The following is a 120002-nucleotide window of genomic DNA, read 5'->3' on the forward strand; positions in this document are numbered from 1 at the left end:
GTGACTCATTTTAGTTGCAGGCAAGAGAGAACGATTTGTTTGAATGATTGCTTTTTGTTTCTTTGTTTTAGTTTTTTTGTTTAAATGTTTCATTCCGATAACTGAATATTAAATCATGACAATGATAGATATCATTCACACAACCTGCATGATAAATTCCATTACCATGTAAACTCTTGAATGTTACATTATTACGGAGCAAACCTCAGTAAATCAAATTATTCTCATTACTGTCCATCGTGCGAGGGGAGACTACTTCACACGTATGGTACGGTTTCGAGTACGAATATATACTATGCATTATGTCCTCCAGTTTATAGAAATGTATAAACGTAGATTTATTACTGCGCCACTAGTATGAAAAGATTTACAAGCAATACTACTGGATACTAAAATATTACCAAAGGCTACCGGGTTTAATAAAAGTTCTGTTTTCCCAATTTGTTTTTGATCTTGGTCAAAAAATGTTTGAAACCAAACCACTGTGAAATTAAGCGCATAACTCACGTTGATCAAAATAAGGACGAGCGTGGTGATCTTCGTTCCTGTAGGTGACAAACTACCGGTTTCAGTGAATTTCTGGGACAGATTTGTTCATTCACGTAAAAAGGTAACCAAGAACCTTATTATAAAAGATGATTTAGTGTACTGGACTCTCACAAATATAAGAAGCCACAAAATTACGCACAAACCGTTGGTTTCGAATGTACGTTTTCATCCCAAAGGGCAGGTCGGACGTTTTATATTATGTAGTTTACAAGATAATCCTACCCAACTTGTCACAAGGACACTTGTACTCTATGAAATGATAAGACTATATCTGTATCCTTATGTTTGTATTTCTTCACAGGCAGACAAGTGTTTGTCTTAGCTCACCTACATTTGGTAATTGAAGTTAAAAACCGTGCAACAAGACGTATTTTATATAACCGTCTCACATTTTAGAAACATATTAGTAAATAAATCAGAGACATGTAATCATAATATATATAGTAATTATTGTGAATTGTCCGGTCAAGTCAGACTTGTGATTTACTAAAATAATGTCTTCCTAGAGATTTATGTTTTTCTAGTCAATATGCACATGTATTCGTAGTCAGTTGGTAATTAACTAATCAGTGGCTAATGTAGAATTCTTTGCAGGCAAGGATAGTTATGGTGACCTTCCATCCTTAATCTGGTGTATGCTGACTATCTATTTGTGATTTTATTTTTGTATTTGTTGTGGTCGATAGTCAGAATTCCTCCCTGTGTAAAAAGAGGAAATTTTAGTATTCAGTCAATGTGTTATATAGTTTACAACACAGTTATTTGTATGCAGCGTACATCGATGAAAAGATGAAACATTTCTCTACTAACTTGCATATGTTTCATAGATTTTAAAGGTTTTATGCTGAGTACCCATGCTTTTTATAAGGAAGAATTCTGCAATGAATGGTGATGAAGACAAAAATGAATTCCTGGAAATATTGTTTGAATCCTTCAGACCATTCTATCTTATGCTACTCCCTCCTTTACAATTAAGTATAGAACTTTCCCCCAAAGACAAAGACAGCTAGGGTTCTTGAACTTCTTTATTAAAGTTGAAGTATCTTCTTAATCTCCTATACTATGAAGTGACTAACAGCACCAAAGAGATGGAGAAAAATGAAGTTCACAGGCCTGGTTATTTAATTGACAAGTTGATTTGCAACTTTTGAATCATATTAGTTTTATACTTCTTACACTTTGATGAAACCCATTAGATACAATTTACATGTCATTGTCAGTTTACCTCTATTAGTACTTATTTTTTAGAAGTAAAAGATGTGTATTTCTGAATTTCTTATTGTACTCTATAAACTACTGAAAATTGAAGTAAGACAAAAACCTATCATTGTGTGAAATTCAAGACTGATTCCATCACCAGAGTGTAATGCTTATATTCCCGATTCTGTTATTGAAATTCCTAATGTGTGAAATTGTTGAAGTGACATTAAAACAAAGAATTTATCTCACAAATTCAATATCCATTTGGCTTTATTTAGCCAGACCAGTGTAGACAGAATATTTGATTTTAGGCAGTTTCTCTGCTTCATTCTATAAAACATACCCCATTGTTGATCCAGCAACACTGACAAATAATGTAGCAATTTGGAATCAAGGAAGACAATCCATGCTCTGCAGAATTTGTTTTAAAAAAATAAAATTTGCAACTTACAATGAATTATTTTATTACATGTAATGTTACAGAGTATGTTTACCAGATCTAACACTTCCATGGAATAAGTCACTTTTCCTGAGTAATAAAGTACCATCATTATTTCAGATATATGGAGTGAAGAGAACAGCAACATGAATGTATTTGGAAAGATTACCAGGGCGCTAGGAAGCCGTCTTCTCACAGCAACTCCCAGACCTGTTAGAATACAACAGGCAATACCACAACCACCTGTGTCTAGTAGACATCAAGTTGGAGTACATTGTAAGGGATTATTTACTTGTCAGCAAGGCAGTCTGAGTCATCGTATCAGTTCCCTTAACCTGAACAGTAGTAACGTTCATCATACATCCAGAGTGACAACACTGCTGACCACAAGCAACACCAACTTACAATTCACAAGATCATACAAAGTGAAAAATGTGTTGACACTTCGTTGTTCAGGATGTTATTTTATTCGCAGACATGGACGGTTATTTGTTGAGTGTAAAGTAAAACCTAGACATAAGCAAATGGCCAAAATTAGTAAGAACAAATTGATGGTAGATGACACTTCAAAAGGAAATGTGAAGAGAGCATGCTGGTGGAAGTTCCAAAAAGAAAGATGGTACAAAAAGGGTCAGACTTCTTACGTCAAGTCGGGCTATTTCAATCAAGGCTTGGGTACAGATTTTTAGAGAGAAAAAATTGTCGAATATGTATTGACACAGTATTGTTATACTGTAAAGGATGTTTAATTTCCATGATTGATTAAGACAAATACTTGTATAAGTGTGAGTGAATAAAAGTTTAAGATAATTAACACTAGTGTTGCCACTTTATACAACTTGTGATTTGATCCAAATTACACTTGCCTCACTTGTAAAGAAGAAACAGTGCATTTTTGAACATTGTTTGCTTGCTCTATTTAGATAAACACGATTCAAAAGGTGGAGATTGTCAAGCGTAGGTTGTATTTATGCAGAAAAGTGTTGAATTAAACACCAACATCATTTCTAAAGACCATACAACTTACGTCCTGGTGCTGTATTGTGTGCTGCAGGTTGTTTAACATTTCCTCGTTTATGTTGTATGTATATTGGCTTCAGCATTAGTGATACATACATTGGCTGAAGTGAGCTTATACATTTACCCTGGCAATGTGTACATTGTCAATCCAGACCCTTTCAATTTTCTCTTTGCGATTACAAAGCAGTATGTATTCATGATATTTGGTCAGTAATGTGTTGAAGTAAAGGGCTCTCAGATGTGCAAATGAATTACCTTGACCCATATTCAAGGTCAGAGGGGCCATATAAGCTACAACTCTACAACTCTCAACTTCTGATTAAACGAAAAAGGGATACATACAGTTCTGATATTTGACTGGTAGGTAGAATCTTGGAATGAAGCCAAAGTTTGCAGGAAAAAAAATGATTGAGCCATATTTAAGATAATGAAACACAACTTCCTATTTTTTAATTGGTTAGAAAACCAATATCTGATACCCTGCCAGAATTCATTTAGTACTGTGAATTGACTTGTTTTAATCCAATCTTATTAATTGCTATCACTGTCTGCCTCTCTTTCACTTTCTCTCTCTCCCTATCTCACATAAACTGTTTCCAAGGTGATTTAAAGTTGTCACTGTTGGTCTCCCTTGACTTTCTTTGGTGGCACTAGTGGAAAAAATTACCAGAAGGACTTAGGAGAAAGGGAGTAATCAAGATAAAGGAAGCGAATCCTGATGGAGCTTTCAAATGGATCAGAAGAATTGAAAAGTACCTGGTAGCCATTATACTGGTGTTGTTTATTAGGAGATAATGATAGTATGGTAATGAAATCACATATTATGTATCTGTTTGATATGAATAATATTCTTAAGTGTATATCTGTATCTCTCCTTCCTCCTCTCTCAGATATCAACATATTCTGTATCTAAACATGTCATCTTGTATTAAAATCTCCCTCCTCTCTCAGATATCAACATACTCTGTATCTAAACATGTCATCTTGTATTAAAACCTCCCTCCTTTCTCCGATTTCATCATACTCTGTATTAATGCATCAATGTCCATGGTAAAACAATAATATCTGAATTGCATCATATGTTTTGTTGATACAAACCACTATAAAGGTTACACAACGCAGTTTTGTTAAACACTGGAAAAATGTCTTCTGAAAGGCTTAAAGTCATATTTTGCTGTCAGGTTCCTATATCAGACAAAGTTTAGGGGAAAAAAATCAGTCCAGGAAGAAAAATACAGCCCATTTGGACCACTTGTTATAAATTGTTTTGGTCAGAAGGAGCAGACAAGAAAAAACAACTGTGGTATTTTCATTATCGTAACATCCACTTGATTCAAAGTATTATATTCCCAATGCTTTTCATATCCCCCAATAATTGAGCATTCTGTTTTTAGGGCCAGAAAACAAAGCTATTCAAACTTTTTTTTGTGTTCTGATGTTTGTTAGTTTCAAATTGTCCATTTTATTTACATGTTGGAATATTTATGAGTGACACACTTGGGCTTACTGTGAGAAAATCACTTGTCAAAGTGCTATTATCAATGGCTGTAGAGAGTGTCTTGATAACCATCAACTGCTATCACGTATATATTGAAACGTTCTGATACACTGCTCTCCACCCACCCTATCCTTATACTCTGGTGTTATCTTCTCTTTTCTATCTTGTCTTCACTTCCGAGCCTAAGTGTGTATCCCATCTGTTGGTGTACATAATATACGCATAAAACATGTGATGTCATATTACAACATTATTTCATGTAAGATCACATGTGATAATGTATGACAACATATAATGCCATGTTAGATGTTTGATACCATGTGGCAACATACAATATATTCAATGTCATGTTACAACATCAGTGATATGTTACAATCTATGATGCCATGTAGCAAATACCATGTATATGATGTCATGTTACGTTTTATGCCATGTGACAACCTGTGATGCCATGTGGCAGAATATATGATGTCATGTTACGTTTGATGCCATGTGGCAGCATATATGATGTAACAACATGTGTACTGCCATGTCAAGGTATATATGATGTAGTGATTTAAACTTGGGGGCATGTTTATGTTTCTCGGGAAACTGGTGTCACGGATCGTCCTGTACTCCTGTGGTTATGGGCTAGATACTTAACCCCAATTTCTGAGTGTTTATCGAGGTAGTTACTCGTTGCTATGAGGTAACACAATGCCACCTGACAACATACAACGTCATATGAAAATCATTTTCTGCCCGACACTGACAGAGTGAAACAAAGGGCAGTAACTCTGGGATATCAGAGTGATGAACATATGCGTACTGAGTTGAAAATTTAGAACAACAGATAAAATAACTACTCGTTGTCAGCATCTAACATAGCACTCAATTTCGATGAAATAAAACGTGAGCCAAATATACACAATAACAAGAAGCCCATGGGACTTAAATGTCGTCTGACTATAAAGACCTATATATAGGCCTAAACATAATTGCTCAGCTTACATAGAAGACATTGCTGTTTCATTAAGACATTTTTTGCAAACTTGAAATAATTTTCTTTATACATGCAATACACAATTTCTATTACTCCTGAGTATTGCTTGTTGAAATGCTAGCTACAGGCCAAGTATCAAGAACCTTGCATTTCGGTTATTGAAAAGAAGTTCCTTAAGCATTTCAACACATCTGACCCCTGTGACCTTGAAAGATGTCCAATATCAGTACCCTGGTCCTTTTAGTTATTGAAAAGAAGTTATTTAAACAGTTTAACACATTTGATGTCTATGACTTGAAAGTGGGTCAATGTCATTCATATTTACAAAGAAGGTAGCCCTTCATCCTAGCATGCTACAGGCCTAACATCATCATCCTTGGCCTTTTGGTTATTGGGAAGAAGTCATTTAAAGATTTTAACATATTTGATCTCTGTGACTTTTCAAGCGGATCAATGTCATTCCACTTAACTAGGGGTAGAATTGACTTTCTGGGTTTTTTCAGAAATGATTCCCCACTCTTAATGATGTTTCAAACAAAATTTGGTTGAAATCCATTTAAGCATTAAGAAAGTGTAGCATTATGAAGAAATATATTGTCATATTTCCCGTTTTAAGGACTTGACCCCAAATTTCTAGGGGTCAAATCAAGTTTCTGATTTTAAGAAATGATTCTCCACTCTAAATGATGGTATTTACACCAAATTTGGTTGAGATCAATTCCAGCATTTAGAAAGAGTAGCATTTTTAAGCAAAACATTGACTAACTTTCCCATTTGGGGCCAGTCCCCACTCTCACTCTCCACTCTCGATGATGTTTCAGATCAAATTTGGTTGAAATCTATTCAAGCATTAAAAAGGAGTCGTGTTTTGAATAAAATGTCTGACTTTAAGAAATAATTGCCAACCCCAACTGATGAATCAGGCCAGACTTGTTGACCCTTTTGGGGCTCAGTCCCTCGCCTCCTAAGGGTCGAATAGAAATTCTGAATTTTAGAAATGATAACCCTCGCCCAATGATACATCGGACCAAATTTGATTTAAATCCATCCAGGTATGAAAGAGGAGTAGGGTTTTAAAGAAAAAGTTTACACACAACGCACGACGACGGACGAAACACGATGACAATGTGTAATCTTGACCCTTTGGGTAAGATTACCTGAATAAACAGGGAAAAAAACCTGTAAAAGAATGAGAACTTGACCAAGTGCTCTGAAAAGGTGCCTTCTGTTTCATCGACGACACCCGCCATGCAAATCTGAGTCAAACCAAATCAATGTCCCAAATAAGATCTAGGTTAACCGCAAAGGAGCAACGTTTTTACATTTTACAATTTCGAGTGAGATCGTCTTCCTCGTGATCTACATCAGCCTAGCTGCGTCTCCCGAAATCCTATGTTGTTAGTCTATTTGTTATCTGTCGACATCTCAGGTACATTTTCCTGTCTGTTCCGGGAATCATGAGTCACGAACGTCTAGGTGAAAGACTGGTGCGTTGACCACTGCGCCACCCAATCGTCCTGAAAATCATGATGTTGGGAGGCAAGTCCTTAGACAATCAACAGCAAATTATAAATATTATATGTAGAGAAAGGGAGTGTTGATATCTAAATTGAAAGTTTCACGATATGGGGATTGAAGTGTCCAGGTTTGTCATACATCTTGATAAAAAGCTATCATTGAGGTAAGCGGCTCAAGAGTCTGTCGTGCTGTTGATTTCCGGTTATAGTCAATATTCTGTTTAATATCATCATATCTACAGGTGAAACTGAAGGGATTTGTGTCCTGTTTTATAGCCCTTGATAGGTATGCCAATAGTCCGTTATCGACATAGCTTGCAATCAAACCCGACGAAGATATTGTTAACCAGATATTAGATCGTGTTGGCGATTTCGTCCTTTGTGTATTTCTTCTTTGCTCTGGACGGTTTTTTTTCACGAAATACGCACTAGGTTATTCAGTCAGAACAGAGGAAAAACAGTGAAAAGAAGCGAAAATCCAACCAATTTTTTTTAAAGAATTAATAAAGGTCAAACAATGAAGATCTCTGTGGGATCCCTTGTAGGACAGCTTTCACTTTACATAATTGTTTGCGCTTTCTGAACAATTTAACTTTATTTTTATTAGATTAAGTACTACTAATGCTAAACCCAATTCAGTAGGAACCATGGTACTTTGTTCCCAGTTGTGTTAAGTACAGTGTACATGTAAATCTGTTATAATGAAGTTTTTTTATTCAAATTTCAAAAAATCTGTGGAAGATGTAACCACATCAGGTTTAGATGTAGCATCCTTCTCCTACATGTTATTCGGGGAATTTAAGCCAAGGTCAGAGGTCACAGGTTAGATCCTCTTCTAGGCTCCGTTCTCTACGGGGTATCGATTTGTGCCTAAATACAATCCATGCAGCTAGTACTTTTGAAGAATTAAATAATGTCAATTTTTACAATCCAAAATGGTCGCCTGTCAGACATTTTATTATCTAGATCAGATCCAGAATTTGATATGTATATCAAGAGACCAGAGGAACAGATGATTTGAGAAAAATACATCCTGTATTTCTTAGGAACGGCGATAACTACTTTCTGAGCTGCTGTCTCTTTGTATGACAAGAAAATTATCGGGGTTATTTGTTGTTTTATATTATGCTATATTCGCATGTCTTCGTTCAAATTTACACTTCGCTGTATTGGCATATATGCATATTGGACCTTCCGGTTCCTTAATTATCATTTTCATATGCTGCATGAGCTTTTTTGTCGCATGAGTTTTATTTAGCTAGCAGTGTTTGTAAAGTTATCTGTGATGTATGTTTTAATTTCTTACTGTGACAAGTTGGTTTGTGTAAATATAATTGTTTTGTTATTTATAGTCGTAATAATAGTTCTACAGAGCTGATGTTTTATTATTCAAAAACACGACTCAGGATACTTTTTTGTATCTTTTAGGCATCTGCATCTAAAATGCAATTCGGTCGGGTAGGTAGCGCAGTGGTAACGCACTCGCCTATTATCAAGTCGTCCGGGGTTCGATTCCCGAACAGACGTAAATAGGTAGGAGGTAATCTGTCCGTCCATGTGTTTCGATGTCATCCAGAACAAGAGTAAATAAATTAGGAGGTAATCTGTCCGTCCATGTGTTTCGATGTATTCCAGAACAAGAGTCAATAAATGGATCAATAATATCACAATAAACACAATAAAGACACGTGTATATGTCTCTGATAATATCACAATAAAACGCCCTCCTCGAAAAACCTACCTCTTCGCCAGATCAGTTTGATATAATTAGCAGTAGACAATACACGTATCCGCCTCCAAATATTCCTCTTATAGGTTACGCGGTTGAAAAAATGGCGTGAATTATATTGCAAGTTGGGACGCTATAATGGAAAAACCTGGGACGTACCCTGGAAAACTAACGAAAGTGTCGGGAGATTACTTGCTAAGTTTATTGATATGAGGGGGCAACATAGGAATTGATCAGTTTCAGATTCTAGATCAGTTGGATTTCAGGTTTTACTTAATTGAATCTAAATGATTCAGTAAACCTTCCGGGAAAATGCTACTAAATTACACTGTAAGGTAGCCCGCTTTTCTCTTTGTGCAACTGAAGTCGCTGATAACAGATAGCATGCGCATTAGAGCGTGGAATTCCAATGTTGTTCCATTCACTCCAAAATATCTCCACTAGATGTCGCTCCAATAATTATCCAATCAGAAAGCAGCCTGTTCAGAAGTGCGAATTTGCGCACTTGGTAGTCGACAGAGAAGCAGCCATTGTACCGACGGTGGCAACCTCGATTTTCTTCTTTTAATCGGTAAGTACCGTTTAGTGAACATATATGGTGGATCAGAGTATTCTTCATTGTACCGGACGCCTAAATGAAGTGTGCGATCGGTCCTATTGATGCCGCGTGGGTATGACTGCTTTGTGTGCTGCTGAATCTGTAGACTTGGTCCTAATGATTTATGAGGGAACGCAAAGCTCGCGAGAACGGGCAAGTCTCATTTCCAGACTCCGGTGCAGGGAAGATCACGAGGCAGAAAAAAATAAAAACCTTAAATAAGGACGGAAAACGATGTTTTAATCTTTGGGAATGATAAATCATATGTTATAGCTTACTTTAATCTTTCGTTCATGCCGGTCAGGGTTGAAAATATGAGACTCTAAAAATCGCCACTTTTTTTTCTTAACATTGTCTTCAGCGCCCGACACAGAGTGTCGCTAAGCTTTTTTAATGAACGATAAGTGTCAGCCAATTTAATGTCAAAGGAAATAGTTGAGAATGTTTGTATCGATAAACAACGACCGTCTGATGCATGGATTCAGTAATGGAAGCAGATCGACCAATAATCCGGTGATCGGGTGGATCGGTGAATTCGCCGCTCAGCCGGGACAGAAATCCCTTTATTTTTTTTTATCCACTTTTATTTCATTAGCGTTCAGATGTAGAATATTTTTCTTTGAAATGCAGATTTTAGCCTTTAAAAAAGTTGGGTTTTTTAATTTCAAATTTGAATAACTAAATAGGATACTCTTGGATTGAAATTTTCTGCCTCTAAGATTATAATTTAATGTCAGTATTTACATTTATTAAGTTGCTATTGATATTTACATATTTATGGACTGCGCTTATTTTAGTGAAAGAACGCTTGTGTCAATGGATGTGGTAAATTTATTCCCGCAATGTTTCCAGAAATTGTTGATTCATTTTAGAATGACAGAAGTTTATTTGCCTTACTAAACTTGTCAAACCTTGCAGGATGCTATTTTTAAACCATTCTAGTGATTTTTTTTCTCTCCATTTTGACTTATATTCGGCCGCATTCCCAATGCAAAATAGTATCTTTTTTTCCCAATTTAGACCCCAAGTTTTCCCAATTCAAAGGAAAATGTCGCTATTTTTCCCAATTCTAAGGGCCCCGGGCCCCAGCCCCAAAATGTGGGATATTCAGTGTACCAAATTCAGGGCCAACAACCCCTTGATTAAAGAGTTATTTCCCTTTGTTAAAATTTTGTGTCTAATTAAGTTGCTTCTAGGAATCTTCCATCGGTTTCTTTGTTTATATAAGTTTTTTTTTTGTTTTTTTAGGGGGGAGGGGTTGTTGGCCATCAAAGGAAAACTGGCACTGGTGTGTGTCTATGGAATTGAATTTCAGAATATAGTTGAATAATAATATAAAAAATTTGATATAAAGATTGATCATTGATCTTAACCACTTCAGCACTTTTTCCCCCACAGTTTGTACATATAGCTGGTTTCTGCTGTTCCTTTACATATTTTTGTGAGATTGAAATGAATATGCCAGTATAACAAACAGATTTTCATTTTGGTATATTTAGTTCTCACAATATGATATTGTAGAACTAACTATACCAAAATGGCTAATTTCATGTTGATATCCATAAAATCTTCATAATGAACAGTTACACATTTATGTTGCTTTGGAAATAAAAATTGTTACAATAGTAAATACATACAGCACATGTTATGTTTTTAATTCAATGTTTAATTGAAAATTGCATAATGGTTTTATGTTATTATTTTGTAGGTGAAGCAACAAGAACTGACTGATGTGATTGACAAGAGGTATGACATTCGTAAAGTTCGCGGCCTAAAGAACTTTCATACCAAGTCTTAAATAAGGAAATATATTGATTAATAATACATAGTAAAATTATGAAACACTTTGAAATTAAGTCGCATCCAGCATATGTTTCTTTCACATCTTCAAAACTTAGTCTTTTATTGCAGGTTATGATTTGGATTTGGTTAATGATATTACCTACTTAAGCTGTTTTGTAGTTAAATTTCTTTATACATATAAGAATAATCATGAAGGCTTTTGCAATATTTTGATTTTCTGTATATAATGACAGACTTAATTGATTTATTTATTAAACTTGAAGATTTGAACGTAAATTGATGTTAAAATCCATTGTAAATGTTCTCAAGATAAAGATTGGGTTATGTAAAAACATTTAATATATGTCTTATGATGATTAGTTATAACAAATACAATGATAGATATTGCAATAGTCTGGTATGTTGCACAAACATTGCATGTTATCGTTTAATATATATTTGTGTACATATATATTTGATATGTAGTCAGTTTTTATTAAGTATGGAATGTATAAGACATTTTACCTGGTATCATATCAAATCAATCTCTTATGTTTTTGAAATTTAATCGCCTTCTTTGTTTTTCCTTTAAATAGAAATTCAGAATATAAGACACAAAATTTTCATTTGTTGAAATAAGTATGATACAATAGTTGTGTCAATGATTAGTTGTTTCTTTTAACTAAAATCAGTCCTCATTTGATATGGTACACGGTATGTATTTTGAATGTTTATTAAGGATTAAAAAATCATTGAGCTTTGTAATTTTTTATCAGCATTTCAATTTATCTTTTCACATAAAATTACATAAAACCTTTGAATTTGTTGCAATCGTCAAACATGCATCACTTGATGGTATATTTTATTGATTAAAATCAACAGGAAAGATGTAAAGTTCATATACAAATTGATAAGAATTGATCTTGAGTGGTCAAATGTTTCATGTAATTTAGTGTTTTTTAAGCATATTTTGCAGTTAGTGTTACATGTACATATGAAATGGAGGTGTCTGTGCAAACATTTCCAATTCAAATGTATCTTATTCTTTGCTTATGGATACTACAGTTAACTATAGCAAACAGCTCTTAAATATAAAGAATGTTAACTGCAATGATAAATCAATGTGCACTACTTTTTTACCTTCTAGTACTTACATTTAAAAGAACATTTCAATTTCAATTGACATTTTTAAGACTGTTTCATTTTCTATCAGTCTTCCGCAAAACGAAATATATTTACTTCTGATTCTGGCTGTTTAAGTTTGTTTCATTTCATAAATTTTTGCACAAGGTTAAAAAAGATAATTTTTTTAAATTGCAAATTTGTTGAAAATGTCTGGACTTCTGCTTGCCATAACTTGTACATTCTTTATATTTAATGTGGTGTAAATCTAATGTGACATCCAATACATGAAAATGATCTTTATACCAATATATAACTTAGTTTTATTTTTGTTATGATTCAGCTTGATGTCCATGGCCTCCAGTAATAACTCTAATAGATCTATAGCTGTACCACAGCTGTACCTATAGTGAACCAAGGCTGTTAGGGAAGCCACAGCTAGCTGTGTCCATCTGTGACACCTAGACAGTCAATAGTCTATATACTGTGGTTGGATGTCATATTTCTGGGTATGTTAGTTGTAATGGTTTACTATAGATGTAGTGGTGTTAGTAGTAATGGTACTTGGTTCAAATATATGCTTGTTCTTTATAAATTTGTAGTACATTTAATTAAGAAACATTAACTTTTGCAAAATCACGTAAGTGTTTCCTATCTGCATTTGTGGACACCATTATCTCAAGTAAATGCCTATCCTTCAAAAATAATTCTTATCTATTATTTTAATGGAAATAGCTTGAGAATTTACAAAAGAAAAAAAACATATATATATAGTCTCATATTTCTGTATTGCTTGATATTTGTAGAAGTATTTGGGAGACATTTAATAATCCATATTCAACTGTTCATTATTTTCCAAACTTGATATCCTGCCATTAAGCATATCAAATCAGACATTTTTATGCCCATTGATTTGTCTGGCCGGAATCCATTTAAAGCAGTCCTGCAAGAAGAAAAGATTAAATGGTGTTCACTATTATATTGCAGTTTTAGTTTTCCATATAACTGTAAGCTTTAATGTTTGGTTTTATAGTATATGCAGTAACTATACAATTTTGGCCAAATCTTGTCCTGTGTATAGATATTTATAAGATTGGTCATAGATTTTCAAATATAAATTGATATACTTTGCATGATGTAAGCACAAGAATCAAATCTATATGTAGTTAGCAAATTACTTACTCTTTGATACATAATGGCTTGACATGTATTTCATTTCAGGTCATCATGTTAACATGTGTAGGACAAGATCATGTATGAAAATTGACACTGGATTTAAGGTTTTGAGTTCTGAAATAAACAAGTCCCTGTAATTACCAGGCCAATGAAAATGAATACAGTAATCATTAAAAGTAAAAATTTGTAGAAATCAGTGGTAACATTTCATACATAGATTTTCTTGTAATTTGAGCATTTTAGAGGAATTATCTACATTAAATACAGTTACTTATGTAGTTAATTATCAGAATAAAGTAAGATTTAAGATAGTAAGTTTGTGCAACAATCCATTTGCTGAATACCGGTAATTGTCAATTGTTCACCAAAAAATTTGAAAAGAAATGCAAAAAGTTGAAGTCATATTTGTATATATCTGTATGCATCTCTTAAACTTGTGATGCTATGCAATTTTCATTTCTGTATTCATAACGATCATGAAGACCGGCTTATTCAGTACAATGGTAAAATTATATCATAATGTTAAGTATTCTACAAAGGAGTGATTTTTGGGATGCAAATATCAGGTCTTATTTCTTTTTAAAGAGGCGCATCAGTATTTTGAAAAAAAAGTTGCTCTGGACTTACCTGAAAAAATCCACAAAAAACACTTGTTTGTGTCATTTCACGTTAAAATAATGTACTGGTATATGAGAGGGTTTCAGATTTGTTACTGACTAGGACAATAAGTTACTGCCTAGTACACTAACATATACCTAGTACTAGAATTGTTTCAGAATATTTTTATTATTGTTAAGTATAACATTTTCAAAATTCCTGATACATCTTTTATAATTTGATGGCAGATTTGACATCTACAATAATATGCAAAATAAAAAATTTGAATGACAAAATCATCAACTTTTATCCAAATAAAAATGTCTTATTTTAATAGTATTGGAAAATAAAATAAAAAGTTGATTATTTTATCAATATGAATTACAACAATAAGTTAATAACTAGTGGTTGTTGTGTATTGGTTTGATGTTTAGATTTGAGTGTGGTGATTTAAGTAACAAATCTTTAAGGGTATTACATAAGATTGAACAACAAAAGGAATAAGATAATACAGCTTTGATAATATAGTCAAAATATCAGATCTTTTTCTACTATTCAGTCTGCCTGATAAAATGTATTTAAAAAACTTCCAAGTTATGTTGTTCAACCTTATCAAAATTAAGTACGATTAAGTGTAATTAGATTTTGTCATAATTAGAATATTATTTAGATAAATGATATTTGATTTAGTACCCAAGCAGAATTCATCATATCTCTACTACTATTGTAGAGAATTCATTGTGATGCATGATTGTCTCAATATCTAAAATATCCTTATTAAAATGTGATGATCTGCTCGGATAACTTAATGTAAATATAAGGAAAGTAGTTTACTCATGAAAATTTGTCTTACTTCAATCCATATGGACAAAATTATAAAAACCTGAAATATAATGTAAAACTTCATGTAACAAAACATTAACAAATAATTACATGAGTAAACTATTTGAAATGTGTTTTGGGTGTTTGTTTGGACAGCTTACAACATACGCTACAATGATCATTTTCTATTTAATTGACATATCACCGTTGTTTATATTACCATGATCTGTTTTGTTTTGTAGTAGTTGAACATCAAATACAATACAAAGATACAAAATCATTCGGTAGGTATCTGTCTCTGTAGATGTAATCTATAGTATGCAAGTGACCTTGTTAACTGACCAGTTCTTCTGTAGGCAGGTAACCTACTGGTTCTTCAGTAGGCAGGCAACAGGTAACAAGATTGAAATTTCTAGAATTCACTAAAGATCAAATGTTTCTGAAATAAGGCACCATACAGTGATAAAATGTGTACTTTGTGTCCAATCTCCAGACACTAATAATGCAGATACATATACCGATCGTTCCAGAACATAAACCATGGCAACTGTATTATATTATGATGTATCCATGGCTTACTCACTTTTGCCATTTTCTTTGGCTTTGGATGTACATTGAAGATAGTTTTCTGTATGGTTTCAAATCAGTCAAACAAAAAGTCACTATTGGGGTAGATTTATTTTAAAGTAGATTTTTCTTTTGTTTTTTCCTTTTTCGGAGTTAGTTTGATGGGTTGGAGTAGGGATTTAGGGAAGCCAGGAACATTTCTCTGGTTGGAATTGGGAGAGCTAGCTAGTAATCTTTTGTCTTGTTGGTATTGGGAGGTAAGGAACCTAGGAAGCTTTTTTTTTTGGAGTGGAATGGTAGGGGGTTAAACAACCTTTGTTAGAATGGAGTTAAGTAGGGGGTGGTAAGGACCTTTTTGAGGTTGAAGAAGTCAGGTGGGAAAGCTGTAGGTTAGGAGTAGAAGAGGTAGGAACCTCTGTAGGTTTGGAGTAGGAAGGTAGGAAAGCTAGGAATCTTTGTCATGATGGAGTTGGGGAGGAAGTTGAGCTAGGAACAATTGTTGTGTTGGAGTTGGAAAGTAATGCATAGCTTGGAACTTTTGTCTTACTACTGCCTCTGAATGCATCAAGTCAGTTCAAGGTCACTTGTCCATCATCCTTCATTGCATCATATAACAACCCATCATCTGCTTAACATTATTGCATGAAGCTTCAAAGGACAAAACGTCGAAAGTTTCAATTACTGTTGGCTTAGAAGTTATAACATGTCTATTAGGTGTATGTAATACTTTTTGGTTTTTTTGACAAATGAAACCTGACCAAAATCCAGTCTAGTTATACTGCCTACATGTATTTCATTGAAGTTTGAATTTGAAGCTTCACCTAGTGTGTACATTTTCGACTTTTATTACACCTAGTTCCTGAGGGTTATTATGTAGCTAACCACCTCTGATGCAGTACCAGTGTCAGGTTAACATTGGAAGACCACAGCCAACTTGACTGTTATTGAAAACCAGTTCTTTAAATGGACACAGATCTTATGTTGCAAAAACTCCAGCAACTGTAGAACACGATGTAAGCTAGGATCAATTATACTTGCTGTAAATGAAAAATAATTTATTTGAAGAAGTTGTTATAATTAAGATGGAGGTGGTCAAATGCATCATGCTTGCATGCTTAAGTCTAACTTGTGTACATTACAATTTTGTTGCAACCTATATGTGCATGTTAAAATGTTACTGCTGTATTAAATTTTGTATTTGTTAAAATTTGCTTTTTAGCTATATAGGTTGCCTGTCTGACCACAGTAAATTCTTGGGTTTATTTTGGTCAGACAGTGCTTGTAGTGGCTTCTTGTTTAGTTTACTTTAAACTGCACTACTGTCTATGATAATAATGATAAAATGATTCCGGGAGGATGTACAGAAAATTTGGTACTTTTTGCTTTTGTATTTGATCTAGAATATAGACTTCCTTCAGAGCTCTTTTGCAGATCTTTCCTTCTCTAGCTAAGTGGTTGGGATCTGGTATTTTCTATATTGATGACTGCTTTTTAAAGAAATTTGTGGAACATTCATGTTTTTAATAATATCTCTGCGACACTTATTCACATTTGATTTTACATTCTCCCTATTTCATTGGGTTATTACATAATTACATGTTTATTTTGTATGCTGCATGTGTTTGATTATTTAGTTATGGCTGAATTGTCCATTATTATTTTGTCTTTCAGGCATGCTAAAGGGAAACTTGTCTTTCATTTTAATTTGCGAGGTTTCTAGGAGACAAACCACTGATGAAAGACTTTTTTTTTGCATGACTCTTCGGTCTTTAATGAGTGCCTTCTATTTAATTAAGCATCTTCAGTGTGACAGTCTTTGTGTGTGTAAGTCACCGTTACCCTCAACGGAATGCAGACAGATTTCCCTGCACACGAGTGTGACTGATCTAGGATGGTCTCCCTTGAGTTGTACACCAATTACTTTTGTTTAGAGATATGAATGGAAGACTCTTTCAGTCTGAAGCATGATTGATAACATCAGGATAGACTAAAGTTGATGGACAAATGAACACTGATACAAATTATCAATTAATTCATCATCATTGTTATTGTTTCCCTCTGTGTATTGTCTGTCAGCTTGGAACTAACAAACAAATTTTTATTTGCAGCCAATATGAGAACCTGCAATTTTGTATGCTTTTCGTGTAGGTAGACATTTGTGAGACTCTCCAGTCTGCTTTTTAACACAAATTACTGCTTTTATAATAGTTCATATTTTTAGTGCATAACTTAAACATTCAATACAATCTGTTCAATGTTAATATACAAATTCAATAAGCGTGTATTATTGTTCTTTCAACAGGTGGAAGCTGTTGTACGTGCAATATCAAGTTTTCACACACATAATAGAATTAATCACATTAGTATCACTTTCAAAATATAAATTATGCATGCAGTTTATATATGACCTTGTCATGGCAGAGATCATGAAAAACTGTTATAAGTGATTTAAACTTAGAAGAAACATTTATACAATGTATAAATACCAGGTACCTGTAGTACATGTTTTGATATGAAAATCAGTCGAGGACATCTGCCAAGACAAGAATCACTATTAAGTTTAATTAGATTGATTTATATTTCAGGAACACTCATTTTGATTTTAATGAAGAAAAAAAAAATTGATAACATATTGAGCACTTTCTTACATTAAGGTTAAGCTTTCTCTGCTTGCAATGTTTTTAAGTTGATTGCTAAACCATATTGTACATTACTGCTCTTATATGCTTAGCATTGATCTATGTGCCAAACTGTGAAATCTTGTCACGAAACTTATTTTCAGACTGAAATCAAGAGAGGTAATGGTTGACCCATCACATTAGATCACATCAGATTATATAGATATATTTGACATATTGCCATACTAGGATGACAGAACTGTTAACATTTGATCAAGTTTCAATGATTAAAAAAAATGCACTCCCTATTCAATAGGAATAATTTGAATTCAAGTATACATACATAATTTTCTAATGTTATAAACATATTGATATTTATATGTTTGTAGTTGACATTCTCTTCTTGCCCAATGATAAACTACATTTTCAATGTTAAGGTTGTGATGATGGCCACAGGTTTGTATGTACCTATAGAATAGCTGCTGTTTGTAGAATATATTATGATGATGTACTTCATGATCACCACTGATTGTTTGCTATACATGTATCTACACCATGCTGATTCCACTCCAGATCAGGACCTTGTATTTGTGGCTGGGCGTGAGATTGCGGAGCTAACAAATATGGACAAGGTATATTTCCACCAAAGCCAGCTTCCGAACCAGGTCAGACATCACCTGAGTCCAGAAAGCTTCGTCAGCCTCTGTTTGGGAACACATAACGTGTATTTGTATTTACTGCCATGCTCCATTAGCAATATTTACCTCTTTTGTAAAGGCTTCATATTTCTAACAAAATGAATAGTCTTCTAAATTGTTTCTACCTTCAGTTCGAAATAGGAGGTAGCAAAGCAGTTACCATAATGAGTTATTTCAGACCTGTCCTGACAATGAATCATGAAGATAGGTTATTGGTTGTGTGTTGCTTCCCAAACAGACGCTATGCATGTTGTCACCTCTTTGTTGTGGGTAAAGAAACAAATAAGATGCAGTCAATTTTGATTGGTTTTCCAAATTTGAAATACAACTTGTTTCTCATATTTCTGTTCCTGTAATTTGCACAAACAAAATTGGCTGCATAACAAATTTGTTGTTGTTGTTGTTGTTTTTATTTGTCATAACAAAATTATTGTATTGTGTCACTCTAGTCTTAGCTCATGGCTAGATTCCAATTTGTTGTACTTTGAATCATGAAAGGATTAGGTTGACATCAAAAGTTACTGGACAGGATCCTGTTTAAATGCAGGAGCAGATCTTCTCATTACAATTATAAATTGAGCAGTGACCATATACTCTTGACCTATGTACTGTATGTGACCTTTTTAGGGTGCATGCCTCAATAAGGGTGCCCATGCTTTTTTTTTCAGGAATATTTCTTGGCTGAGTGTCCAGTTGCATTCAGAAACAATTAAAAAAATTACTTAGCCTACATTTTTATTCAGAATATATAAATGGGCTTATCCTAAGGATTACTATGACTGTACTGTGGACATTGAAAGCAGCCCTGATTTTAATGTCCAGCGCTAGTGCAGTTGTAGTAATCATCAGCATTGTCCATATCACTGTCGGAGCTGCTAGCACTACTCTTGGAAAGTTAAATGTTCGCATTGTGCACAACTGCACATGTATTATCAAGAACAGTCTGGACTACGTCAACGGAGCTTTTCATCGGTTTTCAGTTGAATGGCTTTCAAAAAAATTTTCACATGCCAATATTCTGTCTAGACTTGGTCTATAAATAACATAAAACAGTTCCGTGGGAGTTCTGCTATAGTCCGTTTCAAATTTCTATTTACTCTCAGTTGAACTGGAAGCTGTCTGCAACATATATATCACCTATAGTATGTTTCATAAAACTTTCAAGTCATATTAAGGGTGCCCTCGCTTGCAGTTACCTACACCCTGCGCCCTTAATGGGTCATGTACTGTAAATATACAGAATGACACACTACAGTTTGTTACTAACTCCAGTCAAATGCCAAGTTATTTGGTAGCATTGAAAGTTTCCAGAGATCTCCAATTTTCATCGTAGACCTAACTTGCTTAATAGAATAATCGACTAACGGTGAACTTTACCTAGTTGTGGTTAATGTGAAATGCTACCTGAAATTTTGCAGTTGACTGTCTTTAGAATTTAGTCAAAATCTGTTCCAAAAAAAAGAGCAAGGATGATGTCTGCTGTTTACTGAGTATAGATCTTATAAATAGATAAATTGAGACTAACTGTTGCTTCATAAACATCATCTTAAAATACATACTGAATAAAATTGAAGTCAAGATTATATAGTTACTGACAAATATTACTGTAGATGGGGAATGGCCCTTAGTTCAACATTGATGGTGACAGTTATATTGAAATGGTTCCATCATATTTATCTGGATGTTCTTTGTTGGCTGTATAAGTTCCCAATAACTATTACAGAAAAAAAAATGTTCTATTGATCTTTTCACACTTCTACATCTAGAGGGAATTGTATCACAAAGCCTGTTGTCTTATCTAAGAGTGATCTATGTTAATAGGTAACTTTACATGTACATGTTTCTTCTAGATATAGGAAATATCATGTTATTTGGTCCCACACACCACTTTATACAATATAATATAATACTGTCATTTGTTACATACTTAGTTATGTCATTTTGTTTCTGTGCTGTGTTACAGCTGTCAAATTTCATGTATGTTTTGTAACAAGGTGTAAAAGATAACTTGCTGTAGATAAGTTGCACTCTTGGTTGTAACACATTTACTGTAAGATAAATGATGTCTTATTGATGTTTTTATTATAGGTATTTCAAAAGTAAAACACTATCATGCAATGTCTTTGCTAGTGGTTAAAAGATAAGTTTTATTTCAGACAATTAATAAGAAAACACACCTACTTTAAGAAATGTTGATATTTGTGTCTGTCATGTTCTTATCATTAATTGATCCATTCGTTTGCATTCAATGTAGATTTTTTAATTAATAATTTTTTTTTTTCATGATCTTGATCAGACTTTACTGGATGCATTATCAAATTTTGTTCTGTTGCATTTCAGAAAACAATGAATTTTGCTGGAGCACCAGCTGTTGACAAGAGTGGAACTGGCCTGTATCCTGCTGGGTACCCCAATTATGCCCCAACACAACCCGGCATGGCCCATACCTTGGCCCCTGGAGCAGCTCCAGCAACTCACAGGCAATTGGCAGCTGCTGCCAACCAGCAATATCCACAGCCTGCAATGCCACAAAATGTGAACCCATCAGTTTACACACCAACTACTGGGGTGTACTCCACATTGTCACCAGGGTATCCAACGCCCTCCACTGGGGCCTTTCATCCACCAACTCATCCTCACCCAATGCAATATACAACGTTCCAGACACCCTCGGCCTACCAAGCCAGCCAGTATGCAACCCCCACATACATTGGGGCTCCTCAGCTGAGTGCCGGAGCAGCCTATCCTATGGGTATTGCCGTGACAAATCCTCATGCTCCCAGTGCTTACAACCCTCCAGTGGCAAGTGTCCCACGTGCCTACACAACACAGGCTGCCATGTCCCAGGCAGCGATGTCCCAGGCTGCCATGTCCCAGATGGGTTATAACCCCCTTGGTTCGAACCCTCTCGCTTCCAACCCACTTGGTTCGAACCCACTAGGATCCAATCCACTTGGTTCTAACCCACTCGGATCCAATCCACTTGGTTCTAATGTACCAGCTTATCCAAATACATACGGCTTTAATCAAGGTTACCCATAAAGGGACATGGACACAAGACATTTAGCCTTGTCTTTGTCACATGATTGTCATGTGATGAAGGTCATGTGATCTGGTTTTGTTGGCCTAGATTTTAAAGGCTGGAGCCTGTCAGCATATCTGGCGTCATATAGATCTGCAGAACTCTTCCCCTCCATGATTGTGAACAAATGTATTTTGTTATGACCGCGTTTTGGTCTCGAATCAAGACACTATTATACAGTTTTAGGACATTTTATTATTATTATTATTGATTAATAGGCTTTACAGTGATTTTACGCAGATTATATACACTTATCAGTTAATAAGCAACCTCCATATGCCATATTTACAATGCCAGTCTAGGTAATCTCAAATTAACATGAAACAATCATCGATAATTGCTTTATATGTTCTTTTTGTAATAGGGGACATTCTGGATAAGCCTGACTCTAGATTGGGCAATGTAGATGTTGTACATATATTTTTCTACCATGTTTTGTTTACATCATGGACAAAACATTAAACTTTTTAGAGCATTTAGTTTTACCACCTTGTTTTTATTTTATTTTAGAAAAATGTTATTTTTTCTCTTGCTTTTTTGTGACATTACCTTTAAAATTTTCAAGAGTTGATTTATAATTATCATCATGTTGTACCATTGAAGGTGACATTTAATAAAAACATGTTGCAGAATGCTAGTTTTGTTGGCTCCTCTGCACAGACTGTTTGAACAGGGATTCTCTAGGTATATATGTACTGTAAATGTAATTGATATGGCACAATCACAGTTCAGCCTATCACTTTTTAAGAGAGGAGTGCATCCACAATAATTATTATATCCGGTTTTAAAAAAAAAAAAAGGGTTATCACATTCATGCTTACGAGCAGTTCTTTCCATGCAAAAATAAAAGCACAGCTGAAATATGCACATTTACAGTAATAATTGTATATCACTGGAATAACAATTTTTCATGCTCCTCAAAAATCTTCGAGGGAGTTCATAGTTGTCACTTTCTGTCCATCCATTCATCTTTCCGTCTGCCTTTTCAGGTCTGAAGCACTAAATTAGGATAATGAAGCTGTTTTCATTTGTCACACTAAGGCAGTGTGCAGTGTACCCAAGTTAGGGCCTGCATGTATTTTCAGGGAGCATTCATTAGTTTCACTGATACCACTGCTAAAAATCTCCGACACAATTAGAATTATAAATGGTGAACTTCTCTTCCGCAACCAGAATTATAGGAGAACTTCTCTCGCAAATCTAGAATTATGGAAGGAGAACTTCTCTCTCAACTAGAATTATAGAATGAGAAATCTTTTCTGCCACAATCAGAATTATAGGAACAGACCATCTATCATACAACTAGAATGATAAAATGAGAACTTCTCTTCCACAACCTGAATTATAAGAGAACTTCTCTCACAAATCTAGAATTATGGAAGGTGAGATTATCTCTTGACTATACTTCTAGAATGAGAACATATCGGTCACAACTAGAATTATAGAATGAGAACTTTCTTAACCTGAATTTAAACTTCTCTCTAAACCAGGACATCTCTCTCACAACAGGAATTATAGAAAAAGAACATTTCTCATACAACTAGAATGATAAAATGAGAACTCTTCTCTCACAACTAGTTATAGTACAATTTTTTTCTCACACAAGTAGAATTAAAGAAAGATAATTTCTCAATCTTTATCTCTAGTTCTCAATTTAGAAAGGGGAGTATAAATGGAAAAACATCTTTGGGACTTTTGTTACGGAAATTGAACTATAAAGCCGCAAAATGTTATTCACCAGAGTGTATTACAAGGCAAGTATCACAAACACAGCTCTGTGTGTTACTTATGATATACAGGATTGCCTGTTGGGTTTGTCTTATGGAAGAAATGGTCATTTTGTGGAAGGATCACTAGCTGGTGGCAACTAAATGAGAACCATATGGGAGGCCACCACATGCTAATCAGAGCAATTATGGTAAATTTTCTCACCAAAGGACATGATAGCACAGAACGGTCCATGATCTTGCTTCCATTGAAACCAACAACTCCAACAGAGATATGCATTAGTCTGAGGCTCTACCAACTAAGCTTATGCAACCGAGCCAAGTAATCTGTCAAATACAACAAAAAATATAAAGTGTAAATAATGAATTTATTTGATATGGCAATAAATAATGTTTGAATTAACAGTAGTGAATATTGTAACAAACTCCCCCAACGATACATATTTGACATAACTTACATGTGCTAGTTCATGAAACAATAAATCAATTGGTTAAGATAAAAAACAAAGGAGTTAAATGGGAAAGTGCATAAACTAGATAACTTTTCAGTTGCAGATAAATTCATGCAATTGTAAAAATATATTGACTTCACAAGAGAAAATGGTATGTGAAGAAAATCATTTCCAACAATGTGAGGTAAAAAATGCAGAAAAGTGTTAACAAATATACATACAGGAGAGAAGACTGCAAAGTACACTGTAACAGGAACCCTATAAGACCTACTATACTTTTGAACTGGAAAACATCACAAATTTTGGCTTACAATGGAAACCCAGATATAACCACCTAAATTGGAATACATACATATACTAATAAATTAGATTTAGTCACAACCTTATTTATCATATAAAATAAGAGGCTGCTGGTTGGTCAATTTATTATCTAACATTATGCCGACTGCAATGCCTGTCCCAAGCTTAATCTTGCCATGTTAACATCTAACCTAGTTGAAGTAAACCTATTTTTCTTTACAAATACAACAAACAAAAATAGTGTGTTTTTAAACATAAAGAAATTGGTGTTTTTAGTACTCGCTTGTAAATGAAAAAGTGTATATTGGTATAACTGTTTATAATTGTTTCAACTGAATTTTCCTTGTTGATCAAACAGTAATACTTGTCAAATTTCAAGGAAACTCCATGCAGACTAATAGTTCACAACAAAGTTTAAAGACAATTTCATTGTACACAGAAAATAGATGGATGTAGTCAAACACTGATCGTGAAACAAAACTGGGAAAGACATGCCAGGATATTGTTGATCATCATATACTCCAGGTGTATCATCAATTTGTCGATAACAAATGTTGACATATTATTTTTGATGCAATGACTCTACAACGATACATGTATATCCAACAGATCTAGTTATATAAAGGACCTGTGTGATTAGTACTCGCTTTATAAAGTCTGCAGCAGATTAAATGAGATCAAAATTTCTCTTGTAATTAAAAGTATTTGTTTTTCTTAGGCACACTGATAAAGCGGAAGGCAAACATATATCTATAAATAATGATATACTTCATACAAGTATATACATAAACTGACACAAATTTTGATGATTTAATCAAAATACTCTCATTGGGTGAATCTGCACCTGATCATGAACTGGTAAACTTTGTATGGACACAAATACACTTATCTAATCACACTTAATGTCTAATCTACTAGGTATTTCGTGTTATTACTGATCCTATCAGAGATGAGCATTATATGAACAATGAATATAAGTACCTGGTATTTATACAATGAAGTTGTGATATTAATTGGATTATTGGATTTCATGTATTGTTCATAACCTTCATATTTTCATATCTCTTTCAAAGGGAACAAAAAATAATGATTCACCATATTATTCACTAAATTTCAATTGTACAATGATGTATTTGATGAAATATGTGTGGATTTAAATTCAAATTTTGGAAATACCAAATGATGTATGACATAAGGATCAGAACCAAAATACTTTGAGGCTATAATAAAAGAATAAGTGGTGCAGAAGTAATGTAACACTCGCATGATACCTGGATAGGTAAAAACAGCAAAGTTGGCTAGAAAGCAAATAAAAATTCCTGTACCTGTAGGACTTTGTAGCCAATGGGTGGGATTAGAACTAGGAATGCAAGTGTAATAGGAAGAAGTAATGAAAAACATCCAGCTCCAAGCAGGGTTTGAACTAGCGACCCTTCAGTCTCTAGCTGGACACTCTATCACTAAACTGCAGGGAAACTCCACTAGCCACGGCTAGTAAGGCGACCTGTACTTTCACAAAGTCTTCAACCCAGAAGACAACCAAGATTCTAGACACCTTAGCAAAACAGGACCAACAGGTCTGTATTGATTTCATAAACAAATAATTTGTCAAAGTGAATAATAACATAAATGGTCCAAAACACTTCTGTGGTCACCATTAATGTACCGATGAAGGCTGCTTCAACAGAACTAGAGGGACCCTCGAGTTATGCTGTGCAACAGTCTGTTCAAGAAAGCTGGCAACATGAATGGACAAGGCAATGTCAGAGATAACATGGGACATCCCCCTTGTGTCCGCTGAACACCGATTACTTCTGAGGAAAACATATCAAGCAATTAATCTGAGGTCACTATCTCTGGTAAAACCAATCTCATTGACCATAATGAATACTGTTTAAATATCTTTGTTGATTAATAAAAACTTAACATCAAATAATAGTAATTAATCAAAAGTCAACATAAGACAGATTTTCATTTTAATACGTAAATGTTCCATAAGCAAGTGAGTGCACAAAAGTACTACTTACATTTGCTAGATTATAGAAATGCAGAGGTAAAATAGCAGAAAACTAAGGAAAATAAAAACATAGAAGATCACTGATGTGGAATGTTGATTTACAGTGAGATTATGAAAAGTATAATGCACTTGCACTATGTTTATATATGCACTGACGATAAACTTTTCTTCAATATTAACTTACAAAAATAACAGAGCATAGTTACAGAAATCACCTCGCCCTCAAAGTTTTATCCTTGTTTCAATATACTTAATCTGTGAGACTACAACAAGAAATAGGACGAAAGAAAACGGATATATTCAAAGTAAAGCTTTAAGGCAATCTTGGAAATAACGATCAGAAAAAATTCAGCACTTTCATCCTTAACTGAATAGACATATATATAATATTTTCAATTACACACAGTAAGATTTCAACATGCATTCTCAAAATTTAAACAATAAATAAATAAAAACTTGAGCTTTTTGTACATCAGTGCTCAAAATAAATACATTTACAAAATGTTCTTGTACTACAATGTTACATATATAATTCAAGTACCAGGTATATACGTCATCTTGTCAGACTGAAGACGTGTATATCAGATTCACAGTATTGAATTGTTTTAAATACAAGAGGCCCAATGGGCCTGCATCACTTGCTTGGTATTAAAACCTTTTCATATAACATGTCATATCATTGGCATTCAAAGTCTAGGTTACTGAGAAGTTGAGGGTTTCAGTGAGAAAAAAAATGACCAAGGTGGCCTTTAATATTGTTTGAGGTCATTTCTTTTTATAAACTTTGGCAATATTTCTGGAACCTATCCATCAAATAACAGTATGGCTATGGGCATTCTTAAGTTGTTTAAAGTTTTCAATAACTTTTACTGTGACCTTTGTGGAGCTTCTTCTCAACAATCAACCAACTGAATATCATAGTTCTGAATATTTTACTTGATCATAACAAAGTTCTATGAAATTTTTTTTTCCCCTCACTTTGCTTGGCTTCATACTGGAACCTTTCATTAAATATCATGATTCTTGGCTTTTTGGTTATTAAGAAAAATTTGTTTAAAGGAAAGTTGAGGCTGGGCACCAAGGCATAAGCTTACTTTGCCAAGTGTGCTAGAAATGTACTTGAATATCATTAATTCCTAGTTAATGGAAAGGCCAGTTTCTGTTCTGATACTCCAAAACAAAGTGATAAGAATATTCAATAAACATTAGTACATTACTGAAACACATTTCCAGAGAGAACAACGAAAGAATACCAATGTCTGAACCTTTAAACTTAAAATGTTTTGAATCAATTTCCAATACAGCAACTGGCAATATGATGTAATATGGACATGATTAATTTTGTAAGTTTGGCCTACAGGGAATTGGTATTATAAAAAAAGAAGAGGGAAGGGAATTAAAAAGACAGAGGATCTGAGGGAAAGACAACTCTAAATGACACAAGAGGCATTGATAATTAAGTACAGGTATAAGTGAAACATAAAATCATATTATGTAGAGTATTAGGTATCGGCAGGAATGTGTGATTAGACAATGGAAAGTAATATTTACTTAAGCAACAATGCAGAAACATTATTCAACGAGGGAGAAGGAACAATGAGTATACAGAAAACTAAGCTGCAGAAAAAGATTGATTGCAAGGCTTCCCTCTTCCATTTACATCTTCATTTTTGAAAATGTGAAGAAATGAAAATTAGAAAAAGAAAAAAATGACGTCATACTCCTTTCACAGATTCTCTCCAAGACTTCAGATTCAAACATCAAACATACACATTTTACTCCTCGCATGATAAAATCATCTTGAATGACTAATGGATTTAATACAGGTAATCAACCATCGGCTTATTGCAATCTAATTCTTGTGATGTCATCAGACATTCCCAAAACAATAAATAGATATTGAAATTTTTCCATATTTTGTAGAAAAATATATGGTCAGCCTGTTTATTTTAAATCTAAAGATACCTACATCTGACTAACAAAACCATTTCTGAGAAACTTACATTTTTTCAAATAAAACTGTCTTTGTGTTCTTAAATCAGCACAGGGTATTTGCTATTAAAAGATTTCAACAGATACTTTGTATATTTTGTTTACATTTCTGTTCCCATATAGAACAAACTTTTAATAACAAAGTTGACTGCAGCTGATCACAGACTCAGATGACCTGAGGACTATGAGTTGTACCTTATACACCAGTTTAACGATGAACAGGATCCAGTCTGGAGTCAGTCTTTAACAATCTTTATCTTTTACAGCATGATTAGTCACATTATAAATGCCCTCAAAATCAATCTTGTTAACATCAACAAATTCATCAGAAGGACCTGAAATATACACTATCAGAGATTCCAAAGATACAGTTTTATCTGAAAACCTGGTGACAAAACATAACTTCCTGTTTCTATTCAGAGTAACCAGCATGAAAATAGTGTTTTGTCAAACTGGAATTATTTCCAAAAGAACAAGTTGTAGTGATCCATGCTCACATCCTCAGGTAAGTTTAGAGTAGACAGGAGGTGAGAACTTTTTACGAAGGTATTTCAGGATGTATAGTGGTATACAGCTGACTGATGTTATCACCAAAACCTTCCATACAAAGTTCCATGTGGTCAGGAAATTGGCATCTGAAAAAATAAACATAAATTTATTTACATTCTGGCTCAAAAAGACTAGTTAGGGTTAACCAGCAGTTAGTGAAAAATTCAAATCGCTGCCACTGAACAAACAAAAGCAGTAAAGGCAAAATTAATACTAACAAGAGGCCTAATGGGCTTGTATTGCTTACCTGGTATCCAATGGTCATCAAAAATAGAATCAGTGTTGATATCACAAATATATTGACAAATACACCATTCGCATTCAAAATTGGCACATCCAACCGACCATTAGGACATGGATTTTAACTACAAGTCAGTTCTCTTTTCCTTGCAATTTATTGGGCTTTGACTTAGAAATAACTTTCCACTAAATATAATTTGGTTTACCAAAAGAAATCTTTTATAGTTTTCAAAACATATGATCTCTGTGGCCTTTAATATTGGTGGAGATCATTTCTTTTTGCAAACCTTGTCAATCATCATCCTAGAAACCTATCTGCCAAATACCATGCTTCTTTGTCTTTCGGTGAGACAGAATCTTGCGAAAGTTATTAGCTTGTCTCAATGTGACATTAAATAGAGTAACCACTTTAAAAATCAGGATGTGGAAAAAACAAGTGAAGCAATATCTTGAATAAATCAAATGTAGGATTTATCTTCTTTTATTACTGTGACAGACATCACTTATCTAAACATTATCTCAACATCTAGTACTTAGATATCATAGAATTAATTTCTGGTTTTAATTTTCAGTTCAAACATTGTTAGTTTTATTTTTCAAAATTCTTACCAAAATAGTTTCTGAGAACAGCCAGGGATAAGAGATATATGGCAAGGCTAAATGCCTCAGCAATCACCATCAAGTAGTGCCAGGTACGTACAGCTAGCGCCACCATCAGCAGCTCCGTAAGGATAAGGGAAGTAAATGTGATTGAAACTACATGAACAAAGTCCTCATCAAACAGCCACAGTGCACCATATATAATTATACCACCTGTAAGAAAAAATACAAGCAAATAGTAAGTGATGTATGCAACATTTGTCCCCTGCTGTTAATTAAATTCTAAGCAACATAGATCTTGATATCAGATGTCTCATTTTAACATTTGAAAGTCTTCCCTCCAAAAATCAGTGCCTTTACAGGAAGGACACAAAAACCAGAAACTAATGCAGAAAACTTTTATGAGCTTGATACTGTATGAAGTTTTAATCAAGTTTGTCATCCATAAATCAATTAAGTGATTATCTGGAAAACAAACTAAAACAATAACATGTCAGAAAGTACCCAGCTTTGTGTCTGACCTCTAAGTGTTAATATAACCATTCTAGTTACATTGTCATTATACACATGAAAAGATGAAAAAAAAATGACCTTGACCTTTTGACACAGTGATCTTAAACATTGGTCAGTTGACTTCTAGTGTAATGCTTATAAACACTGCTTAATAGGATTAAATGTCTATTGTTGTAAGTGACCTTCACAGCCTTCACAGCTGACATTTTGACCCCTAACTTAATCTCATCCTTATATTCTCTTATAGTATTAGATTGCATCAAATTTCAATACGATTAGTCAACCCTATCACAAGTTATCATCTGGAAGCTAAAATATGATGACTATTTTTAGTATTAGTGACCTTTGTAGTGGACCTTTTGACCCCAAACTCACTTCTATTCCCCCATACTTCATAAGCTAACATTTTGTGAAGTTTGAACAAGATCAATCAATTTCTTCTGAAGTTATCATCTGGAAACCAAAATTAGACGATAAAAGTCTAGTTTTAATAACAGTGACCTTTGAGGTTAACCTTTTGACCCCAAACCTAATTCCACTCTGTATCACCTCATAAGCTGACAGATGCATCCCGGAGATAAAACAAAAGTAAACAAATCCACTAGTTCTGAGAAGTACATTCCTATATTTTGACTTCAATGCAATATGATCTTGCATTTAATATTTTCTAAAACACCTTGGTGAAATGACAAAGTGGATGTAGATGACAATCTGAGAGAATCAACATAATCTCCCCTACCTTTCTTTGTCACAGTGATTCAATATTAGACCAAAACATTACAAGACTTACCTTGATAGACACTAATCAATACCCACAAGAAGAAGGTTTTAAATGAAAGTGATCTCCCCTGAAAAAATAAAAACGAATGAACTTAAATGAGAGTCAAGGCAGCACGGAAAAAATCATGTTAAAGACACAGTTTCCTGTGGGATACAAATAAACAATGATTTTTCAATGACCTTTATAAGTAACTAGGATAGATATTTCTTTTTCTTTTAAAGTGAAGTTACATTTGATTACAGTAAAAATTGTCTTAAAAGATTTCTCAACCTTTGTTTAACAAGTGATATGTTTGGGATTCAAACAAACTCATGAAATCATTGTGATGACTATACACTGAGTTGTGTAAAACTGAGTCCCATCACATCAGTATAGTAGTAGCCAATGTACCTGTGTATAAGATCCAACTACATACTCAACAAGAATATCAGTGAAACTGATGAAAGCTCCCCGACAACGACCTTATTAGACACAAACTGATGAAAGCTTCCCGAAAACGACCTTATTAGACACAAACTGATGAAAGCTCCCCGACAACGACCTTATTGGACACAAACTGATGAAAGCTCCCCGACAACGACCTTATTAGACACAAACTGATGAAAGCTCCCCGACAACGACCTTATTGGACACAAACTGATGAAAGCTCCCCGACAACGACCTTATTGGACACAAACTGATGAAAGCTCCCCGACAACGACCTTATTGGACACAAACTGATGAAAGCTCCCCGACAACGACCTTATTAGACACAAACTGATGAAAGCTCCCCGACAACGACCTTATTAGACACAAACTGATGAAAGCTCCCCGACAACGACCTTATTAGACACAAACTGATGAAAGCTTATTCCCGACAACGACCTTATTGGACACAAACTGATGAAAGCTCCCCGAAACGACCTTATTGGACACAAACTGATGAAAGCTCCCCGACAACGACCTTATTGGACACAAACTGATGAAAGCTCCCCGACAACGACCTTATTGGACACAAACTGATGAAAGCTCCCCGACAACGACCTTATTGGACACAAACTGATGAAAGCTCCCCGACAACGACCTTATTGAACACAAACTGATGAAAGCTCCCCGACAACGACCTTATTGGACACAAACTGATGAAAGCTCCCCGACAACGACCTTATTGAACACAAACTGATGAAAGCTCCCCAACAACGACCTTATCGGACACAAACTGATGAAAGCTCCCCGACAACGACCTTATTGAACACAAACTGATGAAAGCTCCGAGACAACGACCTTAATGGACACAAAATTTAAACAAAGGACATTAATTCTAATGTATACACCAAATTTCATGATCCTAGTTTTAATTCAAGCAATGCTTTGCTCATGACACAAAAGATTTACAAAGGGCAATTACTCTGTAACTTGGGTATAATGCACATTCTCTTAGTACAATCAATGCTACACATGTATACAGGTGGCAACAATGTGTCATGGTCAACAGCGTTATTTTGAGTTTGGTTTCCTCGTAGTAGTCTATGGCTACCTCGCTGAACAACGTATGGGAGGCTTGTCGTGAGGATATAACTTTGACATTGCAGACTGGAGCGAACAGATCCTAATCAATGTAATACAAGTAAAGTCATGTCACTCAGGAACAATGGTTTATACAGAGTAAAGACCTCTTTGTTCAAACACTTGCCTTTGTTAATTCTTTATAAAGCTCTGGATAGGTTATGGCAATATCTGCAGACACATCTTTATCAAGCACCAATGAAAACACAGGATACATGGTGTAAATGGTGGAGTACCTGAAGATAAAGTTTCATAAGACTAAAAAATAAACTCTCAATTTTGTAAAAAGTACAAGTTCAAATCTAAAATACACATAATGATATTGCCTGTCAAGGGAATTGTGTTGTCTAATATAGATAGATGAAATATAACGAGTGGTTAAAGGTTTTTCAGGAAACAAAACCTTACTGTATATTTTCCAAGAACTGTAAAATACTATTCAAAATTGTAAAAACACCATTTCCTACCACTGGTGTGATACTGAAGATTGTATAGGTACTGTAAACCAGTTTTCTAGCAATAAACACTAATTAAGTGATTGTTACATCATTTTTTATTACTGGTGTGATGTCATTTCCTGTGTTGTAAGAGATTGACTTACCCAACCATGAGAAAGCCAGGAAATAAGGCTATGGAGGCAAAATAGAAGACTGAGGAAAAGACAGCCTGCATGGTGCTAATGATGAGGCCTCGATGAATGACAAACTGGCTAAGTGATGCTGAACGCTTGTAACTGTAACAGAAAGCAGATCATTTACTTATAATCTGTATACTTCTTACTTCATGGATGATAATACTTGATGAAACGACAGATGATATCAGCTTAAATGTTTAAGGTGTTTCTGAAACTCACAGTAGTACCATCAAACAAAAAATGTCTATGAAATAAATGCTTTTCAAAGTGAAATAGGTTTGGGAGGGAGGGGGGTGGGGGCAATTACATGAAAGTATGAAGTTGTTCTATATATATAATCTGGAGGTACATGAAATTTAATTAATATTCTGACATCCTAAGATATCACAATATACTCTAGAGACATCAGTTACTGGTATCACTTTGACATTCTTAGATGTCACATTATACTGATGACAACTGTTACTAATATCACTCTGACATCTTAAGGTGTCACAATATACTGACGACATCAGATACTACTGACATTCTAAGGTGTCACAATATACTGGTGACAATTGTTACTAATATCACTCTGACATCTTAAGGTGTCACAATATACTGACGACATCAGATACTACTGACATTCTAAGGTGTCACAATATACTGGTGACAACTGTTTCTAATATCAATCTAACATCCTAAGGTGTCACAATATACTGACGACATCAGATACTACTGACATCCTAAGGTGTCACAATATACTGATGACATCAGCTACTATATTTCTCTTACAACCTAAGGTACTAGTATCACTCTGACATCTTAAGGTGTCACAAAATACTGGTGATATCAGCTACTGACATCACTCTGACATCCTAAGGTGTCACAAAATACTGGTGATATCAGCTACTGACATCACTCTGACATCCTAAGGTGTCACAAAATACTGGTGATATCAGCTACTGACATCACTCTGACATCCTAAGGTGTCACAAAATACTGGTGATATCAACTACTATATTACTCTTACAACCTAAGGTACTAGTATCACTCTGACATCTTAAGGTGTCACAATATACTAACGACATCAGATACTACTGACATTCTAAGGTGTCACAAAATACTGGTGACAACTGTTACTAATATCACTCTGACATCTTAAGGTGTCACAAAATACTGGTGATATCAGCTACTGACATTCTAAGATGTCACAAAATACTGGTGATATTAGCTACTGACATCACTCTGACATCCTAAGGTGTCACAAAATACTGGTGATATCCATTACGAGATAACTCAGTAATCATGTAATTATGTACAATAACACTCACCTATTTCTACCATGGACCATTAATAGCCTACCAATGTGAGAAAATTGTGTAACAGAAAAATCGGCTGCCAAGGATGCTTGTTTACCCTCCTACAATACAAAGGTGACATTTTAAAACAGAAATCAACATTCATATAAACTTAGCATTAAATTGGTTCTATACCACAAATCTTGTTTACATACATTACACCACAACCTACCAAATCTTTTTTCTTTCAAGTCAAATATTTTATTTTAGATTTTATAAAAGTTGTGTGGTGTAAACAAGGAAAAATGTTTATAATTTTCTATTGATATTACAAAGTCAAATAGCTGAAAACATAATATCCTTGCCTGGTAAACATGAAATCAAGAGTTTGTATTAGTTTTTGATTTAAAAATTTGTCTATTTTTTGTTTAATCTCATCAACAAATTTTATACCAGCACTAACCTTTCCTGTAATACTCTTACCAGCACTAACCTTTCCCTTGATTCCTATACCAGCACTCACCTTTCTAATAATTCCTTTACCAGCACAAACCTTTCCAATAATACTTATACCTGCACTAACCTTTCCCATAATTTCGATACCAGCACTCACCTTGCCTACAATTCCAATACCAGCATTAGCTGCCTGGATCATGCTAACATCATTGCCACCGTCCCCTACAAACACATAATTAGACCATCACACCTGAGTAAATCAAAACTGGTTCGAGTGAAATCATCCCTAAAGATCATGTTTGTATCACAAAGATATTTAATCAATTTAATTAGGAAAAGGTAGAACAACAAAAGAATTTAAGAGATAATGCTTATTAACAATAAGTTTTGTTCAGTATAGATATTATATTGTTCTTCCTATCATATTCATCGATTTGATCGTACAATATGCATGCATAACCCTAACTTTGACATATTCCACTTACCTATTGCACATGTACGTTTGCCAGTGTGTACCTGTAGAAGTTTGACTATGTCTGCCTTCTGTGTCGGAGAACAGCGACACACAACCACACAGGGGCACTGACAAGCCAGCTCCACAAACTCATGCTCATAGTATTTCAGGCACACCTGCATAAATAAACCATGTTATTATGAAGATCAATAAACAGAGAATTGCTAATACACAAGTTTCCATTCATTTAAGATTTATAAAACAATGTTTTAGAATTTTTCACTTCACAGAGCTTCTGTCAATAAGTAAAATGAAAAGTCTGTGACAAGTTTCATAAATCCTTACAAAATGGAAAAAATGTCAGATTTTGTGTATTACACAATTTACACACTGAAGTAAACATTCAAGTAAACAGTATATTATTACACCCGCAGAAAATCTAATTAAAGCTATAATGTGACAAAGGAAACAATGGGAATTTTCAGCCAATCACCTCTCCAATAAGTCATATTACACATGTTATGGCCAAAAAATTATATAATGGATTTTACTACACTGGTAACAGTGTAGGTATGTGATCAAAGCAGTTCCCTCACTCACAAATACTTTGACCTTACCCTCTTTTGCATAACAAATGGACAAATGTTGTTATACAGATGTTATTTTGCTATTTGATGAGCCTTGATAAAGTATTTCCAGGTCTGAATTAATATGTCCAGGTGTGGTAGGATTTATGCTTCATATATTCAACTCTGAATGCCAATGCATTGGTATCACGACATAAATGAAACAGGTCCCAGTGACCCTTGAATCTCACTTCATTTCTACTGAGAGCAAGTTACTCACCTGAAGGGAATTCCCAGTTATAACTAGAACGGCATCTTGTTTTCTCCGCAGAGCGTTGAGTTCAAGATGTGCCTCTGTACGTCCAGTAACCACACCAAACGTATGGATATCCTGTATCCGTGACACCAGTTTGGAACTCTTTGATATACATATGGCAGTCTCAAGTTTGTCCCCTGTCAACATCCACACCTAGTATAGACAGGGAAAAAAAATCAACACCTAGTACAGAGAAAAAACATCCACATGTAGTACAGACAGAGAAAAAACATCCACATGTAGTACAGACAGAGAAAAAACATCCACATGTAGTACAGACAGAGAAAAAACATCCACACATAGTACAGACAGAGATTAAACAATTAATAAAATCCTGTACACAAACATACATTACAATACTATTAGTCTCTTTCATATGTCAGTGTAGGATTGGGATATTCCATCTGAGGGGTCACAAAATATTGTAAAACCTGAGGCTTTATAATCTATACAAAAAAGTACACACACATCAATTACAACAAAATAATCTATTAAACATGCAATTTGTTTTGACACCATCATTGTCTGTTTAGCTTACTTTAATTCCAGCATTTTTCAGCAGCTCTAGGGTAGGTCGAACCCCCTCCTGTAGTTTATCCTCTACTCCAGTAAGACTGAGTAGATCCATGTCTCGTTCCAGACTCTCAATCACGGCCTGAACCTTCACATTCCTGTCTTGGATACTCATTTTTGCCTGGTGATACCGTGTCTGTTTACAGCAAAATATGGTACATGGTAACATTAATTTTCTTTATTAATATGAAATTCCTTCACATGATCAAATGATTTCAAATAAGATTTTGAAATGTTTTAGATTTAAAACACCAATAAAGATTTTATCAAATGTAAATAGATGCGTTGTGTGATACAACGCCATCACATTAAGTACAACTATCAAAGCATAAAGATCTTTCTCTTTTACAGATTTCATCTTACAACAAAAACCTGATACTTTACCTCAAACTCTTGATACTGTTCTTCTGTGAGAACTTTCTTGGCTACCACCAATGTCCTTAACCCCTCACGTGCCATGTTACCACACTGTAATATTAAATGTATCAACCAAGTTAATTTGTAAGGCTACCTTCACGTTCAGAGTCAAATTTTCTCACATTTTAATACCTAACTTGCTGGATTATTGGTAGTTTATACCAAATTACACAAGTATTTAAAACACTTTCCTTCATGTTACACTTCTAGATTTCTATAAATATCAAACTTGTTATCAGTGATGATAATCAACTCTGAGTGATTCTCAACAATAACAAAATTACTATCAACAATCCTAAATCCTAACAAGAGGTCCATGGGCCTTAACAGTCATCTGACATAAAATACAAGATTTCAAATTTTGAACTTGAGAAGAAGTTGAAAATGTGTTTTCAAGCTACCAACCCGAAATTAACAAACTTTGGTCAGGATCATGTCACGATCATTTCTGGTAAGTTTCAGCTCAATGAAACATGTAGAACTTGAGAAGAAGTTCAAAATGCTTACGACGGATGACGCTGGAAAAAAGGCAATCGCAATAGGTCATCAGAACCTTCGGTCAGATTACTTAAAAATCTCTTCGAACAATCCTTATCAATTAGCACCAAGTCTAAACAATCCTCAGGCTTAGGATATCTTAAAATTGTCTAATATTGAATGATAAATTTGAAATTCTTAAAACCATGAACAACTCAGACATTACATCCAGTTTAATACTTCATTAACTTAAACCATTTTGTTCTAAACGTCTAAAAAATGATAACCGTCATTGCAGATTTAAACTCATTTCATGGTACAATAACTTTGCCTTTTCAAAGCCATGGCTGTTTATACTGACCTCCTCATCTAGCCAGTCATTATACTGTACTATAGTCTGCATCACCACGTCGGCCCCTTTCATGTAGAAAGTTATCTCCCCTGTAGCCTCTTCCTGTCATATACAAATTATTTGAAAATATTTTAAACAGAACTAGAGGAGTTCCAATTTTTTTTGAACATTTTATTCTTAAAGGTATTAAGTTGTCGTAACAAAAAGACAAATGCATCTTCTGGTATCAAACTTATGGGAATTTAAATGATTAGCTTTATCAAAAGTCATTAGAAACTCGATCTTTATCTTCTAGGGAGCTTGTTATTCATTACCCATTAATGATAAGATCCAATTGTCCGCTGAAAGACCGAAAGGTCGTAATAGTGGATGTAAAACCCGTTAAAATAAATAAAATAAATAGATAAGATTCAACATGATATGCTACATTTACATTCACTTCAATAAAACTCAATAAATAAAACATCAGATTCTTGTAGTTGAATATTCCAAACCTTGACAATAATTCCCATGCGTTTGGTTTCTGAAGTAAAGGGAAATATCTGTAGTATCTGGTAACCGATGATAGAACCGTTAGGCGCACGGAGCTGCATACTGTTCAAGTCCCGCTTTAGGAGAGCAAGACCTACACTCTCAGTCCAGGCTACCAAGGCAACCTGGGAGACAAACAAGGTTAGAAAACATAAGCAAATTACAGCTAAATACTTCCACAAGTTAATTAAACAATGCTTACTTTTCAAACTCAATTCTAAATCAAATTTTCACTTCTACCATCATTCATGGTTTAGATGTATGAGTCACGCAATGCCCTGTTGCTTGTCAATCTGAAGTTTTTTTACTGTCACAGACTTTTTCAGATTATGTCAGGGATTGGTTGATCAAGAATGATGACCAAAGTTGATTAATGATTGACGTAGTGCATAATATCAAATCTCAGTTCAATCTTCCCATCTATGTAAAAAAAATAGTTTCTTTAAGTTTTCTCAGTTCAAAGGCCATAATTCTGGAAAAAAATAAGCTGACCAATATCAAAGATGAAGTTGAGCTGCATCCTCTTATAATACAACACAATGAACAGTCATCAATTCAATAACAACATCTAGCTCTGGGGAAAAGAGCAGCAACTGAAGATTTCTACTCCGCAAAAAATAACTAAATAACAGATCAGGATGTCCATTACTACCTCATCAGGACTAGAGGCCTGGTACTCAAGTTTCTGTGACAAGTACACAACTACCTATTACCTCATCAGGACTAGAAGCCTGGTACTCAAGTTTTGTGACAAGTACACAACTACCTATTACCTCATCAGGACTAGAGGCCTGGTACTCAAGTTTCTTTGACAATTACACAATAAGCTATTACCTCATCAGGACTTGAGGCCTGGTACACAACTTTCTGCTGACTCTGCTGATCTGCCTCAGTATCTGAACTAGTATCCACACTCTCTTCATTCTCAAACACTGGTGTGACATTGTGGCACAATGCAATGGCCTTCACTGCTTCAAAGGTTCTGGTGACCACTGTCCTTCTCACAGGACCAGACCTGGTAGGTGTAGTCATGGGACCCAGAAAAGGTTGCTGTGATGATTGTTGCTGCTGTTGCTGGTTAAATGTAGTGTGCAGGTGTGCCATAACCTGTTACCATGACAACAAGTATCGTGTTAGCTTCCTACACCTGTCACTTTCTATTTCAAGTGTTAAATGTTTCATTCAAAATACAAAGAATTATAACAAATTTTTCAAAGTCCTTGAGGACTCATAAACTGGTAGTCACAAGAATGACATGAAAAATAACTTGGTTTAAAGAAAGTCCTGCAAGAAAAGTGTCTTCTGAAAGTTTTTTTACAGGTCTTGAAATTATATGATACACATTGAACATTAAAGAAGAAATACCTCATCCATGGTATCTGGGGTGTATGCCACTGTTCCAAGATGGAGCTTCTTAAAAATCTGGAAATGACAGAACAGATAAACTTCATTAGCATATATCATCACACCTAAACTCATCCAACTGGTTTTTACCACAATATTGGATGTTATTCAACTCCAACTGTATCAATTTATCTATACACTCACTGTTTAACGTAACAGTTTAAACTCAGAAGTGTTTTAATTGGCTGACAGGGTAAACTTTGACCACTTCATGCTTATCACCATGCCACAGACTCAGCCAGTGAGGAGTGCCACATGTTTACATTCATTTCTGTTTGGAGGACTTATTTATTTCGCCATATTAACATAAACAACAACACTAACAATATTGCCTCATCCATATCCTGAAAACATGTCCGCGATTCATTTACTCCAGTGGCCATGACAATGAATGACTGATTCGAGAACTGTGAATGAATGGACAATAGGACAAGATGGGTGCTTCACTGCACTAGGGGAAATTACAGTGTCCACAGTGTAGTTTGGCATTGGTTTTATGTTACATTTATTTTCATTAACTTATTACTTTAAAAATAATAAACCTGTTCATTACTTTTTATAATTTGCTTTGAATCATAATATTTCCACCTATTTCTGATATTATCATTTTTGCATCGTTAGTTACTTTTGCTCAAAGACAGAAGAATGAAAAGGTTAAGGACCAACAAATTCTCACCATTTCATTCTGTGTAAGTGTTCCTGTTTTATCTGATAATAGGTAACTAATCCTCCCAAGTTCCTCCGGTATAGTTGTCGTGCGGACAATAGTCTCTGGTATTGATTTGTCTCGCTGAATAAACCATGAATAAGCTGCTTTACCCATGTCCAAATTTACACGTAAACTGCAATTTGAATTTTACATTTTTAACTGACAAAGAATATCAATGAGGTGAAAATGCAAGGCCGGTCAATGGAAGAAACGGTCAAAATGGAGACAAAATATTAGTTCTATAATGTCCTCAATGACATCATCATATAGGAACACATACAAAAAAAGTCAATAGTTTTTATGAAAGTATTGAACATTTTGAAAAGTTTGGGTTTTTTTCCACAGCAAAAAACTGCTTTTGGTATAGCATATGGACACTTTACAAAGGAATCAATATAATACTGGTTAATCACCTGATAGGAATGATGTAAGAAAAGAGGAGAATAAATCTAAATAGATATCTGTACCACGGTCCAACAAATCCCTGAAAATATAAAATAGTACATCTTTAATCTTTGATACAATATGTTTCCATAGCTGATAGATTCAATAATCCTTTTCAAATATTTCACTTCATATCACGATTGGTTTAGAAAGGGACACAAACTGTATTAAAGTATATATCCAAAACATATCAGAAATATTTGTATATTGGATTCTAATGACAGTGAAAATATATCATTATTATAATACTGACCTTGAGGCAAATCATCACTATAGACAAAGCTACTACAGCAAAGAAGAGGACTTTGGTTAGAGTGTTGATTTCCAGATCCAGCAGCCCAACCTGTGACGTCAAATCAAGACTATTTTAAGTATCACTATTAAATTCACCACATTGTTTTATTCAGGACAGGTGTATCATTTAGAATTCAATCTTCTTGTTGTTATTAATAATATCTACTAATATTTCTACTAAAACATGTATCGACATGCGTTTCCTTATCTATATACTATCAAGAACAGAACTAGTTGTATCTAACAGTGAATACTAATGATACATATTAACAATAACCTTTGAAACCTTAAGTGTCTGAACTTGTTCTATGATTTTCAAGTATTAATTGACACAGTGAGTCTCACTGCCAGTTTACATGACAACTGAACTTGTTCTGAAGTTTTCAATGTTTATGACAAAGTGAGGCTCAGTACAGGTGAACATGACAACTGAACTTGTTCTGAAGTTTTCAATGTTTATGACAAAGTGAGGCTCAGTACAGGTGAACATGACAACTGACCTTGTTCTGAGGTTTTCAATGTTTATGACATAGTGAGGCTCAGTACAGGTGAACATGACAACTGACCTTGTTCTGAGGTTTTCAATGTTTATGACATAGTGAGGCTCAGTACAGGTGAACATGACAACTGAACTTGTTCTGAAGTTTTCAATGTTTATGACACAGTGAGGCTCAGTACAGGTGAATATGAGAACTGACCTTGTTCTGAAGTTTTCAATGTTTATGACAAAGTGAGGCTCAGTACAGGTGAATATGACAACTGACCTTGTTCTGACGTTTTCAATGTTTATGACACAGTGAGGCTCAGTACAGGTGAATATGAGAACTGAACTTGTTCTGAAGTTTTCAATGTTTATGACAAAGTGAGGCTCAGTACAGGTGAACATGACAACTGACCTTGTTCTGAGGTTTTCAATGTTTATGACACAGTGAGGCTCAGTACAGGTGAATATGAGAACTGAACTTGCTCTGAAGTTTTCAATGTTTATGACAAAGTGAGGCTCAGTACAGGTGAACATGACAACTGACCTTGTTCTGAGGTTTTCAATGTTTATGACACAGTGAGGCTCAGTACAGGTGAATATGAGAACTGACCTTGTTCTGAGGTTTTCAATGTTTATGACACAGTGAGGCTCAGTACAGGTGAATATGAGAACTGAACTTGCTCTGAAGTTTTCAATGTTTATGACAAAGTGAGGCTCAGTACAGGTGAACATGACAACTGACCTTGTTCTGAGGTTTTCAATGTTTATGACACAGTGAGGCTCAGTACAGGTGAATATGAGAACTGACCTTGTTCTGAGGTTTTCAATGTTTATGACATAGTGAGGCTCAGTACAGGTGAACATGACAACTGACCTTGTTCCGAGGTTTTCAATGTTTATGACATAGTGAGGCTCAGTACAGGTGAATATGAGAACTGACCTTGTTCTGAGGTTTTCAATGTTTATGACATAGTGAGGCTCAGTACAGGTGAATATGAGAACTGACCTTGTTCTGAGGATTCAATGTTTATGACATAGTGAGGCTCAGTACAGGTGAATATGAGAACTGACCTTGTTCTGAGGTTTTCAATGTTTATGACAAAGTGAGGCTCAGTACAGGTGAACATGACAACTGACCTTGTTCTGAGGTTTTCAATGTTTATGACACAGTGAGGCTCAGTACAGGTGAATATGAGAACTGACCTTGTTCTGAGGTTTTCAATGTTTATGACATAGTGAGGCTCAGTACAGGTGAACATGACAACTGACCTTGTTCCGAGGTTTTCAATGTTTATGACATAGTGAGGCTCAGTACAGGTGAATATGAGAACTGACCTTGTTCTGAGGTTTTCAATGTTTATGACATAGTGAGGCTCAGTACAGGTGAATATGAGAACTGACCTTGTTCTGAGGTTTTCAATGTTTATGACATAGTGAGGCTCAGTACAGGTGAATATGAGAACTGACCTTGTTCTGAGGTTTTCAATGTTTATGACATAGTGAGGCTCAGTACAGGTGAATATGAGAACTGACCTTGTTCTGAGGTTTTCAATGTTTATGACATAGTGAGGCTCAGTACAGGTGAACATGACAACTGACCTTGTTCTGAGGTTTTGAAGTATTCATGACACTGCGGGTCTCACTGCCAGTGTACATGACAACACCTAGTGCTGTTCCTGATGCTACCACAGTGTTGGACCACAAGACATTCTCCACACTCAGCGAATCTTCCTCTCCTGTGGTATCTGTCTGTAAGTCAAAGGATGAAATAGGTCAAGGTTATGCCCACAGGGATTGTAAATGTTAAACAAAAGACTGACATTCAACATGATATTGTGACATTGCTTCTGATTGGCTAGTACATGTATCTGCTTGTTATTATCTTCAGGGATAAGTTCTGTTAAAGAAAACAAAAAGGCTATGTTGTGTATTACTGTAGAGTTGTTAATATTTGTGGGTATTTGATTGTGCTATATCCTAGGTTATTCATGACAACATGAAATCAAACATCTCGTAAATATTAAAACACTAAATCAAATTTTCAGAAAATTGATATTATATATTTTAATACATGGATACCAATTTATCAACATGCTCTCCTGTATGTAGCTTTGGTTAAGGCAGCATGGCACTTAATCTATTCACCCTGAACTAGTTCTGACCAGGAAAATGCAAATATCTACCCACTATACTGTAATTTCATACTTAATTACATGAACTTTTGATATCTGACCACCTGACACTGTGATATGTATCTGACCATCTGACACCATATTTATCTGACCACCTTACATTGTGATATTTATCTGACCACCTTACATTGTGATATTTATCTGACCACCTTACATTGTGATATTTATCTGACCACCTGATACTGTGATATTTATCTGACCACCAAATACTGTGATATTTATCTGACCACTTGACACTGCGATATTTATCTGACCATCTGACACTGTGATATTTATCCGACCACCTGACACTGCGATATTTATCTCACCATCTAACACCGTGATATTTATCTCACCATCTAACACCGTGATATTTATCTCACCATCTGACACTGTGATATTTATCTGACCATCTGACACTGTGATATTTATCTGACTACCTGACACTGTGATACATATTTGACCATCTAACACCGTGATATTTATCTCACCATCTAACACCGTGATATTTATCTCACCATCTGATATTGTGATATTTATCTGACCACTTGACACTGCGATATTTATCTGACCACTTGACACTGCGATATTTATCTGACCATCTGACACTGTGATATTTATCTGACCATCTGAAACTGTGATATTTATCTGACCACCTGATATTGTGATATTTATCTGACCACCTGATACTGTGATATTTATCTGACCACTTGACACTGCGATATTTATCTGACCATCTGACACTGTGATATTTATCCGACCACCTGACACTGCGATATTTATCTCACCATCTAACACCGTGATATTTATCTCACCATCTAACACCGTGATATTTATCTCACCATCTGACACTGTGATATTTATCTGACCATCTGACACTGTGATATTTATCTGACCACCTGATATTGTGATATTTATCTGACCACCTGATACTGTGATATTTATCTGACCACTTGACACTGCGATATTTATCTGACCATCTGACACTGTGATATTTATCCGACCACCTGACACTGCGATATTTATCTCACCATCTAACACCGTGATATTTATCTCACCATCTAACACCGTGATATTTATCTCACCATCTGACACTGTGATATTTATCTGACCATCTGACACTGTGATATTTATCTGACTACCTGACACTGTGATACATATTTGACCATCTAACACCGTGATATTTATCTCACCATCTAACACCGTGATATTTATCTCACCATCTGATATTGTGATATTTATCTGACCACCTGATACTGTGATATTTATCTGACCACTTGACACTGCGATATTTATCTGACCACTTGACACTGCGATATTTATCTCACCATCTGACACTGTGATATTTATCCGACCACCTGACACTGCGATATTTATCTCACCATCTAACACCGTGATATTTATCTCACCATCTGACACTGTGGTATTTATCTGACCATCTGACACTGTGATATTTATCTGACCACCTGACACTGCGATATTTATCTGACTACCTGACACTGTGATATTTATCCGACCACCTGACACTGCGATATTTATCTCACCATCTAACACCGTGATATTTATCTCACCATCTGACACTGTGACATTTATCTGACCACCTGACACTGTGATATTTATCCGACCATCTGACATTGTGATATTTATCTGACCATCTGACACTGTGATATTTATCTAGCTACTTGACACTGTGATATTTATTTGACCACTAGACACTGTGATATTTATCTGACCACCTGACATTGAGATATTTATCTGACTACCTGACAATGTGATATTTATCTGACCATCTGACACTGTGATATTTATCTGACCACCTGATACTGTGATATTTATCTGACCATCTGACACTGTGATATTTATCTGACCATCTGACACTGTGATATTTATCTGACCACTAGACACTGTGATATTTATCTGACCACCTGACACTGTGATATTTATCTGACCATCTGACACTGTGATATTTATCTGACCACTAGACACTGTGATATTTATCTAGCTACTTGACACTGTGATATTTATCTGACCACCTGACACTGCGATATTTATCTGACTACCTGACACTGTGATATTTATCCGACCACCTGACACTGCGATATTTATCTCACCATCTAACACCGTGATATTTATCTCACCATCTGACACTGTGACATTTATCTGACCACCTGACACTGTGATATTTATCCGACCATCTGACATTGTGATATTTATCTGACCATCTGACACTGTGATATTTATCTAGCTACTTGACACTGTGATATTTATTTGACCACTAGACACTGTGATATTTATCTGACCACCTGACACTGATATTTATCTGACCACCTGACAATGTGATATTTATCTGACCATCTAACACCGTGATATTTATCTGACCACCTGACATTGTGATATTTATCTCACCATCTAACACCGTGATATTTATCTGACCATCTGACACTGTGATATTTATCTGACCACCTGACACTGTGATATTTATCTGACCACCTGACACTGTGATATTTATCTGACCATCTGACACTGTGATATTTATCTGACCACTAGACACTGTGATATTTATCTAGCTACTTGACACTGTGATATTTATTTGACCACTAGACACTGTGATATTTATCTGACCACCTGACAATGTGATATTTATATGACTACCTGACAATGTGATATTTATCTGACTACCTGACAATGTGATATTTATCTGACCACATGACACTGTGATATTTATCTGACCACTAGACACTGTGATATTTATCTGACCATCTGACACTGTGATATTTATCTGACCATCTGTCACTGTGATATTTATCTGACCACCTGACACTGATATTTATCTGACCACATGACACCATAACATTTATCTGACCAATTGATACTGTGAAGTTTATCTGACCACCTCACACTGTATGATATATTACATATATATATATGTCTTATTATTTTTTCTAGCACTTGCTATTCTTCTGACAAAGTAAAAAGTTCTCAACAAACCCGTTTGAAGGTTCCTACAAAGCTATGAATGTCCTTCTGTGGGGCTTCAGCATACACCTGGGCCTTGATATCTAGTATATCCTGCAAAAGAATCGTAGGAAAAAAGGTGAGTCACTAAAACTCTTTAACAATCAAGGACTACTACAAAAGAAATGATTATTTAGGTGAGGTCACTCAAACTCTTATTATATCAAGAACCATTACAACAAAAAGGTTTTCTGTATGGCCAGTCTGATGCATTGTTACCCACCACATAACACACATCTTACTTCACTAGACATGAGGCTCTGTGTGTTCTGTATGGCCAGTCTGACCCATTTTTACCCACCACATAACACACAACTTACCACATCAGACATGAGGCTCTGTGTGTTCTGTATGGCCAGTCTGACCGTTACCCACCACGTAACACACAACTTACCACATCAGACATGAGGCTCTGTGTGTTCTGTATGGCCAGTCTGATCCTTTTTTACCCACCACATAACACACAACTTACCACATCAGACATGAGGCTCTGTGTGTTCTGTATGGCCAGTCTGATGCATTGTTACCCACCACATAACACACATCTTACATCACTAGACATGAGGCTCTGTGTGTTCTGTATGGCCAGTCTGACCCATTGTTACCCACCACATAACACACAACTTACCACATCAGACATGAGGCTCTGTGTGTTCTGTATGGCCAGTCTGACCCATTTTTACCCACCACATAACACACAACTTACCACATCAGACATGAGGCTCTGTGTGTTCTGTATGGCCAGTCTGATGCATTGTTACCCACCACATAACACACATCTTACTTCACTAGACATGAGGCTCTGTGTGTTCTGTATGGCCAGTCTGACCCATTTTTACCCACCACATAACACACAACTTACCACATCAGACATGAGGCTCTGTGTGTTCTGTATGGCCAGTCTGACCCATTTTTACCCACCACGTAACACACAACTTACCACATCAGACATGAGGCTTTGTGTGTTCTGTATGGCCAGTCTGACCCATTTTTACCCACCACATAACACACAACTTACCACATCAGACATGAGGCTCTGTGTGTTCTGTATGGCCAGTCTGACCGTTACCCACCACATAACACACAACTTACCACATCAGACAGGAGGCTCTGTGTGTTCTGTATGGCCAGTCTGACCGTTACCCACCACATAACACACAACTTACTACGTTATTCATGATGCTCTTTGTGTTCTCTATGGCCAGTCTGACCCATTCAAGGTTAATTTCAATGGCCACCACACACACACCTACAGCTGTCCAGTTCACCCATATCTTAAAATCTTATCATTTATTCAATGAAAGTCTGGCAGGATTAATTTTTCGTTTTTCATCTTTTCATTGAATCACTCTAGCCATAGTAAAATGTTCAACCATGAACATATTTTCCCTGACTTTCGTGGAATTAAGAAATTTGACTGACATTTCAACACAAAATTCCCTGACCTTTCACTGACACTGAAATAATAATACATTTCCCTGACTTTTATCAATACCAACCCTGCCATTGTTACCCTCAATCTAACACACAACTTACTACATTAGACATGAGGCTCTGTGTGCTTTGTACAGCCAAACGGAGTTTCCAGTCTGTCTCACCATCAAGTTGGTCAGTCCTGATAAAACAGGCACCTCCATGTTCTGTTGTTCGTAGGAATATCATGTCTGCTGGCACACGTTGGTTCTGTGACAGAGGTCAAAGTTCAAATGTGAAGATAAATACAATAATATCGCAATATTACACCATTATAAGGTCATTCCATTTGCAACAGTAAAAGGATTAGACTACAATTAATTGCAGAAAAGTTTACGTAACAAATCTTTTGAAAATCTTAAAGAAAAACAGCACTTGACATATAAGTAACTTATTTCATTTGCATAAAAGTTATTGTTATGTGAAAAGTTTGAAAAAGAACCAACATTTAAGAAAACATAAATTTGGCTATATGTAATGTGGAGATCAGGGAATATCATACCTTTTCTACTGCAATAAGATCTCCAACTTTTATATCTGAACTGGGGATAACCACAAAACCATCCCTGTTCAGTTTACTGTACTTTTGAGAGTTGGCCTCCTTGTCTCTACGATACCTTCTATAATCATCCAACGCCTCTCGACACATGGTCACAAACAACACAAACCCCTGAAAATATACATAGAGACACATTGTCACAAACAACACAAACCCCTGAAAATATACATAGAGACACATTGTCACAAACAACACAAACCCCTGAAAATATACATAAAGACACATGGTCACAAACAACACAAACCCCTGAAAATATACATAGAGACACATGGTCACAAACAACACAAACCCCTGAAAATATACATAGAGACACATGGTCACAAACACAAACCCCTAAAAATATACATAAAGACACATGGTCACAAACACAAACCCCTGAAAATATACATAGAGACACATAGTCACAAACACAAACCCCTGAAAATATACATAAAGACACATAGACACAAGCAACACAAAGCAAACTTAATGATATACATACCAGCAGTTTCTATATATCCAGTATAAACACTGATGATATACTAACCAGTGGTCACTTTATATCTAGTATAAACACTATTGATATACTGACCAGTGGTCACTTTATATCCAGTATCAACACTAATGCTATACTGACCAGTGGTCACTATATATCCAGTATTAACACTAATGATATACTGACCAGTGGTCACTAAATATCCAGTATAAACACTGATGATATACTGACCAGTGGTCACTATATATCCAGTATAAACACTGATGATATGCTGACCAGTGGTCACTTCATGTCCAGTATATACACTATTGATATACCTACCAGTGGTCCCCAATAGGTATATAGGTAGCCAATCTTGATTTCAGGTATAAACTGTGATGATGCCATAACCAGGAAATATAAGTTCAGGAAAAACTTGAACTGTTCAAACAGCACCTAAAATTAAACATTTAATTACATACACTGTTTGTTATGTTCATAATAGACTTATTACCGACATCATAAAAACTCACACTTGTATCAAGTTTAAGGGTAATAAGACATAGCCAATAGATGCAATTGAATCAGAGAAAAATCTTACAACCTGCACCTTCAAAGATGAAGTAATATATGGAAAAGAAAAGAAAAGTAAAGACATTCTTTGTGTTAACAACAAATTTCCTGTAACAGTGATCATTAGAGGACACAGTGTGTGATACTCCATGGTATAACTCAATACCAATAGATTCATAAATCATATATACCTTTGGTATGAATGTGATGATACTGTATTTTTGGTTTCTGATGACATTTTTGGGAAATTTTACATCCAAGCTTTTCTCTAAGCCAATTGGGACCACCCGTGCTTTGTATTCTTTCCTCCTCCGACATAGTCTCTCCCAGCACCTGTTGCACATAGTAACACTATATAGTTATACGACATAAACTCAACAATCAAGCATGTCACTGACAAAGACTGCCAGAACATGGAAAAGAGATACCCTATTATGATCAGTCCATGCAAACACTTTTGTGACTCAGCCTGTGTCCATTAAGCTATACCATGATAAAAAAATTTAGTTGTACAAAAGACTAGATATCATTACATGTATGTTTGATCTTAGTTAAAGGCATTAAAACACTTGAGTGACTCAGATCAGGTGCTAAGATGTGATTGCACCGACTTGCAATAAACATAAAGCTATGAAACACTGAAGGTATTGATCGCTTGTTAGTGAAGCAGTTACAACAAACTGAAATTGTCACCATGTGTAACAGATGGTTGGCCAATAAAATCCCTTCTACCTGTATATCGTAACACAGTCTTATCATTGACTTTATGTGACTAGCTTTGAATAAATGGAGATAACCTAAGCAACCTTCAACACACCTTACATAATTCACATCTTATACTCTGTAAATTTTAAATAAAGTTTACAGACCCAAGAAGTGCACAACAGGTAAGTGAAATACAAAGTTTAGATCACAGTAAGTAATATAATACATAGCATGAAAGCTGACAGTGGCTGGAATATAAACAATGATAAAAGCACAAGTAAACAGGGTAATTTTCTGCTATTTTAGGTATAAACATCTTATGACAACAGTAAAAACAGAAATCAATTCTAGGGACATGGATCAAACAAAAACTACATCATTCTCCTTTGTTGTGATGTAGTTGTTGATCGTTGACAGTTTAATCAATACTTAGCAACACAATTTGTTTTCTAGTAATCCTCACAAAAAGATACATATGTTGTTTCCTTGCTGGATTTATTAACCAATGAACAGCCAGCTTGATCATTTTTTGATTGGGTCTCCCTGAAGTAGCTTCCTTACTAGACTTGATGCAAGACAACTGGACAAGGGCAATTTTTAATAAACTTTGGTCGTTACTGTGTATCCTTTGTCTGGATACTGTCAAATATCCAGGGCAATTGAAGAATAGGAAAACTAAATATAGAAGTCAATCACAACAGACTCAGAATAAGTAGACTTTTATCAATTAAAAAATGTCTACTGGTTTCGCCTGAACAGTGGGCATCTTTAGGGCGATATTTTGACAGAATTGTTTCCTGAAGTATTAGAAATTGGGGGAAGATTATCATTGTTGTGTGTGACCTATTACAATAGATATCATATGATTATCCATAAACCATAACTCTGATATTCTACGTCTTTTTATATCGTTCAATCATGGTTATCCTTATAATTTTTGCATGAAAATTGAAATAAACATTTATCATTTTGAATTACAGAGGGTGAATATACTATACAATAGTACCTCTAATATGGTTGCCTGTAGGTACATATTGTTTTAAACAGAAACATATCTATACAGTCATTGACATCTAATCTTTATACATATTCATCAAGGCATATGGTGATATGGATGCCAACTGGTAACACAATCTTCTGTAGTCCAGTTCTGTTATTGACTTGTTTCTAAAGTATGCTTCCCAGACTGCTGTTCAGTTGTGTATAAATAGTGGTGTCTAATGAATTGGTATCATTGATATTAAAGGTGAACTTAGATGTTGGGTGGTTTGAGTTCATGACTTTACAGAAGAAGGCAAGGTCTGCTCTTGTGTGTTCATGTAAAGAAAATTCCGTCTATGTAACAGACCAATAGTATTTTTGCTTTTTGTATAAAGATTAGAAATAAAACTCGCTTATAAACAACAACATTGTTACAAAAATAATTAATACATGCATTTACAAACAGGAGAAGATACCTGGAGCAGAGGTTAGACCAGCCTCCTGTCAGGAAGTAGGCAATCCTACTCTGGTTTGGATTTCTGTAGCGTCTATTGACAAGGGAATCGTTCTCATCCATGTCAAACCCAATCGTGTCCCCATAAATCAGCGGTGCCTCATCTGTGCCAGAGTCTTCATAGTCGGACGGCAGTCTAACAATCATATAGAAAAAATTATATTCATTTAGCAATAACCAATGTACAATGTCATTTTGTTAAGGTGTATACCAGTAGTTAACAATAACCTTCCTTGCACACTTTTCACAAAGGAAATACAGCACTGAAATGTGTTTGTGCAACATTGCAGTTTCTGTATGTTGTTTATAAAACAATAATGGTGAAAGAGAAAATTCATTATTGTGCTAATTTGCAAAAAATTCATAATGTACTGAAATTTGATTGCACAAAAACTAATTATGTTTACATTATTTGGGATACAGACAGACCATTATGTTGTAATATTATTTCAATCACAATTAGGGAAGTTTTTCCTTCGACTGCCATTCATATGTAACAGAACTAAGTAAACCACAAGTAACTACATTTTACAGCACAAGTGAAACCTCTTCGTTGATAACCATGACATATGAACTAACAATATTGATTTGGTGTAAAGCTGATGTGATAACATTGTGTAGGAAGGGGAGATAACCATAAAGTAAATTATACATTATTGACCAAGTTTAACAGAGACCATTTTACCACCTAAATGGTAAATACTACTCTGGTTTATAATGTTAAAATGTTAAACAGCAGAATTTGTTAATCACTTAAAGATTCAATCTAATCCAACCTAATCCCACTTTGTGTATTTGGATGAAGACTCATTAATCTGTTGTACTGTCTACAGAAAAACCAAGGACATCACTTTAAGGTGACTGTCTACAGAAAAACCAAGGACATCACTTTAAGGTGACTGTCTACCCAAGGACATCACTATAGGGTGACAGTCTACAGAAAAATCCAGGATATCCCTGTAGGGTCACTGTCTACAAAAAAACCTAGGATAGGCCTGTAGGGTCACTGTCTACAGAAAAACCTAGGATATCCCTGTAGGGTCACTGTCTACAAAAAAACCTAGGATAGGCCAGTAGGGTGACTGTCTACAAAAAACCTAGGATAGGCCTGTAGGGTCACTGTCTACAAAAAAAACTAGGATATCCCTGTAGGGTCACTGTCTACAGAAAAACCTAGGATATCCCTGTAGGGTGACTGTCTACAAAAAAACCTAGGATATCCCTGTAGGGTGACTGTCTACAAAAAAACATAGGATATCCCTGTAGGGTCACTGTCTACAAAAAACCTAGGATATCTCTGTAGGGTCACTGTCTACAAAAAAACATAGGATATCCCTGTAGGGTCACTGTCTACAAAAAACCTAGGATATCCCTGTAGGGTGACTGTCTACAAAAAAACCTAGGATATTCCAGTAGGGTGACTGTCTACAAAAAACCTAGGATAGGCTGGTAGGGTGACTGTCTACAAAAAAACCTAGGATAGGCCTGTAGGGTGACTGTCTACAGAAAAACCTAGGATATCCCTGTAGATTTAAAGGTTGATTGTCTATAGAAAATCCAGGATATTCCTGTAGGGTGATTGTCTACAAAAAAAAACCATGATATGATCATATCCCTGTAGGGTGACTGTTCACAGAAAAACCCAGCATATCCCTATAACGTCACTGTCTACAGAAAATCCCAGGATATCCCTGTAGAGTAATTGTCTATAGAAAAACCCAGGATGTCCCTGTAGGGTGATTGCCTGCAGGAAAATTCAAGATGACACTATTGGGTGATTGCATAAGACAAACAAGGATGACACTGTATTGTGATTGTCCACACAAAACAAATGGATGTCCCTGTATGGTGATTATCTACAGAAAAACCAAGGATTTCCCTGTTTGGCAAAATTTCAGGATCCTTTGCTAACAAATAATTTGCAAAACATATGTTGGTAAATTTCTTAAGTCTTACACCTAACAAATATCGATGAGAGCAACAAACATTAAAGTAGTGTAGTAAATAATCCTCACAGAATTTCTCCAATCTTTCCAACATATTATTATCCTAATGGCAGACAATGACAGATGAAAGTGATATTTCCATAGCAGTACACGTCCACAACAGGATGTCGGCGAAATTCTAGTGTTCCTAAATTCATTCTTTATATACTACAGGATTCAGATCAGTAATCATGACACAGATGCGTTGAAGCATGACCATGTAAATGTTTCGCTCTCTACTTAGGTATTCAATTCTCCTACCATCTGAATAAAAGTGCATTACTTCATAACCACTATTGACAGTTTACAGTTTCCGACCTTTACATGTACATATGTACTCCTTTGTTGTATTGTATTGGTTTGTCTTCAGTGTACAGATGTGTAAGACCAGTTGTCCCCCAAAGCTATAGAATTTACATTAAATTCAATATTACACTACTGAAATTATGAAAATAATGTATACATAAATAACATATCATTAACCAACACAAGATATATATCTAATGATTATATATTCTTTAAGTCTTTAAAGTAAAGTTATTTTAAGTTTTATTATATTCTAGGTATAGTATAAATAGTGACCTAATTAAAGTGTAATATTTTTTTCTAAAATTATGAATGATGATTATCAATCCTGAATTTATACATGTATTTCAAAATCCCAGAAAATTTGTTGCTAAAATATAAAAAAACATAAATTACAGAAAAACTGTTTGTCTCAACGATTACTGGTACTATTAAATTTTTTAGCTATGTTTATTTCCCAAAGATCAGCCAGGACAAAAATGGATCAGACTATGGATAAAATACCACTACAGCTGTAGCATATTTCTACAATCGTTTTTATGTAATACTTATTAACAATGGTGTATGTTATCATCATATACACAGTTCTCTTTTACAATCAATGGCCAGGCGCTGGAATCTATTGATTACGTTTGTAACTCAATCTTTTCTCGGTTAAACCATTTAATACATCCTTTATTGGTATACATCCCCATGTAAAGTAAAAAGTATAGTCTATCTTTAACTAATTACAGAAACAGACTCAACATCTCTGTAAAATAGCTGAGTGTCTTATGTGTGTATAAGGAATATAGTTATATAACAACAGTGTTTTCTGCTACATTAAGTGAAAAACATGACGGTAGGTACCATTGACCTGTTTTCTTATCTTGTTACGATATAATAAAATATCTTCAGATCAGTAAGTAAAAAAATTCTGTAGGACCTAGATGGTGATCTGTGGGATGATAACAATGACACCATTAGTTTAATACACCCTGGAGTGTTTTCTGTTGACTTTGCCAGTCAGAAATTGAATGTCATGTCATAATGTGGAGAGTGATGTTACATCATGAATTGAAAATGGTGAAATAAGATAACTGCCCACATTTGATTTTTGACCTCCACATTATAATTTCTAAATCTTTCAAAATGTAATTTTTGTGAGTTATATGACAGAAGATTAAATTTGTTTTCATTTTATATGATTAAACCTGTCTTATAAAATCATCTCAGACTTGTTTCCTAAAATCTCTACAAAATTCATGCTATTGTAAAATACTAGTCATCAAAATGTTAGAAGAAAAAGCTGTGACTTGGGCTAACAAAAAAGATACTATATACAGGATTTAATCCCATAACACATCTGTAAGTAAATCAATACATTTCTGTACACTACTACACACTACTGTAGACTAATTAAATGGTTCTCCTAATGACATTTATACCTAGAGGCCAGTTGACATTTAGTATATATACAGTATATCATGCCTGTTATTTAGTAGCTGTGCACTTATCAGGTTATATGAAATACTTCTAAAGCTAAATCCAGAATACAACATATTAACACGCTTTTCAGTCAACAACAACCCTTACTAAACATACTACCATTAGTCTTACATGGTGCAACTCAAACAATTAGTTCATGATACTAAGACAAAATTACATAACATTGAAATGTGCATACATATCACTGACTCTATACCTAAATAGATTGTCTCAATCTCCCTACTATAACATACTACTGAAACACAAACTTGAACAAAAGTATTATGTCATTGCTGTTCTTCTTTTTTCATATTGTAAATGCTTTACTTGATATCAAAAAGGTTTTACATAAATCTAGGTATGTTTTGCACTCTAGACACTGAACGTATATCATATATGAATATACACATATATATGTAAACATAAAAGGCCAACAAGGCAAATAAACTTGATTATCGCTAACATTTTCAAACCGTGTCTCAGCTATCTATTTATTTGCCTTGTTGGCCTTTTATGTTCACATATTTAAACGATACACAATGTTCTCATCTAATTGAACTATATATATACATAATATCATTGACATTAAATGGCTCTGAATGGGATGGGACAGAACGGACAGACATGGGTAATACTATATCCCACTTGGTCACCCCTCAACCAATCTTTGGCAAGAGGCAAAACAATTTTAGCTACTGCACAGGCAGCATTCTGCTGCAATCCGCAATTCCAGTTCTGCAAAATTCTGGTAAGATTTACAGTACACAAACTTTCTTTTACAATTTCATTAACATAACTTCTGACATAACATAACAAAGTCTGACCCACCATTGTAAAATTCTAAAAGCAACATCTCCAATTAAATCCCATAGGGAGCCTCATATCTTGTTACTAATTTGGTCATGATAAGTGAGCTTACCATAGCGCATTTGAGGGACACTGGGCAGCAATGAACTGTTCATAGACCAAAACAATTTTGGACATTTTATTCAAAGCATATGGTACAATACCTAGATAATTAAACCAGTCTATAATTAACTTTCATATTCATGTCTCCTGTAATTGCTTTTATTGCAATGTGAAGTTATTAAAAAGCTTGCAAGGCTTTTTGTAAAGATGACCTAATCATCGAATTCAAAACTTTATGATAGTTTGATAAACATGTAATACAAAAGTGTAGCTGTGTACATTACCCTACACATAGACAGAATAAACTGTATACAAGCTAAAAAGTCATCATTTTAAAGCAACAAATGTTCATTATGAAAATCAATCTAATTCATAGCAACTGATTTTTGATATTTTGCTTTGATCTTGAAGATTAGCTTACAGTACATAACAATTTTAGCAAATTACATGTGGGAAGCACAATAGCTTACCATGTTAAAGAAATACTCTTTAGTAAACTGAAGATATAGCTAAAACTTCATAATATACCTGATGGAGTCAGATAGTGGTCTCATCAATATTTAGTATAAACCTATATTATTTTCTATTTTGTTTCAAAAGTATCTTGTGATTAACCTACTGTTATTGCCAGTCTTAAGTCTGGTTTGAATTCTCAGCTTAGCCATGACAGAGAATTTAATTTCAAGGCTCCCCATTAAAACATTTCCATGTTCCACACTTCAAAGTCATTTTTACTGAGAAGAAAAAACTATTTCTTAGTGAATTAGTTACTCATATTAACTTTTCATCATTTCTGAAGCTTCCAAAATACAGTGATTTTCGAAGGATAAGAAATTGAAACAAGAGAAAACCATAAAAAGTGTTAAAACAGAAATTGTTTCTAAACACCAACAGAGGTATGGCTATCAATAAAATATAATTAATTCCATTTTTTTTTCTTTTGCATTACTTTTACTTTCCTCAATGGAAAATACACTAAATATCAACAGTGTCTAACAGTAAACTTTTCAATGATGTATGAAATAAAACTGTTATAGGAAGGAGCAAGGAAAACGATCCTGCAACTGTTGGGCTTTGAAAGGACCTTTCGATCCATGTGCAATATGCATGTAAAAATGACAATTTCTTTTCACAATAATTGCTTCAATGCCAACCCAAGTGTGGATAACTTATTCATCTCACTTTATATAGGGCCAGACAACTGACATTCGTGGACTCCAGGCCAATATAAAAAGCTGATAAAACATCAGAATACATCGGACTAGTCTCTATCCTGACACTCTACTACTTGACTAAAGGTCAAATCCAACTATCCAAGCTATAGTAAGGTGGCCTGAACTCTCAACTTCTATACTCCCCTCCTCACAAATTCTTTATCCCCGAAGATATCGACAACCTAGGTTCCTTAGCTTTAAGGAAGCAATTATGGCTTCCTTCCGTTGATTGAGAAATGGAACCAAATCTATAAAAGTAAAGGGTAGTAACAAAGATAGCTTACCCCTACTTTGGCTCGAAGTAGCGACCTTTTAGTTTCCAGCTAAAATCTAGCTAAAGGAAATATTTCTACAAACCAGTCTGATGATGGCCTCTCATTATCAACTTCAACAAAATATCAACAACTGTTACACAGCATTCCATTGTTAGAAACATATATCAAGTCCAAAAAATGCGCAACAATCAGAATCCGCTATCGTTGTATGATTAATCGTCTCTGACTCTGATACTTATCACCCGATTCATATTAATCATAGACCGGCAATTCATGATACACACAGTCACAGGTTTAACTTGCCATGTTTTCCTTCCATGTTAAAAATCTAAAGTATGTTTACATTCATGTCTTTTACAAACTGTTTAAACTGTAAAACTAGATTACCTGGATAATCTTGAGAATTTCACTTTCAATGAACGTTTGGAAGATCCATAAAAACTACTTCTATTTACAGGCATTGGTCACACTCTCCAGAAAATTGGCATGCCGCTTAGATCATTTAGTTGTAATTTTCGAATACTACTTCCGGATTAGCATAAAGTCAATCATCCTCTTCCATATGCTTACACTTGATGGAGCATTACCTCAATTTAATATAATTTTCGGGATATAGTGAATAGTACAAGTTTGAACATTCAGATGTGTTGCCTAATTATTTCTTTTGAAAACTTAAGCGACTTAACAACCGGAAGTGAACAGGTGCTATGGCTGCCTGACAACAGACGCTACACTGAGATCCCTTTCCATTTAAAATGTGATATAAAACAATTTCTCTAGAAAAGAGCACCGTCTGATACATTCACAAGGAATCATGAATACTCAACATCATGAGGTAATTCTGAAACAACGAACATGTTGGAAATCCCCAATCTTAATTTTGACCGTGGTAGCCCTAATTTTATGAATTTCACGCAAGAATGGCCGAGAATAGATGCTGCATTATAAGCTGTACAGTATATTCTCAGGCTTTAAGACCGCAAAAGGGTATGACCCACGTCTCACTTCTGGTCACGCAAAACTTAACGTAGTTAAAAGGTTTTGGCAGTATTGAAAAATCAAGTTTTAACACGTGTATGTTTAAACAGTAAAACCCTTGTAAACATGGCTTTGTTCATTCTGGGATGGAAAATAAACTACTTCCACAGCCCTACGTCATCAATCATCAAACCTAGTAACCAGTATTAGACCATATAGGAAATATTTAATGGTGTTTTGATACAGACCATATTGATATCTTGTCGTAAATTTATACAAGATGGATGTACTTGAAAGATACAAACTTGTAAGTATTTCAACTGGTATTTATTTACAGATAGGAATCTGCAGTCTGGTTTATTTTATAAGAAACAAGAAGACTGTGTGTGTTCTCCTATTTCTAAATTTAATGCAGGAAGCCAAATGGTTGGGGGGGGAGAGAGGGGGAGAAAGGATATATATTAAGGGATGGATCTAGAGACGTAAAACCAACCAGGTAATAATGTTATAACAGTTCAAACTATAAAACATCTTCAAGTGATTTATTTTAATATTCATTGGCTTGGTATAGCAGTGCAAGAGAATATAAGTATAAGGGGAGATAACTACCAAGTTTTATTCATGACAACTGAATAAGAGTGGATGCAATTACAGTCCTTGGTCCAGATATTGAAATTTTGATGGACTTATACCTGGCATGTATGTCATAATGTTGTAAGTGAGCATCTAGTGTTGAGATGTTTATGAACATTAGATGTGTCCAAAAAAGGGATTTCATTTTAACCAATATTGTGATGGAGCAGGTAGTATCTAAAAAAAAAAATTATATGAAGACTGTACTAAATTCATCTTACTCCTGCAGACTGATGTGGATCCCTTCCTGTGTACCTGTGGACCATGTAGACGGTTCTGGAAGGAAAACTTCAACGACGCCACCGAACTTCTTAGTGAGCCAGCCATGAGTCGTGCAAGTGGGTCAGCATCTGTACCATCCCACAGTCATATATGTAAAATTGGTGATCGTGTTATGGTGCAAGACAAATATCCAGGTAAATTTACTGATGAGTCCTAATGAGAAAGGGACTGAGTGAATGTACTGTAAGATCAAAACATCGATAGTTTTATTAACCTATGTGACAGCATTAATTTTGTTTTGTCCTCAAAATATCAAAATTATTCTAATTGTTTAATGCTGTTCACATTCACAGTTTCATTGATTCCATACTTTGAAAGACTGTTGCTTGTTAACTAAAGCAAAATGTTGTCTGTATTATAATTGTAACTGGATGTCAAAAAGTGGAAGATAAAAGAAGTAAGAAAAAAACAAAAAAATTGGTTCTGAAATAAGCTGATGAATTGAATTTTTATGCTTATTTGAATCATTCTTATAAGAATGTTGACCATATTCAATGTTTATTTTGAATATTATAAAGAAGAAAAAAAGAATATTAATGAGAAAATTAAAAGGCTAGATTTCTTTTAGTCTTTTGACCATAAAAAATTCAACCCTGGAGAAATTCTCACCTTGTGGAGACAGTAGTTAAAAGATTACCAATTTATCTATTTCATTTAATATTGTGACTTCCATACAAAGTTCTATAATTCAAAATCCTATCCACCATACTGCCCCTAAGTACCTTAATAGTGTTTATTAGGTTCATGTTTCTAACATACTGATGCATCTGCTGTGTATTGGCAAAGAATTCAAAATTTTAATCATGCATTATTTGCTATGATCAGAATGACATTCAAAATCAAACATTTGAAATTTCAAAAGAAAAATATGTATTTTATTATGTAACAAAAATAATACTTATATGTATGGCCTACACACACAGCACAGGGTGGGGGAAGGTTTGGTTTGGGAGGGGCTGGTTTTTTTTAATCTATTATATTTTTTTATGTTTTTTTACCTCACATGTAAAAAAATCATCACTCTTCTTCTACAAATCATTTCCCAGTGATCCTGTATTTATAACAAAATATCTATGGTATCCAAAAAGAGAGAAAATGACTTATTAATAAAGTGAATGATCCGCTGTTTCTTCAGTATCCTTGTATTTTTCTTCAGCTGATAAATGTATATATAATGTTTTGAAACATATTCATTTGTATTTGGAGCTAAAACAGGGAGAGAAAGAGGTTCCTCTCCAGTGGTATGTTAATTTTTGTTTCTACATATTAACATCAGATTGTTTCTTATTTACAGGCACAGTGAAGTTTGTAGGTGTTGTTGATGACAGTTCCATCGCCCCACAGTTGTATGTAGGGGTCAAGCTTGATGACAACGGTAATGCTTTATTTCTGCTGAAGTGGTTATCAAACTGACATGAAAACCTCTAACTCGCAAGATTGGTTAAACAAACACTCATTGTCATTGCTTCATTTCAGATGCAAATGTAATTATAAATCAAGCCTCTCTTTGTTCAAATTTTATTCTATTATCAAAAAATATTTGTTTAATAATGAAAGAGAGATTATTTTACCAAGTGTCATTTCCTCTACTTCTACAGTGAACTCCGTACATAATGGAGTGTTTAAGGGTAAGCGATACTTTCACTGTCCCCGGGGACATGGAGCCATGGTGCGCTATACTGAGGTGACACCTCTCAAGGGCTACAAAACTACCCCACCTCTTCATGGCAACTACATGTTCCCCAGCTGGGATGAGGTAAAAAAGAGGAGAGGTGATCGATATAAAAAGTAAGTACTTTTTTCTTAGTTGTCTGGTTTGAAGCAAGCTAAATTTGCTGTAACATGGCCTTCATTAACCTGTCATCCATCAGGCTTTTCATGAATTGTTCTGCAAAAACCATTTTGCTAGTAAATTCTCAGGATGAAAATGGACCTAGTTCATGAAAGGTAATTACCTTGAACCACATTCAAGATCACAGAGTTCTAAGTTGATAAAATGTTATAATCATTTTTTTCTGTTTAATCAAAAAACCCGAAATAATGATATCTGGCCAATACATTTCGAGGATAACCTCTGACCTTTGTATGATACAGAAAGGTGTTTTTCCTGTTCATTAAGATTCTACTTTTGTGTAGAGTCTGCAAATTAAAAAGGAGTTTTGTAGTGCTCTAAAACAAAGAAAGAAATAGCAAATTAAAATGTTCACTGTTTCCATGCTGGTAGCCAGATTTAAATTGGTATGCATTGTATTACATATAAAGCTGCAGATATCAGATATAAGAGATTGAAGTTTGTATGAGTGGGATTTTGACATTTGGTTTAGAACAATACAATATATAAAAGGACAGGTAAATGGGCCCCTTGATTTTAGCTTTACACATTGTAGAATTAATGAAAAGCACTTGCAAGACTCAGCATCAACAATCATGAAAAACTGATATGCAATCAAGTGTCTTTATAGAGAAAAATGATCTATAACAATTATGTGTTTGACAGACTTGTGGAGATCTACAGAAATGCTGGTATCGAGCCCCCTGATACTGTGATACCCCCTGCTCCAGGATACAATCAGCCCAAACATAGGGTAGAACCCCTCATCCATGTCAGCGACCCCTTCGACATAGGACTCAAGGTAGGATGATTCACATTAACAACATGATATATCATTACCAGTGTACTATAGTATTTATCTAAAGTCAAAATAATAAAGCTACTTATTCAGTACATTTTTTGTGATAATTGTGACCCTGGTAAATATTAGCAGCCATATACAGCTGAGCTAGAGAGAACTTTATCTTGATTAATTGAGTGCGGGACTAGAAAGCCTGAGGTCTCTGGTTCAAACCCTAAGAGACCCTGAAATAAATAATGTCTTCTGTTACATAATTATGATCACTGCTAATCACTGAACACCTTATCGGGACCAAGTACATCGTCTGGGGTCTGGATTAGACAAGATACTTTAAGAGATCTACCATGTTTTCCTAATAACATGTTGCTTTTATTGAAAGGATCGTGAGCGAAAGATAATACGGGAAAAACAGCACCATGAATCATTTATTGAGGATCGGGAAAAGCAAGAACTGCGGAGGGCACAACAACACTTTGAGGGCCACAACGATTCTGATCGTATGGTACAAACATTTCTCAAGTTACAACGTGCCTTCAAGGAAGGCGAGAACATTTCTAAGAAACGATCAAACTGGGAAGTTCAAAGTAATAATTCAGACTCTGATGACTGATTTGTGGAAAATGTGGACAACATCAAAATGTTGTTAGAGCTAATGAAGGTTTTCACAGCATTTATATACTTATCAACTTTGGTGCCATTTTCTCTGTTGTTATGGCCACTAATGGGTTGACATCACCATGAAGTATATTTTGAAAAAAGTGTATGTGTACGTGGTACGTATATACTTTTCATTATTTCCAAATTCTTAGCCCTGGTTGTTTTTTTTCTGTCATGGACTTCATGCTTTACCTATAGTTATCAAAGCTGCTATATTTTGTTTCTGAGTTTTGGTATTTTGATGATGTTTGTATTAAAAGTCATGTGGAATATACTGATGACTAACAGCTAGATATGCTGTGAAGGTAAATTTTATGGTGCATTATAACACGTAATGTTCAAGTGATTGTCTTTGCAGTCTTGGAGATAAAAGAATATGTATGATCAAATTTACATGGTTTCCTGAGGAAAAACATACACAGAATATCAATTTAGTTTTCAGGAAAACTGAACCCTATGGTGAACCATCATCAAATTTTTATCTTCTTCACTCTGCCAGTTACTTGATATTTTTGAATGTGGATGATATAATTGTTTAATGGTCTCGACCTTCGACTTCCTATTCCCTTCAGAAGTATAAAGTGTAGATTGGTGCTGTGTCAGACTTGTACACAATAAATTAAAAACAAAAAATCTATATACATTTTGTACCATATTTTATACAGCATACATGTATCTTTAAAGAAATAAATAAATATCATACATATCTGATAAATTTTGCCAAATACAAAATCATAGATTCATTTTGATTTTCATATATTTTTAAGAAATACAAATTGAAGATTGGAAGGAAATTATTTTCCAAAATCTGTGTGTTACTGTGGTGTATTTATAAGCATTGGCCTAGAAACACTAGAAAAACTTTTCATGAGTGTTATGTTGTTTTCTATATATTTTATAGATATAGAATGATGCTTGTACATCTTTTATACAAGGTATACATATATATATATATATATAGATATATATATACAATCTATTAAAACCTTGTTATTGATAACAGTATATTATCATGAATAAATCAACCAATATATATGCGTTGATGATCTAATATACTTTTGTATATAATTCATAAAATGTTATGTTATTTACTAAACAGTCTGTGATAGCTGAAATCTCCATTATTATTAAAATTAATGAAATACTGCATTTGATGTCAAATCAAAATCCAACCAAGAGGAAAAAAAATATAGCCTATTTAATTTCACTATGTTTAAGAGTAAACAGTATAAATCATTAATATTTGTCATCACAATTCTAGATATCAACCTTTATTACAAGTAAAAACAAATGCAGCTGTCTCTTTGTGTACTGATGACAGCATTGGTCTAGAGAAAAGAAAATATTAATGCAGTCAGAATGAAAATTTCTGTTGTGTGGCAAGAGATTTGTACTACTTGCTTCAATAGATGAGTTGTTTACATTTCCATCCATATATATACTGTATCCACTAAGGAAAATACAACAATAAAATCATTTATACTTGTTTTAAAACATTTTCTATACTGTTTGTTTTCTTTTTATTGTGCAACTGAAGCTGAAAATGCTGAATTTCACCATTCTAAATTCTCTATTCTGTATTTTTGTAAAGAATATTGTATATATAGACATAATGCTCTGCTTTCCTAAGATGTAATTGATGTAACACTTTGCCTTCCTAAGTTGTACTTAGTGTAATACTCTGCTTTCCTATGATGTAATTATGTAACACTTTGCCTTCCCAGGATGTAACTGATGTAAAACTCTGCCTGTCTATGATGAAATTGGTGTAAAAATCTGCCTTCCTAGGATGTAATGGATGTAAAAATCTGCCTTCCTAGGATGTAATCGATGTAAACCTCTGCCTTCCTAAGATGTAATTGATGTAAAACTCTGCCTGTCTATGATGAAATTGGTGTAAAAATCTACCTTCCTAGGATGTAATGGATGTAAAAATCTGCCTTCCTAGGATGTAATTGATGTAAAACTCTGCCTTCCTAAGATGTAATTGATGTAATATACTGCCTTCCTAAGATGTAATTGATGTAAAACTCTGCCTTCCTATGATGAAATTGGTGTAAAAATCTGCCTTCCTAGGATGTAATGGATGTAAAAATCTGCCTTCCTAGGATGTAATTGATGTAAAACTCTGCCTTCCTAAGATGTAATTGATGTAACACACTGCCTTCCTAAGTTGTAATTGATGTAACATACTGCCTTCCTAAGATGTAATTGATGTAAAACTCTGCCTTCCTATGATGAAATTGGTGTAAAAATCTGCCTTCCTAGGATGTAATGGATGTAAAAATCTGCCTTCCTAGGATGTAATTGATGTAAACCTCTGCCTTCATAAGATGTAATTGATGTAAAACTCTGCCTGTCTATGATGAAATTGGTGTAAAAATCTGCCTTCCTAGGACGTAATGGATGTAAAAATCTGCCTTCCTAGGATGTAATTGATGTAAAACTCTGCCTTCCTAAGATGTAATTGATGTAACACACTGCCTTCCTAAGTTGTAATTGATGTAACATACTGCCTTCCTAAGATGTAATTGATGTAAAACTCTGCCTTCCTATGATGAAATTGGTGTAAAAATCTGCCTTCCTAGGATGTAATTGATGTAAAACTCTGCCTTCCTAAGATCTAATTGATGTAATATACTGCCTTCCTAAGATGTAATTGATGTAAAACTCTGCCTTCCTATGACGAAATTGGTGTAAAAATCTGCGTTCCTAGGATGTAATGGATGTAAAAATCTGCCTTTATAGGATGTAATTGATGTAAAACTCTGCCTTCCTAGGATGTAATTGATGTAACACACTGCCTTCCTAAGATGTAATTGATGTAACACACTGCCTTCCTAAGATGTAATTGGTGTAACACACTGCCTTCCTATGATGAAATTGGTGTAAAAATCTGCCTTCCTAGGATGTAATTGATGTAAAACTCTGCCTTCCTAAGATGTAATTGATGTAATATACTGCCTTCCTAAGATGTAATTGATGTAAAAATCTGCCTTCCTATGATGAAATTGGTAATTGGATGTAAAAACACACTGCCTTCCTAAGATGTTGATGTAACACACTGCCTTCCTAAGATGTAATTGATGTACTGCCTTCCTAAGATGTAATTGATGTAACACATCTGCCTTCCTAGGATGTAATGGATGTAAAAATCTGCCTTCCTAGGATGTAATTGATGTAAAACTCTGCCTTCCTATTGATGTAACACATGTAATTGATGTAACACACTGCCTTCCTATGATGAAATTGGTGTAAAAATCTGCCTTCCTAGGATGTAATGGATGTAAAAATCTGCCTTCCTAGGATGTAATTGATGTAAAACTCTGCCTTCCTAAGATGTAATTGATGTAACACACTGCCTTCCTAAGATGTAATTGATGTAACACACTGCCTTCCTAAGATGTAATTGATGTAACACACTGCCTTCCTAAGATGTAATTGATGTAACACACTGCCTTCCTAAGATGCAAACCAGTGAACATTTGTTTCAAAGTTAAGAAGCTACATGTATGTTGCAGACAAACTTGAAAACAAAGATTGAGGTCACCAAGAGGCAAACAAATGATATATGATTATGTCTAAATCCCTAGATAATTGTTGATGACCATGGACCTCAGAAAGAAGGGATTTCAATTAAGGTGACATATAGGGGATTTTTTTCAGTTCACAACAAACTCGCATACAGTAAATGAAAATTCAAAGCCTCATTTACATACATTTATTCTTTGTTAAATTTCATTATTTATCAATCATAAAAATACATTATATATAAAAGATTAAACTCTTCAGTACTCAATAAAGACAAGATTTTTAAAAGTGACCACACAAGATAAGTGCATTATGACATCATCTGCCATACCTGCACTTCTTGTAGCTCTGCAATACATAGATTGGCAGTTTTATCTGGTTCTTAGCTCATCAAGTTCTACCATCACAAAACTGTACTGGAAATCTTGGTATTGAACATCTGATACATCCTTTTTCATTGCTATAATATGGATACTCCAAAGTGACCTCCTGGAGTCTGTGATATAGTGTCAGTAATACCTGTGATCAGTGTCCAGACTGACTTCTAGTATGTACTGGTAATCAGCAGTCCTGTTTCTGGTATTTATTTATACCATATACATCTACTGAGCAGAAACGTACCATTGTGGGTTTATCAATCCATTTTCCATTCAAAGCTTTTCCTCCAGAAATAAGGTCAAGTATACCATCTTCTCTGAAACAAGAAATATTTCCATAATTTTACATTGCAAGGGAGACAACTTCTTCTGTGATAAACATGTTTAATAATGACATCAGATAAATGCCTTAAATTAGGTTTTTATCCAAAAAAAGGAATGTCATTCTTGTTAATAAAAAAATTTTGTGAAAAAGGAGTGTTTCCCATTGTTCAGCACACATGATCAAAACTTTCTAAAAAAAATATTGATAGTGTATCATCAAATTTATTAACTTGTATAAAGGGTGACCACACTGTAGATGATGTGACCACAATCCTTACAATACCTTGGAACTGTTTCTGAATGTCATTATCATCACCATTCCAGGTAGTATTATCAGGCAAGTGTGTAGATTTGTCCTCCAGTCTGAACTGGTCGAGGATATGAACCCGAGCCCAGTATCTACATCCCGCAAACAAAATATACAAATCATTAGTATCATATACATTGCAACTTCCCTCGTCTTAGTTTGGTCATTACAGCCAGCAACTTTTTATACAGTCAATATACTATTATCATGATTTGATAACATGTATCTTTCCATTTTCATACTTTATATCTGATGCTAACTGCATCAAAAACAGCAAGTTTGCAACACTGCCATGGTTTATATTAGGTGAGAGTTACGGTCACGTACAAGTACCGCTATACTATTTCCTACTCTGCTACTTTTTAACGATGTATGTCTATTCTGTTTGATCAATATGACATTTAAATCATCTGTCAGACCCCTGCATTTTTTTCAATTAAGTGGATTTTTGTCCTCAAAATATCGATTTATTACTAACTGAAATATCTAATGCATTGTAAATCAACAAAGACACTGATAAAAATCATCATGTCGAAAAATATAGCACATACATGTTACTACCTTATGTACTTATCAAATGGACAAATTTTCAACCAAGGCAAAATAAATGTTAAAACATATGGTTTTATCAAATCAATAGAATGTTACCTCTGTAGAAACAATTGCTCTGTATCCTGAAGCCATTCAAGCATGTCTGCTATTGATGGCCTGGTGGCAGATCCTGAGGTTACAGTGATCAAGTCAAGCGAAACACAATTCTTTGTATATAAATCAGTGGAATATTTGCACTGCTTTGAGATCTTTCCACATAATTCATGTAATGTAGACCTGGGTGGAAAAAATGGTTAAGATATTTTGATAAAATCACTTGACTTTATGGTAGTATCTTAAAACATCAATAAGTTCATAATAATACACATTCTAATGTATATCATAATAAAGCTGTTTCTTTTTTGCTTTCTATGAAATCACATGGACTTGGCATGAATTCCTGACCCACAGTCCATATGTATGTATTATAATCACAATAATACATACATATGGACTATGGGTCAGAATTCATGCCAAGTCCCTGTGTATGAAATAGCATATTTCTACACTGAATCAATTAAACTTATATACATGTCCACCTATTTTTGTTTATTTTCATATTGTTATTTTATTTTTTTTTATACACATATGAAAAAGATACAATGCATATCTTTTTTTTCTTCCAATGTAATTTCCCAATGTAAGAGGTTACAGGTTTTCTTCTGCAACAGACATTACTCCATTAACTAGATCAAAAACTAAATATGTAATATCATGTGTTTAAGCTACAGGAAAGTCAAGAATAAGACTTACAGCTTTTCTTGCATGATGACAAGTTTGGCATCAACTTCTTGTTGTACTTTGTGCAGCAGTTTATCTTTGACATCAGGTAACTGTGATGTGAGAGCTGTCAGTTGAATATTTGTAACACTGTGGCAGGAGGAGAACTGCTCTGTTAGGTTGTTCAGTGTCACAACATGTGGTCTTAACTCTGTCAGGACCAAACTCCAGGTTGATACACATTGTTGTACAATTTTGAAAGATTTTTGTAACTGACGCAGCAGCAATTTGAGTTCTCCATTATCATTATCGCACTGTAGATTTTGTTTACTGCACATACTAATAATGAAAAAAAATTAGATTTATCAAGCTCCACAGGATATCAATCGCAACAAGCTCAGAGTAAGTTGGTTATCATCTTATTAGTATTGTCAGCCAGTTTCACCCAGAACTTTGTTGGCTTCATCATGATCAGGTCATTGCAAATAAGAAAATATTTTCCGGAATTACATAAAGTGTGAGCAAGTTTACATGTGACATTATAATGGAAATCATGTAGGTGACCTTCCTTGACCTTTAAAGAAGGTCAAGCAAGGTCACACATATGATCTAGTTTGTCCCTATTCCTCAACGGTCCAGCATATCGTGTAAGCTATCAGGAATATCAGGAACACCCAGAACCTACACTAGAGTAATGATGTTGGCTCTATTCCTTGGTTAATTTTATCAAGGTAGTTACTCAATAATTGAAATCCATTGTCAATATCAGATAATTTTGCACAGAGTGACTTTGTATAATGAATTAAAACTTGGATGTTACACCATCTTGCTCCACTCTTTGGCACCTTTTGTCACCCTAAACTGATTGAGCAACCTAACTCTGCCTTTACACAATTCTCTAAACATATAAATCACATGCTATCATTGGTTCAAAATATATAAATAAGACATACAGTAAGAAGAAGCCCAATAGGCCTGCATCGCTCACCTGGTATTCAATGTTCATCAAAAATAGAATCAGTGATAATAACACACCTATATTGACATATACACCATTTGCATTCAAAGTGGGCACATCCAATCCATTTTAACAAATTTCAACAACAGAAACCTTCTCATACTCATCTCTAAACAGTGACAGTTTTGATGAGGATTTTTACTAAATGCTGTTTCTTTTTTTTCCACAAAATCTGTTGGGCTTTGACCACAAAAATGCCATTCCACCAAATATGCAACTTTATCCTTGTGACCTTCAATATGAGTCATGGTCATTATTTTTTTTTTGCAACCATTGTCAGTCATAATCCCAGGAAACTAAACCACAAATACAATGCTTCTGCACATTTTTCATAGTCAGAAGAAGTTGTTGTGATCTTGAATAAGGGCCAACATCATTTCTTTTCTCAAACTATGTTGGACTTTATCATAGGAATATGTCAGCCAAATACCATGCTTCTGCACATTTTGGTTAGCCAGAAGTAGTTGTTTTAAGGTTTTGACAAATTTAACCCTTGTGATCTTGAATAAGGGTCAAGGTAATTTCTTTTCACAAACTTTTCTGGGGTTTATCTCAGCAATCTACCAGCAAATAACATGACATTTGGTTTGTTAGTTAAAGAGAAGAATTTGTTTAAATGGAAGAAATGACGCTGGACAGACGACAGGAGACAGATGGATGGACAGACTAGACACTGCACCACGTCATAAGCTCACTTGGCCCTTTGGGCAGTCAGTGGTGATTTCTCTCAGTCAAAAACAAGGACTCACATCTATCTAGGCTAGCTAGAATCATTTGATGTCAGCAGTGCAGTACATGTAAGAGTTGTCTATCTTCGTTCAATAAATTTGACTTTCAATTTTGATAGCAGGCCTGACCGATCCACTACTACTAGAAGAACATACATTCAGTAGATTCAATAAATTTCATTTCTCCTATTAAAAGATGAAATTTTATGTGCAAACAAACACAATTATATCAAAAAAGTATATTATGTATATAAAATATACAGACATTACATTAAATTATTTAAGTAACAGCAATATTCAGCATGTCTGAAATCTAATTGTTTTTCATCATTATCAGATATAATATTTTGTTTGGTTAATTTTAGTTTGAACAATTAATGAATGCACCTGCTGATGTTGCTGTCTTACAAGCATCAGTTGAGTCTTAGTGTTAGCACCGAATCTGAATAGTCTCATTACCAAGTCTGAAGGGTTCAGACTATCTATCCCCGACTTTATTATTGTCTTGGTCGCGGTCGATACCTAGACAATGTAAAATCATGGATAGGTAGTCCGAATCCTTACAATCATTGCTATGACGTACGATATCGAAGAATCATTTTAGTCACCAGTGTATCTTTATGACTTAAAAAGCAAGATTTCGCAACACAATACACGGTAATTGTTTGGTAAAACTGTCACATACTTATCCGAACATCATTATCTGTTATACGTCAATAATCAACATCACCATGTGCTCGCTGCAGGTCTGCCATGTTTTGATCATGTGACGGTACGATATCTTAGTCATTGAAACGTTTTACAGATACCTCTAACTTAAGCTTCCGTTTGATAAAGAACAGGATAATTCAAAACACAAGCGCGGAAATAGGCATTAGGACACATAGAGAGGAATAAAGGTATGATTTACTTCTTTCTATTTAAGATATTGATATAAGTTAATACCACGAAGTTGTTACTCAAAATTATGTTATATAACGACGAACGCTCATGTACATTTCATGATCACAGCTATACATAGGTATTCGTTGCACGCAAATAATATTTAGCCTAGCCTACTCGGCTGTATTATTACAAGTAGTATGGATATATCGTTCATCCTACAGTAATTTTTAACTAAAGTCTACATAGTACAGGCCTAGCTTTTGTCTTCAACTCAACATTGGTATATGCTATTCCCAGCGGTCTTAGTATCGTTCTACAGTTCCCAACTTCTGTAATTATAACTGGTACTGAAGTGAAGTCGCTCAGTGCTTGGTAATGACTGTTTAAGTCCCTTTTGTCTGTTTATTTGCAAAGTAAAATTCACCTAGCGCCAGCCTATTAGGATGCCATAACTAGATCAACGCTATAATATAAGATCCTTCAAATATGATTTGTTTTCAATGCTGCAATGCATATGTAGAAATTGAACTGTGTAACCCCAAAATTCATAATCAGAAATGACATCAAGAAGAAATTAAAAGTTACCACTTTCTTCAAAAACCATGTCTTCACTGCACATGTACACATGAATGGTTAAAGAGACAAAGGCATATGTACACTATGGAAAAATTGTGTGGCACAGCTTAGGCTATGCATATGGGTCACTTCTATGTTGGTGTTAATGCAGGCTTGATAAATATCGGAAAAGTGTGGATAGAACATATAACATCTAATTCCAATCAGAACATGAAAACAAAAGAACAGGTCTGTAAGACATATACACACACCCAACTGGAATATTGCAGCATTATTTCAGGCCTTGGGTGAATAACAACGATTCAATGAAGAGCAGCTTGATACACTTCAAGTCATTAAGAACATACAGACAGCCCCCCTGAAATGTTCTAATCCATAAATTGACAAATGTGTTAAGACCCTAGATACCACCCTTCCCTTATTGTGTTTTTCAAAATCATTTCTGGCCTAGCTAGTAGTATCTGTTAAGATTATAAAGTCTCAATCCTTCCCAAAACATGAAATAAGTACCTCGGTAAATTCTAGTCCGGTCACAAACTGTTACACACAACCATTTTTTTACCTCAAACCTTCGGACTCTGGAACAATCTGCCAAAAAAATTAAATATTGCACAGAGTCCTGGCATATAGGTATACATTTTTATTCAAGTCAGGACTCACGCACAATCCATGAAGCTTTCATCATTTTTTATCTGTATAGTACACATGTAGTATAAAAGGGGGTTAAATGTAACCCTGGTAAAATACTAGCCGCAATATACCACTCGGCTAGAGAGAACTTCTCTTTAGCTCGATTGGTTGAGCGTCAGACTAGTAAGCCAGGGGTTCCGGGTTTGATTCCTAGCGGAGGCATTGAGATGAAAAATGACCTCTGTTACATTGGCGCCCACGTAGGGACCCGGGATTAGTACTTAGCCATGCCCCATCGGCATCGCTGTAACCCCTGGAAACTCGAGGACGAGTTATTTCCTGGAGGGGGAGTATGTAACCCTGGTAAAATACTAGCCGCAATATACCACTCGGCTAGAGAGAACTTCTCTTTAGCTCGATTGGTTGAGCGTCAGACTAGTAAGCCAGGGGTCCCGGGTTCGATTCCTAGCTGAGGCATTGAGATGAAAAATGACCTCTGTTACATAAATATAACCAAAATTTTATCTTGGTCCTATTCATACTGTGCCTATAACTGTGCAATAGTATTCATTAAATATCATTTCTATGGAAATGTTTACAATATATAAACATTAATTATTTATTTATAATTTATAATTTTACAGGTATTCTGAAGATGCCAAAGAAAAGAGCAACAAGATTGCAGAACGCAAAATCCAAACCCAAGGTCAAAGTAGACAGTGTTGGAGAAGAGTTGACAGAGGAAGAGAAAAGCAAGAAATTAGATGTCTATTTACAAGATTTAAGAATTAGAGGTATCCACAAGTGCTTTATTTTCCTTTGTTTCTATACAACTGTATGAGTTCCTAATTAAGACAAAATCTGTGTCATGTCCTTTGTAATCTTGCTATATATGCAAATTTCTGATATGCACACAAGAATCTTTCATGAAAGTTGAATTTCCTCTATTTTACTCCCAAGAGATATTAAGTGTTATGTTTTATTCTAAAAGCAGTTGTCCTTTTCATAATCACTAATGCTGATATCATATTTCTTGTACATTTATTACTAATGCAGTGAGAATATGTATAGATAAAAATAAGTCTTTAAAAATTGCCTATTTCTCATATGCCACTACAGGCAAAATGTAATTAATAAATATCAATATTGAAATATATGCATCATATTAAAAAATTGTTGCTTAAGACTTCATTTTTATTTTCAGTCAATGAACAGAACAAAAAATTAGACAAAGATTTGGAGAACATGCTGAGCTTGATCGACAAGAAATTTCTATGGGATCTATCCCGACTGCCTATTGTAAGTACCTGCACTGGAACTTGTAATGGTGCAAGTAGTACACACATTGATTATGTGCAGGTGTTGTATTCCTCATTACAGTCAGTGATTTTCAGAGATACAGATGTTTGATTTAGTCATGGAAATATACTCAGTATTTGACATAAGTTAAAGGGGCCACAACCAGTATGAATTGATACCTTGTTTACCTACATAACCTCCGATGAACATCTGAGACATGTCGTTTGACATGCACTGTCCATGTTAATTTGTATGTCTCTGAAAACTCAGAAAAAGTAGCAGTCTGTGCTGTCGTGGTTATGGCTTTTGGCATGTCACTTTACTATAAATGCTCTAGCTGGCATAGGATGGGCATTTCACATGTTGTAAAGTAAGGTAGTTATATATATGTTAATAGCGAAAACAATATATTGTAGATCCATATATGTAGATGTCAGTCATCAGTTTGTTTTTATTTCTGTATGTATTAATATATAGCTACTCACTACTACAAGGAGACATCACCTTTTCTGTAAATGGAGTCATAAACCAAGCAAATAAATAAACCAAACAAACACATCAAATAGATAGTCAGTACTTTTCCTGGGGTTCCTGTGGGCCCCATTGCCAAGTGTATTTACTTTACCATATGGCCGAATTCTCTAAAGACATACTATATTTACTCAATCAAATTTCCTTCCCTATCGATGGTATCAGTAATTACCATGATGTAAGTACCCTGCCTCTTCCCCAAATTGCTCTTTTTGTTGTATTATATTCATTATCAGTTTCTCTTACATATATTTGTTATAAGATCTATTTCTATCATCTCTAATATTTAAACAATTACTCTTGGTTACAATCAGTTAATTGGTTGTGTCTATTTATAAAACGTCTTTAAGAGCCAATTGTAATTCACTTAAGTAGTAAATATATTCTATATCAGTAAAACTTTATGTATGTTTGTTCCTTTTATTATTTTGTAGACCTTTCAATGTGTTCTATGTATAAAGTATGAAAAATATTACATTGTCTATATATAGACATGCAATTACAAATCTGGAGTTTGAAGTAATAATACTTGTCTTGAAAACTACAGACCATTTCCACATCAATACTATATGATGCATGAATTATTTTGAGTATTAAAACCTGCATACTCATTACAGGCTGTCAGGAAGATGACCCTTGAAGATTTTATAAGTATGTATATTTTAATTATTAGTACTTCTTTAGATTAATTAGTACATATATATACAAATTTTGACTACCATTTGTTGATACCATGGTTGGTATTTTGAACTGTACTAGGAACTTGTGTGTATTTAGCTTGACTTCTAAACTTATGTGCTTATACTTATAATTGTATTGTATGACATCTTTACATGTATGTTAAAGATAAAAAGTAGGTTAATTCTGAGTTATAACAAGAGCCAGATCTGATGAAGGAAATGTTTGTAGTACACAAAGTTGTTTCCTTTCCAGGCTGTGGTGGTACTGTTGATTTAGCAGAGAAACACTTGGATATACGAGAGGAAAGCATGAGTTCTGTGGCCTTATCAGCTAGAAAAATTGGAAAATTGTAAGTAAACATGCATGTGTATAGATCTTTATGACGATTTTTATTTTACCACCATTTGAGATTTGTACATAGAGAATTCGTGGTGGAAGTGTCTGAAAATGTAATATGTATTTTGGGGAGTATGAAGAAAGAGTGTAGGACTAAGATAAGTATATAAGTCACTATTATTGTGTTTTTTATTTTTGTCTGACTGTGTTAGAGGAAGGAGAGCAACATAGACCTGGGCATTGGCATTTACAGCTACAATTTTAGGAAGTTATATTTAAATTAGTTTCTCAAAAAAGTAATTACTATTGCAAACAAATTTTGGTAGATAGTTGCTCTTTAAGATGTAGCACTGAAGTAAGGAGAACCTTTTCAATTTGTATTACTGATACTTTGTTTCATTTTTAGATGAGAAGATGAAATTTTAATAGATTTTGGGAATAGCAAGAACTCTTTCAAGATATTCTATTTTTAAGATTTAGTTAAAATAGGCTCTAGCTTTGAAATGTTTGATCACTTCTAGAGTTCAGTTGATATACTGAATGGTGATCCTGCCGGTTTCATTGATACCACACCAAACTCATTACAGGTCAGTGATGATCAAGGATTTTATCTATATTTACCAACTCTAACATAGTTTTATTTCATTATTAGCTAATTTGTTACATGTGTTTCTATGTAATTTTGTCTTTTATAGATCACATCTACAACCACATGTATTTGAAACGATTTCTGAGGAGGAGGGTACAACACCAGGCCCCACATTTGCACAGGTAATGACATAAAAATATCTTATTTTTTTAGATACGTTAAAGTTTACGTTATGTCAGTGGTATCTGTTTTCTTTCTGAAGACCTTTCTTCAGTCTCTTGACACTGCCTCGCTCTTTGCCTTTGGCTTCAGCATCTGGCTCAAGTGAAGAGAGCTGTTGGTTCTGTCCCAGAGCTATATCAATGTCGATGAAATATTTATAGAGGCCCTAAGTCATAACATTTGGCTTGTAACATGCAGGGCTAGCAAGTGTGTTCAAATAAATGACCTTATATTACTTTTGAGGTCCCAGGAATTAATTTTCTTTCAGATAAACATATTTTAACATCTTCTTAGCAACATCTAAGTGGCTCAGGGTACTGATATTGTGACTGTAGGCAGCAGACTGTGATAAATGAATATCAGATTTGTTCATTTGATTTGACCTTGACCCATAGGAGTCAAATGTCTGAACATCTTCAAATGACTTCAGCTCCATTACCAAGAAACAATGAGTTTATTGATTGTACCTTTAACATATACAATACATATTATAAAGAAGGGGTAAACTTGGGATCATAGACCTCTTCTGATTAATTCTGTAGAAGCTGCAGAACAGGGATGTTATACAGGCCCTTTGAATCTCTTGTTCTTCCAACAACTCCTTCTGAAGAACCATTCGGTATTTGGCCGGTAGTTTCCTATATATTCAAAGTAAAACATGTCAAATTGATTACCATACATGTTTAGTCTTCAGTGTTATTCTTACTAGTTTTTGAAGTTGATTGAAACTAATTGGATTTAGATTCATTTTGAAATGTTTGATGCAAGATCAAAATGTACTCATGAAAAGCTTTGAATACTGCCTTGTTATAATCTATATCCAAAGTCATTCCTACACCAGCACAATTAACTTCCTTACCATGTCCTGTTTAATGTGATTTTTTTTGCCTTTTTTCAGCCAAGGACGGCATCAAGAAGAGGGAGACCTCCATTGAATACACCAATGTCTCATATGTAAGTGCATCAGGATAAACTCAGTTAAATCTATATCAAACCTGCATTCTGATAGCTGAGACATATCTAACATTTGAACTGCAATTCTATTTTTCTGACCATCTCAATTTTTTGTCTTTTTTATGTTTCTATTCTCTGGTTATTTACAGGATGAAGACTCCTGCCATGGGGAGGAGTATGGCTGCGACGGGCTGGGAAACTCCTCTTGTTACACCCAAATTTGATCCACGGTAAGTCTTGGTCTAGAAAAGTGCTTTTTCCTATCTCTGGAAATTGTAGAAATAGAAAAATTATTCACTAATCTTCATTGATATCATATCACTATAGCAAATAGGAAAGAGATGTAGATAGTGTTTCACAAAAATATCAAATTTTAATTACACAAATCATGTTTCACATCAATGTTTTTGAATATGCAATGTTTTGAGAAAGACACAGTCCTGTCAGATTTAGACACCAAACAGAAGATTGCTAGCAATCTTACACTGTATGTATGAAAGGAAACCAATCTCTCTTGTATAATATTGTTATATTTTATAAGAAAGTGTGTTTAAAGTTGTGAGTGGCAGGAAATATTGTATTGGCAGGAAATATTGTATAACCATATATCCATCCTTATTTGTTTAAACTGCTGTACAGGTTGCCAATGACAGGAAATATGAAGCGGGCAGCTAGACCCGGAGAGATAATAATGTCGATGGGAGGAAGCCCCATCCAGAACCCTACACGTGGTGGCAAGGGAAACATCAGAAAACGAGGAAAGGTACACAGAATCCGTTCTCTCATTTTACTCTCTGATAAACCATTTTCTTATGAATATGAAAAAAGGTAGACACCTCCTTCCTCAAAATGTCAGGAGTTATGATCATCAACAGGAACCGAGATTATAAGGAAGTGTAACTCCTGGAATATATGTGGATGCCATTACACAAGGCCTTTCATTTACTGTGATAAGTGAAATGAAAGCATCAGATCACCTGTATTATCTTATATATCTAATCTTAACCCCTGGAATATACATGGATGCCATTTACTGCGATAAGTGTAATGAAAGCATCAGATCACCTGTATTATCTAATATATCTAAAGTATACATTAATCCCCTGGAATATACATGGATGCCATTAACTGTGATGAGTGTAATGAAGGTGTCAAATTCGGTATGATGACTGACCTCATTACATGTATCTATAGTCGTATGATGAGGATTTAACACTGTATCTTTTAGTCTAAAATGTTCCCCATTGTCATATGGACATCAGATTTGTTAGCATGTTGTACTTTGATGTTATATTGTTAAAAAAAGTCTCAACATCCATTGAAAAGTTCATGATGGTCTTGGAAAATGTTAAATCTTCAAACTTTATGATGTTTTCTTATAGGATAAGGAACCGATTTAAACAAACTGCTCTATTGTTTATATTGTAATAATATCTTTTGTCATCAGTGAAACATCCCAATGTTTGATGTATCAGTTCACAGATATCTCACTGCAATATAACGTGATGCAGTGATGCTTGCAAATTTTTATGGTATAAAACATCAGACCTGCTAAATTAAAAAGAAAAAAACAAGATTTTGAGAACTATGAATTTACACTACCAGTAAATAAATTGTTAACTTGCTTTATTTCAGACATTGACAGTAGATGTGGACCCCCATTGTGAATTAGAAAATTTGGTAATACCAGACAACATACCTAAAGCTCAGCTTTCACAGTTAGTGGGAGTTCTACAAGACTTTATCAAACAAGCTAAGGACTGAAATCTTAACCTAGGATTGGAAAACATTGTACTTAAAGGAGAGAAGACATGTTGGGTTAATGTATGAGAGTGGCTGGTCTGTAACAGAAGACAACTGACACAGGATTCTCATGTTTGTCAAATGTGAGGCTGGATCTAAAACAGGTGCTATACTTAATGTTTGGTACACTAGAGGGACCCAACACCACTCTGGTGCAAACACTGTGTCAGTTGTGTAAGCCATGTAGACTAATCATAAGAACCTGAAACCTTTTAAGGTACCAGTACAGTTACTGGTCCTATGTGTACGAGGATTATCTTACAAACATGTGGATAAGCTGTTATCTCTATCTTTTTCTACATGATATAACATCATGTTTTGAATTGAACCTGTGTAAAATTACAATTAGCAAGCTGCTTTATCACACAACTTCAGATGCATTGTTCTCCTTGTTTGTATACAAAAACAGCCAAAGATAGATCTCAAGTACAACTTCTATATTCAATGTTTATGCACACTAGAAGGGCTTGACATCTCTCTAGTACAGCTGTTGTGTCATACGGTTTGTACACTAGAAGGGCCTGCCATCTCTCTAGTACAGCTGTTGTGTCATACAGTTTATACACTAGAAGGGCTTGACATCTCTAGTACAGCTGTTGTGTCATATGGTTTGTACACTAGAAGGGCTTGACATCTCTAGTACAGCTGTTGTGCCATATGGTTTGTACACTAGGAGGGCCTGATATCTCTCTAGTACAGCTGTTGTGTCATACAGTTTATACACTAGAAGGGCTTGACATCTCTAGTACAGCTGTTGTGTCATATGGTTTGTACACTAGAAGGGCTTGACATCTCTAGTACAGCTGTTGTGCCATATGGTTTGTACACTAGAAGGGCCTGCCATCTCTCTAGTACAGCTGTTGTGTCATACAGTTTGTACACTAGAAGGGCTTGACATCTCTAGTACAGCTCTTGTGTCATACGGTTTGTACACTAGAAGGGCCTGACATCTCTCTAGTACAGCTCTTGTGTCATACAGTTCGTACACTAGAAGGGCCTGACATCTCTCTAGTACAGCTCTTGTGTCATACAGTTTGTACACTAGAAGGGCCTGACATCTCTCTAGTACAGCTGTTGTGTCATACAGTTTATACACTAGAAGGGCTTGACATCTCTCTAGTACAGCTGTTGTGTCATATGGTTTGTACACTAGAAGGGCTTGACATCTCTCTAGTACAGCTGTTGTGTCATACAGTTTGTACACTAAAAGGGCCTGACATCGCTCTAGTACAGCTGTTGTGTCATATGGTTTATTCACTAGAAGGGCTTGACATCTCTAGTACAGCTGTTGTGCCATATGGTTTGTACACTAGAAGGGCCTGACATCTCTCTAGTACAGCTCTTGTGTCATACAGTTTGTACACTAGAAGGGCCTGACATCTCTAGTACAGCTGTTGTGTCATACAGTTTGTACACTAGAAGGGCTTGACATCTCTAGTACAGCTGTTGTGCCATATGGTTTGTACACTAGGAGGGCCTGATATCTCTCTAGTACAGCTGTTGTGTCATACGGTTTGTACACTAGAAGGGCCTGACATCTCTCTAGTACAGCTGTTGTGTCATACAGTTTGTACACTAGAAGGGCCTGACATCTCTAGTACAGCTGTTGTGTCCTTTGATTTCTATTCTGGTAGTGTGCGACAATGATAGATTAGAAACTCTATCTTTTCCAGATATTAAGAGATTGACAATGTGTACTAAATAAGTGAAGATAGTGTTGTTATGATGAAAATACATTATACCTGAATTTATTGATATCCAGCATACTGATTAATCATTATTCTGCGAGGGCAAAGAGCTATATAGGTGCTATATGTCAGTTTCTGCATCATTTTCCTTCTTAAATGAAAACCAGTTGATAAAATTTGAATGTGATTTTCACATCAGTCATCAACTTTTCAATTTTATTTTTTCAATCTGTGAAACATTTAGTCCATTTTGTTAGGCAAGCTGTGTTGACAGCAATGTTGTACAATGACTATCCATATTGTATTCTGACTTATGTATATTTTCATGGTAAAATCACTTTCAAATCGCCACAAAAAGTGTTTTTCTAATCATGAATAAATGATTTCCTGTGCAGACTTTTAACAAATACAGTACCTTACTCTCTTCTAGAAAATTTCTGCTTGCTAAATGACAATATTTACAGAGTTCCTTTGTCGTTTGTATTTGTGTTATATTTTCGAGGAATTCAGAAGCAATGTGTGAACATCATTACGTCACTTATGAGCTTAATATGAACACATCTATGTTATAGTAGTTGAGAAGTGAGAAACAAATTCCCAGCCACACAAAATGGTATAAAAAGAGACCATTGCCATTGTATTAGTAGGGTAATCTGATTTTATGCTTGTTTTGTTCAATTGCTTTTTAACCTTTGTGAAGTATTTTATTATCTGTCGAGCAGCAATGCTCAATATTGATTTTTAAGTAGATAAGTAAACATATTTTATACTTCCAACAAAATCAACATACATCATACTGCTGTGTGAAATGGTGTGATTGTCATATTCATACAACTGTGTGAAACGGTATGATTTTCATGCATCATACAACTGTGTGAAGTGATGTTATTCTCATACATCATACAACTGTGTGAAATGGTGTTATTCTCATACATCATACAACTGTGTGAAATGGTGTAATTCTCATACATCATACAACTGTGTGAAATGGTATTATTGTCATACATTCTTCAACTGTCTGAAATAGTGTCATTTTCATACATCATAGAGCTGTGTTATAGCCATGCAACTTTGTTATATTATTGTTGACCATTAAAAGATATTGTAAATGTTATTGTTATGCCTATAACAATATTCTGATGCTTCAAACGTACATGTTTTAGTAGTGATCTTAGACTAGCGTTTTTCATACTAAATTTTTTGTACTGAAACATGACTGCACTGAATCAGTGAACGTAGTTTGTGAATGTCAGTGAGATGACAATTTATTTAAAGTTATTATTTCTTTAAAATTTGATTGCAATGAAGTAAGTATGTTTAGGCTTGTTAAAGTAAACAATGTTAGTACATTTAACATTATCTTTGGTCAGTTAAATAACATTGTAACAGTACACAAAAAAACACCCTCTTACACTATGACAATTCTCTAATGCTATATTGTTGTTTCCACTTGTACAATGATGTATACTGACTCCTTCTATCTCCCTCCTACTGTGTCTCTCTCCTACTGTGTCTCCCTCCTACTGTGTCTCCCTCCTACTGTGTCTCTCTCTAATCCTACTAACGTTCTGTTCTTCTTCAATCTGTACTATTTACAACTCTTTCTTCTTTCTTAGCTGAAGTTTTCCAATATTTGGATTTTATCATATACTGACAAGAAAACTGTTTTATACTAGAAACACAATATTACACGTTACATTTACTATCATAGCTAGCTTTTTTATGTGTCAAACATTCTTATTTATCAAATGATGATATTACTTTTTTTTTTACAAAAAAATAAATTGATGATAACATGCAGCATATGTTCCTGGAATTGAGAATGCTGGTTGGGGCAGCACTGAACATTTGTATAATGCATTCACTTGGACATTTTCTTTCTTTTTTTCCCTTCCAAACCAACTCTACCATTCACCAATAAACATGAAAGGCTATTTTTCCTCACATATCAAGTTTTAAGCAAGAGTTGTCATTCAAGGTATTAGGCAAAAATGATCAGGAAAACCAATTTTGAGTTGGTTTCACTGTAAAACTGCTATCGTATCCTGGTGGGATGTCCTTATCCTACACAGGAAACAGTTAACTCCATAAGAATAACTTCCAATGGTATGGGGGAAGGATATTTGACATTTGATAAGTCAATGTATTTCTCTATGGTTCAGGAACACCTACCTAGTGTTTTTTGTAAAATATGTAGGGTCTTTTACCCCTGCATAACCAGATTTAAAAAAAAAAAAAAAAAAAGGCAATTAAAGTACTTTGATTTTCGTTGCATGAATAAGGGGAAAAGATTGACCATAACTGAAGAATTAGAAAAAAGATTGCAACAAACCAAAATAAATATTTGAAATAATAAAATATTTATTTCTCATTAACAGAGTGATAGGAATTGAATTTTGTTTTGATGTTTCCTTTCGGTTTTAAATTTATTGAATGTTTTCTATGTGAACAATACATCCAAGTATAAATTACCTGTAATGTCAATCCATGTGTATGTTTTATTTGTGCCGTATATGTGGAAGGAAAGTATTAAATTATGTACCGTCAGTTACTTGTTTGTAGTTGATAGAGATTTCAACAATTTTATACAGGCACTTGTCACTCCATAGGGCTATAAATATCCTTAATTGGGACTCATATACATCAATTATAACACACCTAGGTCTCATTTACTTTAACTATATTACACCTATGACAAACAACTCATTTTATTACATAGAACAGGCAGGTTCACTTTGTAATATAGGAACAAGTAAAGACAATTCAGGTTAGGGGCTTTAGCGTGATAGATCCCAGAGAGACCTTGGCACCAACCATTGTTTGATCTCTTTTAAATCTTTATTTGGATCTATTTCCTTTATTTCTTATCTCTCCTCCATTATATATGAAAATTTCAGTAAAAATATCTCTGGGATATCAGTTCTGTTTAGTACTCACATCTCTGGGATATCAGTTCTGTTTAGTACACATATCTCTGGGATATCAGTTCTGTTTAGTACACACATCTCTGGGATATCAGTTCTGTTTAGTACACACATCTCTGGAATATCGGTTCTGTTTAGTACACACATCTCTGGGATATCAGTTCTGTTTAGTACTCACATCTCTAGGATATCAGTTCTGTTTAGTACACACATCTCTAGGATATCAGTTCTGTTTAGTACACACATCTCTGGGATATCAGTTCTGTTTAGTACACACATCTCTGGGATATCGGTTCTGTTTAGTACACACATCTCTGGGATATCAGTTCTGTTTAGTACACATATTTCTGGGATATCGGTTCTGTTTAGTACACACATCTCTGGGATATCTGTTCTGTTTAGTACACACATCTCTGGGATATCAGTTCTGTTTAGTACACACATCTCTGGGATATCGGTTCTGTTTAGTACACATATTTCTGGGATATCGGTTCTGTTTAGTACACACATCCCTGGGATATCGGTTCTGTTTAGTACACACATCCCTGGGATATCGGTTCTATTTAGTACACACATATCTGGGATATCGGTTCTGTTTAGTACACATATCTCTGGGATATCGGTTCTGTTCAGGACACATATCTCTGGGATATCGGTTCTGTTCAGGACACATATCTCTGGGATATCGGTTCTGTTCAGGACACATATCCCTGGGATATCGGCTTTGTTCAGGACACATATCTCTGGGATATCGGTTCTGTTCAGGACACATATCCCTGGGATATCGGTTCTGTTTAGTACACACATCTCTGGGATATCTGTTCTGTTTAGTACACACATCTCTGGGATATCAGTTCTGTTTAGTACACATATCCCAGGGATATCGGTTCTGTTCAGGACACATATCCCTGGGATATCGGTTCTGTTCAGGACACATATCCCTGGGATATCGGTTCTGTTCAGGACACATATCCCTGGGATATCAGTTTAGTACACACATCTCTGGGATATCGGTTCTGTTCAGGACACATATCTCTGGGATATCGGTTCTGTTCAGGACACATATCTCTGGGATATCGGTTCTGTTCAGGACACATATCCCTGGGATATCGGTTCTGTTCAGGACACATATCCCTGGGATATCGGTTCTGTTCAGGACACATATATCTGGATTTTGAAAAGTACATCATCATTAATAATGATCTGATAGAAAGATAACATTCCCTTGTATGATATGAAGTAGAATCTGCTCCACACTCGTTAATAGGATTGATAGTACTTGATTTGATCTGCTTTTTAAAACACTGCTCAATTGCATAATGGGTGTTACCGATAAAGCAGAAAACGCTTATCCTTCAGGAACGAAGGCAAAATATACTATTTCTGCGGGTCCAATGGAAAATTTTAAGTACAAGGGTGTATGTTTAGGGAGACAAACGTCTTCTGGCCAACCGATGACACCTGTCAAATAAATGGTCATCTAAATAAGTCAGTCCTGATTGAAATTAGGTTTCTTATTGACTGAAAATAATGTTCTCATCCCATAGCATAATAAGTGACGTCACTGCGCGTCACGTCGTTTTTCATCGGCTAGAAATGCTGTGTAATAACCCCCACCCCACCACACACCCACCCACCCACCCACCCCCCACCCCCCACCCCCCAAAAAAATGGTAAAAAAAACTCGTTGTATGAAGGCAGATTAAGTACCGATTTGAATGGTGTACACACCATTGTTATGGCTACATAGATGAAAAAGTAAGAAGGGTTTCAACGATCGTTAATGACGTTGAAACCGAATTGGAAGAGACAATCGCGCATACTTTAAAGTGACTGGTGTTTTTCTTTCTTTTTTTTATCACACGGGTTCTAACTTTACATTTCCAACACCTGAAAAAACTATCCGCATGCTTTTAAATTGAAGTATATCGAGAAGATTTATATTAAAAGTACCCTCAAATGGTTCCATCATTGTTACCCGAAGAAATGGCGTACTTAGCCGTCAAATCTATTTACACCGTCAGTTACGTTAACGACAGCCTACATATTCGGAAGTTCGATTTACAAACATAGCGCTATCCGGATGTAATCAAGCGCTGTCTTGTCTTCATAGCTGTTTAATAGCACTCCAGGAACAATCAGCTGCCACTAATTACCGATGTAATAGTCCCATAATAAAAAAAACACGGAATAATGTTTTAGGCTTATATGACCACATTACCTAATGACGCATTTTTTTTTTTACATAAACACAATTTACGTAACTGCTTGTGCCCTGCTTGTTGATACTCTTTATGGGTCGTCTTCAGATGTTCAGATGTATATCGTGATTTTGTTTTCGTGTTTGCCCTTTCCCGTGTATACTGTGTTTTGTTTTCGTGTTTGTCCCTTTATCGCATATATAGATTTGTTTTCGTGTTTGTCCCTTTCCCGTGTATATCGTGTTTTGTTTTCGTGTTTCTTCCTTTACCGTATATATAGATTTGTTTTCGTGTTTCTTCCTTTACCGTGTATATAGATTTGTTTTCGTGTTTGTTCCTTTTCCGTGTATATAGATTTGTTTTCGTGTTTGTTCCTTTTCCGTGTATATAGATTTGTTTTCGTGTTTGTCCCTTTTCCGTATATTCCGTATATATATATTTGTTTTCGTGTTTGTTCCTTTTCCGTGTATATAGATTTGTTTTCGTGTTTGTCCCTTTACCGTATATATAGATTTGTTTTCGTGTTTGTTCCTTTTCCGTATATATAGATTTGTTTTCGTGTTTGTCCCTTTCCCGTGTATATCGTGTTTTGCTTTCGTGTTTCTTCCTTTTCCGTGTATATAGATTTGTTTTCGTGTTTGTCCCTTTCCCGTGTCTATCGTGATTTGTTTTCGTGTTTGTCCCATTACCGTGTATATCGATTTGTTTTCGTGTTTTCCCCTTTCCCGTGTATATCGTGTTTTGCTTTCGTGTTTCTTCCTTTTCCGTGTATATAGATTTGTTTTTGTGTTTGTCCCATTACCGTGTATATAGATTTGTTTTCGTGTTTTCCCCTTTCCCGTGTATATTGTGTTTTGTTTTCGTGTTTGCCCCTTTACCGTGTATATAGATTTGTTTTCGTGTTTGTCCCATTACCGTGTATATAGATTTGTTTTCGTGTTTGTCCCTTTCCCGTGTATATCGTGTTTTGTTTTCGTGTTTTCCCCTTTCCCATGTATATCGTGATTTGTTTACATGTTTGTCCCTTTACCGCGTGTATACCTTGGTCTTTATTTCGGAACGTGTTTTCGTGTTTTTCCGTTGTCCGTGTATATATCGTGTTTTTTTTTCGTGTTTATCCACATTCCATGTATATATATATATATATATATATATATCGGCATGTGTTTTTGAGTTTGTCCGTTTTCCATGTATATCACGTTGTCAGTTTCCGTTTTTCTCCGTTGTCCATGTATATCACATGGTCAGTTTTCGTTTTTGTCCGTTGTCCATGTATATCACATGGTCAGTTTTCGTTTTTGTCCGTTGTCCATGTATATATCGGGGTCATTTTTCTTGTTTGTCCGTTCTCCGTGTATGTCGTAGTGTATTTTCGTGGTTTTTTTTCGTTGTTCATGTATTTATCGTGGTATGTTTTCGTGTTTATACGTTCTCAAGGTACATCACGTGGTCTGTTGTCTTGTTTGTCCATTCTCCATGTATATCTCGTGGTCGGTTTTTGTGTTGTCCGTTGTCCATGTATTTATGATGCCATTTCGTATGCCACAGTAAAAAGGTGGGTGACGGAATTTAGACATGACAGACAGAGCATTGTGGCTAACGCCCGTCCTTGAAAGCCAGTTACTATTGCAACTCCATAAATAGCCAATAAAGTCCATGATATTGTTATGCCTGACAGGCAAGTTACATATATATATAGCCACTACAGTTGGGATTTCATAGGAAAGAGTACATTCCATTCTTATGAAAGATCTTGCAACGAGAAAGCTCTCAGTTCGTTGGGTACCAAGACTTCTGGCAGTAGATCAGAATCACATGCGGACTTTTTCGCGTGCTAATCTGAGCTTTTTATAGGCATATCCCGCTAACTTCCTGCAGAGGATTATCACTTTAGATGAAACGTGGGTCCATCATTTTCTTATACACCATGTTTAAAAAAATTGATAGGAAAAACAAGAATACAAAATCTTCGCACTATTACCTCCGTCAATATACGCGCTGATGATGTCTATAAAAGGACAATGCATGTGTTACTTCCGAAAGGAACCCTTTGTATATACTATATATATAATAAGATATCTAATTAATTATAATAAATAAGATACCCCTGTAAAATACAAAAGATATCTAATTTTGTAAATAAGATATTATGTTCAATAAGTTTTATACATTATTTGATAAATAACATTTCTCATTAAATAATGTATGTACCACTTATCCACTTATATGGAATTCTGCGCGCTAGAGGGTGAGGGTTGCATTAGTGGTCCCGATATATGACATAGATATCTAAATAAAGATATATATCAGTGGGTCGAAGCCGAACTTGCCCTATTTCCCCTATTGGACCCCACCCTCCTCCCCCGAGCGGGCTGAGATCCGTCGTTTATACAAAATTGATTCTCTTTCACTCAACCATGCTTCAGACATATTGGAACAACATCAATGTATTCCTACAAAGATTGAGAATTTCAAAAAATTTTCTCTTTTTCCCAAATCGTGTCCCGTCTCTCCCGCCTCTAGGGCAATACCCACCGTTTATTCAAAATTGATTTTTCATTTGATTCAAATCGGCTCAGCCGTTTATGACTAGCAGTGAAGAAGTGAGTTATTTTCCCAGTATGAGTTTGGGGGGGTCAGACCCACGGTTTATACAAAACTGATTTCCTTTCACCCAAAAAATGCTTCAGACCAACTTTGAACAATATCCTGTTCCAGATTTACTTTAAAGAAATTGATAGATTTTCCCCGCTGGGCACCGACCCTCAAGCCCCATTGGGCACAGATCCACTGTAACACTAAATCTCCATTTCCCCAAGGATGCTTCAGACCAAATTTTGTTAAAATCCGCTCAGTCGTTCACTATGAGTAGCATTTATAGCAAACGTTGACAGATGACGAACGGATGGATGACGGACACCGCGGTATACATAAAACTCACTTGGCCCTTCAGGGGTATACCATATACTACATAAGACACTTTGGTGAAACACAATATCGACATGGCGCTTGAAACACATATTGTGTTGGCTTGTCATAAAAACACCATGATCCCGACTTCCAACAAGGCGAACTGCATCCGAACTACCTGCGAAGTCGTCGCCTAGTATGATCATGTAATGCGAACAGCATTCAGGTACATTTTTTATGTCGTTCTCTCAAGGCAAACAGCAGAAATAAAAATAATTTTTACCATCCAAAAAAAGTAGGAAAAACTGATGTTACAATTTTAATCGACACGGTCGACTCACAAACAACACCCAACAAAGATAAAAATGACCTTGGGGTTATCACAAACAAACAAACAAATGGGAAGAAAAACTGTAACAGAAGGCCAAAAGAGCCTGTATTGCTCACCTGCTATTCAATTCTTTTATCAAAAGTAGAGTCAGTGTTTATCATGAATACATTAACACATACACCTTTGACATTCAAAGTGGGCATATCCAATCAATTTTAACTAATTTCTACAACATACAGCTTCAAATATTCAACTCTAAACAGCGACATCTATGATCTGGAGTATAGGTAAATGTCATTTTATCCCCTCCAAATTTGTCTGGCTTTGGCTTAGAAATTGCTTTCCACCAAATATCCTGCTTCATGGAATTTTAATTTACTAGAATAAGTCTTTACAGGTTTAGAAAATCTTATTCCTGTGAATTTGCTTTGTCTGGCTTCATCCCGTAGACCTACCAACCAAATACCATGTTTATGTGCCTTTGGCTAGCCAGAAGAAGTTGCTTAAAGGTTGTTACAAATTCAATCAACTTGAATAAGGTCCAAGGTCATTATTTATATCAAACTTTATCGGGCTACATCCTAGGAGCCTATCAACCAAGTACTATGCTTCTGTGTCTTTTGATTGATCAGAAGAGGTAAGTTTTTTTCAGTTATTGTCTAGTTTCATCCTAAGCACTTACCAGCGAAATATCATGCTTCTGCGCTTGGTTTTGGTTGGTCTGAAGATGCCGTGTTCCCCGAGCAAATTTCCAGCGCACGACTTATGAACTGAAATGACACGATTTCTGAAAGGAGAAAATGTCAGATAATCTAATAGCACATACAATTAGTTCGTTAGATGCGCTCCAATAACATAATAACAGATAGTTCATTAGCGCGATGTTTAGTGGCTGACCCAAAAAAAATGGTTAAATATCACTAATGAACTAACGGTTATTTGTGTTACATGTTATACACGGACGCTTATACATACAAATACAATCACTAGTTACGTAGCAATCGTATGTTAGCACGTCATTTCTCTATCATAACAAAGGTCAACTCGTTTTATTTCTGTACCGACGGTTGTCAGGTTATTGGCCCTATAAAACAATATAGAAAGCACCCTTAAATTGTTAACACTTTCTTTTCGTCAAGGTGGGAAATACAAATTTATTTTAATGGCGAATATTCACGACAAGGAAATGTCACGGTGCCACTTTACTACATTAAGTCTGGCTTTGCCGAGAAAAGTAAAGTCTCACTGAAGCTTTATATTAATATTAAGTATCTATCGTGACCAGAAGATGTCATGTACACTGCAACAATGAAGAGATGAAGTTGTTCCGTTATAAGACTCGAGCAATCAACAGCCGGAAGTATATTTTTTCATCTCTATTTTTGTGTTTTGTTATCTCTTCTCAACCGGAAGTGGAATCATTTCCAAGTTTTTAATGTTATGCTTTTAACGAGTTTATTTGAAGTAGATGTTGCGTCAAGTATAATTTGAATGTTTTACAGTAATGAAATTCTTAAAATAGCATGGTAAAGAGCCTTGTAGAAATTTTAAGGTTTCAATAGCAAAGTTTCCGAGTCTGTTTATTTCTATTGTACATCGGTTACATTTATCTTAAATTTCTATGACGAATCAAAATCTTGATAAACAAACGAAAGTGTTCTAAAATTAACTCGCCCTAACCGTTGGGTGTTTGTTTGAGAGCAAAAAATGACATATAAGTGGGTAGAAATCAAAATTTGAAAATAGAAAAATTGTGTAAATGCGTGACGTTTCTCAAGCATCAAATCTTTAACCAATTGCACCAGGCCATTTATTTTTCTGGAGGCTTCGGAACTGATGTGTTCATTGTAGACATGGAAATTTAAAAAGGAATTAATATTCACGTTCAAAATTTCTACAATGTGTACTAAAAACCGTTTTGGAGACAGTTATCATGCCATGGAACAGCAAAGCATCATGGGAAAGCATCAACCGGTGACCTATGAAATTATAACGATTTGAGTAAAGGTAAAGTCCTGACAGTCATTTGCAAACACTCTCATGTACCCGCATAGTGTGTGGTCGAAAATACTGGTGTCAATTACCTTATAAAACAAGAATACGACGGCAGGGAAAAGCTACAACTAGGTTGTAATCACGGTTAAAAATCTCGACCTAGGGAAAATACACAGCTATGTTGTAATCACGGTCACAAATCACGCAATAACTCGTTTTTTCACACGTAAATTAGATTTACTTAGTCAAGTAGGCCTAACGGTAGAAAACGAATACGGTGCATATGTCCTAATTATCAGAGCAAAATCGAAATTCATTCAGAACTATGTCATTCCCTGAAGATTTGTAAACAAATAATTGTTCTGATGTAAATTCCCTTCTCGTATCAGGTCAAAATCAGGCCCACATATAGAATTAGGTTTCATTTGTCTCGCACGTGTATTCCTATTTATAGATTGCTGAGTGGTGAACTAGCATGTCACGTCATATGACTTTCATCTAAAATTATCTAATATTAAATATCTGCCTATTAGTTTTCATTATTATGTTAGTACATCTCTCAAACATTATTTTCATTCTCGTTTGTTGCTTTAATTTCCCTAACTTACATTCCAGGTTTACGGATGTTGGGTGTTAAGTCCCTGCCGCCGAAAGACGAAACCTACAGTGTAATTATCACTAGGTATCGTGTCGTGACATACATTACTTATAAATCGATAGAAATCGTAAAACAATTCCATATATTTCCCCGTCAAATCGTAATAAACGACGTTCAATATATCGACAGGAGTTACATTTCCCTTGATTACTTGGTTCACTTATATTGATTGAAACCAAGGCCGGTCGTAGGTTCGTCAGAAAAACAAACTCGTCGTCGATACAGGTTCAAAAATAAACAAACAAGAAAGAAACAGGTGTTGAAGCTAGACTGAACATGCATTTCACCAACACTTTCAACAAACACTGCCGCAGAAACTTCTCAATTACATGTGTATATTCTCGATATACACGGTACTACAATTAGTTAGCTAAATCTATGTTCACGAGGATAGTATCAAAGCAGACATCGTACCACATCGATATAAGGGATTATTGGTTATCGATATTCGATTTTCCTGATCAACATATTTTTGAGCTTACATCAGTCAAAATCACCCTAGCATCCGTAAAGTTGTTATGTGCCATATGAATGATAAATTAGCCAAGTATTTATATCAATCACAAATAAGAATTCAGATAAACGTTTTCACTCACAAAGAAAATGGCGTGAAACAATATATCATTTTATCTTTACCTATAACTATATGTTGCATCCCTTAAATGACTGGTACTTAACGTCACGTAGTGATAGAAAGTAATGATGTTGTAACAGTTTCTTCAGTTGTTGACAGATCTTCGTTAATGCCTTGTAAAGTTTGTGCTTTTATAAACACAGTTAACGTCTACATGTATAATGTAATGTGATGTTTTATTGTATGTACTTAAGCCATACAATGTTAATTTATCATGTAATTTGTAATTGTTTTAAATGTACTTTTGTCATACAATGTTACTTTATCATGTAATGTGACATTGTCTTACATGTACTTTTGTCATACAATGTTACTTTATCATGTAATTTGAAATGTTTTACATGTAGTTTTGTCATACAATGTTACTTTATCATGTAATTTAAAATTGTCTAACATGTACTTTTGTCATACAATATTACTTTATCATGTAATTTGAAATTGTTTTACATGTAATTTTGTCATACAATGTTACTTTATCATGTAATTTGAAATGTTTTACATGTAGTTTTGTCATACAATGTTACTTTATCATGTAATTTAAAATTGTCTTACATGTACTTTTGTTATACAAAAGTTACTTCATCATATGAGGTAACATATGCATTGCTATGCATTGTAACTGTTATAAAATTTTGATGTAATGAAACTTTGTCATACACTAAATTGACATACAGAGAAGCAATGTCATAATGTGTAGTATAAGTTTTTTTCTCTCCATTAAATCTACTCCTCTTGATTTCATCTCTTATTGATTAATTAGAAATAAACTCACCCTAGCCCACGTATCTGTACCTGGATGGCTTCGCTCCGTACCAGCAAAAACAATTTGCTTACAGCCAGGCAATCTTTTGATGGTAAATTATCAATCGTTCGATTGTGTTAGATAGGTTTTATCAGGATGATTTAATTGATGGTAGAGGACTGTCAGATCTCTTGTATATCACAGACCGCGTTACATTAAGAAGATAATTGTTAGAAACCGAATAACGTAACTTACATGAACATAGTGTACATGGATGGGCTTTGTGTTTTTTTGGGTTTTTTTTTTATTTTTTTTTTTTTATTTTTTTTGTGGGATGGGTGGGGGAGGGATGTACGTGTTTTATCTTGGAATCAAAGACTACTGAAAACCATATAAACTATCCCAGCTTTCTACTCATCATTATATTAAATTAACAAAGCGATTGGTATTCTCACAATTCTTCCATCTGCATAGGCATGTCATCAATTCTGTCCCAGAAATGAATAATTACATATATAAAATTTATCCTTGCATTTTCGCCTGCTAATAATCAATGAAATGCCTAATTAATGGGGAATATAATTCTCACTACACAGACCATATCATTTCGTTTTACCTGTATTTCATTACCACAGATTTAGCATTAATTCAAACAACACTAAATAGACGGACAGATCATTTGATTCACATTTGAAGAAAATGTCAATTTATTTATTCATGAGAGCGTGTACGACGAGTTTATGTTTAGACTCATGGTACCTGTCTCACTGTTTCTCATTAGCTCAGATGTGCTCCACCATCCACTTAATTTGAAGACAAACCCTTAAACGACAATGATCTGTTCCGGTCTCTTTGAGCGTCCATTGATCACACCATTAAAGACACGAGGGCGGTCCCTGATGGCGGCTGTTCTGGTCGATACTTATGGTGACCAGTGACAGCCTACCTGTACAAATCAGGTATATATACTTTCCGATGTGTGATAGATACTTATTAGAAATGTAAGATTAGAAGCTAACAACTCGGGGTGCGTCGTCCCACGAGCTAAGAGATCAACAAACATGAAAAAGTGTTTAACACATCGATGTTGATCGTTCTCACTCGGTTGCTTCACCGTTAGTTACAGTCATCCAAGCCACTCATCATGAGGAAATCGATGTTAAAACTACATTTATGAAAATCATTGCCCTAAACACATTGTATTTGATTATTCAAATGACTGTAGTCGCTGAGGCAGACAGTCTGACGTCCACGGACCCAGGCGTGTCGAACGCTCAGCAACAGGTCACTACCGTCCGTCTCGGGAACCTAACAAATGGAGCGGTTCCTGAAACGTCAGAGAACTCGTCCACAGAACCGGAACCGGAAGCGACACCAGAGACAGGAACATATGAAAATCAAACGTTTACAACACCAGAGGGAAATGATTTAGACCTTTCCACTAGTCAAAGTCCGGCCACAGCAAATTTTGAACCTGATTCTTCGTCCTCTCAACAAGCAGCATCAGAAATAGTGATTTCTACTTCAGAACCAAAACATTTAGTAACAAATCCTTCGTCAGAACCGGAATCAGTGACATCAGAACCTGAGTCTGTCACTTCAGAATCGGAGCCTGTTACATCAGAACCGGAAATTCCTTCGTCAGAACCGGAATCAGTGACATCAAAACCTGAGTCGGTCACTTCAGAATCGGAGCCTGTTACATCAGAACCGGAAATCCCTTCGTCAGAACCGGAATCAGTGACATCAGAACCTGAGTCTGTCACTTCAGAATCAGAGCCTGTTACACCAGAACCGGAAACTCCTTCGTCAGAACCGGAATCAGTGACATCAGAACCTGAGTCTGTCACTTCAGAATCAGAGCCTGTTACACCAGAACCTGAGTCTGTCATTTCAGAATCGGAGCCTGTTACATCAGAACCGGAAATTCCTTCGTCAGAACCGGAATCGGTGACATCAGAACCTGAGTCTGTCACTTCAGAATCCGAGCCTGTTACATCAGAACCGGAAATTCCTTCGTCAGAACCGGAATCAGTGACATCAGAACCTGAGTCTGTCACTTCAGAATCGGAGCCCGGTACATCAGAACCGGAAACTCCTTCGTCAGAACCGGAATCAGTAACATCAGAACCTGAGTCTGTCACTTCAGAATCCGAGCCTGTTACATCAGAACCGGAAATTCCTTCGTCAGAACCGGATTCAGTAACATCAGAACCTGAGTCTGTCACTTCAGAATCGGAGCCTGTTACATCAGAACCGGAAATTCCTTCGTCAGAACCGGAATCAGTGACATCAGAACCTGAGTCTGTCACTTCAGAATCGGAGCCTGTTACATCAGAACCGGAAACTCCTCCGTCAGAACCGGAATCAGTGACATCAGAACCTGAGTCTGTCACTTCAGAATCGGAGCCCGGTACATCAGAATCAGAAAATTCTTCGTCAGAACCGGAATCAGTGACCGGAATCAGTAACATCAGAGAAATTCCCGTCAGAACCGGAATCAGTGACATCAGAGCCTGAGTCTGTCATTTCAGAATCGGAGCCTGTTACATCAGAACCGGAAATTCCTTCGTCAGAACCGGAATCAGTGACATCAGAATCTGACTCTGTCACTTCAGAATCGGAGCCTGTTACATCAGAACCTGAGTCTGTCTCTTCAGAATCAGAATCAGAAAATTCTTCGTCAGAACCGGAATCAGTAACACCAGAGCCTGAGTCTGTTACATCAGAACCGGAAACTCCTTCGTCGGAACCGGAATCAGTAACATCAGAGCCTGAGTCTGTCACTTTAGAATCGGAGCCCGGTACATCAGAACCGGAAACTCCTTCGTCAGAACCGGAATCAGTGACATCAGAGCCTGAGACTGTCACTTCAGAATCGGAGCCCGGTACATCAGAACCGGAAACTCCTTCGTCAGAACCGGAATCAGTGGCATCAGAGCCTGAGTCTGTCACTTTAGAATCGGAGCCCGGTACATCAGAACCGGAAACTCCTTCGTCAGAACCGGAATCAGTGACATCAAAGCCTGAGTCTGTCACTTCAGAATCGGAGCCCGGTACATCAGAACCGGAAATTTCTTCGTCAGAACCGGAACCAGTTACATCAGAACCTGAGTCTGTCACTTTAGAATCGGAGCCCGGTACATCAGAACCAGAAACTCCTTCGGCAGAACCAGGATCTGTATCGTCTGAACCTGCAATACCTGAATCCGAAAGTGAAAACAATAATAATGGGGGAGTGCCAGATGCAAAAAGTGGTAGTTTACCGGAGCTAGAGATCGATACTGAAAGATCGGACCCCGAGACCAAGAGTGAGCCCGAAACGCCGGATGTGTCAGATAATTCTACAACGACGGAACCTCAACCTGAAACGGACACTGACGGTGAAAACGGTGATGTAGTCCCGTCATCCGAACCAGAGACACAACCTGAAGTTGCTGTTGTTCCAGAACCGGAAGTTATTATAAGTGAACCTGAAAATGAATCGAATACATCTTCTGAGCCAATGAGTGGTTCAGAGCCTCTGGCGGAACCTGAAAGTTGGCCTGAACCAGGACCTGACTGGAGCACAGCTTATGCTGTGTGGGGTCCAGCATGGCCTAGTCACGTGTTTTTATTTGGATTGTTTTTTCTTATTCTTTCAATGGCGTCTTTTGTATTCCTTACATTACTTTTGTATGAGTCAAAAGGAACAATTCGAGGTAAATTAACAATATCGTTACTGTGTATGACGCTATTTTTCACATTATTGCGGGCAATATCACTACTGTCTGATCCCTACTCCACAACCGGAACTATACCATGGATCGCTTCCAGACTCATATGGTCTTTTGCATATCCGGCCATAACTTCCGCTTTCAGTCTCATCCTCCTGGTATTGCTAGATACTACCCGAATGTCTATAGGACCTCCTCGTTTTCAAAAACTGCCTGCCATCCTGTCAGTCACGGGTTTCCACTTCCTGTTAGTGGGAACGTCGGATGTTGTCGTGTTCTACCAGCCCGCCACTAAAGCGATGCTCGTTTTGTGCCAGATTTTGTTTATCTTGTATGGACTGCTTCTTACCGCAGGCTATCTGTATGTGGGGATCAAGATCCGCCGGAACTGCGTCGCCGGTCAAGCAGGTACGTTTTACTTCCGGTCACTGTCTTCAGTTATCTTGTTCAGAAACACTATCACAATACTCTCCTGTTGTTTCTTATATCATTTGTCATTTAACATATGCATCAATTTGTACGAATGTGAGTTAGTTTTACGTATGTGTGGTTTTATCGTCAACTATTCATTACACGGCCCCTTTTATAGCGAGTTGTTTCAAAACTTCAGATACAAGATTTCGGTATATTTTTCACAGTGCAGGCTTAATCCTTTTTACTCGAATTTTTGAAAATTAAGTTCTATGGATAGAAACACGCACTACAACACTTCCGAAATCTGAGAGGCATATCAAGTTTTTGTCGAGTGGAAGCAAATCAAATGGTTGGTCGTCACTGTTGTCAGTTATTCTATAGTCTGATGAACTCGTAATCTTTGCCCCATATAAAATAATAATTTCCTAGTAATGAATATGATGTTTTTATTCATGTGTTCAGATATTTATATAATGTGAATGTGACACGCGACACTTTTACTTTATTTTTGTAGCTTTTCAAAGTACTCGCTTAGCGAGTATGATATTCTTATACAAACTGTAAAATACACGTAAATGTATTCCTATCAACCCCTCCCCTCCCCAAAAAAATAAAACACTTTCAAGTCAATAAGAAAATATGAACTAACTCTGACGTGAGTATCATTTTACAAAATCTTAAGGATTTTGTCCAAAAGATAAATAGATAAAATTGATATTGTCTATTGTAACGATATTCCATGCTTGATTTGGGTGAAAAAAGAGCGTTAAAGTCCATCTTCTCCACCTCTCTAGGAGAAGATCACAAGGAAGCTTTGATTTAGCGTTCATTTCATAGTGTTATTAATGTGAAGTGTAATAACTAACATGAAATATATCATAAAGAAAATTGAGAAATAATTTAACTGTGTCACGTATCATTTTACAAAATCAAAGTTTTATCAGAAAATTTAGAGTTTCTAATATAACATCAAACATTCGCCAGCCATAATGGGAACAAAATTAAATCTAGATACATCAAGGATTAAGATGGCAAGGAATGCTTTCTTCTTCTTTTTCCTCGCAGCGAACAGTAAATTCAAGGAAATCAAACATTTGCATAGGAATTGTTCATTGAAAATTATATAAATTGAACTATAAAACTGATTAAAGGGGCATTATCTATGTTAGTAGGATATACACTGTCTATCTCTTCAGGTGGGTGAGAGTGGAGAGGGGAATCATTCAGATCATTTAGCAACAATTTTTTATAAACTAAAGTATCTATTTTTCATTTATCTACAATGTATACGTTATCAGAGATAAACAATTTGTTTACTGGACCTTTGTCACGAATCCAGAACCAGTTGTATTGAATACAACTCAGATAAAAGGAAATGCACACGTCAATACGCATTAAAATAATATTAACAACGCTGATAAATACCAGATGGCGCCAAACGAAATGGGAGTTGAACGTCACTGAAATATGTGATTTGATGTGAACATAATTATTCAATGCTAGAAATTTTGGAAACAACTCTAAGACTTTATGTTATAACCATATGTTGTACTATTTTCATTTTCCGTAATGCGCAGTCTACGTACTCGGCACAGCTGTGGTAAACTGCAATAGACCCCATTTTGTGAACGGTCGTCAACACACACGGCTCCGTCGTCCGAAACGGTCGTAATATTTTTGTCGATAGACCAGGAAATGGCCCCATGTTGACAGCGAAAATGTCTGCTGTTGAATTTACCCAAGTCATTATCATAGTTCTCACACGTTACCGTCTCTTTTCAAAACTACAATAAACCACTTGTGAACGGAATGGACGTGATGGCGTGATAATCAGTTGTGATTTTACATACAATGTGGAGGGAAATAGCACGAAAAAAAAATTGTTAAAGAGTACAACGTTGTCATGGATACTACCTTGACAATTACACGCATGACAACCTATAACTCATCCAGTGTCAAAAGAAGGTTTCAATTCCGAAAATCTTGATATATCTATGTAAAGGTCTGAACATTGAAATTAATTTCCTATAACGATTAATTGGGAGTTATTCTTATTAAATTTCAGAAGCGTTTAATGCATTGAATGAGTTTTATCTCGTTGAAATTGATTTTGAGGTTCAAATTCAAATTTGTCTCTTTTGGAATGTACACAGTCGATCATATTTTAAGGAGTTCAAATTTGACCCCGGGTTTGAGATCTGATATCTCAGTCGGCTAGCGTACTGGCCAACATAACACCAGGTTTGAGATTTGATATCTAACTCGGTTAGAGTACCGGCAACGTAACCCCAGGTTTGAGATCTGATATCTCAGTCGGCTAGCGTACTGGCCAACATAACACCAGGTTTGAGATCTGATATCTAACTCGGTTAGAGTACCGGCAACGTAACCCCAGATTTGAGATCTGATATCTCACTCGGTTAGAGTACCGGTCAACGAAACCCCAGGTTTGAGACCTAATAATAAATAAATAACATATTATAAGTGTAGATTTTGACGCATCAACATTACAACATTGAAATGCATGGCACTAAGTGGAAAATAAAATCACCATGGTTTTGGAAAAAAAAAATAATGAAAATAAATCTGTGCAAGTTTCCTTAAAGAATACCCATCTGATACTACGTTTGTTAGCAGATGTCCCGACACAGATAATCTACTGAAGTGAATCTATGTGTTCTGGTTGATGCTGAAGTGTATAGTGTGAAATCAGGTGTTTTAATTAGCTAGACGATAACTTATTAAAGTCCTTCTATCCGCGATAAGCAAGTAATCAATTAATCAAAATGTGATTTGGACTTAATGAGAATACAGAATCTGATAACCGGCTGCTTCATCATAACGAAGTTCACGTGACTCTCCAAAACTCAATCGTGCGTGTTAATTGGGTAATAACAGGTGCGTTCTCTTTAATTACGAACTTTCAAAGAAAAATAAGATATTGGAGGTTTACTGCGTATGTTGTTATTGGCGATTAGAGGAACTAACAAGTTTATCGTGTATTTTTTCTGCTTTGGTTAGTTGGTTGTAAGAAGATGGAACAGAAGTTCTCAACACAACCAGTAGAAGATTGTTAGAGTGTGACGTTTCGATAACTACACGGTCACCTTCATCAGGCAAATGACTAGCGTGGAACGCACTGCACTGACATACGTAGATCTCGGCTTTGCTTTAACCCTAATATGTACACTAAGATCTGAAACAGTGTGACGATATGGTAAAGAGATTATTGTTCATAAAATACACACAAGATGGTAACAATGTACTGCAGTCTTTTCGGCAACACTTTATTTAAAACTTGCTCAAAAACATGCGAGAGTCTGCCCCCCATCGTCCCTGTTTAGTACTGACCCACTGCGGCGTATCCAGATTGCTTCCTTAACCAGCCGCCCAAAAAAGGTTGTTTTCTCTATCAACTTTTTTGGAATTTTCCCAGCCAATGATATGATTTTGCTGTGTGTTATGGCCTGTAAGTGCCGATTTATTGATCAGGGACGGGGAATGTTTTCGCTCTGATCCGGTGACCTTTTTGCCTTCCTGTGATTCCGCGTCTTTTTGATGTTCATTTATTTGGATCGGAATCTCCTCCTGTTTGAAAGAAATTTGTTTTACGTTTAGTCGTTCATGAATATATAATATATAATGTGGAAGAGCACAGAATCAATGACAAAACCTTACCACGGTAGTTTATTACCACTACCAGTGGCATTATAATGAAATGACAAAACCTTACCACGGTGGTTTATCACCACTATCAGTGGCATTATAATGAAATGACAAAACCTTACCACGGTAGTTTATCAAAACTACCAGTGGCATTATAATGAAATGACAAAACCTTACCACGGTAGTTTATTACCACTACCAGTGGCATTATAATGAAATGATGTACATTAATGCTGCGATTAATGTCATGTGATGTACGATAATGCTGTGATTAATGTCACGTGATGTACGGTAATGCTGTGATTAATGTCATGTGATGTACAGTAATGCTGTGATTAATGTCACGTGATGTACGGTAATGCTGTGATTAATGTCACGTGATGCACGGTAATGCTGTGATTAATGTCTCGTGATGCACGGCAATGGAGTGATTAATGTCACGTGATGTACAGTAATTGTGTGAATAATGTCACTCAGATGATGTTTAAAGAATGGCTAGACCGTTTATTACTTACGTTGTGTTGTCAGATGTCGGAGACCACTCTGTGAAAGTAACACAATGATTTTATATTATTCTGATATAATTTCAGTGGAAATCAAATATATGTGACGTATATATATACATATACATGTATCGAAAATTAGATTTGGTTCATGATTATTTTTATCAGTCGACACAAATTAAAGTATGTCGATTGTTACCTACATGGAACGTTTTAATTAATTTTAACAGTGGCGCGGTTCTAAACATAACGTATTTTATGTTGTTTTTTTAATCATCAGATATATGGAAATTGCGAAGTTTCTTAGATTATGGGACTAATGTATCTCCCCATCTAGATTTTGACTTTTCTTTTGGTCACATTTCCTCAGTAACTTCCCCCGCTTCAAAATTTAGCCCCTTATCATCACGTATGACTCATTGAAGGAACAGTTTTATAATGTAGTTTAATTAATTAACTACATCTAACTCTTATGTCGTATTAAAAGGTTCAATTCACTTGCGGGTCTGTTGTATAGTTTAAGGATGATGTAGATCATTGAGATTTTGCATAACTATCGGGACACGTTATCTAGTACGTGATTTAGCACAACTATCCCTTTATCAGACTACTCCAAGATAAGCTTGCTATGAAGCGGCACGAAAAATAATTCTATAAGTTTTCTGGGAAAAATAATTGAATGTAAACATAGATGTGTATTTAGCATGCAAGTAACACATAAAGAGCTGTAAGTGACGACAAGAGCTAAAAAGTCTGAATGGTGACGAAAGAGATAGCGACGGCAAGAGCTCAACAAAATCTCAATGTTGACGAGAGAGATAGCGACGGCAAGAGCTGAAAAGTCTGAATGGTGACGAAAGAGATAGTGACGGCAAGAGCTAAAAGTCTGAATGTTGACGAGAGAGATAACGACGGCAAGAGCTGAAAAAAGTCTCAATGTTGACGACAGAGATAGTGACGGTAAGAGCTAAAAGTCTGAATGTTAACGAGAGAAATAGGGACGGCAAGAGATGAAAGTCTCGATGTTGACGAGAAATAGTGACGCCAAGACCTAAAAAGTCTGAATGTTCACGAGAGAAATAGGGACGGCAAGAGATGAAAGTCTCGATGTTGACGAGAAATAGTGACGCCAAGACCTAAAAAGTCTGAATGTTCACGAGAGAAATAGGGACGGCAAGAGATGAAAGTCTCGATGTTGACGAGAAATAGTGACGCCAAGACCTAAAAAGTCTGAATGTTCACGAGAGAAATAGGGACGGCAAGAGATGAAAGTCTCGATGTTGACGAGAAATAGTGACGCCAAGACCTAAAAAGTCTGAATGTTCACGAGAGAAATAGGGACGGCAAGAGATGAAAGTCTCAATGTTGACGAGAAATAGTGACACCAAGACCTTAAAAGTCTGAATGTTCACGAGAGAAATAGGGACGGCAAGAGATGAAAGTCTCAATGTTGTCGAGAGAGATAGGGACGGCAAGAGATGAAAGTCTGAATATTGACGTGAGAGATAGCGACGGCAAGAGCTGAAAAAAGTCTCAATGTTGACGACAGAGATAGTGACGGTAAGAGCTAAAAAGTCTCAATGTTGACGAGAGAAATAGGGACGGCATGACCTAAAAAGTCTGAATGTTGACGAGAGAGATAGCGACGGCAAGAGCTCAACAAAATCTCAATGTTGACGAGAGAAATAGGGACGGCAAGAGCTAAAAGTCTCAATGTTGACGAGAGAAATAGGGACGGCAAGAGGTAAAAAGTCTCAATGTTGACGAGAGAGATAGCGACGGCAAGAGCTAAAAGTCTCAATGTTGACGAGAGAAATAGGGACGGCAAGAGCTAAAAGTCTCAATGTTGACGAGAGAAATAGGGACGGCATGACCTAAAAAGTCTGAATGTTGACGAGAGATAATGACGGTAAGATACAGTAGAGCCAAATAATTATTTTTACTGCTTCATACAGCTTTTACTTCCTTCTTAAACTCAAATTTCAATATCTAATCACTTCACTATACATCAAGTTCATGTGTATATACCGAACTCTGTCACAATTCAAACTAAAAGGCCGCATGCGGGTGACGTCATATCTTAGGGACTAAAGTTCACAAGCAGTTTCCTTCACCTGCTCAAACGTTATACAAAAGATGCACACACAGGCCATAGGCAGTGTCGTAGCCAGGATCTAAAGTTGGAGGGGGGCGAACCCCTCTTGCCTACGCCAGTGGCCATAGGGGATTGTTTTTGAGTAGGGATTGCGTAACACTCAACCACATCAGAAACTGTAAAGAGATGGTGATAAATGGGACCGTAATTTAGGTCAATGACAGGTTATTAAAAAAAAATAACAAAAATCGCACGTTATCTGACTGATTCTAGAACAAATACTTCAGCTTTAAAGGTTCTTGGTACTCTCCCGGTCGGCTACAATACTAATTTAGGTGAAAATATCCTAATATAATTCTGAAATTTTTATAAGTGGTCGTGTATACAACTAAAATAACAACGTTCATTTTGGTGTAAAACTCCTGCTATTTATTTCACCTTACAAAACCAATGACAGAATTTTCCTTTGTGTCGTCTCCGAGTCGTATCCGACACTACTTTGTAATCAGGTAAGATCCATGTATATTGAATTCCCTTGACAGCATGGTTTATCGCCGTGAAGTCTCGAATCAATGGCGTTGCTTGGTTTCAGACGATTCAAATCCGGTTCTTTGAAGTTTGACTTTCTTCAAATTAATTAAATTCCGCTTTGGTGTCGAGATTACAAGTTGTATCTAACTGGCAGTGTTCGGTCCGTCCAATGACGTCATACTGTCATTTAACTTTTTTCATTAAAAACAAGCAATGTCTAACAGTATAATCATAGTATTTTACTGTAATTTCTCGTCTTCAGAGAAGAACTTTACCGGCCAAAATAATTTATAGACAAGAAAATCATTTAACCTAAAGTAAAGCCTACAGAAGAGATGGGCCACATTTGACGAGTACCTTAAATCTATGTTTCAGTCGCGTGGAATATTTACAGTCGGCAAAGCCCAATGCATCCGTCTTGCCATGGTCACAAGTCGTTTACGTAAACAACTCGTATATATGATACGAGAAAAACAAGCTAAGGGTGTATGTACATTATAGTGAAGAACACGCGAGAAGCTATTTTGCTAACGCTTTTTGAGGTAACAACTCTAAAAATAAATGTTAATCTTTACATGTTTCCTTCGCGAAGCAGTCTTTGCAAGCTGGGTATATCTGATATGTGAGAACACTTATACTGTCACACTTACATACGAGTCGGAACTAACTTACCCTACACGGAATATGTCTACCGATTTAAGATATTGAGTTGTAAGCTATTGGTTACATTAAGTAGAACTTGACTGTGGATGATCAATGTCTGTCTTCTCAGCTGGAAATACCAAGTCAGCTAACATAGAACTAAGGTTACGCGCACAGACAGGACTTCAAACGAATCCATCAGCTGGATGAATATTTAGAAGCAAATGCATTAAATGCTAATAGTCATGTATGCTGTCGAGGTTCTATTATACACAGAGAAGAATGTAGTGAGAGCTTTGGTTTTCATTTCTGTCAGGTCCAACAACCATATTTTGTTTGTCTAACAGCCATGTTTTGTTTGAATTCTGTTTAATAAACATTGGAAATCAGTGAGATCAGAGAATTGCATCTGGTGAGATCAACTACAATAACATCATTTATATGCAATCACTGTTATTTCTGGTGGAGAATTTGGGCAGTTCTTGTTTCTAAGTCATACAACCAAAACCCCATCAAAGTAGGCGGTTTCGTTTGATTTTTAATTTGCTTTAGTATGACTAAAACGAGTAATTACGGGGACTTGGCACGAATTTCCAACCCACTTCCCATATTATATATTTTAGCGACAAGTGCTGAGAAGGGAAAACTGACCAGTTATAATCTGACGATCTAGAAAATATGTGTAGAAATGGCTAAACACTGTCGAATTAAACGTCCTCTTGTCTCTAATAAGTACTCGATAACTGAAAGAATCGCTAGATCTACGCTCGTAATCTATCTCGTACGTAATAGAAATTCCATATCAACGTCACAGTGTTCACTTTCTCCAACAAGAACCGACATATTTTCTTTTTGTCGACAATGATAGGTGATGATTTGTGGAGATTAATTGTACTGGCATTGCCTATTTATTTTAAACCTGTCATATTAACGATTCATTATAGTGTTGTCAACGATTCATTATAGCGATGTCACCGATTCATTATAGTGGTGTCAACGATTCATTATAGTGGTGTCAACGATTCATTATAGTGGTGTCACCGATTCATTATAGTGGTGTCACCGATTCATTATAGTGGTGTCACCGATTCATTATAGTGGTGTCACCGATTCATTATAGTGGTGTCGACGATTCACTGTAGTGTTGTCACCATGAACTGATAATACTACTGTGAACAGCTGATATCACTTCACGCTAGTTATGTCACTATCTCACAATGAATTTATCACAATGATGTCGTCAGTTTATTATCACCCATTCATTGTAATGATATCATTTCATCTTGTTAGCGATGTCATTTCAGTACTTAATTTGAGATCCATTTAGAAATCACAATATCATAACACAATGGCCATACTTTCATAATTAGTAGCTTTGTTTCATGTTCTGTTTTCTTTCGTGAAAAAGAATTTGAAACCATCTCTCTTCCTTTTTGATAAAGTTGTTATTGTCTGATGTATTGTATTTTGATCACGGAGTGGATTACCTTTTTCATCAGTAACATTTCCTTGCTCAAGCTGTGCAATCAATGTGTCGTTTTGATTTGCAGTTTCATGAAAAGAGGCGAAAGGATAAGAAAATTATACCTCAGTAAAAATTAAAATTGCTGTAATTTTCAATTTTCAGGTGAAGATACTGACACCATTCAACAGCTTGTGGGCCTCAGTTTCGTATCGTCGGGAGCTGCTTTTCTTATCACCGTCACTCAGATCTACAGTGCAGTTAGTGTGTTTGGTATCTATAGCAACACTACCTTCGTGGACGCGTGGTCTTGGTGGAGTCTCCAATCACTGATGCGTATCGAGGAAGTAATTCCTGTGTTTATCATCCTGAAACTGTCGTCACGCTCCATCAAGGGGTCATACTGGTTGAAACTTAGAAAGTACATACCATGCGAAGTTTTTAAGAAAAGGTTGGGGTCAAACACTAGGATAACACCTATAAACGTCAAACCTGTATCGGAAATGACGTCAGTAGATGTTGTGGATTCACGCACAACCAGGGTTGGTTATAGCAGTAGTTCCACCTAGCGGTTTAACAAAATATGGCACAGCTGGTCTGTGTCTGAACGTGCGCTGGTTGTACAAAGCTTTTTTGTATACGTAACATTATTCCAGTTGTGTTCACGAAAAATCCTCAAATTCTATCAATTAACCTGAACTGGGGTTTAGGCGTTCCTCAATTTCGTGTGTGCATGTAAATACAAATGAACTGTATTACTTGTCTATGGGTCATAGTGGGAAAATTACTCCAGACTTTGTAAATACGAACGAACTGCATCAATGGTCTAGAGATCAGGACAATGCCCCTGTTCACAAATCAGTCATTGCCATGGCTGTCATTAATAATTGTGGCTTTGAACTGATTGAGCATCCGCCTTATTCGCCTAATCTCGGTCCATCAGAGTTTCACCTATTTCCAAAATTGAAAAAGACCATTTTCGGTACCCACTTTCGGTCAGATGATGACGTCGTACATGCAGTGGATGACTTAATGAACGACCAAGAAATGAACTTCTTTAAAATCGACAATAAGGCAATCAAACGTCGCTGGCAAAAGTGTATAGATATTGAACGGAATTATGTTGAAAAAGAATGCAATATGTTCACCAAAAATCAAACACTTCGATATGGGGCTCACGACTTATCGGTCAGCCCGCGTATGTAACCACCCAAAATCCGTATATTTTCACACCGTAAAAGAACATTTTATTACACACTCCCAGCCAGTAGACAATCGGCTTTCTGGTGGTTACTCGTGTTTCGGTTGGTAACACTGTAATCGTTACTTTTTACGTTTTCACAATATCGATTCGAAATGTATCGCTTTATGTTCCTGTTTTATTGTAAAGATTTTCTATTTCACAATTCAATTCTTCGTATGCGCTGTCGGCTTGAAACCTTATTTGTATTAACCCAACGCATTTGCAGTTTACTTGCTTTTGACTTTTAAAGTGTAAAACGTATTTCAATATGTAAAACTTTAGCTTAATATCGAATATCAACAGATAAGTGCAGTGATGATTTGATGCCGATGAAAAGAAATTACATCGGCGGTGATACCATAAGATAAGATTTCTCTGAAACAATTAGGTATACAATAACTTTCCAAACACAGATTAACAATCGAACCCTACTCTGGTTTGTTTTATATCGTCATAGCAAAACTGTAGGATTCGTGTTGAAACTGATCCAATGTGATAACTATATGTTCCCGTGTGGAAAGAATTTGTGTATCTTCTGGTGAATGTCTATCACCAAGTAGAACTATTAAATACCTGTATTTGTGTCGAGTTGAATACTGTGTTAGTTTTCAATACCGGAAGCCGATATCCTTTTCTAATTATCTTCAGCTGACTCTGTCATCAATCTGGCTGAAAGGGAAGCCATTTAACGTGATGTTGTGTAATCTGTGGTGATCAGTTTGTTCCTTGTTTATTTGTAATAAAACTAACAGAGTTGTTTGATTGTGTTGGTGCTGCTTCAATAATTCTATTTATTTAGAATAAATTTGCATATTAACAGATGTCCTCAAGGTGTTTTCCGATCGTTTGAAATATTACCCGTATCAATCACAGTCTACAACACACTATGCGCTTTATTGTATCAATACACGAATATCCAAACGTCAACAGCTACGGTCACCCTCTAATGATTATAAATATTAGACCGATTTTTATAACCCCTTCAAGGTAAAAACTATTCATCATTTAATTCCAATATTTAATCAGGACCGGAATTCGGATTAAAAAAAGACGAACTTTGAAGACTAAAATTTGCACCAAAAACTATTAGGTTATGTTATTTGTTTGCTAGGTTTATCACCTCTTCAATAGCCAATGTCATTTTCGCGCGTGATGTTCTTAAAATAGATGTTGTTAAACCTCACTGAACATCATGCGGAAGGCTCACCAAATGTTTTCAAGAACAGCTTGGGTAAGGTGCGTTACACAAGGACACAACTATAACAGCACAGTGTTGACTACCCAGGTTGAGATCGAACCATACACCTCGGTGCTTCGCATCAGGTTGCAAAGCTGGGTGCTCTATTAGCTATCGCCCCTCTGTCCATCCCCTCCTACAAGTCACAATGCAAATATATTGATCATTCGACTTTGTAAGTGGTACAATGTTGACTGTTTTGTCTACATCGTCTGACTAATCTCCAATATCGGAAGTTACACATCTTACACATCGGTTACAGAGTATCAGAACAGCATCTTCCTTTCACATCTAGGACATCTATTTGATATGACCATGACGTTCACCTTAGTAATGAACTGCATCAATCTACCATTCTTCAATAGCCTCTAGTGCAATAAGGTATAATCCCTTACAGAGTCGTCATTCAGAAATGATTAAGCTGCGATCGTTTCACAATGACCCTGGACAGATCGTCTTCAGTTGAAAACAATCTTACCAGACAGAATGTTCCTAGGGCGATTATCCCGGTACAATAACTGTAAATCGTATAAGGGAGCGGCTGTATCAAGCCTCATCCACAGAGCTGGTCCCAATGGGCCTGTATCGCTCATGACTTCTATATATAGCTTATAAAGCAAAATGGCCATACTCGTCATTTACAGTATGTTTCATGTGAAATGACGAAATTCAAGGTTACTCAAAAAAGGTCGTTTAAAAATTTTGAAAAATCGGACCCATGTAACATTGAAAGTGGCATAAAGTCCTTCATCCCGACATGGTATAGACTCAGCATGAACCTGGGACTCTTGATTATTACAGACACGGATGGTCAAACCTATCACGGAGTAAGAGCACGTGGCCAGGTGAGCTTATGGAACACATTCGAATTAAACGTCATACGAATAATGGCAATCAGGGTCATGATACGTGAAGTAGATTCATATTCCTTTAAAAGTATTTCCTAGTTTTTATCACTTCTCACAAAAGTCACTACTACACGATGAATAAGGTGAGGATTTTAGTGTAAAGAGGTGACAATCCGCTTGTATATAAAGTGTATCGTTGTGATGGCAATTAATAGGAAACACTGTATTAAGCCTTTTTGTTAATCAAGTTGACCTCTGTGACCTTGAATAGGGGTCAAGGTCATTTCATTTCTCAAACCTTGTCACGTTTCATCCGAAGGCTATGGACCAAACATCGAACGCAAAACAGGAGGATTGGAGGCTTTAGATCAAGGTAGACAAATCGACACAACATACCTAGATTTTAAAAAAGGCATTCGACAAAGTGTTTAACAATTAAAAATCGAGGGATATGGGATAAAAGATGATAACTTGGAGTGGATGAAAGACTTAAAGCATGAAGCATATAACCACACAAGGTTTAAAAAAATCGTAAAACACAGATGTTACCGTTTATTGCAAATATAGTATGGGGTAATCTTCTTGGTGTAAGCGACCTACTTTATTTTCTACAAAACAATATCAAAATGTTTACAGTTAATGCTAAGATATATTGGTGATCATAACAGAGATGTCACTACAATCTTATATTGACAGGTCGGACAAGTGACTTATGGAACTCACCATAAACAAATGTAAACACCTAAAACTCCAATTGGGGAGCAATAAAAACGACACCTGATATATAACCACACAACAAGGTTTAAAAAAAATCAACTAAAACACAAGGATGTCCTATTTTGCTGACGGTTTATTTGACGAAATATACATACGTATTATTATTATTATAAATCTGCATTTATACCAATATAATTATGTATCAGCCTGTTTTATTTTTATACCGCTACGCAGGTGCGACTACATGTCGACATTTCCATACTCAGTACGTTAGTAAGTTTGCAAATTTGCGATGAAATAAAATAGATGTACCGAAATAAGGAAACAATAAGACCGATGTACTGAAATAAGGAAACAATAGATCGGTGTGCTGAAACAAGGATACAATAAGATCGATGTACTGAAACAAGGAAACAATGAGATCGATGTACTGAAAGAAGGAAACAATAAGATCGATGTACTGGAATAAGGAAACAATAAGATCGATGTACCGAAATAAGGAAACAGTGAAATCGATGTACTGAAATAAGGAAACAATGAGATCGATGTACTGGACTAAGAAAACAATAAGATCGGTGTACTGAAATAAGGAAACAATAAGATCGGTGTACTGGACTAAGGAAACAATGAGATCGATGTACTGAAATAAGGAAACAATAAGATCGATGTACTGGAATAAGAAAACAATAAGATCGATGTACCGAAATAAGGAAACAATAAGATCGATGTACTGAAATAAGGAAACAATAAGATCGATGTACTGGACTAAGGAAACAATAAGATCGATGTACTGGACTAAGGAAACAATAAGATCGATGTACTGAAATAAGGAAACAATAAGATCGATGTACTGGACTAAGGAAACAATAAGATCGATGTACTGGACTAAGGAAGCAATAAGATCGATGTACAGGACTAAGGAAACAATAAGATCGATGTACTGAAAAAAAGGAAAAATAGATCGATGTACATTTTTAGGAAACAATAAGTTCAATGTACTGTTATAAGGAAACAATAAGATCGATTTTTTTTATTTTAAGGTTTATTGATTTTTTTTGAAATAAGGAAACAATGAAAAATAGGTCGATGACATTTTTATGTATCAATTAGTTCAATGTCTTGTTATACCGGTATGATAATGAGTCAGATTTTCTAAAAAAATTTGTTTATTTTTTGGTTCGTGAGAAAATCTAATTAAATCTTTGGTTTTCAAAAGGAATGATATTTTGTTGTTTGATAACCATTATTGTCATGTTTTGGTTTTTAGAGATAAAAATTGTTTGATAACTTACTCCAGTGAAGACATAGTTTGGCTTTTAAGCTATCAGAAGCAACCCTGTAAACATGAAAACTGAGAAATCAACACGTACTTTTGTAAAGCTATAATTTACATTGTAACGAATGTAATCATAGGGAAGAAAAAATGCTAATTCTGTTTCCAGTTCATAAGAAAGATGAACTGATTGTAGTATATATAGAATGTCATGACTAATCTGCACACAAAGTAGATAATTACTCTGGTCGTGTAGTGTCATTGTCAATAACAAGATCGTAAACATAACACGATCTAAGGATATCAATCAGGATAACAGAACGTCGTTCGTGTGAAAATTGCAATAATTGAAAGTGTGAAGTAGTACGGATTTAAACTGAAGATGGACGTTAATATGGTCGCAGTAATGACCGGAAGTTCTCAAAATTGCACAGATGACTGCGAAGACATCAGGCATACCACTAATGGATTTTTTCTCGTACAGTTTCTGACATGATCTCTCGGTACCCGTTCTGTGAAGACGTGTGTATCATTACGGCTATAATAGAGCTTTATAATGAACCTCGACAGTAATCATTGTGATAAATTAATAAAGGGTAGATGAAAGACCCCACATTCCTGTTCGTGCAGGTGTGGTCCGGTTAATCTATCTGTTAAAGAACATTCTAGGAATCCTGTCTCTTTCGACGCGTCCACCATAGGATAACAGTGAAAATAGTTTTTTACCTTAAATATCAAGGACTGTATGTAAAATTATATACAGGATTCTACATTAACTTCACTAAGTCTTGTATCTTTCAGAATGAAAACGTAACAGAAATACGATGCCCGTTTTTAATAAGCCAGGCGGTTTTGTTGTGTTAAACAAAGTGCGTGACATCACATTTACAAAAAGTTGCTGATGAAGCAGACTATACTTATCTTCCATCACCAAAATAAATAACGGTACAGCGATTCGTCACTGTATTCTACGTAGATGTGTAAATTTGATTTCGATGTATCTTTTTCCGTTTTTTTTTTCAACCAAAATTCCTCTCACAAACACATTATTAGTGTCGGAGTTCTCAGGTCCGAAGCAATACGTCTGTCTGTCAAATTATCTACTAAATTCTTGTGTTTGCGTCGAATGAAACTCGGATCGTGAAGGGGACAAGTTTGATTTCGTTTCTTCCTTTACACAAAGCCGTCTCCATACATCCATATTTAATCTTCCGAAGCATGTCCTTACATCATCACATAGTCCCAGGAGATGGGTCTCGCCAAGAACGTGCCAACATCGACATTACCCACCAGTCTCTTGTAATTCGCTCTTTGTTCATGTGTTTGATGAAGGTTCTTTGTCGATAGAAATTAAAGTGAATTTCGCAATTATATATTCTCCAGCGTGAATTCCAATTACCACATCGTTTGATCGTCCTAATTGTACTCGTCCGTAACATTTGTGCTGTGCTAGGACAAAGTTTTATTGGTTCTTTCTATATAAGCCAAGAACAAAACAATCAATCTCATGCAAACACATATTCTAGCCATACAATGACATATTACAAGACAACAGTTCACAAACACCCTGACAACACCTACAGATGATAACTCACGTGCCTCGCTAGAATATAGAACAGACGTGGTTACTGTCGCAGTCCAAATGCGGCTACATAACGTACGTTTTTCAAATAGTTTATTGTCACCAATAATTAATGATAACGACAGCCACTTAAGTAACTGGCCCAGTCTGGTTAACTAGATGTTAGTTAAATTGTTCAAATATGAATTAAGCCATATTGGGACTATTCTTTATCATTTCATAACTGTATATTTTTGAGACAAGTCAGATATCAATTTTGCTTTCAAAGCATTTAGTTTTTTTCAGATGTAACAACTTAACTTTTTCGTTACTATTCAGATGTAACAATCTGTTTATTCTCTCTAAACACTGTTTAACCTGTCTCTACGTCAATTTGGCCTGGTGGATATCATAGTAAGGTAAAATTGTACTGAAGTTTCAATAAGAACACTATCAATACCAATAACATCATTACCACTTTGATACGTTTTTTTAAAAATCATAGTATAGAAACAAGCCAACACAGAATATCGTCGGACTTTGACATGTGACGCAAAATACTTCCCAATACTATGTAATCGTGCGTTTTATGCAAATTAACATGTTGGAATGTGGTAACATATCAACCGATTGTTAAAAACCGATTGTCGTATTATTCTAGTACGAAAATTCATATATTTTAGAGTTATGATTCAGTGCCAGTTTAAATAAAGTCACTCTTATTGATTGGCTGAGTTAGGTCCGACATTTTGTTTACACACAACCATCACGGACCGTTCAGTTGGGTATATTTTCAATCGGATCAACTTTAATATGATAAGTAAATATTATTTTCCATCATAGTGTGTAGAGGTCAACATTCTGTGGTATTCCAGTAGGGAGAGCTGACCAGGTTGTTACAATTATGCGAACTATCTCTACCAAACCCGTATTGTTATGTCAATCGTGAACATTTCTAATATCACGTTTGATATCAGTTTGTATATCGTTGTTTCGTAATATACACCAGTACTTAATTAAACAAACTATGAAATACAAGAAGTTTCAACAACTATGGGTACAGGAGCTTCAATGATTAAAAAGCATCACAGAGAGGGCCAGAAGTCGAGATGTCCGGACAGGAATCTATCACATGGAGAATTCTGGGAGAGTGACAGCAGTTGTGGGTATTCAACAACGCCGGACAACGAGATCCCTTCCAGTAACACGGAGGGTATATCCGTGAGAGAAGACGAGTACCTCCATTCCGGAAGTACATGTACTAGTTTGTGGTCACAGGGCGATTCACGTGACTTTTCATTAACAGAAAATCATTCTAGGCACACGAATCCTGAAAGTTGCGGATCAAGGCGTGCAAACGGTGAGACGACAGCTTGCGCATCTGGAGACGACTACGATCCAACCTTGTGCCAACATTCTGCAAGTGCATTTGTTCTAGCAGCTTCAGACATAGATGAATCGGAAAGAGCAGAACGTTCATCAAAAGAGATAAAGCATGTGAACATTGATGACAGCAACCTAATGATGAGTGCAAATACTGCCAGGAGTGAAAGATCGGCATCGGCTACAGAAATTTACAATGATTTCGACTTTAACATATTTAAGGATTCCGAAACCAGAAATGGATGTTACAATATCGGTGTCCACGACAGTGCTATGGAAGGCGAACAAGAGGAAAAGGTAGATTTAGTACATTTAGTTACAAGGCTCCTCCGTGAAAACCAAGCACTGTCCGGTAGTGTCCACGATCCCGAGGGTGTGAATTATAGTGGTCCTAACAGAAAATTTACAGTGAAAGAGTCTGTGAAGCCAAATACTCACGTGTGTGAAATCATCCTACCAGAGGCATTGTTATTCCTAGATACCCAGCCAATCACAGATACAAGCTCAAAGCAAAGCGGGAAAGCTCGTAGGTTAAAACGGTAATCTAAAAATACCAATCACGGATAATATCTACCAACAAATACCGACCGTGGATCATTTCTACAAAACAAATACCGACCATGGATCATATTTATCTGCTATACCGATTAAGATATTGAAAGATATATTTGACTTTTCAAAGCAGTGATTCTTCTTCATTCATGACATCGTCCAGTGATTAAGGCCAAATGACTTGTATCACTTCATATAAATGTTTTATGTGAACCATTCTTCTCAATTCACACAAAATGTCTTAAAACGATGGGCTGTCCTTATTTGTATAAATATTTAAAACCAATCGAATTCTAGATGATCATGTCTCATATCTGTCTCCGTATCATTTTAAAAGCTGATTGCCATGGAGAAGAGTTCATAAGTTGCTAGAACTTGTCTCTGATCCATTTATCTAATACTGATAAGGAAAAATGTTTAAACCAAAGCCGATTGCCGATTTCAATTTATATACAATCATAAAGAAAACAGATGTCTCATTTCACTGTTAAAACCAGCAAGTTTTTCTCCATGGCATGGCTGTTCCTAATGCTAATAGTTGGCCAGAATTCATAATTACTATTTGTGTCAATTTATTATTGAGGTTTTGTCTAAACCCCAGGTCAAGGGCTCTTCTTAATCCGTAGTCAATACTTCTTATCAGTTATTAGCTCAAAGCACAAAGTTTGTCTCGATTCAAAGTCTGTTGTCTGCCTCATTCCACACGCAATGGTTCGGTTATCCATTGTCGTAGTCTCGCTCCAATCTTAGACAATGGTTTGCCTCATTCCATATGCAACGGTTTAGCTATTCATGAACAACGGTTTTTCTCATTTCACCTTAAATAGTCCGCCACCATTCATAGACAACTTAATGGTTCACCTTAAATCAAAGTCAACGATTTGTGTGGTTTCATAGGCAATGGTTCAACCCAATTCATATCAGTAGTTTGCTTTTATTCACAGACAATGTTTCCAAAGGGGTTACCTAATAGAAGTCCTTAATCAATAGAAATGAGTACGCCTTAATTCAAAACTGTTCACCTTAATTCAAAGCTGTTCACCTTAATTCAAAGCTGCTCACCTTAATTCAAATCAAACTGTTCACCTTAATTCAAAGCAAACTGTTCACCTTAATTCAAATCAAACTGTTCACCTTAATTCAAAGCAAACTGTTCACCTTAATTCAAATCAAACTGTTCACCTTAATTCAAAGCAAACTGTTCACCTTAATTCAAAGCTGTTCTCCTTAATTCAAAGCTGTTCACCTTAATTCAAAGCAAACTGTTCACCTTAATTCAAAGCTGTTCACCTTAATTCAAAGCTGTTCACCTTAATTCAAAGCAAACTGTTCACCTTAATTCAAAGCTGTTCACCTTAATTCAAAGCTGTTCACCTTAATTCAAAGCTGTTCACCTTAATTCAAAGCAAACTGTTCACCTTAATTCAAAGCTGTTCACCTTAATTCAAAGCTGTTCACCTTAATTCAAAGCAAACTGTTCACCTTAATTCAAAGCTGTTCACCTTAATTCAAAGCTGTTCACCTTAATTCAAAGCAAACTGTTCACCTTAATTCAAAGCTGTTCACCTTAATTCAAAGCTGTTCACCTTAATTCAAAGCAAACTGTTCACCTTAATTCAAAGCTGTTCACCTTAATTCAAAGCTGTTCACCTTAATTCAAAACTGTTCACCTTAATTCAAAGCTGTTCACCTTAATTCAAAGCTGTTCACCTTAATTCAAAGCAAACTGTTCACCTTAATTCAAAACTGTTCACCTTAATTCAAAGCTGTTCACCTTAATTCAAAACTGTTCACCTTAATTCAAAGCTGTTCACCTTAATTCAAAGCTGTTCACCTTAATTCAAAGCAAACTGTTCACCTTAATTCAAAGCTGTTCACCTTAATTCAAAGCAAACTGTTCACCTTAATTCAAAGCTGTTCACCTTAATTCAAAGCTGTTCACCTTAATTCAAAACTGTTCACCTTAATTCAAAGCTGTTCACCTTAATTCAAAGCTGTTCACCTTAATTCAAAGCAAACTGTTCACCTTAATTCAAAACTGTTCACCTTAATTCAAAGCTGTTCACCTTAATTCAAAGCTGTTCACCTTAATTCAAAGCAAACTGTTCACCTTAATTCAAAGCTGTTCACCTTAATTCAAAGCTGTTCACCTTAATTCAAAGCTGTTCACCTTAATTCAAAGCTGTTCACCTTAATTCAAAGCAAACTGTTCACCTTAATTCAAAGCTGTTCACCTTAATTCAAAGCTGTTCACCTTAATTCAAAGCAAACTGTTCACCTTAATTCAAAGCTGTTCACCTTAATTCAAAGCTGTTCACCTTAATTCAAAGCTGTTCACCTTAATTCAAAGCAAACTGTTCACCTTAATTCAAAGCAAACTGTTCACCTTAATTCAAATCAAACTGTTCACCTTAATTCAAAGCAAACTGTTCACCTTAATTCAAATCAAACTGTTCACCTTAATTCAAAGCAAACTGTTCACCTTAATTCAAAGCTGTTCTCCTTAATTCAAAGCTGTTCACCTTAATTCAAAGCAAACTGTTCACCTTAATTCAAATCAAACTGTTCACCTTAATTCAAAGCTGTTCTCCTTAATTCAAAGCTGTTCACCTTAATTCAAAGCAAACTGTTCACCTTAATTCAAAGCTGTTCTCCTTAATTCAAAGCTGTTCACCTTAATTCAAAGCAAACTGTTCACCTTAATTCAAAGCTGTTCTCCTTAATTCAAAGCTGTTCACCTTAATTCAAAGCAAACTGTTCACCTTAATTCAAAGCTGTTCTCCTTAATTCAAAGCTGTTCACCTTAATTCAAAGCAAACTGTTCACCTTAATTCAAATCAAACTGTTCACCTTAATTCAAAGCTGTTCACCTTAATTCAAAGCAAACTGTTCACCTTAATTCAAATCAAACTGTTCACCTTAATTCAAAGCTGTTCACCTTAATTCAAAGCAAACTGTTCACCTTAATTCAAATCAAACTGTTCACCTTAATTCAAAGCAAACTGTTCACCTTAATTCAAAGCTGTTCTCCTTAATTCAAAGCTGTTCACCTTAATTCAAAGCAAACTGTTCACCTTAATTCAAAGCTGTTCACCTTAATTCAAAGCTGTTCACCTTAATTCAAAGCAAACTGTTCACCTTAATTCAAAGCTGTTCTCCTTAATTCAAAGCTGTTCACCTTAATTCAAAGCAAACTGTTCACCTTAATTCAAAGCTGTTCACCTTAATTCAAAGCAAACTGTTCACCTTAATTCAAAGCTGTTCACCTTAATTCAAAGCAAACTGTTCACCTTAATTCAAAGCTGTTCTCCTTAATTCAAAGCTGTTCACCTTAATTCAAAGCAAACTGTTCACCTTAATTCAAAGCTGTTCACCTTAATTCAAAGCAAACTGTTCACCTTAATTCAAAGCTGTTCTCCTTAATTCAAAGCTGTTCACCTTAATTCAAAGCAAACTGTTCACCTTAATTCAAAGCAAACTGTTCACCTTAATTCAAAGCAAACTGTTCACCTTAATTCAAAGCTGTTCACCTTAATTCAAAGCTGTTCACCTTAATTCAAAGCTGTTCACCTTAATTCAAAGCAAACTGTTCACCTTAATTCAAAGCAAACTGTTCACCTTAATTCAAAGCAAACTGTTCACCTTAATTCAAAGCTGTTCACCTTAATTCAAAGCAAACTGTTCACCTTAATTCAAAGCAAACTGTTCACCTTAATTCAAAGCAAACTGTTCACCTTAATTCAAAGCAAACTGTTCACCTTAATTCAAAGCAAACTGTTCACCTTAATTCAAAGCAAACTGTTCACCTTAATTCAAAGCAAACTGTTCACCTTAATTCAAAGCAAACTGTTCACCTTAATTCAAAGCAAACTGTTCACCTTAATTCAAAGCAAACTGTTCACCTTAATTCAAAGCAAACTGTTCACCTTAATTCAAAGCAAAAGGTTTACCTCAATAAACAAGGCTTTATCTCAAATCAAAGACAAGGGTCCAACTGAATTCATAGACAATGGTTTGTCACTCAATCATTATCTTAGATATAGCCTAATTCAAACAAAACAGTTTGCCTCAATTAATAGCCAAAGGT

General features: G+C 35.5%; 5 protein-coding genes and 1 long non-coding RNA gene across 9 annotated transcripts; 4 read left to right on the top strand and 2 right to left on the bottom strand.

The window, feature by feature from the left end:
• Positions 1-522: 522 nt before the first annotated feature.
• Positions 523-3002, top strand: LOC132557510 (uncharacterized). The gene is made up of 2 exons (XR_009554512.1): positions 523-610; positions 2309-3002. It is a non-coding gene; the product is annotated as an uncharacterized LOC132557510 (long non-coding RNA).
• A 6419-nt stretch (positions 3003-9421) lies between these two features.
• On the top strand, positions 9422-22475 carry LOC132557504 (uncharacterized). 4 transcript variants are annotated; one of them, XM_060221996.1, is made up of 5 exons: positions 9422-9505; positions 11241-11278; positions 15274-15315; positions 18790-18881; positions 21255-22475. In XM_060221996.1, exons 4-5 carry the CDS (start codon positions 18840-18842, stop codon positions 21954-21956), a joined length of 744 nt encoding a protein of 247 aa, XP_060077979.1. In that variant the 5' UTR covers positions 9422-9505; positions 11241-11278; positions 15274-15315; positions 18790-18839; the 3' UTR covers positions 21957-22475. The 4 variants fall into 4 exon arrangements, with proteins under 4 accessions (XP_060077979.1, XP_060077981.1, XP_060077980.1 ...); XM_060221998.1 differs by having other exon boundaries at positions 18790-18848; XM_060221997.1 differs by lacking the exon at positions 15274-15315.
• Positions 22476-26434: 3959 nt separating this feature from the next.
• LOC132557506 (probable phospholipid-transporting ATPase IIB) lies at positions 26435-59165 on the bottom strand. The gene is made up of 26 exons (XM_060222001.1): positions 59092-59165; positions 52511-52684; positions 50540-50681; positions 50118-50231; positions 49265-49432; positions 48826-48972; positions 47263-47343; positions 43703-43852; positions 41579-41668; positions 41295-41365; positions 40849-41014; positions 40134-40190; positions 39603-39875; positions 38732-38893; positions 38247-38339; positions 37376-37459; positions 36957-37127; positions 36383-36571; positions 35568-35712; positions 35240-35304; positions 34660-34748; positions 33314-33445; positions 32840-32948; positions 31177-31234; positions 29883-30086; positions 26435-29119 (listed from the first exon to the last, which is right to left on the bottom strand). Exons 1-26 carry the CDS (start codon positions 59163-59165, stop codon positions 28986-28988), a joined length of 3342 nt encoding a protein of 1113 aa, XP_060077984.1. The 3' UTR covers positions 26435-28985.
• A 309-nt stretch (positions 59166-59474) lies between these two features.
• LOC132557511 (uncharacterized) lies at positions 59475-64604 on the top strand. The gene is made up of 6 exons (XM_060222006.1): positions 59475-59539; positions 60545-60731; positions 61892-61972; positions 62196-62385; positions 63095-63230; positions 63610-64604. Exons 1-6 carry the CDS (start codon positions 59519-59521, stop codon positions 63838-63840), a joined length of 846 nt encoding a protein of 281 aa, XP_060077989.1. The 5' UTR covers positions 59475-59518; the 3' UTR covers positions 63841-64604.
• Positions 64605-67593: 2989 nt separating this feature from the next.
• LOC132557508 (AFG2-interacting ribosome maturation factor-like) lies at positions 67594-72226 on the bottom strand. Its single transcript, XM_060222004.1, has 5 exons — positions 72169-72226; positions 69771-70076; positions 69075-69254; positions 68403-68518; positions 67594-68112 (listed from the first exon to the last, which is right to left on the bottom strand). The coding sequence occupies exons 2-5, from the start codon at positions 70073-70075 to the stop codon at positions 68069-68071; spliced, it is 645 nt and encodes a 214-aa protein (XP_060077987.1). The 5' UTR covers position 70076; positions 72169-72226; the 3' UTR covers positions 67594-68068.
• Positions 72227-74229: 2003 nt separating this feature from the next.
• LOC132557516 (borealin-like) lies at positions 74230-80507 on the top strand. Its single transcript, XM_060222009.1, has 9 exons — positions 74230-74368; positions 74779-74873; positions 76022-76055; positions 76338-76434; positions 77117-77192; positions 78131-78186; positions 78336-78416; positions 78826-78949; positions 79822-80507. Exons 1-9 carry the CDS (start codon positions 74230-74232, stop codon positions 79948-79950), a joined length of 831 nt encoding a protein of 276 aa, XP_060077992.1. The 3' UTR covers positions 79951-80507.
• Positions 80508-120002: the final 39495 nt, after the last annotated feature.

This window comes from Ylistrum balloti, unplaced genomic scaffold, assembly GCF_031769215.1.
Source record: "Ylistrum balloti isolate Yb309-2 unplaced genomic scaffold, AGI_CSIRO_Ybal_v1 Utg370682, whole genome shotgun sequence".
Classification (NCBI taxonomy): domain Eukaryota; kingdom Metazoa; phylum Mollusca; class Bivalvia; order Pectinida; family Pectinidae; genus Ylistrum; species Ylistrum balloti.

What these genes read in the sequence shown, in the direction of transcription:
- LOC132557504 (XM_060221996.1), top strand. Translation starts at nt 18,840, where the DNA reads ATGGACAAGGTATATTTCCACCAAAGCCAGCTTCCGAACCAG. An exon ending in AAAGCCAGCTTCCGAACCAG is followed by an intron (nt 18,882 to 21,254) that starts GTCAGACATCAC and finishes GTTGCATTTCAG; the next exon opens with AAAACAATGAATTTTGCTGG.
- LOC132557506 (XM_060222001.1), bottom strand. Translation starts at nt 59,165, where the DNA reads ATGCCTGTAAATAGAAGTAGTTTTTATGGATCTTCCAAACGTTCATTG. An exon ending in TTGTAGGAACCTTCAAACGG is followed by an intron (nt 43,853 to 47,262) that starts GTTTGTTGAGAA and finishes TTTGACTTACAG; the next exon opens with ACAGATACCACAGGAGAGGA. An exon ending in GTATTGGAATTGTAGGCAAG is followed by an intron (nt 34,749 to 35,239) that starts GTGAGTGCTGGT and finishes TTTGTATTGTAG; the next exon opens with GAGGGTAAACAAGCATCCTT.
- LOC132557511 (XM_060222006.1), top strand. Translation starts at nt 59,519, where the DNA reads ATGAATACTCAACATCATGAG. An exon ending in GGTCAAGCTTGATGACAACG is followed by an intron (nt 61,973 to 62,195) that starts GTAATGCTTTAT and finishes CTACTTCTACAG; the next exon opens with TGAACTCCGTACATAATGGA. An exon ending in AGAGGTGATCGATATAAAAA is followed by an intron (nt 62,386 to 63,094) that starts GTAAGTACTTTT and finishes TGTGTTTGACAG; the next exon opens with ACTTGTGGAGATCTACAGAA.
- LOC132557508 (XM_060222004.1), bottom strand. Translation starts at nt 70,075, where the DNA reads ATGTGCAGTAAACAAAATCTACAGTGCGATAATGATAATGGAGAACTC. An exon ending in GTCATCATGCAAGAAAAGCT is followed by an intron (nt 69,255 to 69,770) that starts GTAAGTCTTATT and finishes TTTTCCACCCAG; the next exon opens with GTCTACATTACATGAATTAT. An exon ending in CATTCAGAAACAGTTCCAAG is followed by an intron (nt 68,113 to 68,402) that starts GTATTGTAAGGA and finishes TTCTTGTTTCAG; the next exon opens with AGAAGATGGTATACTTGACC.
- LOC132557516 (XM_060222009.1), top strand. Translation starts at nt 74,230, where the DNA reads ATGCCAAAGAAAAGAGCAACAAGATTGCAGAACGCAAAATCCAAACCC. An exon ending in GACCCTTGAAGATTTTATAA is followed by an intron (nt 76,056 to 76,337) that starts GTATGTATATTT and finishes TTTCCTTTCCAG; the next exon opens with GCTGTGGTGGTACTGTTGAT. An exon ending in GCTAGAAAAATTGGAAAATT is followed by an intron (nt 76,435 to 77,116) that starts GTAAGTAAACAT and finishes TGTCTTTTATAG; the next exon opens with ATCACATCTACAACCACATG.